Source organism: Falco rusticolus, chromosome 1 (genome assembly GCF_015220075.1).
Source record: "Falco rusticolus isolate bFalRus1 chromosome 1, bFalRus1.pri, whole genome shotgun sequence".
Taxonomy (NCBI): domain Eukaryota; kingdom Metazoa; phylum Chordata; class Aves; order Falconiformes; family Falconidae; genus Falco; species Falco rusticolus.
Window position 1 is genome coordinate 55,897,935 of NC_051187.1, and position 119,815 is coordinate 56,017,749.

The 119,815-nt window shown below is 44.9% G+C and overlaps 4 protein-coding genes across 8 annotated transcripts; 2 read left to right on the forward strand and 2 right to left on the reverse strand.

Moving 5' to 3' along the window:
- The first annotated feature begins 2,154 nt into the window (after positions 1–2,154).
- Positions 2,155–17,040, forward strand: LOC119144390. Of its 3 annotated transcripts, none has more exons than XM_037379728.1 (11): positions 2,155–5,177; positions 6,038–6,150; positions 6,937–7,095; positions 9,249–9,483; positions 10,344–10,456; positions 11,244–11,402; positions 13,556–13,790; positions 14,651–14,763; positions 15,533–15,691; positions 16,205–16,286; positions 16,700–17,040. In XM_037379728.1, the coding sequence occupies exons 1-11, from the start codon at positions 4,640–4,642 to the stop codon at positions 16,729–16,731; spliced, it is 1,938 nt and encodes a 645-aa protein (XP_037235625.1). In that variant the 5' UTR covers positions 2,155–4,639; the 3' UTR covers positions 16,732–17,040. The 3 variants fall into 3 exon arrangements, with proteins under 3 accessions (XP_037235625.1, XP_037235635.1, XP_037235614.1); XM_037379738.1 differs by lacking the exon at positions 16,700–17,040 and having other exon boundaries at positions 2,155–3,842; positions 4,943–5,177; positions 16,205–16,641; XM_037379717.1 differs by lacking the exon at positions 16,700–17,040 and having other exon boundaries at positions 16,205–16,641.
- A 7,052-nt stretch (positions 17,041–24,092) lies between these two features.
- On the reverse strand, positions 24,093–35,913 carry TRMT10A (tRNA methyltransferase 10A). Its single transcript, XM_037379883.1, is given in 9 exon segments — positions 24,093–24,324; positions 24,327–24,377; positions 27,915–28,020; positions 29,243–29,392; positions 30,393–30,467; positions 30,988–31,059; positions 32,961–33,123; positions 34,143–34,444; positions 35,551–35,913. Coding segments are annotated over 8 exon segments (1,005 nt in total). The 5' UTR covers positions 34,418–34,444; positions 35,551–35,913; the 3' UTR covers positions 24,093–24,211.
- A 4,325-nt stretch (positions 35,914–40,238) lies between these two features.
- LOC119144497 (microsomal triglyceride transfer protein) lies at positions 40,239–68,252 on the forward strand. 3 transcript variants are annotated; one of them, XM_037379984.1, is made up of 19 exons: positions 40,253–40,409; positions 43,190–43,353; positions 45,165–45,352; positions 45,727–45,870; positions 47,873–47,980; positions 48,726–48,842; positions 50,158–50,297; positions 51,140–51,290; positions 54,653–54,810; positions 55,672–55,840; positions 56,385–56,492; positions 57,469–57,681; positions 58,697–58,908; positions 59,525–59,622; positions 59,724–59,845; positions 60,621–60,848; positions 65,735–65,859; positions 66,199–66,369; positions 66,995–68,252. In XM_037379984.1, the coding sequence occupies exons 2-19, from the start codon at positions 43,287–43,289 to the stop codon at positions 67,161–67,163; spliced, it is 2,688 nt and encodes an 895-aa protein (XP_037235881.1). In that variant the 5' UTR covers positions 40,253–40,409; positions 43,190–43,286; the 3' UTR covers positions 67,164–68,252. The 3 variants fall into 3 exon arrangements, with proteins under 3 accessions (XP_037235893.1, XP_037235881.1, XP_037235889.1); XM_037379992.1 differs by having other exon boundaries at positions 43,193–43,353; XM_037379996.1 differs by lacking the exon at positions 43,190–43,353 and having other exon boundaries at positions 40,239–40,409.
- A 5,922-nt stretch (positions 68,253–74,174) lies between these two features.
- C1H4orf54 (chromosome 1 C4orf54 homolog) lies at positions 74,175–86,266 on the reverse strand. The gene is made up of 3 exons (XM_037406730.1): positions 82,652–86,266; positions 77,195–82,501; positions 74,175–75,891 (listed from the first exon to the last, which is right to left on the reverse strand). The coding sequence occupies exons 1-2, from the start codon at positions 86,264–86,266 to the stop codon at positions 81,830–81,832; spliced, it is 4,287 nt and encodes a 1,428-aa protein (XP_037262627.1). The 3' UTR covers positions 74,175–75,891; positions 77,195–81,829.
- Positions 86,267–119,815: the final 33,549 nt, after the last annotated feature.

The following is a 119,815-nucleotide window of genomic DNA, read 5'->3' on the forward strand; positions in this document are numbered from 1 at the left end:
AGTAAGCCAGACCTGGATGACAAATGTGGGACAGAGGGGTGGCTCGTCTGGCTTGGGGCTACAGGAATAGTGCTGACACCACCGGAGAATGCTGACTTCAAAGAACGCCCCCAGCACAAGCAGCCTCAGTGCCGAGCGACAGCATACGAGAAAGGTTCAAAGGAGCCCTGGAGGGAAAAAAAGCCTGACAGAGAATTAGGCAGGCATTCAGAAATGGGGGAGCAGCATGGACCTCATACTCGCCGAGAGCCAAGTTACAGAAAACTGTCACATTTACTAGAGGCTTCCTGCACCCAGGCTGACGGGACAGCCAGCTGCTCCCTGGGACGCTGATACTGAAGAGCTGGCCATTTCACTAAGCAGGCTATTCACCTGCAATGTACTGTGAAAGCATGAGCTCTCCAAGGACTGTATCACTATCGCTGTTACTGCAGAAAGCACCTGTGGCAAAAATGCCGGCTGAAGAGACAAGAGGAGTGTAAGGAGCACGTTTCCTCTCCCTTGCCTTGGAACTTCCTTTATCTGCATAGTGAAAACGGAACTGATGGAAACACAGTGGCTTCCACAGGAGAACAGAGGCTCCTTGGATGGGCTGCGATAGCAGCAACAGTCTTGTGCAAGGACACAAGGCGGCAGTGGGAACAGCCGGCAGCCTCCACTGCAGGCTGGAATGAAGCAACACCGTCTTGTAGCGTACGTTACAAAGCATTAGCCTTGGCATACAAACTTGAACAGAAGGAAACCCACTCTCCCAGCTACACCTGCAGCTGTGCTTTGCAACACAGTGTTTTACATGGATCTCAGATCATCCAAGCTTGATAGTTCCAGGTCGAGTCAAGGAAAAAAGAAAAGTCTCCTCTTACACCGTGTCAGTTTCCTGGCATCAAGTATTTCACACATACCCGTCTCCCTCATGCCTTTTTAACATGGCAATGCAGGCACCGAACTGCCCGTGGAAATGCATGGAGAGTCAATCCCAGGAGAGGAGGATTCTAAGTAAATAAGCAAAAAGCAACAAGCAAGTTGCCCTGTTACTGACACCGCCAGTCTCCCACCACCAGACGGCCGGTTTCATTAAGGCGCTTCAAAGCCTGACAAGGCCGCTCGGAGGGACTTTCTCCTTCTACAGGACTTCCCAAATTCACACCTGTCACAAGAAGCTCCCCAGGGACAGGGCAGGCCCTGCAGTCTCCTCTGCTGAGCCCCGTACCGTCCTCGGCTTGCTTCCACTGCTGCACCGAGGCCAGAGTTACCAAATCAAAAGAGAAAGGGCGAGCAATGGTGCAGTTACACTAAGCAGCACGGTGGATGTACTCACAGCAAAACACAAAAACCTCGGTGCAAATGTCCTTCTCCTCACCTACACAAAATTTAGAACAGGAGACTGGAGAGGCAGCTTGATTCTCTCCACCTTACTCATTCTCCTCCTATATCCGATTCTGCGCAATAGAGCTTAGAAAGGTCTAGAAATGGGTCTGGGGTACGATTTGGGTAGGTGGTATATGAGTCGGTGGTCGCGATCTCCCCCTGCCGGAATTACCTTTTACTAAAGTTCACGATTTCTTGGCAGGTAACTAAAAGCTGTTCCAGTCGACTCTCCCCGGTTTCCATTAATCTCATATTCTGACATTTCAATACACTTCTACATACAGAAGACTGGTCAGATACAAAGAAACCTTTCAAACCCTAAAGTTATTACCTAAGTTTTAACAATGGTTCTAGCCCCTTCTTCTAGCCTTGGTACAGGAGGTACAGAAGATCTCATAGCAGCTTTTACTGTGCAACTATAAGTTTCATTAAAAATATTTCTTATCCTTCTATTTTTCAATTTTATAAAATGATTTTATAAAATCAATTCATCAAACAAATAAAGTCAATCAATCTTAACTTATTAACAAATCGATAACAACCTCTCAAGTCCGGAGGGATTTCTGGCCGGCCGGCTCCCGCTTCCTTTCAGCGGATCATTCAAAGTTCTGTGGGATTCGCTGCATGTCACTCAGTTAGGCGATTCGAGAGTCCCTCCACGTCAGATCCTTCACCGGATCACGTCGGGGTCACCAATTTGCGGCAAATGAAGAGACGGGACGCAGCTTGATGCAAGCAAGTTGTCGGTTTATTAGTGATTGTCTTACAATTATATACGTTTCTACCTTCTACATATTACACACTGATTGCTTAAATCTTAAGCGTAAAAAACACTGATTGGTTGATATTTAAGGCACACCGTTAAAACAATAGGAACTTACTAGTTTACCTTGACATAGCAACAATTTCTATTCCAAAATTAGGGGGTTTCCTTATGGGCGGCTTTCTTGATTAACAAAGTTACATATCGGCGCTCTCCGTTCCCTTATCTGGCTACTCGTTTCTCTGTCCGTCTGGTTGCCTCCTCAACTGTAACGGCTCAGGGGTCTGCAGTTAGCTTGTTCCTTTGTTCCCAGGGCTTGTGCCCTACAACTTCTAACGAGTCTCTATTCATCAGGCTATCAGTACTTGGACTCTTGCCCTTGAGGCCTTCTCCTACAGACATGCCCATTTTGAATCTTGCCACCACTGACTTCGCGCACCAAGGAGACGCTCAGCTGCAAAGCAGTCAGGTTGCCGATACCCCAAGCCCTCCCAGCACACTGGGAGCCAGTCTTGTGATGTGCTCCTGCAGGTGCACTGCTCTGGCCTTTTAGCCAAGCCTCTCAGCTCAGAGTCCCGCCCTTAATCAGCCAAAGCGCTAGAATGAAAACAAACCACCCACCTGCAGAAACCTGGCTCTTTGCAGGGCTTCTGCCTCCCCGATTCCCTTGTCACACTCTTCCCCACCCTTGTCGCCTCCCACCCACGGCGGAGCCCTGGCTGGAAGCTCTCCCCTCTTCCCACCTCCCTGGGAGCCTGCCCTCCAAACCCACTGCTCCCAGTGGCACTGCAGCTGCAAAGAGAACAGGGGACAGTGGCTCTTGAAGTCTCAGCGGCAGGGACACAGTGAGAATCTGAAGGCTTTGCTGAATCCCTTTGCTGACGCTCACAAGAGCCCAGCGGAGACAGTAAATTATGCCATTGTGCAAGCTACTTAAGAACCATACTCTGTCTGCCTGTGGCTGTACCTGCTCCCGATTCCTTGGCTTTACAGTCCAGCTCCTCGGTAACCTGTGGGAATGGCTTTCAGTGAACAGTGAAACAAGGACAATGTGCCGATCGTGCTGATGGGAAAACACAATTCAGTAGGTCAGCAAGACGTGCTGCGAGAGGATGCGCCTCTCTTACCACGTGCAACACCCTGCTCGACTTGTGATCGCCCGAGCCGCTGGCTCCATCAACACCCACAGGCGCAGGCCCCGTTGCTGCCCACGTTCTTGCCCTCTCCTGGCACAACATCCTGCTGCGAGGAACTGGGTGCAGGTCAGCACTACGTGCCTTTGCTGTGGATTTCAAGCCTCAGCTCTTTTCCTACGGTGCTCAGCGTTCCCAAATGAAGGTTTTCCCTTCAGAAACAAGCAAAACAGAGATAAAATGCTGCATATAGCCTAGAGAGGCATCCCTACTCAAGGCGAGAGCTGTGCCAGCTGGTGCTGCACGGCAGAGCTCAACGGGCCCTGGGCCGTCCAAGATTAACGGAGTCAGAGAATTACCTCACAGTCACATCTGCACACCGCCTACAGAAGTCAGCCTCTTCCAGGCTTGGCCTGAGTCAGACCGTGGCCAGCACTGCCAGGTGGGCACGTTGTTCAAACTAGCCCTTGGCTGTCGGGCTCTTATCTGTCTCCCGGAACGCACTGTGAGCCAGGACCAGAGCCGCCCGTCACCGCCACCACTGGTGGTCATCACTTGAGCATTGTGATGCAACACAGGTTAGAATGCGGGGGGGGGGGGACGACACACTACTGGCGACAGGGGGAGCACATCACCACCCTCCACCCCAAGATGACAGTCAGTTCCTCTTACCCTCACAGAGTGGTGGCATGCTCACCTCTTGCCTCTGTGCCATAACTAGGATACTGGTCATTTACACGCTTACAGGTCCACAGTAAGTAGATAGTCAAGCAGAGCTATTTGTGATGTGCTCATTTGTGTGGTTTGGGTGGCTGAAGCTGGGGTTTTTGTTTTATGATATACCAAAATGTTGGGGTTTAATCCCAGCCGGCAACCAAGCACCACACAGCTGCTTGTTGACTGCCCACCACCCAGAGGGGTGGGGAGGAGAATTGGAAAGGAATGTTCAAAGTCGAGGGTCGAGATAAGAACAATTTAATAATTTAATCAGAAATGTAAGTAAAATTGACTAGATACCACCAAGATTGAATTCTTTTTCAAATGTAGTTGCATTATCCCAAATTAACTTTTGAATTTCAGTGGGGAAGGTGCCCTCTGCACCTTCACTTCTAATTGCTGCTACCACAGATTGACCCACAGCTGAGCTTGGATATAAATAAGAGTTAGAGAAACAGGATTTTATTTCTCCCAGGGGGTTTCCCCTGCTCACGGACCACCCCCCCCACCCCCACCTCCAAGCTGTGACCCACCACTATACTGTGGAATGCGGTTGCCACGGCAAGTGTTTGATGACCTCGTGACTAGATCACAATAGAACACATTAGCTCACACCCCATGTGACATTTGCCAGGTGCCTTAAAAAAAACGTCTTGGGATGTTCCCAGTCTTAGACGTTACAGTACCGAGTGTGCCAGGCAAGTGCCAGAGGCAAAGACGACTGGGAACATTAGGGACTGCTACTACCGGAAAGGGATACAAACCCCACAGGATAACGGTAATAACAGCTACTAGTCTGTTATTCAACCTCGCAAACCAAACGCTACAACAGATAGCAACTAGAAAGAGATATAAAGAGGGGGGCTGCCTCCCTGCGCACACAACCCTTAGGAAAGGCAGAAACCAAGAAGGCCTGGACGTCTCCTTTGCTGTTCTCACTTGTTCTCCACTTCACCCCCAGCGTTTGGCCTCAGCCCACCGGCGGAAGAGCCAGCCTGCCCTGAACAAAGACGCTCCACACGAGGGCCAGCAAGTTCACACAACAAAGACCGATTCTGAGTCAACGTGTGAACCTCACTTGAGCCACGACATGTGGAAGAACAACCGGCGTGACTCGCAGCTTAGCTGCTCAGGCGAAAACTACTACCATCACTCCAGGAACATCCCCCATCCTCGGATGGTCCGCCACATACCAGGTAAGACTTGCTGAGAGACCACACAGAGAGCCAGGACAACTGCCCTGGCACGCACAGAGAGAAATGTGAGCGTAACCACCATTTTGTTCCAAAATACCCACTGCTGCCGTTTCCCATTTCTAAGAGGAGCATTTCCACAGAGAAAGCTGCTGCCTTCATTTCAATCGACTGAGCAGCCTTACCTGTCCTCAGCAAGCAATAACCTCAGCTTAGCCGCACTAAACTCTTTACAAGGTGCAACTACTACTCTTGCACCAAGACAACAAGTAACTGTTTCGGCTGTCACTGCTTTCGGCTTAGTATGTGAACAGAATCAAGGTGCTGAAAATCCTCCACCAGCTACTTCGCAGCACTGCTGCTTTGCCATGTGAAACCCAGTTGGACTGGTATTCCACCAGAAAAACAGCGGCTCGTTAAGAAATCCCTTTGAGCCTGGCTAAGAAAGGAGGGTTCCAATCCTTCATTAAATGCCGCGGCTCTCATTGAAAACCACAAGCCTCTTCTGAAGACACACGGACAAACGACACTTTTCTCCTGATTGGCACCGCTCAGGGAGTGGGCTTCCCCCCACCTGCCCACTCTCCAGGTCGTACCTGGAGCACCATTACTCTTGAGGTAGCGGCTGGTCACACCGTCCTCCCTAACAGGCTGCTTACGGCCCTCTGCCACCTACCCAAGTATGCCAGGTTTACCCAGGGTTTACACACCGTTCCATCAGCCCTGTATCAGGGCCTACAAACTTCAGGTCCGATACCTCCCTTTTCCATCCTTCCAGCACAGACTCTCCTTGGAGATCACCTGCCAAGTTAACTGCACGAGTTTATTGTAGGAAAGACTGTATCCTTTGGTTTCTTGCACAGGATTAAACAACACTCTGGTCTGTGCTGTAAGCAGCAGCCTGCCAAGAGGACACCCAGAAGGACGTGCCGATGTTCCCGAAAGGCTTGGGAAGAACTCTACTGTGCCTGGAAAGGTAAGGGGGTGGGGGGTGGGTAGGGGGGGGAAGACTTGGCTCTTTACTGCGGCACATTCTCCCTCACTTCTCAACACTGTAACCTGAATTGATGGTCTCCGATTGCTAAGGAGGACAGCGCAAAACCAAAAAGAGGGATGTCAGCATCCCACATGTAGAATATGAGAGCTTGGAAGGGAAATGGTGTCACGCAGTACGACAGCTAAACCATAACTGTATCGTGTTCAGATATTTAACGCTACTCTGCTTTGGTAGTGCCGGGGAGAAAACATCGCACTATACAACAAGCAAGCCCAGGAGAAAGCCTCCTCCCCTCACACACAAAGCTTCTTTAGATTACTTACTGCCAGCAGTTCTACTTGGGCTGACACCGTTCTCTAGAAGCAACACACTGAGGTTCAGATCCAACTTTGCAGCTGTGCTCATAAATTCCAGTAAAGGATTCCTGCTGCCATAACTCTTTAGCCTCAAGCTGCAGCCTTAATGGCTTCCTCACCTGACTTCCACCAGTAGTTACCCGGCATCACTCTCATTCTCCTCCAGCGTTACGCATTTGCCGTAGATATGTACTGCAATCTCGGCAATGTGTAGTAGAAGCTGTAACAATTAACCTAATGCAGTTAGCCTACAGGTGTTCCTGTCCAAGCGAGCGACAGTTTCAGATGTGTTTTCTGCTGCACTCCCTTGCTGGGGACTAGTGTTAGCCCTACGTTTCACACTGCCTTTAAGCGCTGCAGAAATGGAGTCAAGCCACTCCTTTACACGTTGCTTTCTCTTTTGGAAAAGCTTCTGCAGAAACGATACCAAGCCTCTGCACAACCTGCACACAGAGTGGGACTCCAGGACACGCCTCTCACCCAGCATTCCTCCCCATCCGTCAGCTCGCGCGACCGTGCTCGCGTCCAGGGGAGTTCTGACCTCTGCGATGTGGATCGGGAGATTAAGGTAAATCAGGAGTGCTACACGAGATGGCTTCTTTGTTCAGTTTCAACGCCAACTAACTCTTGGCAAATGCTTTTCTTAAGGCAACAAAATACACACCCAAAAGAGCTACTCCTTTTAAAAGAGAAAAAACCACCTTAATATTTTTATAGCACTCTAGTGAAAAAAACAGGGATCACCTGTGGGGAAAGGAAAGCGTGTCAAGGCAAAATGCCAGAAGTACTGGCAGAATCGGATGCCTTAATAATACTCATCCTTTCACCTTCCACTGAAGTCAACAGGCTGAGCTGAACGAGGGAACCCTACGGTATCCAAACCTCACAGATCACACAACTTTGGCAACTAACACTACTGCCCTTCACCCGACTCCATCCACGTTTCCTTTCTCCTTCTAGATAGGTCATCATCTTGTAGCACCAGCAGTAGTACCTCTCCATAGGCATCCTAGGCATCAGGAGCCAGCAGCTACCTGAACCCTTTCTTAGAGCTTCTGCTATCAGACGCCTTCTCTTGACAATGTTCAACAGCATCGCAGACTCTACGTTACCCAAACATTACCTGTAACGACAAAGAGACACACACGACACACGTGCCCCTCTTTTTGCCCTCCAAGCATAAAAAATATCTGCCCGTGCTTCTTCCATTTTCTCCTTTTCTCCAGCTCTTACGGACACTAGTCCCACTCCTGGTGAGGACACAAAGACAGAGAGCGTGCCCCATGCCTCTGCAAAAGGCCTTAAAAGCACAACGAGAAACTCTAAATCTGATTTATTGTTGACCTCAGAGACACAGTTTTTATCTTCCTCTTGTGCCCAAGATGGCTTGCAAAACCCACAAAACCAACAACAAGTTACATGAGTAGCAGTCACCCGCAGGTGCAATGTCCTGAAATTGTTGTGCCTCAAGGCCACAAGCTCGTGGACTGCTATGCTATGGCATGCTGCAATGATAATCAACGTTTGGGGTGTCATTTTATCTACAATATAAAAATGACAGTGCCGGCTGGTAGCACCATTCTGGTGCACCATACTGGGTAAAACCCAAACATCCTTGGTTGTCATTTAATTTTACCAATCTCAATATTAGGCATGTCGTAAGTTGCTATTTGGGTAGAATAACACCCCTAAAATCCCCCAAACATATTGTACCAGGAATTATTGTATATAATACAAAGAGGTTGCTAAATAACTAGTGAGATTCTAGACTTCTCTTTCACAAGACAGTTTCAATTCCCAAAGAAAATCCATGAAAGTTTTTAGTGAAGAAGAGAACCCTCTCACATGAAAACTTCAGTTAGCTATCCCAGGGGGGCGAGCTTGCTGTGCACCCTCCTCGCTGCCCTAAGGATCTTTAGCTCCACCACTGCATGGTCCTTGACCTGTGCAGATGACCACAGAACAATGCCCAGTTGCTGGCTTGTGTGTACCTCAAGTCTCTCACCTTTGGCCAGCGCAATGTCTCCCCCTGAAAGAGGTGCCCTCCCACCCAAACAGCCACCCTGCAAAGCCTCCTGTTTGCCCGCCCCGGTCGCAGCGCTCCCCAGGGCTGAATGTTGTGGGAGTGAGGAGCAGCTTCCAGGACCCCTGGCCCTGCCCACACCTCTTCAGCTGCTCTCGTGGGAGCTGCTGGCTCCTGGAAGGTCTCTGCCCTCCCAGGGGGTTTCGCTGGCTCACGGGCCACTCCCCCCGTACGCTAAGATCCATCACTCCACTGGGGATGCGCTTGCACCCAAGCCAGGTGCCTCAGCGAGTATTTGTTGAACTAGAGCCTGGATCATCACAGAAGAGATCAGATTAGCTCATCCCCCACGTGTGACATTTGCCAGGTGCCTTCAACAAACCAACTGTCTTGGGATGTTCCCAGTCTTAGACATTACAGTACCGAGTGTGCCAGGCAAGTGCCAGAGGCAAAGACGACTGGGAACATTAGGGACTGCTACTACCGGAAAGGGAAAAAAAACCCCACAGGATAACGGTAATAACAGCTACTAGTCTGTTACTCAACCTCGCAAACCAAACTCTACAACAGATAGCAACCATAAAGAGATATAAAGAGGGGGCTGCCTCCCTGCGCACACAACCCTTAGGAAAGGCAGAAACCAAGAAGGCCTGGACGTCTCCTTTGCTGTTCTCACTTGTTCTCCACTTCACCCCCAGCGTTTGGCCTCAGCCCACCGGCGGAAGAGCCAGCCTGCCCTGAACAAAGACGCTGCACACGAGGGCCAGCAAGTTCACACAACAAAGACCGATTCTGAGTCAACGTGTGAACCTCACTTGAGCCACGACATGGGGAAGAACAACCGGCGTGACTCGCAGCTTAGCTGCTCAGGCGAAAACTACTACCATCACTCCAGGAACATCCCCCATCCTCGGATGGTCCGCCACATACCAGGTAAGACTTGCTGAGAGACCACACAGAGAGCCAGGACAACTGCCCTGGCACGCTCAGAGAGAAATGTGAGCGTAACCACCATTTTGTTCCAAAATACCCACTGCTGCCGTTTCCCATTTCTAAGAGGAGCATTTCCACAGAGAAAGCTGCTGCCTTCATTTCAATCGACTGAGCAGCCTTACCTGTCCTCAGCAAGCAATAACCTCAGCTTAGCCGCACTAAACTCTTTACAAGGTGCAACTACTACTCTTGCACCAAGACAACAAGTAACTGTTTCGGCTGTCGCTACTTTCGGCTTAGTATGTGAACAGAATCAAGGTGCTGAAAATCCTCCACCAGCTACTTCGCAGCACTGCTGCTTTGCCATGTGAAACCCAGTTGGACTGGTATTCCACCAGAAAAACAGCGGCTTGTTAAGAAATCCCTTTGAGCCTGGCTAAGAAAGGAGGGTTCCAATCCTTCATTAAATGCCGCGGCTCTCATTGAAAACCACAAGCCTCTTCTGAAGACACACGGACAAATGACACTTTTCTCCTGATTGGCACCGCTCAGGGAGTGGGCTTCCCCCCACCTGCCCACTCTCCAGGTCGTACCTGGAGCACCATTACTCTTGAGGTAGCGGCTGGTCACACCGTCCTCCCTAACAGGCTGCTTACGGCCCTCTGCCACCTACCCAAGTATGCCAGGTTTACCCAGGGTTTACACACCGTTCCATCAGCCCTGTATCAGGGCCTACAAACTTCAGGTCCGATACCTCCCTTTTCCATCCTTCCAGCACAGACTCTCCTTGGAGATCACCTGCCAAGTTAACTGCGCGTGTTTATTGTAGGAAAGACTGTATCCTTTGGTTTCTTGCACAGGATTAAACAACACTCTGGTCTGTGCTGTAAGCAGCAGCCTGCCAAGAGGACACCCAGAAGGACGTGCCGATGTTCCCGAAAGGCTTGGGAAGAACTCTACTGTGCCTGAAAAGGTAAGGGGGTGGGGGGTGGGTAGGGGGGGGGAAGACATGGCTCTTTACTGCGGCACACTCTCCCTCACTTCTCAACACTGTAACCTGAATTGATGGCCTCCGATTGCTAAGGAGGACAGCGCAAAACAAAAAAGAGGGATGTCAGCATCCCACATGTAGAATATGAGAGCTTGGAAGGGAAATGGTGTCAAGCAGTACGACAGCTAAACCATAACCGTATCGTGTTCAGATATTTAACGCTACTCTGATTTGGTAGTGCCGGGGAGAAAACATCACGCTATACAACAAGCAAGCCCAGGAGAAAGCCTCCTCCCCTCACACACAAAGCTTCTTTAGATTACTTACTGCCAGCAGTTCTGCTTGGGCTGACACCGTTCTCTAGAAGCAACACACTGAGGTTCAGATCCAACTTTGCAGCTGTGCTCATAAATTCCAGTAAAGGATTCCTGCTGCCATAACTCTTTAGCCTCAAGCTGCAGCCTTAATGGCTTCCTCACCTGACTTCCACCAGTAGTTACCCGGCATCACTCTCATTCTCCTCCAGCGTTACGCATTTGCCGTAGATATGTACTGCAATCTCGGCAATGTGTAGTAGAAGCTGTAACAGTTAACCTAATGCAGTTAGCCTACAGGTGTTCCTGTCCAAGCGAGTGACAGTTTCAGATGTGTTTTCTGCTGCACTCCCTTGCTGGGGACTAGTGTTAGCCCTACGTTTCACACTGCCTTTAAGCGCTGCAGAAATGGGGTCAAGCCACTCCTTTACACGTTGCTTTCTCTTTTGGAAAAGCTTCTGCAGAAACGATACCAAGCCTCTGCACAACCTGCACACGGAGTGGGACTCCAGGACACGCCTCTCACCCAGCATTCCTCCCCATCCGTCAGCTCGCGCGACCGTGCTCGCGTCCAGGGGAGTTCTGACCTCTGCGATGTGGATCGGGAGATTAAGGTAAATCAGGAGTGCTACACGAGATGGCTTCTTTGTTCAGTTTCAACGCCAACTAACTCTTGGCAAATGCTTTTCTTAAGGCAACAAAATACACACCCAAAAGAGCTACTCCTTTTAAAAGAGAAAAAACCACCTTAATATTTTTATAGCACTCTAGTGAAAAAAACAGGGATCACCTGTGGGGAAAGGAAAGCGTGTCAAGGCAAAATGCCAGAAGTACTGGCAGAATCGGATGCCTTAATAATACTCATCCTTTCACCTTCCACTGAAGTCAACAGGCTGAGCTGAACGAGGGAACCCTACGGTATCCAAACCTCACAGATCACACAACTTTGGCAACTAACACTACTGCCCTTCACCCGACTCCATCCACGTTTCCTTTCTCCTTCTAGATAGGTCATCATCTTGTAGCACCAGCAGTAGTACCTCTCCATAGGCATCCTAGGCATCAGGAGCCAGCAGCTACCTGAACCCTTTCTTAGAGCTTCTGCTATCAGACGCCTTCTCTTGACAATGTTCAACAGCATCGCAGACTCTACGTTACCCAAACATTACCTGTAACGACAAAGAGACACACACGACACACGTGCCCCTCTTTTTGCCCTCCAAGCATAAAAAATATCTGCCCGTGCTTCTTCCATTTTCTCCTTTTCTCCAGCTCTTACGGACACTAGTCCCACTCCTGGTGAGGACACAAAGACAGAGAGCGTGCCCCATGCCTCTGCAAAAGGCCTTAAAAGCACAACGAGAAACTCTAAATCTGATTTATTGTTGACCTCAGAGACACAGTTTTTATCTTCCTCTTGTGCCCAAGATGGCTTGCAAAACCCACAAAACCAACAACAAGTTACATGAGTAGCAGTCACCCGCAGGTGCAATGTCCTGAAATTGTTGTGCCTCAAGGCCACAAGCTCGTGGACTGCTATGCTATGGCATGCTGCAATGATAATCAACGTTTGGGGTGTCATTTTATCTACAATATAAAAATGACAGTGCCGGCTGGTAGCACCATTCTGGTGCACCATACTGGGTAAAACCCAAACATCCTTGGTTGTCATTTAATTTTACCAATCTCAATATTAGGCATGTCGTAAGTTGCTATTTGGGTAGAATAACACCCCTAAAATCCCCAAAACATATTGTACCAGGAATTATTGTATATAATACAAAGAGGTTGCTAAATAACTAGTGAGATTCTAGACTTCTCTTTCACAAGACAGTTTCAATTCCCAAAGAAAATCCATGAAAGTTTTTAGTGAAGAAGAGAACCCTCTCACATGAAAACTTCAGTTAGCTATCCCAGGGGGGCGAGCTTGCTGTGCACCCTCCTCGCTGCCCTAAGGATCTTTAGCTCCACCACTGCATGGTCCTTGACCTGTGCAGATGACCACAGAACAATGCCCAGTTGCTGGCTTGTGTGTACCTCAAGTCTCTCACCTTTGGCCAGCGCAATGTCTCCCCCTGAAAGAGGTGCCCTCCCACCCAAACGGCCACCCTGCAAAGCCTCCTGTTTGCCCGCCCCGGTCGCAGCGCTCCCCAGGGCTGAACGTTGTGGGAGTGAGGAGCAGCTTCCAGGACCCCTGGCCCTGCCCACACCTCTTCAGCTGCTCTCGTGGGAGCTGCTGGCTCCTGGAAGGTCTCTGCCCTCCCAGGGGGTTTCGCTGGCTCACGGGCCACTCCCCCCGTACGCTAAGATCCATCACTCCACTGGGGATGCGCTTGCACCCAAGCCAGGTGCCTCAGCGAGTATTTGTTGAACTAGAGCCTGGATCATCACAGAAGAGATCAGATTAGCTCATCCCCCACATGTGACATTTGCCAGGTGCCTTCAACAAACCAACTGTCTTGGGATGTTCCCAGTCTTAGACGTTACAGTACCGAGTGTGCCAGGCAAGTGCCAGAGGCAAAGACGACTGGGAACATTAGGGACTGCTACTACCGGAAAGGGAAAAAAAACCCCACAGGATAACGGTAATAACAGCTACTAGTCTGTTATTCAACCTCGCAACCCAAACTCTACAACAGATAGCAACTATAAAGAGTTATAAAGAGGAGGCTGCCTCCCTGCGCACACAACCCTTAGGAAAGGCAGAAACCAAGAAGGCCTGGACGTCTCCTTTGCTGTTCTCACTTGTTCTCCACTTCACCCCCAGCGTTTGGCCTCAGCCCACCGGCGGAAGAGCCAGCCTGCCCTGAACAAAGACGCTGCACACGAGGGCCAGCAAGTTCACACAACAAAGACCGATTCTGAGTCAACGTGTGAACCTCACTTGAGCCACGACATGGGGAAGAACAACCGGCGTGACTCGCAGCTTAGCTGCTCAGGCGAAAACTACTACCATCACTCCAGGAACATCCCCCATCCTCGGATGGTCCGCCACATACCAGGTAAGACTTCCTGAGAGACCACACAGAGAGCCAGGACAACTGCCCTGGCACGCTCAGAGAGAAATGTGAGCGTAACCACCATTTTGTTCCAAAATACCCACTGCTGCCGTTTCCCATTTCTAAGAGGAGCATTTCCACAGAGAAAGCTGCTGCCTTCATTTCAATTGACTGAGCAGCCTTACCTGTCCTCAGCAAGCAATAACCTCAGCTTAGCCGCACTAAACTCTTTACAAGGTGCAACTACTACTCTTGCACCAAGACAACAAGTAACTGTTTCGGCTGTCACTACTTTCGGCTTAGTATGTGAACAGAATCAAGGTGCTGAAAATCCTCCACCAGCTACTTCGCAGCACTGCTGCTTTGCCATGTGAAACCCAGTTGGACTGGTATTCCACCAGAAAAACAGCGGCTCGTTAAGAAATCCCTTTGAGCCTGGCTAAGAAAGGAGGGTTCCAATCCTTCATTAAATGCCGCGGCTCTCATTGAAAACCACAAGCCTCTTCTGAAGACACACGGACAAACGACACTTTTCTCCTGATTGGCACCGCTCAGGGAGTGGGCTTCCCCCCACCTGCCCACTCTCCAGGTCGTACCTGGAGCACCATTACTCTTGAGGTAGCGGCTGGTCACACCGTCCTCCCTAACAGGCTGCTTACGGCCCTCTGCCACCTACCCAAGTATGCCAGGTTTACCCAGGGTTTACACACCGTTCCATCAGCCCTGTATCAGGGCCTACAAACTTCAGGTCCGATACCTCCCTTTTCCATCCTTCCAGCACAGACTCTCCTTGGAGATCACCTGCCAAGTTAACTGCACGAGTTTATTGTAGGAAAGACTGTATCCTTTGGTTTCTTGCACAGGATTAAACAACACTCTGGTCTGTGCTGTAAGCAGCAGCCTGCCAAGAGGACACCCAGAAGGACGTGCCGATGTTCCCGAAAGGCTTGGGAAGAACTCTACTGTGCCTGGAAAGGTAATGGGAAGGAAAAGACATGGCTCTTTACTGCGGCACACTCTCCCTCACTTCTCAACACTGTAACCTGAATTGATGGCCTCCGATTGCTAAGGAGGACAGTGCAAAACCAAAAAGAGGGATGTCAGCATCCCACATGTAGAATATGAGAGCTTGGAAGGGAAATGGTGTCAAGCAGTACGACAGCTAAACCATAACTGTATCGTGTTCAGATATTTAACGCTACTCTGCTTTGGTAGTGCCGGGGAGAAAACATCATGCTATACAACAAGCAAGCCCAGGAGAAAGCCTCCTCCCCTCACACACAACGCTTCTTTAGATTACTTACTGCCAGCAGTTCTGCTTGGGCTGACACCGTTCTCTAGAAGCAACACACTGAGGTTCAGATCCAACTTTGCAGCTGTGCTCATAAATTCCAGTAAAGGATTCCTGCTGCCATAACTCTTTAGCCTCAAGCTGCAGGCTTAATGGCTTCCTCACCTGAGTTCCACCAGTAGTTACCCGGCATCACTCTCATTCTCCTCCAGCGTTACGCATTTGCCGTAGATATGTACTGCAATCTCGGCAATGTGTAGTAGAAGCTGTAACAGTTAACCTAATGCAGTTAACCTACAGGTGTTCCTGTCCAAGCGAGCGACAGTTTCAGATGTGTTTTCTGCTGCACTCCCTTGCTGGGGACTAGTGTTAGCCCTACGTTTCACACTGCCTTTAAGCGCTGCAGAAATGGAGTCAAGCCACTCCTTTACACGTTGCTTTCTCTTTTGGAAAGCTTCTGCAGAAACGATTCCAAGCCTCTGCACAAGCTGCACACAGAGTGGGACTCCAGGACACGCCTCTCACCCAGCATTCCTCCCCATCCGTCAGCTCGCGCGACCGTGCTCGCGTCCAGGGGAGTTCTGACCTCGGTGACACAGATCAGGAAAAAAAGGTAAAGACACGAGGGCTACCGTACATGGATTCCTATCACGGTATGCGTTCCTAGTTCTCTTGAGGATGGTGTGGGACTTCAATGGCCAGATTTCCCACCGCCACCACCCCCGTGGGGAGACTACTGGCTTTCGTATTTAGCATTTACTCCTTAGTTGCTCTCCCCTACCTGGAAGTTGCTATGGGCAATCACTGGTGGAACGACACAGCTGAAACTTGTTCTCTAAAAAGCAGCCTGTCAATCTGGCATGACACATGCAAGGGGCTTTCCACGTAGTAAACACTCTTAGCGTTTCCTTGCGGTGTCTCTGAAGTGCCGCGTACACGGCGCTCATGCAACATCACCTTTTGCAGGCTGGCGTCCTTTGCTCACACTGTGGCAAACCTGATGGGACACCTTGGGCTAGGCCATAAAGCCCACACTCACACAGCTAGGGCTAAATGGAAACACATGCAAAAACTGTCACGAATCAGCTTCTCTTCTTTCATGGTCACTATCCCGTACGTCTTCTAGGTGCTGGATAAAATCAGCCAACTTTTGGAGACAGACTCCCTTACCAAGATCCAAGAATGGTTTGCAAGGGCAAGTAAACAAGGTAACAAAGATACACACCTGCATCCCTTTCTGAGAAGCACGCGCTCTTGTACATTCACATCAAACCCTGAAATTCTCATCGACCTGAGCTGAGTGGCGTTGCCGAGGTGGAAGGAATTGGGACCAGCAAAGTGCGCTGGGCCCAGCTGTGGCTGCGCTGAGCAGTCAGGTGACAGCAGACAGAAAGCAGTCACTCACACCTCAGCGCTCTCCGGTTTGGTGCGGGGCGGAAAAACGCGCTCTCCCACTGGGGCTCTGGGCGGCTGGGGGCGGGCAGAAAGCAAACAAAATGTCTCTCTCGTGTCTTTAAGCCCTTTGAAAACGTGGTAAGGGAACTCCTGAATTCACCCCCAGACATCCAGATCAGCAGCAAGTGGGAATTTGAACAAAATTTCTGCTACCTTCACGTTTCAGAGAAAGACTTTGTGTTCAGCCTGGTGGATTGAGAACTGACTGAGAAAGACGTGCTGAAATCTGAGGAAGGTGCAGCAGAGAACATCAACAGCCCGACTCTGCTGAAGCCTCTCCCTCCACATCGGAGAAGCCTAGACGGGGAAATGACGCCGGCCACGTAAAACCTGCAGGGAGGTTGCCACAATGAGGGATAAGCTAAACCCCACAACCAGAAATTTTTGGGTTCTCCTCCTGTGAAAAAGGTAACTTTGTGATTGCAGTTGATCATGGCCAGCCTTCGACAAAAATGCTCCTAAGTACAAGCCACGCCAGGCAATTTGATACAAGTGTAGTTACACGTGTATCACATTTGATACAAGTTTGATACAAGTACCAAGTTTTAGCAGCACTGGAAACCCCTTGGAGAGCAACCTCCTTTTACATTGCGGTGCACAGTTTATACCTACAAAGACCATCAGGGCACTGGACTATCTCCCTTACGAGGACAGGCTGACAGAGCTGGGCCTGTGTAGCCTGGGGAAGAGTGAGAGGGCATCTCCTCAGTGCACATAAATATCTTTAGGGCAAGTGTCAAGAGGATGGGGCCAGGCTCTTTTCAGTGGTGCCCAGCGTCAGGACAAGGGGCGACGGGCGCCAACTGAAACACAGGAAATTCCATCCGAGTGTGAGGGAAAACGTCTTCACTTGGAGGCTGTCGGAGCCCTGGCACAGGCTGCCCAGAGAGGCTGTGCAGCCTCCTTCCCTGGAGATACTCAAACCCCACCTGGACGCGACCCTGTGCAACCCGCTCGAGGCAAACCGGCTTTAGCAGGGGGTTGCACGACATGGCCTGCACAGGTCCCTTCCAACCCCAGCCGTTCCGTGAGCCTGTGACATTCTGAGGTCTGCTCCTGTAAGTCACACGCAAGCTGAAACTCCCTCTGCCAACAAACTCTGGCATCCGCCCTCATCTAACATCTCGCCCTCACTCTCTGCAGGCTACGTCAGGCCTCCTCAGACCTTTCCAGCTACCAAAGCCCACTCTTGCACCCTCTACCCAGTCAGGGCAAGCCAAACATACTGGCGCTGCCAAGGAACGCCACCGTCACCTCTTTGTGCCCCTTCTGAAGCACACAGAGGCAACACAAGCCAGTCCCAGCATACGTGATCACTTTAACAAAGCCACTCATGCCAGCTCTGACGCTGCCAGCATTTACTATTGCTTGGAACTCAGCTGGAGGAGAGGGTGAAGAGGAATCTTACCTAAGAACTAGAAGGAGGAAGAGGAAACCTCCAAAGCAAGCACCTCTGCTTTTCGACAGCGGTGCCCAGTGAGGCTTCTTTGCCAAAGAGCAGATGTGCTTCTATACTCTCAGCTGCGTACCGAACAAAGCCAAACGAGCCTAACAGCATCCTAAGCCTAGCCTCGTAATATACAGCTTGCTTTTCCAAAATGTTTTCCAGAAAGGGAGAAAGAACATCTTTTGTCCGCAACGCTGAGAAAGAGAGGTCCAGCGCAAGCAGACACGCTCTTCCCAGGGAAGAGCTACAGCTGAGAAAGTGTGGTGGAAACAAGAGGCCGTCCTGCCCTCACACTCTACCAGAAATCTCACCTGTACCACGGCCGCCCCCAAACCACGGATATCCCTTTTCCAGCGGAGGCCTCCCCTATTCACAGCCGCTGAAGCATCTCCCAGCCACCTTCACATACAGAAATATGTGACCTGAGCACTTAGATTATAAAGACAGGCGTTCAGACTTCCTAATAAAACAATTTGATGTTCATTGTATTTTGTCCTCAAGTCATTCAACCCAACCATGCTGCACAGGTACATGAGACGCGAGCTAAATGAAAAGAGGGACAGAGGCAACGCCTTTTGGCATCAGGGTCATCTGTTTGCGTGACTCAGCCAGGCCTGCACAAAGAGCTCTTGTGTGTAGGCTTGGCTCTGCAGTCACAGACATACTGCGGTAGGAAGAGGGGCACGCACACCCTGTCTGCAGAGATGCACACCAAGCCCTAGGCACTGGGGAAGAAAAGAAAAAAAAAAAAGAAAAAGAAAGACCCTGGACTTGCCACATGTGGCCTGCACAATGACTGCAGTCGTCTGCCTCACAGCAAGCTGGAATTTGCTTTCACAGCTCTCACGACTGGCAGAGAAGCAGCACACACTGTAGCATCCAATGCGGAGCGGGGAGACACGGGCGAGACAGGATGAGACCAAAACCAGCCTTCCAATGCACCGTGCAAACCTCGAGCCGTTGAAATACAGCCAACAAGGACAGAAATGCATCTGGCCCTTTTTCAGGCCCTGTGAGTGGACTGTGAAAGCGGAAGAATTGGGGCTTACCCATCTAAAAGATACCTCTGCCAATTAAATCTCACAAAAACAAGGCAAGGTGACAAGTCAACCCTACTCCCATCTGTTTTCCAGACTCAGATGATTCGGTGCAGACAAGCTCACTCAAGGCATCTGGCCGTTTGCGGGGAAGGAGAGAAACCCTGGCAGCACAGCGTTAAAGAAAGAGGAGCTTAGCTCAGCGCAGAGCTCAGTGTTCTCTTTCCAAGGGCCCCTGCCTTCAAATCATGCCTACTATAGTCACAACTACCACCTCCATTCCCATCTCCCGCTGCAGGAGAGGAGTATGCCAAGACCCGGTGGCCTACCTCAGCTCGGCTTTCTCGTGCTGCTCACTCACTGCTGCACGTGCCCAGCTGTGCTAGAGCCCCCAGCGGAGCAGGCTGGTAAGGCTGAAGGAACGTGTGGCCGCACATTCAGGAAACAGAGTTTTTATGAATGGCTGGCCAAAGGCCAGTCACACAGAGTGGGCATTACTCAGGTCTGCCTGCCAACTCAGACCACAGAGGCAGAAACTCATTCGCACAAAGCCATGTAAATGGGGAACATTTTCCGAGATATGTAATTTCTGTACAGCTGCACAAGACTAGGAGTCTGCCGTCTGCAGTAAATGGGGACGGAGCTTCTAGCAGGACAGGAGCTGGCAGTGCTTTGCAACTTCCCTGGTGTCTTAGGTGTAAACACTACAAAGTCAGCTGGAAACCAGACAGCAGGGTTAAGTGACCACACACTGACAGGGCTGTGGTAATGACTTGTTGAACGGGCCACACTTGAACTTGACCACATGCTTTTGGGCTGTACTCATGACTGTCTTAGTCCCATTCAAATCTCTGTCCTGAGTGTTTCCTACCAGCTGTCCCTCAGCACCATGCTGCAGCAGCTGAGCCTGAAAACCTTAATTACATCGCAGAGGCCTCACAGGATCACTACTGAACAGAACCAAAACTAAAGCAACCACATTAATGTAGTCTTTCAACAGCACGGTTGCATTCCCTCCATGAACTTTGAAGCTGACAGGTCATGGAACAAACGTGGTAAGAGCCAGAAGGGCAATAGTTTGCAAGGATAGTTACAATCAATTGCACCTTCTCACCCATTTCCCTTTCCAAAGCACCCGTGACTGTATTTGCTAGACGTCTGACAACAAAGCTCTCTCAAGGCACTCACCATCCTAGTAATAAAGAGAAGAACAAGGTTATGTTCAACGTGTGACTCAAGATAAGCATTAAAGCTGTTTGTGTTACGTTATCCTTGATCCCACCTGCCTGCCTTATTAGAGGCCTGGATTCACTAGCACGAGAAGCTGAAGCAGATTCTTACAATCACGTCAGGGTGCAGCAGCGGCAGAGTAACTCTCAAGACTGCTCTGTGAGGCAGCGACGTTTCTGTGTCCTCTGATAAAATTAGATGTCCCAGCTTCTGAACTATTGCTTGTCCCTACCCCAAAAAGCTGGGAGTCTCTAGTCTTTAGGATGTGTCTGCTGTTACTGAGAAGGTTCGGGTAGTACCCTGACTTCAACAGTCACACATCCATGTCAACTATTGCTAAATGCTCCGTGAAGTCCTCAGCTTGCAAACTAAGCTTCTTCTGCAAGTACTTCCTTTCTATCCTTCTCCCGAGACGTAATCTTATCACTGCAGAGCTGGCCCACTCGAGAAATACGTGAACTCTTTGGAGTGCACAGCGAACGCAGAAGTAAGCAGGAGTTATCCACTGGATCGTGATGACTGAATATGGCCAAGTTTTCAGAGCCTCCTGAAAAACAAAAACAAACACAGAGCGCTAAACTCAGCTACCTGTGCAGCCGTTCCAAACAATGTCATGAAGCAGTCAAGAAGTAGAATAAAATGCATTAGAATAACACTGACTATTACCAGCTCTGTAACTTACTCGCTGTAGTTAAGTAAAGGAACACTTCAATTCTATCTGAGAACGACAGGAAGCCAGAAGAAATGCACTAACAGTGTCCTCGCAAGAAAGTCAGTCAGTGCCGCACACCTGGATTCTACAATTCACACCAGGGTAACCGACTTCCCCAGCCCACACCCACTCTCCTTCTACATGAGAAGACAAGAAAAAATATCTAACAGGTGTTCCCTGCAACAAAGTAAGATGAGATTAAAAATACTGAATCACTCAAACGTCCCCCAATACGCATATCTGGCCCCCTGACTTCTCAACCAGCTGACCACTGCTGCAGAGGTAGGACGTACTACCTGGCGAGTCCGCGACCTTCTTCACAGAGGCAGCCACAGGACACTCGGGCATTAAACAAAGACACAGGACACAGCATGTGAAGTACGTGGCGGCACGTATATCAGGACCCAAGCAAAATACAGCACAAGGCCAAGACCGCTCAGCATGCTTTTTCCCAGGCGTGTCGGTCCATGGCCAGCCTACCAGCCTCCGCTTTCATGCTGCAAAAAGACGCTGGTGAGACAGGAGGACTGCCTCCCTGCTCTCTCAGGAGGAGTTGCAGCACCATGGCAAGCGCTGGAGGGGTCACAAATCGCACAAGCACGCTTGCTTTTACAAGCTGTTCTCTCAGAACCTCTCACAAACGTCCAAAGCCAAAGGTTTCAGCGTCTCGCATTTGACCTGACGCTGGGGCAATTTTCATGTGCTGCAACTAATTTGGCTGTTTTCAACAGTAACTTCACACTGGACTCACTGCAAGAATGGGCCCTTTGGGGCTTCTTGAACACGTCGCTTCACATAGCCGCAACCGGCTGCCTGAAAGCAAATCACCGCTTTACTCTCTTAGGATCGTGTCTACAGCTGGTGAATACACTGATGAACAGCCAGGCACCTGAAGCATTTAGAAAAGGGTCAGTGCGCACATCGGTGTGAGTCCAGGCCCGCCAAGAACAGCCTCTTCTAGGTGGCTGCAGAACTGTAGGACGCTGAAAGGCTGAGAACGGCAGCAGCAGCCAGAGGGCTGAGCCCATCGAAACCCCAGTCTACTCTCGCTTGCTGTTCTATCTCGCCAGTTAACACATCCCGAGGACAGCATCCGGGAGAGACGACGCATGACCACAGGCATGAACTTCAGCCTAGTATCACCTGACGAGCTTAGCACAAAGAGAGAGCAAAGGGAAACAGCAGCAATGCCCCAACTCCTGGCTAAGGCGCCAGCGAGAGGACAGGAAGAGCGGGCGACTGAGACAAGCAATGTGTACAAAGAGGCCGCACAGCCGGTCCCCAAGCTGCTGTGATGCTGCCGAGCTGGAAGGCTCCCGGTGCCAAGAGCAACATACCGCAGAGCACCTTTTCCTTCTCTTTCTCCACAGGCAGGTAAGCTTCAGATTTGCAACAGCTTGATCTGAAAATACGTGCATGCGCACGGCGCGGGTGCGTTGGCCTCATTTCACTGGCAACGATGCAGGACAGGCTGCGTAATGCCGTAAGAGGCTTTCGGACCCACTCAGAAAGTCTCCAAAGTCCCCAGTTTGTCTGTGCCACCTGCTCGTGCACTCTCAAGCCTGAGGAGATGAGGCACGTGTACGAAACCATCTTAAGGAAACCTTAGAGAGGCTGAAGAGCCTTAGATCAGGTTTAATAGGTGCTATGTGCATTAACGCGCAGAACCTCAGCTGTAACGATGTAGCTCCTTGTAATTGCATTGCTTGGCACGTTTACATCAGAGAATCAGTGTAATAGACGGTAGGCATACTCACGCTGCACTTCTTGTTACAGAAATAAGAGCAGCAATGCTCTCATGAAAAAGCTGATCTCGTTTCTGGAACAAAAGCAATCACATTTCTGTAAAGCCTAACAAAAAAGCCCACATTACTTGAGCCACTAGCCACCCTTCTAACAGAACAGGCTTTTCTACGGCTATTCAAAAAGAACAGACAGAAACGCACCGACTGTAGAAAGCCACAACCTGTTGGTTGCCAACCCTTTACAGGCCTGTGGGGATCCCACTTCTACTCTCCGTTTGAAAGCAGTAACAACAGAGGGAGGAATGAAAATGGATACAAGCCAAGCCATGCCTGGGTCAGCCCCCTGATTCCAGCTCAGCTCAGAACAACAGTTACGATGACGTCTTCTTACGCTCTTCAGCTGACCCGCGCGGAAGCTGTACTTGCTCAGAAGCTGCAGTTACCTGGCTAGTCCCTACAGGAGAAAGGGATGGGGCAGGCTCACAAGCCTGAAGCGAAGCCACGCTTCCACGGTCTCCGTTTCCGTCCTTTGCAAGAGCACTTCAGTCAGTTAGAAATGAGTGGAACCAGAACATCCAGCCAAAACTGAGACTATGCCTCTTTTTGTAAAGGAAAAATATTTGACAGAGAAAACAATGCACGCAGGATCATGTCATAAATCAGACCTACTGAAACTCAGTAAGTGACTTGAAAGAGAGAGCTCCTGTCTCCTGGTACTGTTCTGAGGCTCCGTGATCAATTTTGCTAGGAGGACCGAGAAGTAACCAAAAGCGATCGTGACGCCTCAACTCCATGCGCACCATGTGCCAACCAAGGCACGTGATTCGCGCTTGCGCAGACGTCCACCCTGCTCAAGCTGAAGTCTAAAGCATTGGCGTAACCCCACGCTCGTAGCTCATCTACCGACCCCAGCTATCTGCGCATGGTATACAAGTCAGCGTGGCTCAGCTGATGAAGGCAGTTTGGTTGCTGGTGATTGTCTGTTGAGGAGCTCAGGAAAATTAGAATTTCTGCTTGTTTGTGCCGAGTGTTCATGCACACTTGGCAACGGCACTAGCGGAACAGGTTGTGAGGTCACCATTCACCGCTTTCAAGAAAACTTAGGGCAGAAACAGAGAAGGCGGCATCCATTCAAATAGCATCTACTAATGCTCTTGGGTAACGTGCCCAACTTGGTATGTAGAAAAAGTCACATTTAAAAGAATTAAAAAAAAAAAAAAACAGGAATGCAATCGCTTCCTTGGGAAACAAAATAAATTCTACATTTGCCATTACTTTATTTTTTACAAAAATAAGCTATTAATACGGAAGCTTCAGGGTAAAAAACCACATTTATCTTTGCCCTTCATGTCCAGAAACAGCTCTGGGCCAGCTACGGAACTATCGAGCATTGGGACAATCCGGTGTCACAAGGGCAGCAGATGGTCTTTGGAGCGGAACCACTTCACGTCCAAACTTCATCCCATGGACTACGTGTCCCATCTTTCCCATCGTCTCATTGTGAAGCCTAGTCGCTGTCCGAGTCATCGTCTTCATCTTCTTTTCCAGACAGAGCACGCTTGGACGAATCATCGGCCTCTCCCAATGCAACAGCCCCTTTCCGCTGTGGCAAGACACTGACAAGGCGTCCTTCCAGTCTTTCTTCTCCAGGTACGCCAGGATGATCTCAAACACTGCAACATCAAGAAAGACCACCAGCTCTTCAACAAGGAGGTAAAAGAACTGCTGATAGCACCACCTCCCACATCCATCCTTACAGAGCTTCTCATGCATTCGCTTGCAGCATCTTCAGGCTAAATCTGGTGAAGCACAAGCAGAAGCGCACAAGGCAAGTCTGCTACAGCCGCAGCCTAAAGCCAAGCACACTGTGAGCCCCCAGTTACTACCGCAGCGCTTTCCTGCAGCGGCTCCACTTTGAATTAATTGCCCTCGGGGACAGAGAGGAACGGCCCCCCACTACTGCAGCTCTCACCACTGCCCTTTATACAGGCACTAATGCTTTCCCACATTCGTTTGACAGGAATATTGCTGTGGATGCACCTTGACAAGGACTTGGTCCCCTCCCTAACATAAGCGCAGCCCAAAGTCTTCCTGAAACCTGCCGTCATTGTCTTCCTCTTACTTTTCCACCTGCGCTTGTGGCAAAAATCCTTATTAGTCTCCAACTCCATGACCCCTTCTTGCCGTTTCTAGGATGCTGACCGTAACAGCCATCCTCCTCCTCCTCCTCCTCCTGTTTCAGCTCCTAAAACTTTCCCTAAGTGACAATAACCCCAGACAGCATTACATACAAACCTCACTGGCAGATTCTTGCCTAGAACAACCCCAGGCTATCCAAAAACCCACTCAACACAGACTGTGGCTCGGCAGCAGCAGGCAAGGCTGCAGGAGGCCCTCTGGCTGGCGAGTAAGCCAGACCTGGATGACAAATGTGGGACAGAGGGGTGGCTCGTCTGGCTTGGGGCTACAGGAATAGTGCTGACACCACCGGAGAATGCTGACTTCAAAGAACGCCCGCAGCACAAGCAGCCTCAGTGCCGAGCGACAGCATACGAGAAAGGTTCAAAGGAGCCCTGGAGGGAAAAAAAGCCTGACAGAGAATTAGGCAGGCATTCAGAAATGGGGGAGCAGCATGGATCTCATACTCGCCGAGAGCCAAGTTACAGAAAACTGTCACATTTACTAGAGGCTTCCTGCACCCAGGCTGACGGGACAGCCAGCTGCTCCCTGGGACGCTGATACTGAAGAGCTGGCCATTTCACTAAGCAGGCTATTCACCTGAAATGTACTGTGAAGGCATGAGCTCTCCAAGGACTGTATCACTATCGCTGTTACTGCAGAAAGCACCTGTGGCAAAAATGCCGGCTGAAGAGACAAGAGGAGTGTAAGGAGCACGTTTCTTCTCCCTTGCCTTGGAACTTCCTTTATCTGCATAGTGAAAACGGAACTGATGGAAACAGAGTGGCTTCCACAGGAGAACAGAGGCCTCTTGGATGGGCTGCGATAGCAGCAACAGTCTTGTGCAAGGACACAAGGCGGCAGTGGGAACAGCCGGCAGCCTCCACTGCAGGCTGGAATGAAGCAACACCGTCTTGTAGCGTACGTTACAAAGCATTAGCCTTGGCATACAAACCTGAACAGAAGGAAACACACTCTCCCAGCTACACCTGCAGCTGTGCTTTGCAACACAGTGTTTTACATGGATCTCAGATCATCCAAAAGTCTCCTCTTACACCGTGTCAGTTTCCTGGCATCAAGTATTTCACACATACCCGTCTCCCTCATGCCTTTTTAACATGGCAATGCAGGCACTGAACTGCCCGTGGAAATGCATGGAGAGTCAATCCCAAGAGAGGAGGATTCTAAGTAAATAAGCAAAAAGCAACAAGCAAGTTGCCCTGTTACTGACGCCTCCAGTCTCCCACCACCAGACGGCCGGTTTCATTAAGGCGCTTCAAAGCCTGACAAGGCCGCTCGGAAGGACTTTCTCCTTCTACAGGACTTCCCAAATTCACACCTGTCACAAGAAGCTCCCCAGGGACAGGGCAGGCCCTGCAGTCTCCTCTGCTGAGCCCCGTACCGTCCTCGGCTTGCTTCCACTGCTGCACCGAGGCCAGAGTTACCAAATCAAAAGAGAAAGGGCGAGCAATGGTGCAGTTACACTAAGCAGCACGGTGGATGTACTCACAGCAAAACACAAAAACCTCGGTGCAAATGTCCTTCTCCTCACCTACACAAAATTTAGAACAGGAGACTGGAGAGGCAGCTTGATTCTCTCCACCTTACTCATGCCTTACTGCCCTGAAAGCTGTCTTTTAGGCTCAGCTTGTAAGCTATCAGGGTTACCATATACAACAGCCTTTGGGACAGCTAGTAAAGGCAACTCTGCTTTTGGTGGTGGGGGGGTTGTGTTTCTTTCCTGCCCAGAAACCTTAAGCAAAACACTGCTCTAGTATAATCCTTGCCTTACGAAGTGTCTCCGCGTTAAGAGCCTTTCAGCCGTGATCTGAAAATGTTTGAGAAGGGCAAGGGAAGACAAGCTCACGCAAAATGAAAGCTCGCCAAATAAAGTGCAGTGAAATCAAATGCCTATTTAAATACCTGGCACCAGAAAAATGCACAAGACCATAAAGCAGATAAATGAAAGCATCAATTAAGCGACCCAGTATATCCAGCCCTTAAACATGTAGAAGAAAGCCTTCAGAAATATTGACACTAGAGGTCAGTATAAGATTATTGCAGGAAAACTCCAGCACAAAGCTATAGCTGGGATAACTTTGGATTAGTAACCCATAAAGTCCTATTATTGCCTACATAAAGCTACGGCTAAAGATCAAGTTTTAGAAATGTAAAATCTTAACAAAGACATGGATTCCGATGATAATACTATATTCTCCTCCACATGTAAATAATCTTTACTAGCATGCAAATACGTACCTCATCAACCAACGGCACTTTAAGAAAATAAAGTTATCAACAAGCAATGTGTTACAGAATCGAATAAACTTAAAATAAACTAAGGTAAGATAAAAGAATGTGAGGTGGGGCAAAACAGGCTTGGACACCATGCCAAAAACTTCCACAAAGGTCTGAGTAGGCTCTATTTTGCCTACACTTTTGTTTAATGACAGGGAAAGGTAATCTAATAGTAGAACTGAAAGTTTAAACGGAGTAGGATTCAAGACTCGGGTGAGCAATCGTATACTTCAATCAGAACCAAGAAAGCAGGTGCAGATACAGCTATGAAAACTCAGTCGGTGGAGTACTGCTGATAACAAATGAGGCGAGCCTACAGGTACCTAAGGAGTTACTGCTGAACAAAACTGTCCAAAGAGGTGAAAGCATTACAAATGTTTATCCTTCCCTGGGATAAAATACATGGGAAGTTTCAGCATTTTACTCACTTATACATTAAGCCTGGAAACAAGGCCAGGATGGTATGACTCTCAAAATTACTCATGGGACGTGTCAACACAACAGGAGGTGCACTTTTAAGGGGCTAAGACACCATCCTTTACATTTAATTGTGTCTAAAACAGTTAAAGGCCAGGTCAATTACTGTATCCCAAAGGCAACTAGATTCAAGTCCTATCAACATCACCAAGTAAGAGGTAGGCATCTACAGCACAGTGCACATGTTGAAGGTTCAAATGCTGAATATCACAAGTATATTCTAGAATAAAGTCATAATTTTGTGATTTAAAACTTACCATGATTGACAGCTAACACTTTCCGACTGTTCATCTTGACAAAATTCCCAAGCGGGAGCTGCGCGTGACCAATTCCCTGCTCTACAGCTTTTCTGTAAGTAATTCCCTGTGGGAAAGACACCAAAACAACTGGAATGAGAGTCACCGTTTCAGAGCAGCCCATACAGTTTCCTACAATTACATTTTCTGGCACGAGTTTTGGCCACAATCTTCCTTTAGGAGATAATTACAAAAGAGAAACTTACCCTGATTACACAGTACCTGCTTCAAGGGCTACCTCTGTAAAACTTGATACTTTGAATATATGACACATTGTGAGTACTGTCAAAAGGATCATAAACAAAACTGGTGCATGCAGCCACAGTTCTAGAAAGTGTCAGCCACAGCCTGCTTTAAAGGTGATCTTACAAAGTTACTCAGATCGCAGTAACCAGGTATTTTTCCAGAGGAAGAGTAAAGGAAAAAGAAATGTTGTTTTCTTTTTTAAACCTGGCAACTCCCGTGTCCAAGATGGGAAAAAAAGACCTCTTAACACTGTGCAAACACTTTATACCATAATGACTATATCAAGGATCTGCTTTAGCTCTCTCCTAACTTTCAGCTGTGGACTAGTTGCTGAGGTACCACTTCGTAAGGTTTAGGACCCATCCCTTTTTGGGGGATCATTGAAAATATCAGCATCACATTGCAATATTAAACATGTCACCAGAAACTACATAAAAGTATCTTCGAAGAAAAAGCAGTAACAGTGCTTTAATTTCCTGGCTGCAGTCTTTGTGACATTCCAGGTCCACACAGCATGATCCCACATACAGGTATGGAACCAGATGCCAAAGGTATGTCTGTTACTTAGCCAAGTTCTCCTGACAAGCAAACGCATTAAACTGAGACATCCAGGATTCAAGCGCTGTTCTTCATCTGTATTTGGGCACATGCACATACAAGCGCACGCACATGCACAGACACACAAGTACATGAACAGAAACCAAACCCTTTTGTCTGAAAGTAGAACCCTCAGTAAGCTGAGCAGTGTTATTAATTCCATTCCTAGATTTAAAATTAAAAAATAAAATCCTACCTAAAAAGCTCAGCATGGCTGCACTTTGGAACACAACCTATTGCTAGCAAGTTTTACTTTATAGCTACCAGAACTACCAAGTCTTTTTCCCCATTTCTTCAAAACTTTTTTGAATTAAGTCTTTTTTTAATAACTTTTCTTGTTATTTATTTTTGTTAGCTCACACAGGAACAGCATTAATGTCAAATAAGGTGCAAGGGAAAAAAAAAAAAAAAAAAGGCTCTGTAAGGAAACGGACCCCACAGTTTACCTTGTGGTGATTGTGATCCACCAGTCCTCCAATCACATAGGCTTTCTTCTCATCGAGCTCACTGAGAACATCTGGGGAATCTGAGGTAAGATATACTAGGTCTTCTTTCTTTATTAGCTCACTGTAGTGCTCTGTTCTAATTTGGATATCCTGAAAAAAAGGTAGTTGAAAGAAGTTACATTCAATTATTTCTGATTAATTGCTGGGCAAGATTTACAGACCCGAGATGGAACCAGCAAAAATAAATCCAATAGTATGTAGTCATTCCACACCCCTCATTCATGTTTAAGTGCATAGCCATAGCACAGTGCAGATCGATTTCTGCATAAGTAACTCACAGGTCCTACAGCACTGACTTGTAAAAATCACCAGAAAATTTTCTGAAACCCCAAAAGAACTTTACGAATCCTTAAGTTCTTGTGATTCCTTTCAAATGTTAACATATTTCTCCTAGGGATCCAAGTAATTTTCAAGTCCACCTTCCTAAAAAAAAGTCAAACCAGAAGTAAATGCTTAATTAACATTACTTCATTGATCAGAGAGGTTTATGCTATGCTTCTGCAAAGCAGCTATCGCAGAAGACATGCTAAAAGTAAAACTTCTTCTTTACACAGAGTGCTCTTCATCTGAAGTTGCTGGAATACTGGTTTAACAGGAAGTCGCAAAGAAAGCCAACATGAGTTTGACCATAAGACAATCCACTTCTCTAAAGACCACTTTAGTGTTGAGAGGCAACATGACTGAAGTGAAGGTGCACACAAGAGAATCACATCATGACTTCAGAGCCTTATTTTTTGCCAAGAAAAAAAACCCCATTGTTAAGACAGATGACTGTCAGAACTGCCGAAATCAAGCAGTCTTGCTTGGTCTATCAGAGAACGGAAACTGTTTAATAACACCGGTAAAAATAGATGTGTGCAGAGTTTTTCAAGCAAAAATCAAATCTAGATTCAACACAAGCAGTCTTTGGCTTATTTAAGTTAAAGTAGTTAAAAACACAAAGACCCACACCATTTCTAACATGCTACTGCTCTGACGTCATAGAAAAACCCACATGGAAAAAGCACAGGTCCCTCACAACGAACAACCTAGTTAGCAACTATAATCAGGACGACTTTTTCTCTTTTTACAGAAATAGTCAATTATTCACCTTCCAGTTCACCCATCCTTTGTCATTTTCATTCATGTTGCACTTCAACTGTCCCCCGTGGCTGGTCAAATAAAACTTCGAAAAGAACAAACAAGAGGTACAAAATACTGAAATGTTAACACGTCAGTCTGTTTCCTCTCTGTACAACACACTTTCTACCCTTAACTATTTGCTGGGTTTAGTTTTGGGGTTTTTTTTGCTGGTATTTGCTAGTTCTAGTTGCTAGTATTAAAACCAATAATTCTTTAGATGAAGTGGTACTAAGACCATATTCATACATATTTAAAAGACAAATATGCACTTACAGTCACTTTTTTTTTTTTCCATCTGTTGAAGATAATACTGGGCATCACAGTATCTTAGTGGCATGCCAGTATTTGGCACTCTTCATCTGCATGCACTCACTTTTTTTCATATATATGGAGAATTTTGTAACATGTGGCTTGAAAATTAACCTACTACAATAGAAATAATTCTCTCACTAAAAGAGGCAGATTTTTTTTCTACTACAGTTCTCACCACTTAAGCCACAGCTACCTTTCTCATATGCTTGATACATGGCAATACAGTCAGTGCTCAGATTGTTTAAACATACCTGCACAGGATGGAATGCTTTGCGATTTTCTGCATAACATCTCTGAATTTGCTTGTGAAGCTTCTTAACATCCTGTATACAACACAATTTGTTTTTACATAGTCCTTCAGACAGAGCACCACAAAATGCTTTACCATGAGCCAGTCAGAAGCTAAAGAGAGGAAAAAGGAAGCTTTTAACTGGCAAAAGCAATACTGATAGTGTGGACATCAAACCCTGAGAAAAAAACAGCCATTGTGAAGGGATTACGCTGACAAGGAAACACATCTTCCACAAAAGTGTGTTTAGAGACACCTCTACATGTGTGCTTGATTTGCATGATTCTAGGAAATAAACAAAACAAAAAAAATCACTGGAATTTAATCATATGTAATAACATACTCAAAATTATCTGAGGAATCAAGCAGATTTATCGTTGTGACAACACCCATGAAATACATGAGAAAACCCTGAGAACATAACAGTTCATATTTCAGAAAACTGCGTTTGCTTAATTAACGTGAAGAAGCCCCAAATAATACAAATAATTTAGTAGCCGGCTCTGGCATTTTGACCTGAAAAATTGGAAACAGGTAACCAGTACTACTTAAAAGGCAACAGACTTAATTTTCAGCTAGTTATGGTTTTTGTATGGTATATTACACAGTTTTATTCTCAGTGCCCCCAAAATAGCAGTTTGTAAGTATAACTGATTCCCACTTTAAAATGAAATATCATTATATTGCTTTGATTCATGTAGTACTTTGAGAATGTTTTGTTATCTCTGTAAACTAGACTTTATCATTACAGTATTGTAATGCAAGTTTTTACAGACACTAGAAAAGCATTTAATTAACCCCACTGCCAAAGGCCACAGCCACCTTCGCTTACAATGCTTCAGCCTTGCCAAACATGTGCACAAGTGCCAGTTTTTAGATCACATTTAACAGGGGCTCTGCCTGCCTGACCAAGGAGGGAAATGTGTTTCACGAAGGACAAAGCTCAGCAAGAAACGCCCAGTCAGCACCTCCAAAACTATCAAGGGGGTTCTCTGGTCTCTTCTGGAGCGCTGCTGAAGGGTTCCTCAGGGAACCAAGTTCCAAAATGCCATCTGGAGCTTCCCAAAAATTCTGCAGTGAGGCAGCAAAAGCCTCCGCTAGTGCTATACAAGCCCGGCATTACACTCAACAAGTAGCCAGACTGGCTTTGCAAAAGCTTGAATTCAAGCAGTCCTGCAGAACAGCAAAGTCCCTGGCAGCAGCAGGGCTCAGGATAACAGGGAGGGGAGAGGTCTGCCTCAGAAACCAAAGGCTGCACTCCTAGAGGAGGCTGCAGATTAACATACTTTCCTAGTAGAGTTAAAGCTTTTTGATCTGAAAACACCACACCAAGTGCCTTGTTCGGTGGCTGAATATATCATGCTGAACTTTCTGATATTTACCTACCCTGTGATCATCTCACCCATCCTTTCATCCACTCTAAAATTTTAGGTATGAGCAGAATAGCGTCCTCCTGTCCCAACTGCTTCTCATGTGACTGAGAAGAAAAGCTCAGTATCATCATGACGCTCAAAATTCTCATTTCCACAGATACTTACTAACACGGCTGGGAACCTCACATCTACTTTGAAAGAGAAAGTAACTGGATGTGGCATTTGCAGCCCCTCTAGCAAAACTATTTTGAGGCAGAATTGCATCTAACTTCATGGTGAACACACGGCACAAACTGTTTCCATATTCCTGGTTTTGGAATCAAATCAACTTACTGCATCTCCATGAATGCAAACAGAATCTTTGGCAAGCTTAAATAAAGGTAACATTCCAAACCCTAAAAAATTCAGCTACTGACACAAGCAGGTCTGGGAGTCATCACAATCTGAAACATACTAACTGTCCTCTGCAAGTTGCTCTCCAGTTTCTGTGCTCTGACATTGCACCAATACTGTCACCAGAGGTTCTTTCAACATGTATATGTGATGGGTAAGTTCCTTTTACCTTCAGCACCATCAGATCGTCAAAGCTACAGTCCACAATGAGGCGAAGTGTACTAGGAACAACTTCCCTTCGCATACGCTTTCTGACATTCCCTTCATTATTGGAGTCCAATTTTGACTGACGTTCTAGTTTTCTCTTCTGGCGTTTTTCTTTTCGTTTCTGCCTAAATAAACAAACAAATCTTCAAAAAACAGTGCCAAACCTGCTGAGGTATGTGTTGTGCACATAAATGCATACTTTCATATCAAGGTGGCTGTCCCCTGACTGTGGTAGTTTAAACTTATCCTGTTGCTTGCATTTGTGCTAAGCTGATACCAGCATGAAACACACACTCCATCTTTCTGAGGTTCTCTATGTACCTCCAAAGACAGGCATCTAACACAAATTTAATGAACTCAATAGTGGAAGTCATGGATTTAAGGATGCTCTGAGTCAGGTCTCAGAATAGAAACAATCAAAAAGATTGTCAAAATTGCAGTATCAGGGTCAGAATGTGGGAGGCAATTTACCTCCTGTTCCACTGAACAGTTTTTCAAAAGGCTTCCGAAGCAATTGTTTCTTCCTCCTGCTCCCCCAGTGCGAGCAGGCAGTTAGTCGGGAGATCACATTCTGGAGACAGCTACTTTAACAACCACTGCCTCAGGAAGTCACTTCACATTCAGCACATCAAGGATAAACTACGACCAGCCCACTTGCAGATACATAACGCACTCTCTCAACAGAAAAAAACAGAAGCTCATCATCTTCCAAAACTATGTTAACAAATCATAAACCAACATAACTTGTAGCACAGCATTTCATGTGTCAAAAGAAATTTTTTTATTCACAGTCTTTGTAAGATTCACCAAGTACCAGCGCCATGGAAAGAGGGCACAGCCCATTCAGAAAGGCACAAGGCCACATGCTATTTCTCCCTTCTGACAAACCAAAACCACGCAAGTTTGAACCTCTCCTGATAGCCTCGGCAAGCTGAGAAACACTTCCAGTATGAAGAGGGGATGCTTACCTTTATACCTTCTTCATATGCAGGTGGAGTAGCCTGCTTTAAACCTGGCACGGGAGAAAACTGGTTCAACTGCCTTGACTTGCTAAAGCAACCTACACAGAAATTCTGCTGACACATGGTTACTATTGGCACTAAACACTAAAAATGTCCTTGGAAAGCTATTTTGCAAACCGTACCTCCGTAGATCTTTCTGTTCTTCCCACTGTTTCTGCTTCAGAAGCTTCTTCCTTTGCCTCTTGGACACGGGCTCAAGGCATTCTTCCTTGTCTGAGCCTGCCTCCTGTTTCCCTACTGGACTGTCACTTGACTTCACCTCTCCTTCCACATCAGGACCGTCAGGGGACATGGCATTTTCCATTGGCACCTCTGGCCTTCCTGTTGGCATTTCTGATGACATGAGCTTTTGGCCAGGTTCACCAACTTGTTTCTTAACACGTGATAAATATGTCATGAAAAGCAAACTTTTCCCTCACCAATTCTGTAAGACAAAACAATAGTACGAGTGTTATTAACAAGCTCGCATAGAGTAAGTATCACTCTGCACCTACCATAAACCTGAATAAAGAAACAATAATGAATAAGAGACAGCCTTTTTTTGTCTAAAGCTAGGTTAGTGTCTCTGCAAACAGTAACACATAAAATACTGCAGAGATAATAACCTGTGTTCAGTTCATGTCTAAAACTCTGCCTGCTACATCCACAGCTATTCCAGAGTTTGCAATTAAAAATCTTGTGAAAACACAACTGCCTAAAAGTCAGGAAGCGTACTGGCTTAAATGTCAAACAAAAAGCATAAGCAGCACTATTGCGTGTACAGAAACTATTTTCAAACAGAAAAAATCAGAGGTATCTTTCAATATAACTATGGCAGCATGTTAGAGAAATATAATTTTGAAGAGACTAAAGCCCAGGGGGGAGGTGGGGGGGAGGAGGGGGGTTGTGTGTGTGTGAACTAGCTGTACCCCTCCAAAAACTAATTTTTATTTCTTCTGAGAACCAGAAACATTGGCCATCTGTCAGGGGACAAAACACAGGAAATAAGGGAATGAACAACCTAAACTGTTACTCAGCAAAACACTCTCCGTTCGAATCAAATACAATTATACCTTTCCAATGTACCTTTCCAATGGCAAGTGTTGTTTTTTCATACTAATGTGCCCCTATACTCAATGGTGGCACAGTTTTTCCAAAGATAACTACTTCACTGGAGAACACTGCATCTACAGAGCCAACATGCAGAAACAATGCCCTGGCTTCTTCAGTAACAGAAGAGCCAGAAAACTCAGAGCAGCAGAAAACCGTAAGGTTTGGCTAACACACCCCGATGGCCCAGTATGGCGGTGTTAAGACAGAAGGTCGAGGGAGTAGAGACGACTGTGGGTGCCAAACACCATGGCCTCGCGTGGCATGAGTCTGCCACCACCACAGCACGCACGCCCCGCAGATACTGCGTTCTATACATACATCTGTTTACATATATATAGATACGTATACACACATACAACTATATATACGCGTATCTCTGTATACACACATTATATACGTAGAAACACACCCATTATTTCTGCTCACGCGCCAAAGTACCTCATAACTCCACAGGACCAACCTCCCCCGCCCACAGGAGCCCGCGAGGGCCGCGATCCCCCCACAGGCGGCAGCTCCAGTCGGGCGTGGGCAGGGGGGTCACACTCCCCAGGCCCTTGGGAGGCCGCCATTTCCTCCTCCTGCCATCTGAGGAAAGCCAAAGCCGAGCCCCAGCCCCAGCTCCCCGCTCCCCCTCACCGCCTCAAGGGGTAACGGACGCGGCGGGAGAGCCCGGGCAGCAACGTACCCGCCAGCCGCCCCACGCGCAGGGCCGCGGGCGGGGGGGGCCCGCGGAGGCGAGGAGGCGGCGCAGAAACCCCACCCCGCGCGCGCACCTCCCCGCCGGCCACGACTGCAAGTCCCGGCGAGCAACGGGCGGCGGTCACGCGGCGCTGAGGGGGCGGGCTCCGGCACGCGCGTCCAAGGCGAGCTCCCCGCTCCGCCCCGAGGAGCGGCTGTTGGCTGCGGCGGGGAGGGAGAGTTGCGCTCGCTCCGGTCCCGCCGGGCGCGGCGGGGGGGGGAGCCACTCTGATGGCTCTGCCCGGAGCCGGCTCTGGTTTCACCTGGAACAGTTTGCAGCCGAACTAAAAAAAAAAAAAACAAACCAAAAAAACCCCAAAAAACCCCGTATATTATATATATTTTAAAAAGCAACAAGCATAAAAAATGCGTTTGAAGATCAGCCTCGGTTTGGGTGGGTTTTTCGTTCGGTGTCAATGCTTGTAACAGACACTGGCAAGCTGAGGCTGTTGGTGTCTGCTGCCGCCCCTACCAGGGCGGTAGTGAGTGAGGGTGGATGCGGCCGTGGCCAGGCTTCAAGGCCTGCCCTTGCAGGCAGGTGCGCAGAGGAGCAATTGCTTTGAAATTAGCAGGAGTACGTGCTGGCAGTCCCAACAAGTGTGCCAGTGCCCCTCTGAGAAAGCTGTGTTTCCCCCACCTTATAGCTGTGGTGACTCCACGGGATTAAGAGCAGTGAAAAGTAAGAAAACCTTATTTTTATCTGATAGTTTTGATGACACTACTGAGTTCACACAGGGGCCAGTGAAGTATTTTTAAGCGGTGACATTCCTGAGAGCAGACTTCTAGCTCCAGAGGTCCCTCAGCAGAGCTGTGTTCCCTGCTCCCTTCATGCTTTGTATTTTTAAAGGCTACTGCCAATTAGCTTTTTGACCTCTAGTGTCAGTACTCAATGAAGGGTGACATTCTTTTGCCTCCATATAACTTCATGAAAGAATGCTGCCCTGGTACAGGAGTCAGTTCTGGAGACTGGGTGTATATTTTATGAGGAAAAATGTATTTTGGGCAGCCTAAATATATGGATATCTTCACCCCTGGTTAATGAGGCACACAAAGTTAGCAAACATACGAGTGCATGCTACCATAATACCCTTTTCATCTGCATCCATGTTTATCTCAAGTTTCACTGATTCCATATATACACACCCTTTCAGTTTTAGTGCTGGTTTCAGGTTTGCTATGGCTATGTTAAAGTCACAAAACTGTGTGGTGTCACTATAGTAAGATGCTGACCTACAACTGCTGTTGGTATTTAATATTTAATTTGTGATTCCTATTCCCTGCATTACTTTAAAAATAGCTAGATTTGCATTTGCTTTTGCTAGCATCTATTTAAAACCTCACTTATGTTACTATTAATATCTAGCTTTGCAACACCAGCATCGCACAAGTCCAAGTGAAGTCCCTGTGAAGAATCCTTCATTTTCTTTTGGTCATTAAAAGGCTGCAGATCAGTTACCAATAGAAGCCTACTTGCTTGCTTGCTTTTTTAAAAAAGCAGAAAGCATTAAAAAATTCACATAATACTCAGATGTGCTTTTTCTTAGAATGAAGAAACTTCTTATGCATTTTGATTTACAAATCTGTTTTTCTCACATTGCACTTTCCAAAGCAGCAGTATTGCTTGTCCAGACTCCTATGTCCTCAGATACTGATAGAGGGTAATGCAGTGTTTTCTGAAGTCTGCCAAGTGCCAAGTGGTGACAAAGCAAAATGAAGATCTGAGGAGTTGCAAATATTGAGAAAGAGCTGTCTGAGTGAATTTCATCGTTCTGATAGAGCCATACCATGACTTTTTGAGATGCTCCTTCAAATGGCGAGCTCTCCCCAGCAGCAGAACAAACTGAACACACCATTGTTTAAAACTGTGTATTGAAGTATTTTGTACAAACAGCACTACAAGTCAAGAGACAGAGTATGAAGAGAAGAAAAAAGATACTCGGTGGAGTCTCAGGTGTGGATGCAGACATCATTCTCCGTGGGCCAGGTCTGACTGCGGCACTCCTGAGGTGAGGCTTAGGATACGAGTGGCACAGACAACTCACATTTAGCCAGTGGCTTGGTTGGGCATCTCCCTCCCCCTGTCCCCTGTGGCAGAAATGGGGTGTCTTATTCACCGAAACAGTGGGAGCTGGGGCACATGGGCACCAGCTGAAGGCCAAAGATGGACTTGGGTGCGCAGAGCTGTGAGTTTAAAATTGAGATCTTCACACTATTGCTTGAGAAGAAAAAAACATTCTGTTGACCTCAGAAGATGTGAGGAAATCTCATTAGTTTTATTAGGTTGTATAAAGATATCAGCCTTATAGTTTGGACTCTGGAAAATGTGCAGCAACAGTAATACTTTGACCCCAGTACATATGCCAGCATGGCGTGAAACGTACATTAGGGGCTGATCATGCAACCTCTGTGTGTAATGGACTTTGGTGGGCACATTGCTAATTTCATAACGGCTGATTTATTCCTGCCATAACTGAGGAGAGACTCAGACCTCCTATTTTTAAAATATTTCAAGAATACACCAAGTATGCATTATGGGTATGTATATAGGTGTATACATATATATGCACATGGAAATGTCTGTACACCATTTCTCTACATGATGGTTACATCCTTAGTTCTGTAATTAGCACTACTACAGTGCTGTCCAAAGAGATATGCTGATACACCTCAGCAGGGGATCTGGCCTCTGATATTCTACTGTCTGAGAGAGGCCCTTTTTTTTAATAACTTTATTTCAAGGAAGAAATACATTTTCTGTGTCCCAGGAACATAAGAAGAGGACAGTTGCTCTTCTCCAGATTTCAGACCAACATCAACTCCTCCTTGTGAGTGAAGTGTGAATTTTGCATGTCCAAAGCAGGATCCATACTACTGGCCTCTCCCCAGCCAGAGTTTGTTTTGCACACAGATAGTGTCCTTTTTTTTTTTTTTTTTTTTTTTTTTTTTTTCAAAAAAACACAGAAAGCCTGACAAACTCCATGTTAACCAAATGCAGCAAAAGGATCAGCTGGAGTTCTCTGTCATGAGCATGTCAAAGCCTGCACAGGGGAAGCAGCATAAATAACCACAAACTGGGGAGAAGCAGTACCAGTCCCCAGGGTTTCCTACTAATTTTCTCCCTCCCACGTGCATGCACATGCACATACAACACATGCACACAAAGAGCTCCCAGTGGGTCTTCCACAAGGTGCAGAGAGATGAGTGTGAGTGAGGAGCTTTGGCATGGACCTGCTGTTCCCCACTGCTGGGCAATGACTGACATGCACAGTGTTCGGCTTCCCTTTTGGCACAAGGCAACAGAGGTGGCATTCATACCACTCAAGGCGAAGGCTGTTCTCACCTTATGATTCCTTACTAGTACAGAGGAGCTGGTGGCAGAAATGGCCCATTTGGAGCAGCTAAACACAGCCTGGGGTGGCACTGGTTCATCAGGGGTGTTTGTAGCTTGCAGTCTCGTTAAAGCAGCTCCTGAAAGTGGAGTGAAAGAGCGTGGTGATGGCTCACGGGTGTGCCTCCTCTACAAGCAGGACCATATCCTCCCTGCTTGAAGATCCAGGGAGGCTTTGTATGCCAGGAAGAGGGTGTCTCTTCATAGGCTGTGACATCCAAGGTGTGCCAAGGAACGCTGAGGAGTGCCCTACTGCCTCACCATCACCTGATGGACAAGGAGGTCCTTTAGCAAGGCCTGTGGCCATGAGGCTGAGTGCAAGATGGCTTGGGATTTACTTTCACAGGAATCAGGGAAACATGCAGGTTAGTCAGCTGGGGGCTTATTGGGAAGTGGTGAAGTGAGCGTGAGAAAAGGGGAAAATAGGGGTGAAAAGGAGTGCTTGGTTTGCTCTGCTCCCAGACCCAGCCAAGTAGGTACTCTTCACTGAGGTGGGACAGAACAGCTGGTTTATTTCACCTCTTCAGTCTCTAACCTCTGCCACTGCAATGATGAAGATGGGGACTGGGGCTGCTGAAAGAAAGATAATTTATTTGGTATGAACTGACAAAGTAGCATCACTTTTGGGGATGGCACTGGTAAATCTCATGTACTTCTGCTTCCAGGAAGACCCTTAAAAAGCATCTGTCTCTGGGGTTGCTCACAAGACAATGACAGTGGTCAGGATCTGGCCCCTGGAGCAGCAGACCCAGTCACCCTTTTGTTCAAACAGGAGGAGTGGCAGGATCTCCTGGTCCTGCCAGGACTGTAGGTGGGCTTCCCTACTCAGAATGTGACAGTGTGGGGTCAGTATTCAAAAAATGAAAGCCGAGATGATCGATAAAATGGGGTAGAAACCACCAGTTACCTTAGTTCTTAATAATTAACTGGCAGTCCTTTGATGAACTTAGTACCTGAGCATGGAATTTGGAATCTGACCTTTACTACATCTAGATAAACAGTGTGGCCGACTCGGCAACTCTCTCTGCAAGCGCCCCTCTGCTCTCAGCAGTTCACTTCCTGGAGGCTCTCACACTTCATGCTGCAGTCAGGAGCTCAGGGGAGTCCAACATGATTCTTCTTACTGTGCTGTTCCTGTGCATCATTTCCACCTACTCAGCCTCTGTTAAAGGTAGGTCTGTACTGGGCTCGGTTCAGTTTTTGGCTTAGCAAAGGCATAACCAGTGTTTGTATGCAGATCTGTTTTGCATCAAACATTATCATCTTTACTCATCTGTCCTTCAGTAACATAAAATGCATTTAGTAATTACGAAGGTTTAAGCACTTGTGGCATTCATATCAGCAGAGGGGATGGAGGAGAAAATGCTTTCTGGTGCATGGGGCCAGCAGTGTGAACCAGGAGACAGGGGATCTTGACCTTGCTTAGTCAGGACATGCTGTGGGGGCACTGACTTGAAAGGGACTATTCACATGCTCAAAAGAAACAGAAAGAAGTGCTCTGGTGGAGCAGAGCCAGGAAGTGCTCAGGGCTCTCCAGGTTTCAGCTTCTAAGCAGTTGACTCAGCTACCACTGAAGTCACTAGCAAGCATCCCATTAATTTCTTACTGCTTGCTCTGCAATAATTCATGAAAACCTGGATGTCTGCACAAGCTCTGGGAGCAGGGCTTTACTCAGGTGTCCTGGCAAAGGTCAAGGGTATGAAATCTGGAGGCTGCCTGCTTCAGCCGTGCCAGTATATGAAGCAAGGAAATGTGTCTTTAGTAATCGTCCTTCATGTACAACCTGATTTCAAATTTAGAGGAGCAGCAACATTAGAACAGGAGCCAACACCTAGTTTTCAGTTTAATGAAGATGTCTTCATCATGATGATCCTCCTGCTCCCTGCAAGGGATCCAGGACACTGAATCTGTGTAAGCACAGAGCAGCAACCCTCCTCCCTACCCCCTTACACCAAGAGTTATAAAGCAAAGAAGTTTGCAGGCAGTTCCTCTAGCTGTGACTGTATTTGATGAGACTGCTGAGTAACTATGGTTAGATACCGATGTGCCACAATTCTGGTGTCTGCTCTTCCCAGCTTCTCCTTAATATCAACTAAGCAAAGCTCCTTCTTGATGTGAGGTAATATTTGCTTGTCACTTTATATCCCCAGAGTACTGAGCAAGCATTTTCTCATTAATTAGTCCTCCCCTTCAGCTCTGCCAGGCGTTGTCTCTCTCTTGTGCAGAGAGACTGAGAGCTAAATTACTGGCCCAAAGGCCACTTAGTGACCTCAGTGACAGAGCTGGGATTAGGATGAGTGTTTTACTTCTCCACCAGGCCATGCTGCCTTTTGGAAATATTGAAGGAATATTCTTTTAAGTCAGATAGATCAGCACATGTGAAACTTTCCTACTGTGGTTCCACTTGAAAAATGTTTTCAAAGAAGTGGATGGGGTTTGCTTTTTAAAGCTATCCAGTATCAGAAACAGTGGCAAATATAATTTATGAAGGTAGAACCAGCAAGCAGTTAGAGAAGCACATGCTATGCATGCCATATGTATTAATAAAAGGCACAGGACTTGACAGCTGTCTCTACTCATGCAGTGTAACCTTCTGTATTATACAGTATCATGATTTAATTATAGACTTGGCATGTTAGCCTTAATGACAGACACTTAACATTACTAGTCAAACTATGTGTTATGCACTCCACCTTGAAAGCAGGCACTTCTGACCCCAAGAGAGCATGGTCGATTGCAGTCTTTATGTCTATCTCTTCTCCTTTCTCAGTCAGTGGGACATTTGCCATCAGCTGTAATGGCAATAGCTCTACAGGCAACAAGGACCAGAATGCTGTGCTGAATACAAAGGAAAGAGCTTCTAAAGGCAGGGGGGTTTATTAAGAAAAGTTTCTATCAGAAAGGTGTAGGAATATTCTTTTTCAAATATTTTTTTCATGAAAGATGACATGAAAATTTAGTTATGCTGTTTTGAATACTGGTTCTGGGCAGTGATACAGTGTCTCTGTCCCTCAGCCACCGATATCCCCCTTGCCTCTCAAACTGACCGTGCTACCCAATTGTCTCTCTTAGCTTCCCCATTTCCACTGGGGTAAGTGCTAACTCCTTGGGACTGCCTTCAATACTGCCTCATTCCTGCTGCTTCTCTCATCATGATTGACTGCTGTCTCACCCTTTTCCATCAGTGACATCAGTCTTGCAACTAAAGCCATCTTCTGCCCTGGCTTCTGCAGTGTTTTCCACATATGAAATGGTGAAAGCTTTCAGAACCTAATATTCTTCTAGCTCCCAGAAATACTTCGCAATTATTCATCTCTCATGACACTTGCAAGAAGCTGCTGCATTATTTGCTTGTCTGTTTCCTTCAGGAGGGAACAGCTCTTTTGTATGCGGGGACACGCAAATGCTAAATGGAAGGAAGAGGGAAAGAACTCTTGCAAAAGGGAAAAAAGATGTATGGGTTGAGCTGTGTGAAAAGGAAGAGGATAGGTGAAAGGTGCTTTTAACTGAAAAGAGAGGGACAACAAAACCACAGACATCCACCTTAACTAACAAGACACTTGTCTTTCAGTACCCAGATCATTTTTCTCAGACAGGCTTTTCTCCCACCTTTTATCTTTAGATGAGACTGTGTCACCCTCTGTGTTTAGAAAACACCTAGTGGATGGCATTTGTAAAATCTCAGCTGATACTAAATCATTAGCACTGGTGTTTCTGCTACAAATGAAGGACATTTTGAACTAGGAAGCAGCCAGCTCTGAGGTACTGCAAGGAACCAGGGGTGCCCCTGAGAGGTGCAACCATCTCTGGGCAGGCACTGAGCACAGTCTGCTCTCAAGGGCAATGTAGCATCAAAGCTGATAGGAGTGACGGGAACTGGGGAAGTAGCTAGGACGTTCACAGTAAACATGAAGGAAGGGTTGTACACCTCTTGGTGACTTTGTTTTGAAGCAGACACACAAGACATGCAAAGCCAGAAGAGCCCCATCATGCCAACGTTAGTGCTTCAGCCTCCCTGCAAAAAAAAGTTACAGCTTTGAGCTCTCACATGCAAACATGCTGCTCCCCCTGGGATGACCAGACTTGCTGCACCACATCTCCAGCTGGCGTACAGTGTAAGTCAGTTTAGTTCTGTGTAGTTTTGCCAATTTACACAACTTGCAGACCAAACTTGGTGGGGTCACCATTTTCCTTACATTCTTTGAAGCTGATCTTAATCTACTGCTATACCACCTGAGTGAACAGGGGAAGGAAGTGAGCAAAACCTAAAAAAAAAAGGGGGGGGGGTGGGGTGTTGATTCTTTGAGTCCTACACAATATATCTGTCCAGCCATGATGGAACTACACTGTGTACGTACCTAACTGGGATTTAAAATCTGAGAGCAAAGAAAGAAAAGACTTTGGTTTTCCTTTTTACCAATGCAGTGATTTGAAATTTATTTAGCAGAGTCAAATAAAATGCTGAGGGACATGACGTAAATCAAGATAGCCTGTTGATTCTCTGCAAGGGACTTTGAACACACTGATTACATTACAGTATGCTTAAGAATTTATCTGAGATGTTTTGATAGATTTTTCTTCTTTTTTTTTCCCCCTGTACTTGTCATAAGACTGAGATGCATCTCCCTGAGGACAGCACTTTGCTTTTCTTAGATTAACTCTGTTGTGAGGTTGTAGTCTCTGTTCTTTACCTCCTGAACTCCATGAAGATATTCCCAATGGATTCAGTGGTGCAGCATTTGGGTCTGAGAGGCTAGTACTGTGCTGCTTACAGGTAGCACCTAAGGTCACTGTATGTATGTATTTGCTTTGTGGATGTAAGAGCACTTTGTGTACAGCCAGCTTCTCCTCCCTTCCCTTCCCTCTACTAACTGACTTCATCAGTTTTTCTTGTGCGGAAGAGACCTTTGGGCCATCCACACAAGAGGAGGGAAGCCCTCAAAGGCACTGAAAAGGCATGTAATGTATACTCTTTGTGACAAAATATTTAAAGGGTATACAAGAAGAAACTGATTTTCCTTAGCCACAGATTTTAGAGGCATGGTCTTAATTCCTGTGCCTGAGGCTGCATATAGAGTTGTGACACTGGTGCCACACATTCCCCACATGGCTGTGCATGAGAGAAAAGAAAGAGAAAAAAGGAAAGGGTGTGGTAGTAAGTAGTTTTGTAAAGGAAAAATGAAAGCCATTTGTATACTACGTATTTCATTTACACTAACAAGAGCAACTGAATCCCTAGAGAGCAGTCTGAGTGGCTGTTAATGCAGATGGAAATGGCACCATAAATTGTGTAGGCAAGTTGCATTTATGCTAGAATTTGGCTTTTATAACCCTTAAAATGCATCAATTAACAGCAGAGGCACAGCTATAGGGACAATTATTTAGTTTAAAGAACAAGGGCTTAATTATATAATCAAAAAATATTTTCCCAATGTCTTCATTACATTCACGTCACCCCTGGGCAAGGCTCTCAATGGAAAGATTCTCAATAAATGTGCAAGAGATGCAGAGAAAAATTTCTGTTGGCTCCAACAAATTATATCAGTGCCTTTCAAATTGCTAAGCACACAAATTGCATGATTAATTACAATACTTTTACAGTATTTTGAGTTGCAAATTATTTGGGATTAATTTTGAATGCTAACATATCCAAAGTAAAGATTTTGGTTCTATTAAGTGTAGAGCTAGAACAAAGTATCTGTGGACATTCTTATTTTAAATATATGAGATCAGTGTCAACTTAATCGCAAAAGAACTTCAGCTGCTCCATTGAGAAAGCCTCTGTAATCAAGGGCAGCAGGATCAGTCCCATAAATTTTCGTTGGCAATTAAATTTTTATTTTTATAAAGGTATGTTATAGAGAAATTGACAGATTATGTGAGTTAGTCAATTCTAAAACACTGTTTGTTTTTGCTTTCCAAACAGGGCACACTACTGGACCAAGCTTAAATAATGACAAGCTATATAAATTTGCTTACTCAGCTGAAGTGTATGTTGATCGGGTGAAAGCATCACTGCAGAAAAGTGCAGGATACCGGATTTCTTCTGGTGTGGATGTTAACCTGTTATGGAGAAATCCTGACAATGACGACGACCAGTTAATCAAAATTACGGTAATTAATGTCATCAGACAACTTTAAAAAAATCCCTGTTTTTTCTACATTTATCTAACTGCTAATCTAATCTTGAGGAATTGATTTTCAGAATATGAGCTAAATCTTTTATTCTTCTCTAGCCTATTTGCTAAATACAAACTGGGATTGGTACTTACTTAACTTTATGGTGAGTTTTTCTGCCACTTATTTCCCCAGTGGTGAGTGCTGGGGTTTTTTTGAAAGCATAGATTTAGTAATCATGGAATATTAATGATCAAAACCAGAAATGAAGAAATTAAAAAGAAGTATTAGGTGATTTAGTCTATCCAGCCTACCCCAGGCCAATGCTAGACTGCTCTCTACATTAATTTTCTCTGGTTTTACTTTGCTAGATAAGAGATGTTCAAGTTGAAAATGTGAATGAACGTCCAGCTGCTAAAAACATCTTCACAGGAAAAACCACAGAGAAGATAATTGGGAAAGAATATCTGGAAGCTTTACAGAGACCCATAGTTCTTGAGCTAATCCGCGGAAAAGTAAGACCCTGTCTTTTAAAATTCAGTCCCTGAGGAAACCTGATATAAATCTTTTCTTACAGACTTGGAGAATTTATCAATTCACTATCCTCTCAGTGGTCTTAATATGGCATTGTGTTCCATCTTTCTATGTGAAATGCAGTAGTTTAAAACAGACTGTGATTTACCTGTAAATTGTAATTGGGCCCTTCCAGTCCAAGCTTCTTGTGTGTTGAGAACACCATACAGTATGGAAGTAAACAGCAGATTGACCATGAACATATGGTTACACATGTGCACAACTGCTGTGTAAGATTTGTGCTGTTGACTTCAGTGAGGCCAAGATTATATCCAAGGTCTGAAGGCAGAAAAGAAGATACAGTTTGTCACGAGGGAGGTTATACTGAATCTGTGAGGAACACTGTTAATCACTATAAACCCTTACCAAATATTTTAGCATGACTGCTTTCCCTCCTTTCTGGCTTGCTTATTTACTTCAGTGTCACCTGCAGTTTCAACAGTCCCAAGTTAATGAACTTGATGCTGAAAGAGCTACACCGTTTGATGGCGTTCCTTTACTGGGAAACTGTCTCAAAAAATCAGAAGAGAAGGGATGGTGAGCAGGTGTGTCTCAGCACGTACTTGGGTTTTATGGCCTGCCCTGAGACAGCACCAAAACACTGTCCCACCATAGGAGCACCTATGTCCAATTGTAGCTCTCAGAGTTCCAGTTTTGCTCAGAAGGGGATTCAAGTAAATCCAGCTCCCCCTCTTTTTCCCTGAGAAGCTTGCCCACTTGTCCTCTTGTGCTCAGCCTACTGCTCTGGCCAGGGAGTGGTAAGGCTTGAGCCATGGCTGCTCCTGCCCCCTCTCCATGCTCCTTCACCCTCTCGTTTCTTGCTGCATTAGGCTAACAGCCCTGCTCTCCCCTCTGCAGACCAAGCAGTGCTCAGCAGGTGGGACATGGGCAGAGGGACAGTGAGAAAGAAGGAAGGTTGAAGGTCACGCTCCCTTTTCTCTTCTGCAGAGTGGAGTGAGGGCTGTGACACCCTAGCCCAGCAGATCTTTACCTCCTGCTGTAAATAGGCACTGAGCACATACCCTGGCTGCCAGCTCAGCCTACTGAATTGCAGCTGTTATCAGGCCTGCTCAGTAACTTTCAGACTCGGCCTTGTCATCAGTTTTACACAACATAAAAAGAAACAGAACAGCACTGGCTTCCAGCTGTACGCATCCCTGAAGGAGAGCAGAGGTATCGGAAGAACACTGTCAAAATACATCTGCTTCTAATGCATTAAGCAGTTCACATGCTAAGATTGAGATGTAGCATTAAAAATTTGGGGGTTTTCTCAGGTAACAGGGTCTATACACTCCTTTTATGATTTCTCTATGGTGTGATACTTTCATCCCTGGTACAGTGACCTCACTTTCCAGGGTTACCCTGAGATAACACTCTGATTGTACTTAGAGTTGCTGAAAAAAAGTGCACTTTTAAAGCACCTTGAATGCAAAGTGGAGGTGCAAAGTCTTGTTACCAGAGGAGAGGCTCAAGCACAACAGTTGGCCCATGAAGTGCAAAGGTTGTGATATGTTTGACACGTCATTTAAGTCATTCTAACTGTGATTTACTTATGATTCATTCATAAGTTTTTGTAACCTGTGATTAAATTGCAACAGATACTATGCCCCAGTGGGGAAGGATTATCTAAGGATTATGCAGAAAAATTAGTCACTTGTGAAATTATGTAATTTTTCCCATTTCCTTTCTAAATTCTCTCTAATTAACAGAAAGTTGTTCACTGTACTGAAACTGCATTTAGGTACAGCTGAAGGCCAAAACTTGTTTGTACTGTTATTGACAGGCCCTGCAGCCCTTGGAGTTTGCTTAAATAAGGGCAACAGGTCCAAATTCAGCTTCCCAATCAGAAAAATGTAAAAGGAGTTTTTTACAGAGATGACCCACACTATCTATTCCTTTCTTATTTAACCAGACTTGTTATATACTTGTTTTTTATTCCTACAGGTCAAAACCTTCTACTCATATCAAAATGAGCCTGGGTTTACTCAAAATATTAAGAGAGGTCTGGCTAGTCTTTTCCAGCTACAGCTGTACTCTGGTGCTGCCCATGAGGTATGGTGCTATATCTGGCAAGATCATCATCATCAGAGAAACAGCCAGAGCCTGGTCTGCTCAGAAAGGCAGACCTTGGCTCCCACTGACTTCAGAAGGAGTGAACTGTGACAGAAATCAGCCCTTTGATCACATTTCACGCTGGGGACATAAAGAGTCTTCTGAATAATCGGTGAAATAAGTTGCTGCAATTAACATAAAGAACTAGGTGAAATCCAATTGATTTAAGATGCTTTTATCAATTTAGCAAAAATTTGTAATAAACCAACTTAAACCAGGTCAGTATAAAAGAGATTATACTGATGTTTAAAGTCAGTAGATTCCTAAGCTCCGTTCAATGGATTAGGCCATTTTAAATCGGAATATCCACGCAAAGTTAGCAATGGTTTAATCGCATCCGGTTAACCTGCTTTACATTGTTAAATTTCTGCATCTGTCCACATGAGCAAATCTGAAATTTAACTTAAATTCATGAGTATAGTGCCAGTTGCCAGGTGTTTCCTAAATTTTTTCTTTAAACAAACTTTCCTTCACAGCCATCTAATGAAAAGTACCCCTGCCAATCCAAAGCAGGTGGTTAGAAACACTGATACCTTCCAAACTGGTAAATAAACCCAAACAGTGCAACATTATATCCTATCAGATATAGGATTTAAGCAGTGAAGAAAATGGCTCATCTTTGGAAAGTGTTCTGGGGTCCCCAAGATAAATTCAGGAAAAGTCTTAATTAACTCTTTTTTCCAAGGTGGACATATCTGGGAAATGCAATACTACTTACCATGTGCGGCAAGATCAAGTGACTAAAATAAAAGCCCTGGACTCCTGTGAAATAGAAAAAGAAGGATTTACCAGCCACAACCAGGTATGATTTCTTTAACAAAATAAAATCTATTCTGCCTATTTAAAATATATTCTTAGAAGTATAGAATCATTTAGGTTGGAAAAGACCTTTGAGATTATCAAGCCCCACTGTTAACCCCAAACTGCCAAGTCCATCACTAAACCATGCCGCTAAGCTTTTTAGTAGCTATTACACATTTTTTCAAAAGTCCTTTCTTGCATTACAGAAAGCAAATTCTACAGAAAGCAAATTCTACGTGTATATTTTGTACTATTACTAGTACAAATTTCATATGTAGTACCGATGGGGAGAACAGGGAATTGATTCTCCTCTTGTGTAAACCACCTTGGCTCAGCTGACATTGAGTACAGCACACCAATTTGTATAACTTCTGGATTTTCATCCATAACACATTTTAGTTTCTATGCAGATTTACAGCACTTTTGTCCTGGCTGTACTGAAGTTTTAATCGATGTGAGGCTTTTCTTTCTTTGGAGGAAAATACTAGATACAGTCACAATAGTAACCTTTTCCCCAGCTGCTAAGTCACAGCACTTAGCATATGCAATAAATGCCAGGCAAGATGCTGATTCCTGAATGGAGCCCAGTGAGGCTTGCTTGGAAGGTCAAAGGCTTCCCTAATGCACAGGTGTAATGTAGGAGATGTGCTGTAGAGGTAGCTGAAGCCCTACTATAGCCTTAATGGTTCTCTACTACTAGTAAATGCCTTTCTAAGCAGTTACTACTGAGTGCAGGCTGGACACATGCTGAAGGCATTGGGATTCTCTGCATTAGAAACTGACCTTTCTCAGCTCAGAGAAGTACAAAGGTAGCACATACTTTGTTAACACCTCAACACTGACAGTATTCCTGATTTTAACACTTGCCACAAAGACTTCATCTTGTTTACAAACAAATCAAGCAAAGTGGCTGGCTTTGCTTCACAGGTGTGAACATAACAATCTTATTTACAAGTTATTTCCCTGGAAAAGTTTCTCATTTTATTTTAAATGTATTTTTAACTAAATGAAGTACTGAGTATTTTCTTAGTTGCGGCCTGCTCCGTAACTTGCTCCCCTCCTCTGCCTTTTTTTCCCTCCAATATATATTGAATTTGACACATACAGTGCAGAAGTCAGTGGCTGCTTGTTGCAGAAGGAATTTTTGAGAACCTGGTTTATAGGCTTAGCTTGAGATGTTGTCAACCCACATGCACCTTCCGCATTTGGCTCTATTTCATTATGAGTTTTGCCCTGATTTGAAACTGTGAGCTCTTCTCCTATTTTGTTGTTTATTGATCAACCTTTTTTCTGATTTATTTTTTAATTATTTTCAGATTTTAGATGTCACTTCAAAAGCCACATCTGCCACAATTTATGTGCTGGAAGACAGTTTCATTAAATCCATTAAGGCAGAAGAAAATTATGTTGTGCTTCTGAATTCTCGACGAAAAACAGGTGCCAAAATAGTTTCAAAGTAAGTTGGGCAATTTGACTGTCATTGATGGTAGCAGGACCAGTGGTTCAGGTCAGGTTATATATGTATGTCTTATAGCATCAAGATCTAAGGCTTTAAACTCTCCAGGTAAGGATATAGGTCTCTTGTATCCATATGATAGTCAGTCCAACTTTGATTAGGGGCTGTATGCAAATAATAAATAATATCATTTATAAGGTAGGAAATGAAAACAGCTGGAAATGGCCAAAACATTTTAAGCAACACATTACTTCTGTAGGTGTTCCATTTCCGTGGCCTCTCATTTCTTAAGAAATAGTTCCAATAGATCTCCATTTGTAGTATGTGAAAGCTCAGAAGTATAGGAAAAAAAAAAATCTGCTGCATAGGAAGGAAATAACATTGAAACCTAATCTGTGTTAGACCCCAGACTCCAAAACACTGAAAGTTTGGAGATACTCATGCAAGATAAATGATTCAGGCATCTCCTCACTGTTATGATATTTTAAAAATGTACATTCAAAATCTCACTTTCCAGATCTTCTTATCAACAGATATATGAAACATTTCAGAATGTATATGGTTACTGAAGACTATTTACCAGCGATATATCCATACTTTAGAAAGTCTATTATTTAGGTATTTTATGCCACATACCTCTCAGTAGTAATTCTGCTGGTATCAGCTACTTCTGTTACCTTAAAAATGCCGTAGATCTGCCATGTTCTGGCAAGTCTATTTTAAAATAAGACTTCATTAAGTCTGCGTTCTGTGGTTTGGGCCTGTGGAGGATTTTTTTGTTTCCTCTTGCTTTGATTTCTGCATTTTTGCTTTAACGGTGTCTTCACTGTATGGATGCACAGGCAGAGGCTGGAACTGAAGTCAGTACAAGCTGGCCCTGGACTGATCGCTGGCAAGCAAGTCACCGGTGTTATCAAGACTTTGGACTCCAGTTATGTTGCCGTGCCACTAGTAGCAGAGCCAGTCAAATCTGAGTGCAAAAAGTGTCCCTCAGTAAGTAAACACAGGCTTATTGGGAGTCATTGGGATTCTGGTCAATTAGCTGAGCACAACAAGTACGAAAGAAGTTTCTGTCCAAGCACCCCATGAGGAGACATCTAACCTAGCAATATAAAATATACCCCAGAGTGGGGAGCATGGTAGTGGTGCAGTGGTGCTCCACCACACAAGGCTGTTCTAAGAGCTACCTCTAAAAGTACCAACCTTTTTGCTCTCTTTCAAAGACTGAGTGCAGTATTTCTCAAAACCATTGAAAAAGAAAATAACCTTTTGTTTTCTCATCTTTGCCAACCCTGAGTTGGCAGGAGCTTATTTCCTCTGGGTAATGGAGTGGGATGGTTGGCCAATGTTTATAAATCATTCTGTGATGGATGAGCTGAACTGCTCCTAGAAATTAAAGGTAGTTAACCATTCCTTAGGCAAGCTAAACATTTGTTGGTAACATATCTAGCCTCTTCTTACTACCTGACCCTGAAGTAAGTCTTTTAAATAAAAGACTTTATAGGTATTTTGTAAGTATAAAATGAGGGTTTAGTATTCTTGGCAAGTCCAATACTGTTCTCATCTTTCCCCTGGAAAAAAAATTACCTTGTTCTTTTTATATTTAAGATGTCTGAAGACTACTAAGAACTTTGTTTGTAAATGCATCATCTTTTCTTTTGCTGATGCTATTCATCATAAACTAATATAAATCACTGCAGTGATTGTTGGCAAACAATTTTAATGCTATTACCATTGTGGAATGTATTTAGCAATAATTTTTAAATTAATGTTCCCATTTTCTATGATCTGCTAGTTTTTTATAAGCAAGATAAGGCTTCTATTCAGCACACATACTTTTAATCCTCCAGAGATACTCCTTATGAGCACAAATACCTTACTATATTGGAACTTGTGCTAGTTATTTGGAAGTAGCATTGCACTGTAATAATTTATCTTGTCTAATGCTTGTTAAGCCACAGAGAAGATAAAAAATAGGTGGGGGAAAATGAAACAGAAATGATGCTGCATGTATGCTGGAGCAGTTCTGAGCAGAGAACATCAAGGGATCTTAAACAGAACAGGGACAGGTGCTTTTTTCCTGACTGCCCATTTGGGTTTGTGCTGATCAATTTGTCACTTGGAACAGAGTTTGTCATAATAGTTATAGAGATAATTTCCAGACCAAGATAACAAACATAGGGTATAATTCCAGAGCACTGCCTGGGGACTGAGCTATGTCATTATAAACCTAATGGCATGATGAGAATGAAGTCCTACTTTCTTACTGTATTTTACAGTAACTGCTATGAAAAGATGGGGGTCTGTAAACAGAACACTGTATCCAAAGCAGCAACATAACATTTGGTACTTACATATCACAGTATACATTAAGACCATGCTGACATGATATGCCCTACAGTTCACGCTTTCAAGACCCTTTTTAAATCGTAATAGGTCTTACCTCTATCTTTATGAATTTGGTAAAATAACCTTTACAAACCCACTTCACACATGGCAGCACTAGCTTCTGTGGGGTTATAACCATCATTTACATTTAAATTTAGGCCTAGATTTCTGTGTTTGGACATCATAAAGCATGCTATCTTCAGAAGAGCTCATAGTTCTTACCTTTTTTTTTTATGTTTATGGTTCCTACAGAAAAAGGATGCCTCTTCTGAAACTGAGGTGTGTTTTTTCCATCATGTGCAGCCAGCCTTTGTAGGTTGGTAAATCAGCTGTCACACTAACATTCTAAACCAACTTATGCTCTGTTTAGGACCTCTTGATTTGGCTTGAGTTCTCCTGGAGTGCCCACAAGACCTTTGGTCTGATCTGTCAGACAGAGATTCTTGTCTGAGCTTGGCTGAGTTGCCATGTGGAAGTGTATGCATCTGTGCCTGAATCCTTGGAGCACTCAAACCAAATTTCCTGAAATTCACATGAGGAGAATGAGGCTCCTTGCAAAGGTCAATTGTGAATGCTGGCTTTTAAAATCATGGTCACTGCAGGAGACAGCAGCTACTCCTTGTAGCAGTCAAATGCTTAGAGCACACCCCCAAAGAGGAAGACTTGGTTTCCACTCTCTTTTTCTTGAGATAGTTCCAGCTCCCACCTTGCTTGTCTCTAGGGTATGTGCTAAGCTAAGACCAGCCTACACAGCTGGGCTCTGCACAGGAGAAAATACAGGATTAATGAGGTTAGAGATTTTTTGCTGGGCTATGGTGCAGCTTAACAGGGGGGAATAGAAAGTGCCCCATACATTTATCCAATTTCAGCTTATAATAGCCACACTGACCTTGGTGCTAAGCACTAATCACCAGCTGAGGTTAACAGACCCATCTGTGCCTCAGAACACGAGCTCCTCCCAGCTGGTCATTAATCCTCAGGAAATATCCTATGTCTCAATCATTGTTGCCTAATTATTGTCTGTTACAGTTGATGGAAGTTGTACTCTGTACTGCTGAACGATACTTATATTTGCCAGCAGGTTTCAGCGTTATTGCCTAGTACAAAACCCATGAAGAGGGGAAGTATTTTAGTAAGGGTCAAATGGGTGCTAGTCTTATTTCCCACTTGGGAAAACTGCAGTAAACACTGCTGCAAAGAACAGCTGAGTTTTCACCAAGGAATGTTCTTAGTAATTTGACATGACAGAGGCAAAGGCGAGGGAGGAAAGGTCAAAATACCTGCACCAGTTTCTTATGGAGTGTATCTGGAAGGACAGATACAGGTTTTATCATGTTGGCTCATTTAGGTCAAAAATGTGGTGTGTGGAATAAATGCAGCAACAGCATTTGAAGAAGTTGATACCTGTTCTAATACCATCTTACCTATAGTTTTGTACAATAACCACAAATCCCTCCTCATCTTACGCAGGTTTATGAATAAGAAATGGAGCATCCACTCCTGTTCCAGACTAAACACAAAATTACCATCTTCTAAGAAAACATGATTAATTTGTGAATTGCAGATTGTGCAACCCCCACTTTAAAAAAAATTTCTTAGGAGAAAATGGGAACAGAAGGCAAACACTGTATTCACCAGAAAGCACAGTGAATTTCCCAGAGAAGATAATTCACCTTATTCCAGTTACAGTATAAATAATCATGTTTTATTCCAAAATAGATTGCATATAAAGCAATGTACATTATCAGGAAAATACTGAAGTGTTGGAAGAGAGTTATAGAAAGGTTTCAAAGATATTTGTGTTGGGATGTCACAAATTAAATAATACTTAGCTAAAGGATCAGCAATCTGTTGGATTTCAGCTAATTTGAGCAACAGGTGGCCCACATATCTGCATTTAGTAAATTTGATTTGGAGAACTGAAACCACAATATGAGATATTTAACATAATGTGAATTGTTTTGCAGCTTTCTGAACACTGGCAGAGCATCAGAGAACATATGTATCCTGAAAAACTTTCCAAAGCTGAAGCAGCAAGAAGCTTTTTGTCCTTCATTCAGAACATCAGAAAAGCTACGAAAGAGGAGATACTGCAGATTATTAGAAGTGAAAGTAAAGAACTTCTGTAAGTCATCATGAACAAGCTTTCAAAAGGTTTAAGTTACTTAAAAGTGCAGAAGGGCAAACTGCATGCAAACAGATTCAGTTCTACTGGTGATGTCCTAGCAATGCAAAAACAGTATTCAGTAGTTTCTACAGGAAAAGGATTTTTTTTTAAAAGCTGTGCGTGTTCTCATAGTATATTTGCAGCACACTGATCAGCCACCAAGACTGTATCTACAATGCAAAACAAATGTGCTTTGTAACTTACCCAGAGGTTCTCAACCTGACTGCTTGTTCTGAAACACTCTGTAACTTGTTCTTGACTTGCCCATTTGTGTCCTTCAAATGGAAATACAGCAAAGAAGGGGATGATTCATGCCTGGATATTGTGCTAATATCAGAGTTTGGGTGTGAACAGCATGTGCACCTAGCCTTGGGAGTTGGAAAGCATTTCCAAGTCACACCATAGAGTCATGATCTTTCAAACAAATTATAGCAGTTGTTAACAACAGAGATAAACCTGAGAGTAACTCGGGTAGCATGGAAGCCTGTTCTCTAGCTGTCATCGTGTATGCAGAAATAAAACACTTCTTTCAATTTACAACCTTGTCCTGTAAACTTTAAGACACTCTAGACAGTTCTGGTTTTTTAATACTTTTTTTGTCCCATATTTGCATAAATTCAAACATTATTATCCATGGATATGATTTTGAGGAGGAAGAATTCAGGGACTCAGTTCTTTTCAACAAGAGTAAAAAATTCTGTCTCATACCTGCAATTAAGAGATCTTTCAGCACATTAGCTTTTCTTTCTACATGCAGCAAAGTCTTTACAGTGTTTTCTAGCTCATTACGATGATATACTCATTTCCACTTCTTTGTAGTCCACAGGTAGTGGATGCCGTAACCTCTGCTCAGACCCCAGCATCACTGGAGGCCATACTGGAGTTTCTTGACTTTAAGGATGCAAGCACTTCTACCCTGCAGGAGAGATTCCTGTATGCTTGTGGATTTGCTTCTCACCCCAGTGAAATGCTCTTGAAATCTTTAACTGTAAGTCAAAAGACAAAACAAATACAACAGAGTTAATATTCTTGAGCCTCATCCCTGTCAAAGGGGAAGGGAAGAAGAACTGTTGCCGTTTCCAGTTTTCCTTTCTTTATCCCTTCCAGGGTTTCCTTTAAGTTTGCAAATAGCATATAGCCTGGAAGCAACAAAAATGTGTAGGTCCAGACTTATTTGCAAAATGTTATCAATATCTACTCCTTGGAAAGCAAACATAATACTGAGCATTAGCAAAACAATTTCAGGATTGTTTGATTGTTTCTTTATTCAAAACCTGTAAGCATTTAGTACTCGTTGTTGGGTTTTTTTTACATAGCTTCAGAATGAACCTACTATATGAGACACTGAATGTAACTCAAGGGGGAAATGGCAATCAGTTATTACATCTCATGACAAAATAGTGCTCTGCTTAGCCTGAGCCCAGGCTGTTGGGGTTAATACCTTTGCACTGCAGTAATGTTCACAGGAAGTGAGGAACTATGGTTCATCATATCTAGACAGAGAAACTAACAGCATTGATTTTGCATAACAGGCTAAGTTCAAGGGTGATATCGCAAATGAAGAAATCAGAGAAACTCTTGTCATTGTCATGGGAGCACTCATCAGAAAGCTGTGTGACAGAGAAGGCTGCAAGCTTCCAGTGAGTATCTGCTGTTCAGTGCTGGCCAGATTCTGGTCTGCAACGCATGTAAATGATCCCTGCTAATGTTACTGGGAGAGCAAGAGAGACATGGGAAGGATATTCCCCCCTGTTTTAAAATAAGCCCACAAACTCCTATGTTTGATAGAGAGGAGATTATTTTTTTTTTAACAGTGACATCTACTTCATCAGCTTTAGGTTTTAATTTGGCTTTTTTCCATTTCTGTGGATATGTCCCAGTTTGTCCTTTTTTGACAGAACTTTTTCTCACTTCTGTCAGCAGAAGCAGTACTTGTGCTCCCTTGTGCAAAACCTTTGCAGGTCCTCAGAGAAACTAGCAAACTCAGGATCTATATAATATTTGCAATCCCCTTAGCTTATGTCAGCTCTGTGAAGAAAATAAATTCAAGTACTGAGCTCTGCTCCAAAGATGCACAGAACAGCTCAGAAGGAAGGCTATCACCTTGATCATAGACTTAAGTAAATGCTGGTGATAGAGGATGAGAATGATCAGACAGGACACTTCTGCCTGCTGGATCTGTGCTGTTTGGGATTGCAGCACAGTGCTGAAAAGACACAGAGCACCTGAGTGGCCCTTAGAAATCCCATTTTCCTTCCCCTGTTAATTGCCAAGCACTCTTATGACATTATGTTATGAAGCACTAAAGAACACTTCCCTTGTCTGTTTGTGGGGACATGTTGGCCCCATAAGTAAGACCTGTGAAGTCCCCAAATCAGAGCAGGTGCAGCTAGCAAATGAGAAATCTATGGACCAGGTGCCACTGTGACTATAGCCGCTTTGGTTATGCTTGAAAGAAGCCATCAACATGCAGTTTACAAATGACACCTTTGCTAACCCTGTGCAACGATGCTTTGAAACAAAAACATGCTAGAACCCAGCCTGCCTCTCCTACCTCTGCAAGGGAAAAAGGTAGGTTTATGATCACCATTTAAACATGCTGTTGATTTTCTTTAGGCTGTTGTGGAAGCCAAAAGGCTGATTTTAAGTAGACTGGAAAAGGCTAAGAAAGATGACAATGTGAGGATGTACTTGCTGGCACTGAAGAATGCACTGCTTCCTGAAGCAATTCCGCTGCTGCTGAAGTACACTGAGTCAGAAGAAGGGTCCATCAGCAATCTTGCTGCCACTACCTTACAGAGATACGATCCTTCTTTTGTCACCAAAGAGGTAAGAAAATATACTGCCCAAGAAAAGAAGTGCAAGACATTGCATTAAATGTAAAGAATAAGTTAACAGAGTTCATTTGTCAGTCCCACTCTTTTTAAAGATGCCCCACATACGTTTTTTTACCTCCAGAAAATTATTATACACACTTCGGTTCAAGCCAAAAAACTCTACACATTCCTGCTTGCCAAATCCTAGCTGCCAGTCTGCCAGTGCTAGTCAGCCTCATTCACAGACAGCCATTGAAGATGGCAGGCAGTCTTTAGGGAAAACTGGTCTCCCTTTGCAAGAGCACTGCCTTCCCTGTGTGTAACCCCTGTTCTTCCTTGTACTTTCACATAGCCAGAGAGAATGCATGAAGTTAAAGAAGGGTAAAATAGCTGCATCTTACCTTGCAGCCTCCATGAGTAAGAGAAGTACAAAAGCAGAAGGTGTGGTCCTGCCTTCGCTGCATTACCCTGCAATCAATTTCATGCCTACTGCTGGCAGCTGTGACTAAGGTTGTCAGGGTGTTGCTCTGCAATGAACATGCTGGAAGCTGTTGGGTCAGCGGCTCTCCATGGACTTACCTGTAACAAAGATGTGTCACAACCTTCTCAGGGATGTGAGGCCACCACAGGCATTATCTAGAAAATTAAAATTGCAAGATTCTTGATTTTTTTAAAGCACATATTCCCTTAACAGTCAAGGAAATCTCTCTCTTGGCCTTACCACTGCCACAGTGTTTTGATCTTAGTGCTGCTACTTATTTACAACCCTGCTGTGAAAATCAGTGTGGAAGGCTGTATTTGGACTGTGGCTGAGAAGATAACAGATGCCCCACTTGCCCATGTGGTCACTGAGCTATACATGTCTCGTACATTCCAAAAGGACCATGAAGAACAAGATGCTGAAAATATATCCTTATGTATTAGCCTTAGCTATGGAGCTAGCTTAAGCTGATATTATAAACAAGATTCCAGTCTGTACTTTGCCCAGTCATCTGTGTGAGCACTAACTGAATCTGTTTCCTGACCAGGTGAAGGAAACAATGAACAGGATATACCACCAGAATCGTAAAGTCCACGAAAAGACAGTGCGAACCACTGCAGCTGCTATCATCTTAAACAGTAACCCATCCTACATGGAAGTGAAAAACATCCTGCTCTCCATTGGTGAACTGCCTCTGGAAATGAACAAGTACATGCTCTCCATGATCCAAGATATAGTTCACTTTGAAATGCCTTCCAGGTACATTAAGTTCAGTATAAATAAATATAGCTCATCCTTACTTCTTCGCAGAAACCCAAAGAACACAGAGGTTCTCAATAATTACTACTGTAAAATTTAAATAAAAGGATGCCTGATTTTTGTGTCACTTTCAGATACTGGTATTTCAGAATAAATCTCTGCATTTTGATGACATTCATTTAATAGATATTCACATTTTCAGAGGTACAAATAAGAATTAGTCATCAAATTTGCATTACTGTAAGAAATGTTATCTGTTAGTTTTAATTATCTCATTGGGGCACTCACTTTTATATTTTAAGAACCAGCAAATAAGAACAATTTTAAACATCACAGCACTAGAATTAAAATAATCAAAATACCTCTTCTTCTCAACACCATTAATTTTGAAGCAAGACCTTTGCTTGCCTTTCTACCTATGGCTGTAGGGAGTAGCTGAATTTGAGAAAGGTTAAGTCTGAATTTTAGTGGGAAAATGTAAGGGTTTTGAAGACCTCCTTTGCTACTGGCAAATTCACCCTTTCTCAAATTTGATATTTCTACAAACAGTAATACCTTTGGTACTGTAACATTTTTGTGTCTCTGTGGTTTGTTTGTTTGTTTATAAATATCACAGCAAAACTGTTCGGCAAGTTCTGAAGGACATGCGTGCTCATAACTATGATCGCTTCTCCAAGATGGGCTCTTCTTCTGCCTACTCTGGCTATATTACACGTATGTAACCATGAAACTGCCTTTTAACCCTGTTTGTATTCCCAAACATTGGATTAATCCACTAGTTTAGTCACAGGTACCTTCTTTCTTTTTTACTTAAGGTGGTCCCGATGTATCATCCACATACAGCCTTGACATTCTCTATTCAGGCTCTGGTATTTTAAGGAGAAGTAACATGAATATCCGTATTTTCGACAGAAATGCTGAACTTCATGCCAGCCAGGTAACTGCCACACTGTGCATAAAAACTAAGCCAGTAAATGGTCCTCTTATTACAGCTTCTCAATCAATTCATTTACTTAAGACCATAAGGTTTGCTGCACTGGGGAGAGAACAACCAGTAATGGGAAAAAGAAACTCACAAGAGCCAATGAGGCACACCTTTGCCCTAACCAAAAGACAGATGTTTTGTTCTGTATCATATATCAGGTTCTGTCTCTGGTTAAAGCCTATGCTGTTTATCTGATGTAATCAGTAAAAGTTTGATGAGTTTGTAAAATCAAGTCCTGTGTTTCGGATATAACACTGAATGGAAATACAGGGTGAACATCAAATGCACAAATCAAAGAGATTTAAATAAGATGCCTCTGTTTTGGACTCTCTGTAATGTTGGCAAGCACATTAAATGTTATAAACCTAAATTTCTGCAGCACAAAAATTGTGCAGTGGAACATCTTTGGGGTTTCCTCCCAACTTTGTGGAAAATAGTCATATGAATAAAGGAAAGAATGTTTGAAAGAAAAGCAGGCTTGGGACTGTGATCTGTATGTGGGCAAATTCTGCCTACATCTAAAGGGAAAAAACATGCCATGAGATTATTTTATTTCCCATTTTTCTAGCTGCTCTACCTAGTTCCCTTAAGTCTTAACCTCATACTTTTTCATCCACAACTACATAAATAAGAGTTACGTTCTTAGACATTAAGAAAATGTGTAGGATTCTTAACAGCCTGGGACGGGCAGTTTTTTTGTTGATTTTGTATCACTGTCGCTTCTTAGGTGGTGATTGAAGCTCAAGGTCTGGAGTCCATAATAGCTGCAACTCCCGATGAAGGCGAGGAAAACCTGGACTCCTTTGCTGGCATGTCAGCCATTCTGTTTGATGTCCAACTCAGGCCAGTTACATTTTTCCAAGGGTACGGTGATTTAATGTCTAAAATGCTCTCAGCAACTGGAGATCCCATTAACGTGGTGAAAGGACTTATCCTCCTGACAGATTACTCACAGGTACTAATGGCACACTGTTTGCTTCTTTTTCTGTCTCCTAAGCACAGATTTTCTTTCTTTTCAACGCTGATAAACCTGATCAAAGTTACATAGGTTTCTCTTACTATGGGAGCAATAGAAAAGTCACAGGTATTAAAAAACAGAATAAAATTACATGAAAAGAAATTTAGAAAAAAGTTGAAAACTTGTATCATTTTAGAAAACAAAGTGACACTGAATAAAAGCAAATCCAACTGAGTTTCCTCTAGAAAACTCATATTGCAATCAGCTATGGCCTCCCCTCACACAATTTCTTGTGATATAGTATTCTCCCATTGGACCACCTAAGTCTTCCTCTTCACAGGCTTTCTAGAGACCATACGTCCAATTTGGCAAGAACTGTCAGGTGCTGCATGAATGCATCACTGGTACTCAAACTTTCCTAGATAGCTAACCTTCAAAGAACAATGCTAAGAGGTCCAAATTTCAAATGCTTGTTACTAGGCAAAACAAGGGATTAAAATGAGGATTACACAGGTTTTATGCAACTGTCACCCCAAATGGTCAGTTAATTTTATGCTTAAATGTAGACTCATATATAAATACAACTGGCTACATAATGTATTATTGGAGGACTAAAAACCAAGACATCTCTCTGAAAGTGCAAGACCCACATTTGGATTGATATTTTTGTGCTTCCTGTGCAAAGATCTCCTTAACCTGTGGATTTAACAGCAGCACTAGCAGCACTCAGCTCACAAAACATCTGCAGGCTCAGATTTTACTTTCTACTTTTCTGCTTTAATTCTTAGCAAAAAAAGATGCCAAAAGCAGATGATGAGAAAATCCACCCTGATCAAAATTACAAACATCCCCTGCATGACAGCTTTCCCCATCCTGAACTCAGCTCAGCCCCTTTGTAATGGTATTGTAAGGCTACAGGGCTTCCCATGGAGTGCACAAATTGGCTAACTAAAGCTCATTCCAACAATGATTTACAGTTCACACGCAGATTATGGGCAAAAACTTTACCATGACCTATTTAACAAACAGACTGCAGAGGTGAGAAAGACGATCATGTCCAGTCCGGAGTATACAAGCATGGTCTTTACAGAACTAAGTATTTCCAACTGCTGTGCATGCACCAAGCTCCATACATACCCTGCCTGAATCAGCTGGCTAGGCACCCCAAGAGCTCTGCCAGCCACTGGATTCTCTACTCCTCATCTTTGGAGGGAGAACCTTACAAAATCCTGGGGCACACCAGGGCTCAGACTGCATGCCATTTTTAACAACATCAGGCTGTAACATTTTCAGACACTGACTCTCTGGAAGCCCAGGCAGCACTGTGATGAGATGGGACCCCCACCCTGCTTTCTCTCTTGTGTTGCCACTATCACAGTTGCTGCCTAAGCTCTTTGGGACTCAAACAGTGGACACAACCAAAAGCGTGTGTTCACAACCAAAAAGGCACTTGTTCTTACCTAGACACTTCACAAAGCCAAAAATTGTTTAATGCACTGTTGAACACAGGTTCAGGCTGAGATGCATTTTAAACACAGTACATCTTTCTAAGAATGGATTTACAGCTACGTTCCAGGTCAACAGTACCACCAACACAGTTTTGGCCTCACAACCCAGTCAAGGTTCATGGGAAATGCTTTCAACTGTCAAGTGCCTGAACTGTGATTACAACTGTACCAGTAAACACTGTCAGAATGGAAGTATGAATGGTGTAATACTGGAACTGAGGAAAAACAGTGCAAGAGAGCAAGAATTAATCTAGCTTCTTGGTAGCTGAGTACTACCTCCACTTTCCCTGGCCAGCATGAACAGTCCTTGCCCAGAACATAAGCCCCTTTTTTTCATGCTGTTGACCACCAAGCCAAACATGGATTTATCTTCTTTCAAAGAAGAAGAACAGGCATGCGAAACAGTTCTCATTCTATGATACTGAAACTCAGTGTGCCACAGCTGGCTGCAGTGTGATTTCAGAACAGGCAAAAAACAAATGTGAGATACAGATAGCGCAGTTGAGATCAAACATCAAAAGGATAGCTTGGAAGCCAAGACTGGAACTTAAAAATAGGGCAACTGAATTGTTAGAAAAGAACGTATGTATCTGAGTTGCAATTTTTGCATTGGTGCAGCCTGATTTTGAGAAAAGTGATTTTAAAATATTAGAAAAGTTTTGCTCCCCTATTGCTTTTTATAAGGATCTTTTTGCACAGAAAGACCAAAACTGAGTTGTTCTCAAAAGTTCTGTCAAATCTCCTAAATAACTCCCTCCCTGGAAAATAGCTTCCTTTCATTAATTTTTCGGCTGAAGTAATTGCAATAGGCACGTTTTGGAGAGGTGATTCCCAAGTTGGTAATATTTCTTCTGAAGCTTACACTCCTGCCCCGCACCATTTGTAACATCTTTTCTCACATAACTCCACAAACTGAAATCAGTGTACTTTACAGCCATTGCAAGTTCTGACAGTGTGTTTGAGGGCTAAGAATAACAGTCCAGAAGTTATAAATTCCCTCTATAAAATAAACAGCTCTCATAAAACAGTTTTTGAGACTCCTAAGTCACCTGCATTAAAGTTCAGTAGTGTTTGTATTTCTCCTAGGCAGCACACCTGCCAGAAGCACAGAGAAATTAAATACTGTAATAATAGGTCAGAGAAACTATTTGAAAGCCAGACCCCAGTGGAAGATAGCCAGTTCCAGAAGAAGTGCCCGCTTCAGCCATCTCTGCATTGCATTACAGTAACACTGCCAGCACAGTACCAAAAGAAACTATATTTTATTGAAACATAGCATGTTTCAGCATTTTAAACAGTAGCAAACTACCTATTCTGATCGTTCGGGATCACATTTTCCACTGCAAATGGCACACAAAGCTCAAGATAGGAAGGGAAAGGAAAATACTGCTCCTGAGGAGGCTGGGTCTCTGCGATTTACACCTCCCATCAGCTTGGATTGGATTTGCAGGAGGCGAAGGACAGGACTGAGCTCTAAATAAGGAAATAGATGAGCTAGTAAAACAGAAGACAAGTGCTCCCTAGCTGCTTTGCTGGTTTCAGTGACAAACCTGACTTAATTCTAGGTAGCCTTTAAAGCCTTAAACTGTGCAGCCATTGCAAACCAAGCCTACTCTAATATTATTAAGTGCAATCTGACAATGCATCTAAGAATATCTGCTCCTCTGGTTTTGTGTACGTGTCTCTGCCAGATTGTATACTGTTACCTCCTTGCTCATTAACACACCCAATTCAGTCCCAATTAAAAGTGAAGTAAAATCAAGTAAAACAAGCTTTGTCTCCACACCTAAACAGACTGACAGGGGAAGTATTCCTTGGCCCATTGCAGTCAGTAGAAAAACTCCCTTTGATTTCAGAAAGAAATCAAATTCTAATTTGATTTCAACAATTCCAACTCATTATTTTTACCTTGGCGAAAATAAGAAATCAGAGCACAATATGACCACACTTGCTGGGGGCATGTGCGTTTATAAGTCACAGCGAGTCCACTGCATTCTTACATGAAATCTCAAGCCCACTTCAGCAGCAACTGACTGCCAAGTTGGTTCTGCCAAGAAGATTGTTCCAGAGTTTTTCTTATTTGCTCTATAAGGTGAATATGTATGGTTTTATGTATATTATTATTACGCCATTACTTACTATATCTACTGACTGAAATGGGCCAATAATATACATTATGTATATGTATATTATTACGCCAACCTAATAATCCAAGTTCTTGATTATGGCAGGAAAACTTGAATGCTCTGAATAAAAACCTCCCCTAATATTGCTTCTTGCTATAGGGATTAGCAAGCCAGAGAGTCTCTGCTTGTTTCTTTCTTAAATCTTGAGACAGTATTAGTTGGAACCACTGGGCTACTGAATTGCTAAGAAGAGAATAGGGACTTTTAAGGTGCCTGGTCATCAAAAAGGGGAAGGAAGTTGCATATTCACACATCCTACAAATGCCTGCAGCATTACAGGTGCTGAGAATATCACAGGCACAGAAACCCGGGAGGAGGGGCAATACCAGCTGGGAGAGAGGAGGTTCTGTACACAAGGAACAATATCAAAATAAACTTTTCCCAAATTAACAGTTCTTTTAAAACAGTGAATTAATCCGTTAGTTCTTAGGGAAGCAGGACAACTACATAAAGATCGCCAAGCTGAGTGAACCTTACAATCTTGGCTGTGTGTCAAAACTTAAAAGTAATGTCATGAGCCTGAGCTATATTATCACTTCCGAAACAGACTCCACGTGATCTGTTTCCAGTCCAGCCATAGAGGTTTCAAGAAGCCATGAACACACTTGACAGCTGATGGAAAAGGCAATAAATGCAAATTCACAGGGGCAATTAAGGCACATTAGTTTGTGAGTTTCGCCACCCAGACACTGAAGACATAATTACTGCCATATGGTGAGGTCAGAGCCATTACCCACTGCAAAACTGCTTGCAGCACTTTGCATCCTACTGGCACTACAGGGCTGCCTTTGGGTGTGCAGAAGAAGCCACAATGCACTGCACCATTGCTGGGGCTCCAGCACGGAATTTAATCCGATTTAGCTGGACTGCCAGCAGAGCCTCTATGAAGCTTGCATGGCAGATCTTGGGAGACAGAGACCATGATATTCCTTGCAGTGATACTCCTTGCAGAAATTAATGCCAGCTGGCACACAGGGGAGAGGGGAAAGCACCTTGCCTTAGCTTCATCCCATTTTCTAAGGAGCAAGATACCTCAGGGGTGTTTTTTCCATCCCTTCAGAAAAGCCCTCTATTCCTTTTTGTTCCTGCAAATGACAAGCAGCATGATCACAGCGCAGAAGGGAGTGAGGAAACCACTGAGGTCTGCAGTCAGTAATGGGGGGATACCTGTGCTTTCTAATGCCTCTAGGAGATTCAGCTGCAGTCCGGGCCAAGGGCCAGCGCGGAGTTCCTGGGTGGCCTGGCTATCGACATCTCAGGAGGGATGGAGTTCAGCCTGTGGTACAGGGAATCCAAAACCAACGTCAAGAACCGGTGAGATACTCCCCAGCACATGCTGTAGCTGTGGTCTATAGAAAGCTCAGGCTCCAGAGCCCCGATAGCATCATTGAGAAGAATTTAAATATAAAAGACCTTGCAGATAAGTTAAAATTGTAACGGTTATGTGCAAGGGAGAACATTTGTGCTCCTTTTTTCCATTCCATCTGGTTATTACCAGTTCACACTGGTCTCACCTGAATTTATATACCTTTACTTGAAGAACAGGCTCCTTTGTGGGCAGTTTTTATGTATGGGTGGTAGAACTGTTTGCAGTTTAATTTCCTCTTTCTTTATGAGTTTTTAATTAATTGTAATGCCTGAATTTATCTGCAGGGTAACCATGTTTATAGCTGGTAACACTGAAGTGGATTCCTTCTTTGTAAAAACTGGTATGGAAACCACTTTGGAAGTAGAAACAGCATTAGACTTCATCTCCACGGTGCAGTTTTCACAGTACCCATTTTTAGTCTGTATGCAGATGGACAGAGTCGAGTCTCCATTCAGGTAAGAACTAAGAGCACACAATTTCTGAGGCATCCTTCCAGCCAGCTGCTGAATCTGGAGCTTTTTGGTGTTCACAGCCACAAGAGATTAACAACAGAGGCCAACTTTCAGCCTAATTGCCTTTTTTTTTTTTTCTTGCCTAATTTTTGCCTAATTGCCAGCCAGTTTTCAGCCTAATAAAATGCCATATTTTATTAAGTCACCAACTTTCCTGAAGGCTAAACAACTGTGCAATAAGGTAAAAAAAGATGCTTTTCAGTAGCCAAAGACTAGTAATTGCATTGCCATGTGAGAAGCGGGGTTTACTACTCCTCCTAATCCCTATTTGCTAAGACATAAGGGTAGTAACATTTGCAGAGCCTGTGCCAGATTTCCATTCAGGCTTTTCTGATCCAGAAGATGGTAAGCCTGAGAAGAATGGATGAAGTTGAGGATCTTCAGAAAATCCTAAGAAAACAGTATCTGTTATTCTGCAGATACTAGAACATCTTCTGATTGTACCTACAGGTTGTGGAAGTGTAATCTTATCTGGATGTAAAGTGTTTATCTCTCTCTAGCCTCACCCACAGGGTACAGATTTTGCACAAATTTGCTAATGCCAGACCACCATGTTGTGTCTTTACAGGCGTTATGTGACTAAGTATGAAAGTCTACCATCTGGCAGACGGTACACTGCAAGGAGAGGGAAAGCAGAACTGTTGGCAGGTAATGAATACCCTCTCCATCAAGAAAATTCCAACATGTGCAGGAAGGTTTTCGACACAAAGTCTGATTCCTCCAGCAACTGGTTTTGAAATGAGCACCTGAGCTTCTGCTGCCCTGAATCCATGGCTCCCTCAATGACTTAGGCTTGTACATACCGTACCAACTTGGAGCTTGATCTTGCAAACTGCAGTTAATGGGAAATTTGCCATTGATTTCAACAAGCCAGGATCAAACTCTCAGTGCTTGCACAGTGTTTACATATTAACCTATATTTAAGACTTTTGTATAAAAACAAGCCAAGGCAAGTAAAGACCAATTTGGTAGTATTCCATGCACTCCCTTCAGGGTGGTGCTAGTTCTTTATTTTCACTTTTTTGTGCCAAAAGCAAAAATAGTCCCTCATTTTTCTTTGTTGGGGAGTATTGAAGTCCATGTTTTTGACATGCAGTAAGAACAATTATGATGTACAAAGAATGATTATTTATGAACATATTTTAAAGTACTTAGGTATTTTAGGCCTATGACTAATCCTTACTCAAATATTCAAGTACAATTAACATCTAAATAGGACCATGAATTCCTGCTTACTCAGTATTGCCTGTTTACAAAAAAAGCAGGTTTTATTTTACAAGATTTTAAAAGATTTTTCCCTTTTTTAAGCAGTAAGAGCTTGGTTATTATTATTTATCTTTTTGGGTTTTTTATTAACTGCTATAGTTAAATATAATTGATTAAAAATGTGTGGTAACATTTCCAGAAGTACTTACAGTTCCCTTAATTCTGAAATTCAGAAATCAGTGGTATAATTTCTGTAGTTATCACCATCAGCAGAGTTAAGCCAACACTGGTTGCTCTTCAAGTTTGGCTCCTAAAAATTTGTGTCCCTGTGTGTAATCAAGGCAGGTGTATTTCAAAAAATGAGCACCCACTAAGGCAATTCTGAACTATTACGAAGGAAAAGGTCCTGAAAGAAATCCATTTTGAATGCACAGTCTAGCAAAGCCTGCACAGAGCCAGAATATTTTCTTCTAAGTAAGTTAGGCTCATATTTCAATGTAAAAAAGTATTCATTATTCATACAAGTCCTCTGATTAAAATACTTACACCTTTTTGCTCGTTCAAGCAGTGTCTTCATAGGAGCTGTGTAAAAAAAAAACCAAACCCAACATTTTACATTTACAACAGCATTGCAGATTAAGAAAGAATATAGTTCAGCTTAGCTCATATCTTGACATGATCCATCTGATTTAATTTTATGCGACAAAGTGCGTGAGTTCTGGTCACAAAAATGTAAAATAAAAAGCCAGGAACAACTGTTCTTCAAAAAACCAAAAACCAGGTGGGAAAAACTCGACTGCCATAAAAAAAAAATACACATTCTTTTCTGTTGTGAAAAACCAATAGTGCAGAAATTGCAAAAATCAAACAATCAATGGGATGAAACAGACTGGTGGTTGTCTTTCCTGAAAATGCTGACACACTTGTAGTCAAACAATAAATAAAACAGGTAAAAATACAGTGTGAAAAACATTGGTTTTCTTTTCACTCTTGGTTTTTGTCTGTTCCCTTCTGGGTTGGGAAAGCCTTTCATTGGGCAAGGAATGGTATTGATAGGAGCAAGAGAAACCATGTAATTCACCACCACACAGGAACCAATAACGTAACTTGAACACCTGTCACAGCACTCTCCAAACTATCAGGCTGTGACAAGGTCTTTTTACCACTTCATACCAGCATACTCTTCATACAGTCCCTCAGCTGCCTTCACCTCATCCAGGACATGTGTTTTCTCTGCTTCTTCCTCGGCTGCTCTCTCTTCATTGGCTCTCAATCACTGAACAGAATCAGCCAAAGCTGCACCTTATCTACATCAGCCAACCCACCGCCCCTGAAACCAACCCACAGATGTATATTATCAATGCTAATTAACCCAGCTTCATTCCTCTACAAACACTCACTTGTCCTAGGTTCTCCTTCTAGTCAGGAGGCAGAGGTATCTCCATCTGGTGTAGAGCCCAAGCAGGATGCACCACATGCTGGAGGTGCCTGCCTAAATCCTCTGCCCAAAGGAAAGGTAAGACCTAGGTGCCCCTCTTCAGTGGCAACACTCACCAGAAATGAGAGGCCAGTGATACCAACACTGCTGGCAGTGACACCAGCCTCTAAGATAACATGGCTAGCCTTGCTAGCAAACCTGCTCCTGATTCTCAGCCTTAAATGCTCTCTTTCACTCTTCTGCTGAAGATTTTACACAACACCCCATCCCCAGGCATTCCTCCTCCCTCAAAAAGGGGCAGTTTCTCCTTCCTCCCTTCCAAGCCTCCTCTCCCACTCCCCAAACACAGCCATTCTTCTTTCATCAAGGCTCCCACAAAGCTGTCTCTTCTCCTCAACATCCACGCTCAAAGCCTGCACCCTCTATTTTCTAGACACTGTTTGATACCTCCACTACTGTTTTAGGAACTGAAACTGAAGACAAGCTTTTGTATTTGTTATTAATACTTGGTATTTGTATCATATAAGACAAAAATAAGAGCTAAGTATTCACACGCCTAGGAAGAGGCAGTCTCCTCCTGCAGTGATATGACACCCTAAACATAAAAGGTGGACAAAGAGTGGCACAAAGAAATAGCTATCATCACTATTTCACTTGTAGGGAACTGAGATATCATCAGATGATGACCTCAGTCCATATCCTAATTTGCATTAACACTCTGCCAGGCTCGCCCATGACTTCACAACCCAAAATCAGAATAAAAAGGTTCTAGATAATGCAATTTCTATCGGTATGGTCTCTCTCTGATATCAGCAATCCCACTGCAATGCTCACCCCCTCTCAAATCTATCAATTCTAAGAGCTTTCTGAATGTGTGCCTATAAAACAGAGCCCTTTGGCACAGAAAAACAATGTACTATCGGTGCTCACTTTTAAAAAAGCATAACATATTTTCCGATTACAAAAGATAAACTGGCTATTGCTGAGTATCTGCCCAACACCACCAGGTGTGCTTCTCTTTCAAGTGAAATGCAGAGGTCTGTTTAACATAAATACATCAAGTCTCCCAGAGATACTGATCTGTGTCTTTTGCTTTTTTTATTTACTCATCAAGTAAGCTTGTTGAGGAAAATTGTGTGCTCACCTGCACTTTTGAAAACCAGTCTTTCAGAATGGGACAACCAGCCTGTAATAAGGGCAACTCTGGGGCTTCCACATCTTTGCCAACATCCCTTGAAACTAAATCAAACAGAACCTCTGAGGCCAACGTTGCTCCTTCAGAAGTGATACATGTCCTTTGGATACCCCCTGGTATCACAGCAATACACTTGCTTCTGAAGCCATCTGACCCTAACAGCTGGACATAATGGGGATTCCAGAAGGGGTTTAGTCCAACAGCTGGGTAATGGAAGGCCATGGCTTCCTTATGTGGGCTCCATAGCTACAGAAACAACAAAACTGACAATCTTCTAAAAATAAGGTGAAATTAATATATTGCTTAAGCCTGCATTTGAAGTGAAAACACACTCAGGGTTACAACCAAAGCAAACACTATGAGCATTTATCAAATCAGGGGAGGTTAATCACAAATGTGCAACATACATCTTTAATGATGGCTATTATATGTACTTTTAAATAATCAGCAATGGTTGCAATTAAGCAGTAATTCATGTGTGAAATGTAGAGAAGCAAACAAATGCTCGGTCCTTTCTAACCAGAAGCCACAGAAAGAACAATGCAATGATAATCCAGCTAACTCCAAAAAACAACCAACCTGCAAAAGAGATTCTGAAGTTTTCCCCTTAAAACTTTCAAAGAGTGCTAGTTTTTAAAGAGTATTTTTCATATATGCTTAAAAAATATTCAAATTTCAGGATTCAGTTTCTCACTTCTAAACATATCCTGGCGCAGAAAGCACAAGGAAATATAAAGATCAATGGTCTGGAATGCAGATCTCCTCACAAGGTTATGAAGTAAGCCATCAGTGCAATACAGATTAGCAGATATGGGGACCAAACATCTTTATTTTGTAACATTTGGCCATAAAATGCTGGTAAAATGCATCATTTCCTACCAATAATGGATACCAACCAGTGCTGCGTGGGTATAATTAAGCATGATCTCAGAATAGCCTGCAATCACACTGACAGCATCTTCCTTTCCCCTTGTTAGTGGGAACAAGATTATAATTTTAATTATTTTACTTTTAATAAAATTAATTTATACTCAGTGAAAGGTGCAGGAGTTAACACACATGCAACAACTTGTAAAATACTTAGCCCAGATTTCCAATGAATACATGTTACTTATAAAGTCAACTCTGACTTAATGAGAGCATCTTCTAGAGAATTTGTCTGGCTACACCTCACAGAAGGAACTGCAGTCTTTAAATACGGACATGTTTTAGGAGCTACAAGCCCATGTAATGCATGCTGCACTTGTATCTTACAACACAGGAGGATTTGTTAAAAATAGCAAAATAAAAAGAAGTCCTGGTTCTGCAAGGTTTTTAATCACATTTTCAACTTGAACTGTGTGCCTTGTCCAGCAGAGGTCAATGGAAAGCAGGGCAGTGGCTGAGCTGGGCTGGCAGCCACTATTCTGCAGTATTAGGTTCACATTTGGTAACTGGATGATAGGTTCCTCAAAAACAAAACAGCTGGCTAGACTAGGGATACAGTTTGGGTTTGGCAAGCAGATTACATGTTCTCAATAGCAACAATCCAAGATGACAGCAATCCTAAATAGTTGCCTTTTCTTTTTTTAAAAAAAGTGGTTTGTTTTATCCTGGATAGCTTGCTCACATCTGACATCAGGAAATTATCTGCTTCTCATTTTGCTTTGTTCCCACTCCTGAAAAAAAGTGCTGCATTTCTAACTTTTGGTCTCATTCCTACCAGTGATGTTTTAAAGACTATTTAGAAACTCGTAAGATTTTTTTCCACCAATCCTTGAAAATCCCAGATAATTCCACCTGAATTTTCAGTTTAATTTAAGGTATCCTAAGAAACCCTCTCACTTTAATTTCAGTGGATTCTTGTAGTGTAAGGCGCATCGCTGTTGGACAAACACTGGCTGCAAGACTGGACCCCTTAGGGGAAGGTGAGAGGCCATGTCTGTCACTGCATTTACTTTTCACCTCTCTTTTGTAGAGGTTTCAGCTTAAAATGTCCACCTACTGTGAGAAACCAGCAGTGCTGTGAAGAGCTCATTGCAGAGGTCCACTGAAATAAGGCTCCAGGAGCTGTTCTTGGAGAAAAGTAAAGGACCAGTTCCCAAATTTTCCTGTTGACAACCCCAGGTCCTTTTGCAATTTCCAGCTTCTCTAGTTTGAACAAAGTGATCTAAGGCCTTTTTCTCTGCTCCACACACCCACTATTAATTTGGTTCTGTTGTGGTCATCCTTTGATCTCCTGTGGCCACCCAGCTTGTTCTCATGAAGCTAAGGCTGTCTGGCTGTGTTGTCCCCCAGTTCATTCCCCCCTTTTCCTAATTCTTCCTTTCAACATCTATTCTCCTTCCACTTGTGTTTGGGGTCTGCCAATTAATCCATTTGTATCTCTGTATCGGAATCACTAACTATACACAGGCAGTGAAGTCACTGACAACATCTATGCTAAACGCAGTGCTAAGGTACCAATTTCAAAGAATCCAGAAAGAGAGAGAGAATGTCACAAACACCAAACCACTGTTTTACCAGGAAACTTGTGCTTCCAATAAGGTAGGAAGACTGTGTAGCCATGTCTTGGAAAAATACGGCCATCTTCATGTTGTATTACTTGCAGATAAATAATGAGGTGGGCATCTCTTTTCCTTTAAGCATCTAGGGCATGTGATTAAAAAGAAGATCATTATAATATGCCACTTACATACTGAAAACTGAGAAGTGAAAGCATTCTTTTAAAATGCAAACATAATCTTTCCATTTTCAAGTCCATTACGTGATTTTTTGGTGTTTGACTCGTGCCTTTTTAAACATTTGGACTTCACTTAACATCAGAAAGCTACTCAATCTCCATTAGGGTAGAAGGAACCCAGGAAAGCAGCAAAAGGCTTTTCCTAGCAATAATTCAAGCAATACTGCTATCCACTAACAAAGTAACACTATTTTTGATTGTATCGCAGTATTTCACAAAATAACACAGAATGAGCAGAAAAAAGTTATTCACTCCATCAATGCTCTCTCTAAACATTAAAACAGAGATGCAGTTCTTTGGATACCCAAACCCATATACCAGTCAAAGTTAGCACACTGAAACTGGGAAGTTCTTTCATTTAAGTTGTAGCTAGGAAGAAAAATAATCAAAGCAAGTCAAATGAAGCAATGGCCCCAACTTCCCTTTGTCCTAAGAGGGCAGAATAAACAGTGAGGTCCGGTCAGAAAGAGACTTACAACAAGGCACAAACTTGGAGAGGCTCTGACTGCAGGGTTTTGGATCTGCTCTCCGGTGAAATCTTCTATTAGTGTTTACACATTGAACCAAGCAATGCCTCTGTTATCACTTGTTCTGCGCAACAGTGAAGATAATTTGCAAACACAGGACGAAGCAGGGAACTGCAGGCTTACTTGCAGTGTGTCTTTTACTGAAAAATACATTTTATTTATCCTAACATTCAAAAAAAAAAAAAAAAAACCAACATAATACAAATGCTGACTCATTCAGTTACAAACTTTGGTACTCAGTGGTTTCAGACAGTCCATTCTCACATGGTCGTGACATACTGAAGCACTCCCGACGTGCAACACGCTGCTAGTGCAATTCTCAGAGTGACTCCGCTGTCCTTCAATCCCAGGCTCACGGCATTCTATAGTGGGATCACTTCGGGCTTCGGCTACACACTTGCCACAGTGTCATCGACGCTGAGAGCAGCTCAGAGTCCATTTTCTTCAGTTATGTATCTTTTTTTATTTCCCCCACACACAGGCAACAGTCATCAACACAATGTGTTCACAGCATTTTCCCCTTTGCCTTGTAGCCCACCGCTCTCATCAGACATACCACCCACATCCTCTTAGCAATCATTATCCTTACTTCACATTTGCGCTTTTAAATATCTTTACACTGATAACCCACCCACCCACCCTTAAAAAAAGGGAGGAAAAAGAAAAAAATAAAAAAATAAGAAGAAAAAAAAACAAACAAAAAAAGGGGAAAGAAACACAAGCATTTTTAAAGTATGTGTTCTCAGGTAGCCACAAGTTAATGGTAATTCATAAGCATAAGGAATGACACTTTGGCCATCAACACTAGAGAATAAAGGTAGCTTTGAATGCAGACAAGGGAAAAAAAAAACCAACCCCACACAACCCATAAATACATTTTAAATCATTCATCAAGTGATTCACCAAGGATTAAACTTAACTGAGTGAAACCAACCCTGCTGCAAAAGACCAGAAGAACATCCATGCATCACTCCAGTCCCACTCAAACTTTTAATTGGATTCTGACCTAAACCACATGGAAGTGGCTGGCTGGCTGTTGCAGCCCCCGAACCCTGACAGCAGGGCTGGGAGGGAACTCGAGTGGTGTACAGGATTTTGCTCTGCTTTGCACACAAGGTGAATTTCAGCTGTAACATACTATGACTGCACCATGAAACATATAATACTAGCAGCTTGTGAACCCTGATGCGGAGGGCTTGACTCTAATCCAAGATATGTGGTTACACATCACCCCATTGGCTGGAGAAATCACCACTAGGTATACATGGAGGAGCACCATATTACTGGATTTTTTTTCTGGCAACCTTTTGTGGTATTATCTGCTGGGTCAAGCTAGACACAAGCCCAGAGCTCCAGTCTTACTCATATAAAGTGAAAAACCTGGGACTCAGGTCTGCAAGGCACTCAGTGCTCTGGGCCAAGTTCAGCAAAGCGTTGCATTGATGGGTAAAAAAAAAAAAAAAAAAAAAAAAAAAATTGCGCTTCCACTGAAGTTCCCAGGAATCTGCTTAGATATCTGAAGTTAGAGATGCATGTGAAGGCTTTGCTGGACTGGGTCTGTGAAGCGAAGCTCCTTGCAAAACTGACCCCTTGATGCAAACATGGAGTCTCTTTAGTAATAGACAAAGTTAAGCAAACACTGTTTGACATTAGGATTAACACATTCCACTGAAGAAATCTCCCCTGAGAAAAAAAATAGCTGTTGGTATTGCCTCATTTCATTGCTTTCACCTCCACAGGCAGTTAAAAACTGCAAAATTTTCCTCCAACAAATACATGTTGAAATCCTGGGCACTTATTTTCTACGCGTTTTTTTCCTTTCAAGTACACTGAGTGAAACTGTAAACCCTGAGTTTGTGTGTGCAAACCCGTATCTTGTAAACTGCAACGTGAAACTTTGCTCTGAGCACCGATATAGAAAAAGATAGGACAGAAACATTTTTAAACATGGATGCTAGTATTATAATGTACATACCGTACACATGTATGTCACAGTGGACAATCTACTCTGGTACCTGCACTGTCCTGCAGTCCGAAGTACTGTTTTGTTTAACACCAATACTCCAGCCGTAGCGTCTACAGACTTATCAGTCATGAAAACAGTGAAGAAGCATTCATTTTCTTTAAGAGGCATTCAGCCCAAATCCCAGTGTGAAGTTAAAGCTTCTGACTATAGACTGTACAACTGAAGAGCACAGGGATTAAGCTTAAATGCTATATGCTCTAGCTGGGCACGCCAAGCTCTTTACAAAGGGTTAGAATAATACTTTTTCATTGGATTTCCACAACGATGAAGATAAATGAGAAGACATGTTAAATCACTCACTATCTGTATACTTGCAGTGCATTTCATCCTGAGGGCAATTTCAATTTGTGCCTGTAAACAAATAAATTGCATTGAAATACAATTTCACAAATATGGTTAAGACAGTTGTAGTTGTAGCTGAGTTTTCTGTATCTTGTGAGTTACTCAGGAAAATGAAAACCTAGGGCTTTCTTTAAGAATGGAAAACCCCGAAACTTCCTTAGCAGCAGGAAACATTGAGAACAGATGCAGGAAAATCCTATCTGTGGGCAAATGCTTACATTCAGACTTTCAGGTTTTGCATGTAGATTTTAAATTTCTAACCTGTTACCAGTTATCTTACATTTATTGGCTTCCCAAAGTGCTTAACTGAACTGAAATTCTGGGCAGGGAAAACACTATTGGAGTTTAGTTTTACTGTCATGACAACAATTCTCTTTTGCTGAGACAAACTGCTGGCAACAAAAGAATCAGAGTTCAACACACGGACATATGTGTCACTGTATCTTGAGTGATCTTATTTTATATTTTCTTGTTCAAAAGATAAATATTTTCTTAGCAAATACAGATGGTGTGGATATAGCCCTCAGATAAACTTGCCAAACAACAGCTACAGAAATGACTGCATGTTACTGGGGCTGTAACGTCAGAAAACTCCTCTCACAGGGGAATCACTAGGATTAGGTTTTCAGCAATGTTGCAACTTAAGGAAGAATAGACTGCAGTCTTAAAGAAAAATAAATGCTGTTCTCTCCATTACAACCAGGATCTAAAAAATATTACATTCAATTTCTGGCTTTCCAGTACTTAAACACTGTCATAATTAAGGCAACTTGTGATGATTAACACAGTACCGAGGAGCAAACAAAAAAGAAAGCAATCAAATGTGTTTTCTGACATTTACACAATCTGTTTTGAAACATGCCAAAAAATAAACACTAAAGATAATCCTAAAATGACAGATCTCTCCGTTTGAAATTCCAGGTGCAGAAGTATAGAGTACAAAATAGACATCTGATTGCAAATAGTCACCGAAACCTATGGAGAAGACCCTCATTTAACTGCAATGGGAGGGACCCGAGGGCTTTAAAGAGTTGGGCTGCACTGGATCATCACAACACATTCCAGGGACCTGAATGAAGCTGTGCATCGGTCCACACCGAAACACTGTTGCATTTACACCCTGTATTTTACAAACAGCTGTAGTGGCACTACTGCTGCTAGCCACCAGCACAGAAGCAACTCCTAAAGCAGACTGGCTTCAATATAAAAACAACTTTGCAGAAAACAATGCAGTAATTTAGTGTTGCTCGCATAATTAAAGTTATGCATACTCCACAACTGGGGGGTATATAGGAGAAAACAAGAAACTTACACACTTGTTTTGTATGATGAAGCAAAAAAAATGAGAAAACTGTAGCAGTTTTTAGGATGAATGTTTAGAGTTACCAAGTATATTTCAGATTAAAGGAGCGTGATTCTTCTTCCTTACCCCTGTAAAAAAAAACCACAACAACAACAACAACAAAAACAAACAGAAAGGCATCATTAATAAAAAGTGGATTGTTAGAGAGCTGCCACAATCATTTGAGCAATCCTTACGACTCCAAAGTGCACAGGATCTCCTTTGCTGTCACACTATTCTTGCTAATTTCCTAAGCTACTCCCAAGAATCAGACAATAGCACCTGACTTTTTAATCCAAGACAGTGGTCAGGCAGACTTATTTTTTGAGCAAACTGATCCTTGCTGCTCAATGTCTGAAACGTGTAGTGCCTTACAATCCTGTGGTTTCCCACGGACTGGCCCTGGGGAACCCCACACACATAGGTGGAAAGAGGGCAAAGAAATCCATCCAGGATTTAAGTGATCCATCCACTTAAGTTACAGATCTGAGCACTTTACCAACACAGCATCCAGCATGGCAATACGTAAGCAAAATTGAAACAATGTGTAAACATGTGCTCCAAGGAGTTAAGACCTAAATACTGTCTCAGGAAAGCATCCTAGGAAAGAAAAGTCATTAAGTTCACCGTTAACTTTTATTGGTATCAAGCTTAAGCGCTATTTAAACATCTCCTCAGTAGCTACGGATTCGAACACAAGCTCATGCTTATCTCCATTTGTAGACTGATTTACTAGAACTAATACTGCAGGCCTTTTAGTTCTTGGAATATTCCTGTAATTCCCACAAAAATTGGATGGATGCTTTACTAAATTCTCAACAAAGGCATCAGCATAAGTAAATTCTACATACTGCATATTTAAACTGACTGTCTGACCTAACGTAGACTATACATTCTGCTGAACAGGACACAACTAAAACAGAGTTTTAAAATATCAATTTATGAGCCTTTAAAAAATCATTCATATATGCTATCCACACAAAAGTAATTTTTAAAGGCAGACAGATTGTCTGATGGCAAGTAGGAAGAAACACAACTAATAGGTATATTTGCATACTTTGGTGACAGAACTGCTTACATTTGATTTAGCCTACTCTCACCACATGAATAAATACCCCATGCATTCCTGTAACAATAAGGTGGCTTCAGTTTAGGCACATATTTGAACAAAGCAAGGAAAAACGCTCTTCTAATACAGGCAGTACAATTTACTACAGTTACTTTCTACTGTGCTACATGTTATTTTCTCATTTCTTTACCTAACACAAGGCAGAAACTGCCCAGAGTATAATGTGGGAACAGATACAAAAGTTAAAAACACACATTCAGGATGGGAATGAGCTCCCTTAAGTCAGTCTGCTCACTACAGGTTGGCGCTGTCTAGGTTTGGATGCAAGACTGCAGATTGGCAAGTTCACTAGAATGGAAAACTAGCATCATTGGGTTTTTTTCATATGAAGGAAGAAGTACAGCAGGCAAGAACTACATTGCTAAAAGCTCACCAACTACTGTGAGCAAAGAAGAGGAGGGAGGAAAGCAACCTCATGATATCTCTCAGAAATACGTACATATTCTCCAATACTTGCTGTATATCAAAAATTTAAGAGTTGTTCAGAAATGTCATCTTAGATTTTGCCAGAATCCAAATTGATAGGATCCATTTCACTCAGTGATCATGCAGAAAACAGCACCAGCCAAGGAAAGAAAAGATGGAAGAGCTGCAGATGTGCACAGGATTCAGTACCAACAGTGCCACAGGTACCACACCACCACTAGAGCTTCAAGTCAGCTCTATCATGCTTATCTCCAAGAGATGACAGAGACCAAGATGGAGAACTTCTTGACATGGTGACACAGTTTGTGAATGAAGATGTGAAAAAAAATAAGAATAAAGAAGGGAGGATGATATTATGTGCAGTGCAGAAAGAAATACAGGAGTGGAAAGAAAGAACATTCATTCAGTTTATTTTGGCTAGTAAATAAAAGGGACCTGAAAGGACAGTATTTTGTTCAAATCCCATGGTCGTGTGATGTAATCTGGCTGGTTTAAAATCCATTTTAGGATTTGCACAGCATCGCTGCAATCAATAAAAAACCCCTGATCTGATGTGAAAGCAATTGGAATTAAAAAAATGATCAACAGTTCACCCTCCAGTTCATATGAAATTACACTCCTGTTCTTGGCAGGGGAAAAACTACCCCAAGCAAACAAACACTTTAAATTAGAAAGAGAAAAACAGAAGAGATACAGCAAAAGAAGGGGAAAGAAAAAAAAGCAGATAATAAAAGAAGAGAAAACATTATCCACAGGATCATTAAAGTTATGTAGGTAAATGAAAATGCTAAGTAGATGCAAGGAGAGAACAGAATAACAGGAAGAAGCCTACAGATGCAATTCCCCTCGGGCATATACCTCATTTTCCACTGAGAGCTATATGAATAACCGAAGTCTGATGACAAGCTAGACGTGTCTTGCAGCATGCAATTAAAATGATTTGGTTTACTGACTCTCAGAACAGATTGAGAAACCCCTCACACTGCATCCATTATACACCAGCAGGACACCTACCTCAGCGGGTCTGAGACGGCAGGGAGGGGGCAGCCCTGTCTGTGTTAGACAACACGCATCTTGGCATCATTAACAGTAAAAGGTGAAAGTCTTCAAACTGCTGAATGACTTTCTGTAACGAGTATGCAAGTTTTTGCATCACTAGTCTTTGGGGGCAGCTTTCACACCTGTGTTGCAATGGTAGCGCTCCAACATAACACAGAGCATTGATGCAGTTATTAACCAATGAGAAAGCAATCTGCTGAGAGAATCGCCCATCTCAACGATGCACCAGGCATCACAGGCAAACCAGCTGCATGACACGGCAGGATAACCCCCTGGGAAACAAAGGGTAAATCACATTAGGAAAAATGATGGGTTTCACTTTTAAAGAGAAATATAATAGTAGCTAGAGCTTTTAATTTAAATAGCTGCTGTAAGATAGAAATACATGCACTATATACCACACCTTTTCAAAAACATCAAGTCCCTAAACTGAAATCTAAAAAATTCCTTGTGCTAGCAGTCTGAATTCAGCCTATAGACCAAATGGAAACATGTATGTTTTGCCATTTTATCTAGATATTCTATCAAGACTTTACTGACAGAATCAACTCAAGCAGCACAGCAGAGCCCAACTTCAATGAGTACTGTCTTGAGTGGCTCCATAAGGGCCAATGACAACAATTTCATTTATATCCAGGACAAAAGAATGGCACTTTCACGACAAAGTATTTACAAGCAGAGAAGAAGTAAGTATATAAATCACTTCAGTAAGGTTTCATTCAACAAATAATCTACCATGCAGCAGTAGGTGATGCCAACTAAAAGAACTATGGAAGCAAAAATAGACAACCCAAATGCTGGAAGAAAAAACTGACCCTCAAACATGTAACTGGACAAAACTCAGTGCAAACTAGTGACAAACCCAAACCTCTGACTGTTGCCACTCTTTCTCTTTGCCTCTTGATACACACCAAGAACAAACCTCATGAGTCTTTGGTAAGTCACGAAAAGACTTTGGTAGCTCTGCCCAATACTGCACTTGATAAAGATGTATGTTGTTATGCAAGAGGCAAAAGGACCAGCAACACCCATCCTGAAGGCACTTTTTAAAACAAAATGCCATCATTCCTTTATTATTTTGTGCAAGACATCCCGCACTGCGTTTTTGACGCATGCTGTACATCCAGTCCCATGCCCTGCTCCTGGCTCTGCACGTGCATCCTCTAGTTGGGAGGCTGGCCCTGGGTTACAGGCCCAGGTAACCAGACATGGCAGGACTGTGGCAGGCCAGGCTCAGGGTAGCGGTGTGAAATCGTGATTTGCAGTGGTGCCCGCAGGCTCTGCTGGAGCCCTCCTGCAGTGCAGGCAGCTGTGGGTGCCGCTGCTCCTGCCAGCAGCCCCATGGCACCAGGGGAGCACACCAGGGTTCACCCCACGTACCCCGTTCACTCATCCTGCTAACAAGTAGGACATGGACCTGAAATAAGGGTTTGCCTCCATCAGACCCCTTTCCCACACTTTCCGAGGATGGAGAGAAACAGGGGCTCAGGGCAGCCAGACGGCACTCGCCTCCCCTTGGGAGAAATAGGCAAGAGGTGAGAAAGGGGAGGTGTGCTGCTGAGGTGGAGGGGCCATCTCACGGCTTGCAAGGTGGGTCCAGAGGAGATGCCCAGCCACACTCCCCTCCCCATAAGCGAGGGGACCTCACTGAGACAGGGCCCCCAGCCACAGGGCTGCACAGATACAGGCTGCATGAGGAGCAACTATAGTGTGCTTCTACTGAAACTACCTCTGGGCCACAAAAAAGGGGGCACTTAGCTGCTGCGAGGGACACCAAACTGCACCGATGGGCCTGCATAACCTTTGCGTTTCTGTCTTATCCCTGTATTTTAAGCCACAGTGAGGGCCTGCCTGCAGGCTCCCGGCCCGTCACTTCCCGCCCTCGAGGAGCAGCTGTAGCACAGCCCTCGTCTGGAGGGTAACCCGGGTGGCCCTCACCCCTCGCCGGCGACCGGCATGCCTGGCAGCCTGCACCCACTCACCCGCGCTCTTCACCGGTGCTCCACCACGAAGCGCATGGTGGTGCCGTCAAAGGAGGGCGGCGCGACGATCCGCGGGCCGGCGGCCGGCGCTGTGATGCTGATGACCGGCTTCGACTCGGCTGCCCCACGCCGCGGGGGCGGCGGGCCCTTGCCGGTAGCCACGTAGTAGGGGCTGTCGGCGAACGCCGCCTCCGCCGCTGCTGGGCTGCCTGGCTCGGCCGGGGCGCTGGCGTCGCTGCCCGGGTGGGAGAGCGGGCGCGGCAGGGCGCCGGCCGGCAGCATGGCGGCGGCGGGCAGGAGGCCGGGGTAGAGCATGTACGTGGCGCCATAGGCCCCGGCGTTGAGGGCCAGGGGCGGGAGAGGCAGCGGGACGGGGGCGACGGTCGGCTGCTGGGGCACTGGCACCTCCACGTACTGCCCGGTCTCGGGGTCGAAGAGGCGCCGCTTGAGGGGCTGCTGCACTGGCGTGTCCACCAGGTAGTACTGCCCGGTGCTCACGTCCAACAGCACCTTGCGCTGCGTCTGCGGGAAGGGGTCAGCCGCGGCCGCCGCGGTGGGCACGGAGGGCGAGAAGCAGAGCAGCGGCGGCGGCGCGGCGCCGGGCAGGGTGGCGTAGGGCAGCGGCGGGCGGTAGAGGGCGGCGGGCGGACCCTCGGCGGACGGCGGAGCGGCGGCGGCGGGCTCCTCGGCGGGCGGGGGGGCGGGCGGGGGTCCGGGGCTGCCGGGGCGCTTGGCGGTGCCGAAGGGCTGCAGGCTGCACAGCGCCGCCGCCGCCGCCGCCGCCGACACGGGGCTGGGGCGGACGCCGCCGCCCGCCCCCGACACCGGTACCGGGGAGGGAGGGGAGCCGGGCTCGGCGGCCGCCTTCAGCGGCAGGGCCAGGTAGTTGCCGCAGTCCGGCCCGCGCTCCGCATCGCCGCCGCCCGCAGGCAGCCGGGGGGAGCGCGGCGCCGCCTGGCCCCGCAGGCCGCCCTCGGAGCGGGGCTTGCCCGGCGCGGCGGCTCCGGCGCCGGCTCCTCCGGCTCCGCGGAGGGTAAGGAGGGCGCGGGGGGCGGGGGGGGGCTCGGCGCGGGGAGGCGGCGGGCCGCGCTGCCGCTGCCGGGCCAGGTTTTCGAAGGCGGCCGCCTTGGCCGAGACCTTGTCGGCGGCGTTGCTGCAGGGGCGGCGGGACAGCCGCTCGCTGCCCGCCCCTTTGCCCGACGGCTCCTCCGCCTTATCTGCCGCCGGCGGCGGGGGCGCAGCGGCGGCGGCGGGGGGGGTCGGCCGGGGCCCGGCGTCGCGCTCCTGGCTGGCGATGAGGGAGAGGACGTGGCTGTCGGTGATGGGCAGCGGGTCGCTCTTGCGCTTCCACTCGCGCTTGTTGAAGCTGTACAGCTCCTCCATGCTCCGCACCGCCGCCGTCAGCTTCTCCAGCGCGTTTTGCACCGGCGCCGCCTTGCCCTCCTCCCGCGGGTCCTCCTCCGGCCCCCGGCCCCTCTCGACGGGCGGCGGCGGGGGCTGGTGCCGCCAGGGCGCGGCGGATTTGGAGACGATCTTCAGCACGGCCGGCTGGCGCGGGTCGCTCTTGTTGGGGGCGATGGTGGCCACCGGCAGCCTCCCCGAGGTGCGGTGCACCAGGACGGTGCCCTCCGGGGGACAGGCCGGCGCCCTGCCCGCCGCCTTGGGCCCCGCCTCGGTGGGCTTGGAGCTGGCGTGCCCGACCGACTGACAGGTGATGACCACGGGGGAGAGGGACCTGGGGACGCCGGCGATGACCAGCTGCTGCCGGGGCTTCTGCTCCGGGCCGCCCTGGTCGGAGGCGACACTGCCCTTGTCGCTGCTGTTGTCCCCCGAGTCGCAGCTGTAGGAGCTTTTGATGAGCTTCCGCACGTCCCGCACCTGGTGGAGCGGCCCCTGGGCTCTGTGCTTGCCGTCCCTCACGTCGCGCACCAGGAACTGCGGCACCTTGTCGGGGCCGTCACCGACTTTGGGCGGCTTGGGATGCTGGCCCCTGCCCTCCTCCGGCGGCCGGCCCGCGATCTGCGGCGTCAGCAGCTGGGCGATGCTGAAGGCGGCGTCCCGGGGCTGCTGCAGGCTGCCCAGGCTGATCTTGATCTCGGGGGCTTTGGGCTTGGCGGCGGGGGGTGAGGAGAAGGCGGCGGCGGCAGAGCACTTGGTCGCCCGCTTGCCGGTCTCCTTTTCCCGGGGTGTGTGCTGGATGGCAGGGACGAACAGGCGGGACATCTTGGTGGACTTGCCGGCGGAGATCTCGCCCAGGTCGGCTCGCCAGTCGAGCCTGGGGGAGAGCTTCAGCTTGCCGACGGGCGCCCTCTCCTCCTTCCTTTCCGCCTCCCGCTCCTTCCAGGACCTGAAGGCGCTGTTCTGGCTGCGGAGGAAGGTGGCCTTGATGGCCTCCGAGGCGCTGCGCTTCACCTCGCACAGCTCTTCCGACAGCGCTCGGTCCAGGCTGCGGCTCCCCTCACGGGGCGTCGACGCCTTGGAGACCGGCGACCGGCCGCCGCCGCCCTCGCCCGCTTCCTCCGCCGTCGCTGCGGTGCAGTCCGAGCCGCCCTCCGAGTGCCGGGAGCTCTGCCGCTGCACACCGCCCTCCCCCTGCCGCTCCCGCCCGCCGCCGCCGGCCTCCGCGTCCCGGCCGGCGCCCAGCCCGGTGTAGGAAGTGTCGGTGATCTCGCCCCGCTCCATCTTGAACTCGTGCTCCAGCTGCATCTTCTTGGAGATTACGTTTTTGAGGAGGCTGGAGGCGAACTTGGACTTCTTGCTGGAGCCCCCCCCACCGCCCTCCGCCGCCGGCGGCTCCCCGCCACCCGCCTCGGGGCGCGGCCCGGCCTCGGGGGCATCGCCGAGGTCCAGCAGAGTCACCACCCGGGAGCCCGGCCGCAGCCGCCGCGGCGCCTCGACGTGGGTGATCTCCCCGTCGAGCTTGCTGACCACGAACTCGAGGGCTTTGGTTTGCGACCGGCCGGAGCGCAGCAGGCTGGGCTCGGCTCTCGGCCCCAGGCTGCCGCACTTGAGGTCCAGGTAGGTGGACCAGCGATTGATGCCCAGGGCATTGTCGGGCAGGGAGGCGGAGGAGGCGCGGGAGCCGGGGCGCAGGGTGTCGAAGTAGGGGTACGCCAGGCTGCGGAACGCCCTGGCTGTCAGGTTTCGCACTTCTTTGTCGGCATCGTCCAGCTCGCTGACGGCGCTGGAGGCGCCGCTCGAGTGTTCCCCCGCCCTGGCCGCCCCGCACCGGGTCTGCAGCCGCGCGGGGACCGCGATGAATTTTTTCGCGTGGTCGCGGACCGCGTCCGGCTTTAAACTCGCATTGCGTTCAGGAGCCGCGGGGACACGGAGGCTCATGTCGCCTTCATGCTTGGCAGCGTAAATAGTATTTTGCTTTCCGCGCACGTTGCTAGACTCATTTATAGCCCGGGAAGCGGCTTTGATTGATAGGAGAAGCTGGGCGGCCGGGCTCCCGCCGGGGCGGCCAGGCTGCTTGGACCGGCTTTCCCCCGAGCTGGCGCGCTTGGCCCCGCCGGGGGTGTCGTATTCGGAGGTAAGGCTGACGATCTCCGTGCTGCTGGTGTTCTCGATGCTGTCCGTCTGGTTGTTAGGGTCGCTGGTGGTCGTGCTGAGTGAGCAGCTATTCTCCTCCTCCGTCGGTGTGTCCCCCGGGGTCTCGTCGCTCCCGAAGGAGGCGTAGTCCACGAAGGAGTAGATCACGTTGTTGTCCTCGAAGTCCCAGCGGGCGGCCAGCCCCGCGTCGAAATCCATGTCGTGGTCCACCTCGCTCAGCTGGATCTCCTGCGTGCTGATATAGTGCGCCTCGTCGCGGCCGCCGCCGGAGGGGATGCCCGGGGGGGCGCCGGGGGCGGCTGCCTTGCGTCCCGCATCCTCGTCCTCCTCGCTTTCGTAGCCGAAGGAGGACGAGGAGGTTTTGCCTTCCGTCGACACCGGGTCGCCCATTGCGGGAAAGCCACTCGCCTTGCTCATCGGCGAAGGGCAGGAGGAGGAGGAGGACTCCGGGCAGCCCCCCGCCTCCGGAGGCCCGCCGCTCCCTGCCGCCCCCCCGCAGCCGGGGCTGGAGTCAGCGCCGCATCCCGCCTCAGCCGCCGCGCTCGGGGAAGGCAGGCGATCCCTCCCGCGGTCCGAGGATGCTGGCCCCGCGGCCCCGCCCGGCGGCCCGCCGTTCGCCGACCCGCCAACATCCCCGGTCCCGCCGGCTCCACTTCCCGGTGCGGGACCGGCCGCTCGCTCCGCGCCGCCGGCCGGGGCCAGCTCGCCGAGCAGCCGGCTCTCCCCCGGCCGCTGCGGCGAGCCGCGAATCTCCACGTACGCCGCCGCCTCCTCTTCGGTGGCCGCCGCCGCGCCCTCGGGGCCGGCTCGGGGGCCGCCGGGCGGCTGGCCGGGCGCGTCCATGCCGGGGCCGTCGGGGCGCGGCAGTGGCCCCAGGGGGCGGGCAGGCATGTGCCGGCAGGGACGGGCAGCGCTGCGGGGACGGGGGGGCGCAACGGGCCGCCCAGCCCCAGCCCCTGCCCTCCCCTTCCCTCCCCTCCTCCGCCCGGCGCGCCGGCTCCCGGCCCGGGCGGGCATCACCGCCGGGGGGCGGAGGGGTCGGGTCGGGCCGGGCTGGGCTCGGCGCTCCCCACACTGCAGCCAGCCGCGGGACAGCGGAGGCCCGCTTGGCCACCGGGAGGAGGTGGCTGGTCGCCCTGCGAGGGATCCCGGGACGGGCCCGGGTCGCTCGGGCGTTTTCAAAGATGGGGCGTCACTTGGCCGGCGCGGACTATACAATAGAGCCGAAGTCGCTTACCCCGGTTGAGCAAAGTCCTATTTTAAATGCCAGTGTTTGCCGGAATAAAGGCGCCCGGACACCCCTTGGGAGGGGGGAGCCGCCCCTGCCTGCAGAGCTACTGCCGCCGGCTCCCCCGGCTGGAAGAGGCAGCTCCCAGGGCACCCGCTAAGCACACGGGCTTGCCTGCACCAAATGCGCCCTCATTCCACACGCAGCAGTGGCTAAACAGCGTTTTCCTTCCTTAAACTACCCCCCTGCATCCTATGTTCCTGCTTGCAGGATTTGTGTTGTGGAGGGGCACCCCGTGGGTGCTGGCCTGGCCCTGCACATTTGCAGCAGTCCAGAGAGCCATTGGCCAGGGTACCCAAGCTACCTTTTTCCAGGAGATGCCAGTTTAGACATAACCAGCACCTAAGACCTATTAATAGTCATTTCTATGGCACGCCTGACCTTTGGTGGCTGAAGGCTTTACTGAGCGGTCCCCAAGATGACACACCAAAACCCACTCCAGAGCCATGGAAGAAAAGGGCAAACTGTTAAATACTGAGTAGACATAGAGGAAAGCAAGTTGAGGAGCAGCCCTCACGTATGCAATGCAGATAACAGCCTAAATTTACAGGTTAAAAAACAAATAAGCACCTGCACGCTTGGGTGAGCAAGCTGACCTTGAGCTGGTAACATCAGACATTCATCAGAGCAGGGCTGTGGACACCCCAAAGCAAGTACTGGGATCTCTGTCCTTACAGCTGCATGCACTGGCATGAGGGGTGTGATATGTGGCTCTACCGGAGATGCAGGACCAAGAGTGAAGCAGGCACCATCCCAGACCTATCTCCAGCACCATCCACATTAAAACATGGGTTTCCCAGCGTTCCCAGCACCTCACCCCACCACATAGCCAGGCTGCTCTGCTGCCATCCTCTCTGTGGAGTTGCAGCATTCCCTCAGCCTCCAGGAAAAGCATCCTCCATCCTTTACTGAACCCCAGTGGCAGCTTGTGAGGGTCTCTGCAGCAACGGCAGGTTTCATATCCTATTTTGGAGAAGGGTCTCTTTACTGCCTGGAAGAAAATGAATGAGGTGGCTGCAGCGTAACCTATGTAAATACATGGTAGTTTCTTGGGCTGCAGACTAACTGCATGGAAACCATTGCTGAAGTACCAGGTGATATTTTAACAGAAAGACACACCAAACTTGGAGGGTTTGGAGCAAATCGGGTCAATGTGCAGTGAGACTTTCCCCGTGTAGTAGGGATAACTGGTTCCAATCCCTGCTGAGGCTGTCCTGCCTCCAGTGTGTTTTTAGTGTGAAGCTGGGCACCAGCCCTCAGGAGTACTAGGCTTACTCAGCCTTGATCTTTCCTTAGCGCACGTTCATGTGGCTTCAGCTCTCCTTGTACATGCTACAACTGTGCAGTACCTCCACTGTGGTAAATAGCATTAGCATTCCCTAAACACAACTTCACCAGATTTTGTGTCCCCTCCACACACATTTTAGACTTGCACCTCTGTCCCAAGCAGCCATAACAAAACCATGACATAACTAGAGAAAGATAATATTTTAGCACCTTATTAAGGAGACATTCTGGTGTTAATTGGCAGTGGGACAAGAGTATATCCTCAAATACAGTCCTTTCCAAACGCTTGGGATGCAGAGGGATACTAGGTTTTAAACCCTGATCATTCATTGTACTTGGGTGAGTGCCGGCAGCGGCAGCATCCCTGCCTCCTGCTCTGCCTCTCTTCTACCACATGCCTCCTTTCAAATGAGGTCTCCACCCCACATTCTCACTGCCCCCACCCTCTGATCCCCCAAACCAGGCTCTTGGGTGTCAGTCTCTCACACCTTGCTCTCCTCTAGTATTTGGGTTTCCTGCATTAAGAATACACAATAAATCAAATTTTTTCTCCCAAAACATGCACAATTAAAAGTGTTGTTGGGGTTTTTAAGTTGTAACAGTTGTTCATATACTCCTGCCAGGATCCCCAGACAAGATCCCCACCAAAATGAGCATTGAAACTTGACTCTTTATTTATCTGTTTCCACAGTCTAGCTTGCAGCTATGGTCCAGAGATGTTTTTTTCTGCTATTTCCCTTGGGTGATATCTTGAACTGAATCTACTCAATCTTACAAAACCAGGCAATGACTCTCACAACTGAGGCTGACACCATAATGGAACACTCATATATGTATGTTTATAACATATCTATGTCTCTACCACTGGGAATTTATGCCCCTGATGACAAAAATACATACATAAAATCCACACCTGTTCTTCTCCGTTTTCAGTTATGGCTAGCCCTGGAGGCCTGCATGCCTTAGGCAGTCAGATCAGTGTATTTCCCATGGGACTAAGAGGTTGCTACAGCATACAGAGCCACCCAAATCTTAATGCCTTTTGAAAAAAGTGAATCTGTAATATCCAGCTTAAGTTCTTTAATTGCTGTATGCATATGCTGTATGTTAGAGAAGGGGGAAAAAATGAGAAGGATTTCCTCTTCTTTTTTTTGTATCAGAAATTTCTGCACTGATGTGGTGCCAGCCCCTCAGAGATGCTTTGCTGCAAGTCTGGCCCTGAGCAAAGTGTAAAATTCCACAGAGGTTTAGGCTTAATTCCTTCTCCTCAGCCTTTCCTCTTAGATACTTTAATGTCAACTTTTGTAAAGCCTGTTTCAGAGGTGCCTAATAACCCCCACGTATCGTATCCAAAGCTTGGGCACACAGCTTGAACCCAAGGACTGACTCCCCAGGACTGCTCCCCTGTAGGGGTGCCTTACAAAGGATCAGAATTCTTCAACAGCTTTGCAAGGGTGTAGAATTTTTTTTCCCCAATTTTTTCTATTATCTATTACTGTTGCTAGATGAACTCTACAGCAAGCCAAAAGTGATAGACCTGTTTGCTCCTAATCAAAAGTACACAGGAAAACTGTGGCTCCGTCACACCTTCTTTGCAAATAACAATTTCTCGCTCTACGCTGGCAAGACATCTCCATTGATTAATAATCAGATCAATGTGATTTTACTTAATACTGTCAGATATCAGTGACTAACACATCATCCTTATGATCCTAGCAATACTTGGCTGAGGTGTTCATTAACACTGATTACTTTTTTGTGTTTTCCACCTTTAAATCTCTCACTCACTAAAGCTGCCGATGTCTAAGATTTCTGCATCTTAACCTCTCGTGAAGTGTTACTGAAGCTGTCCTGACAACCACACAAAATCTGTATGTTTAATGCCTTTCGTAATGTAATAGGTACTCTACTTATAAGCTCTAACCGTTAAAAATAACACATGCTGTTTAGCCACATTCTGCCCCTTGCTAATATAAGGTTAGATCAGACTGTTAACAGTGACGGGAAAAATAGAGATAGGCTGAATTATCTGTGCACCTTAAAATAATCGCTCATGGAAGTAGCAGGGAGGTGGGATTTAAAAGGGTTTTGAGAAGAGGCACTTAAAAGCAGAATGAAGACATTAAGGATGAGGTTAGGGAGACTGCAACTATACTCTGCATAGGAGACCATGCAGAAGAAGGCATAGGGTGTTTTTCCTTTAACTGAGACATGGACAGAAAAGTGAACAACTAGTGGAGGAATAGCAGGAGGGAAAGGATTTGATTGAGCTTTCTCTGACCAGGGAAAGGGAAAATATTAGTTTGTTAACTAACAGTAAGAAATGTTAATACTGCATTATGCATTTTAGTTCTTACAACGTTGAGTCACATTTTTTAAAAACTGAAGTAGGAATAAAAATCACAGTTAATAAAATCAAGCCATTAAGAAGGGAAATCAAAATATTATTTGCACAAGAAGACAGATGTGGTTCCAGTAACTAAGACGGCCTGCAGGAGACGTTATACTTCTCACATGGAAAGAAATGATGTTTTTTGCAGAAAATAAGGAAACAGCAGAAGGATTCTGCTGCATTCTGTGCACACAGCAAAAGACTGTTTCGCTATAGGTTCAGACAGAGATGAAGAATGATAGAGTCATAGGAAAAAGCTTTAGTTTTGGCTGATTAGTTGCTTTTGAACAATATTTGAATACTGTTAGATTTGATTTTTCTCTCAGTAGTTTTTTGATAACATTGCACATTGTCAAAGTGAGCTTTGTGGTAGACATGGTCTTTGAAATCAAAGCAAATAAATATTTAGCTTAGATATGTTTGTTAAGGAGAAAGGAAACTTGAAAACAGCACCCTGATTTGCCCTCAGGACTAGTAGCCAAGAAAGAAGGAGCAAAAGCCATATTGGGGAAGGAGAAGGGGACTTGTGGTTTAGCAATAACAGTGAGGCCCAGCACACATCATAAATCTCCAAGAGCTACCAGATACATTGGAAGGAAATACAATACCCACACATGCACATTGGTATGGAAGCTTCCAAACAAACCCAAGTGGAAATAAAATGATATTTTTGTAGCTTGCACTAAAACGGTGTGTCTTCTGGGATTTAGCAAGGGCCTGCTGACGAAGTACTGACTCCTAAGTAAAAACCAACTCCTGGATGGGTCAATCCCTTCTTACACCGAGAAGACTACACCAGCTGAAGGGATCTTTCCTTTTCCATCCTGAGCCTGTTGGAGAGATTGAGGGGCTTTTCTAAACACTCAACCTACAAATGTAAACCATATGTGGGCTCTTTGCTGGCAGACCTCTCCCTTTTAGTAAAAGCCAGACCTTTCGAAGGAAAGAAACTCTGGAGCTTGGTGGATTTCAAGAGCCTAACCTGAGTGCTTGAGCTTGCAGGATTCAAAGGCCTTGGCACAGCCTCCGAATGGGAGGCCACTTTTCCTTCCAGGATGGGACAGGATCATGTTCTGGCCATTGCTTTACACTTCCCCAGCGCACTCCCATGTAACTGAGCCCCTGTGAGAATCGGTGGCTGAAGTGCTTGTTAAACAACAACCCGTGCTCCACAGCTCACTATGGCCCTCGCTATAAGCAGCTCCCACTGGATGCCTTACAAGGTATGCAAAAGATGCATATATTTTTAAAACAGATCCTCCCCCTCACTACCCATCCTTCTTTTCCAGACCCCAAAATCTCAAGCCAAAACAAACAGGCAGGAACGTAATCCCAGAACGAGCTTAGATTTCTTCGGTGCTTTTCAGTCATGTTGCAAATACAGTCTAAATGTGAGTACATGTATTTATATGGGGAGTCTGCTACTCAGACGAAATAAATACTTGCTGATTTTTTTGTAAATCAGGTTAAACAGTGTCTACAATGTCATTGGTACAAGAGGATATTCTGGTGGCTATTACACATAGATAGCAATAGCACACGCAGACTGCAGGAACATTTTGGATAAAACCATTTATGACTATGTTACTGCTTTCACAAACATCCTTACAGGATCCTGTTGTGGCAAATTTCTGCTTGCAAAAACCTCACAGCTTCCCCAGGCCACCTTCCCTGCTACCTGATTATTCATATACCACAGAGAGATGGTCCTCAGGTCTATCTGTCTCCTCCTTGCTGTAAAGCTGTTATCTCTGCCATGGGTGGAAGAAGAGATGATTCCCACAGTCTGTGCTGTTGCTTTTTGCATATGACCAGTGTGTTTCCTTCACTCCATCTTTTCACTAGGCCTAACAGCCCTAATTCACTTAACCTTCACCCTTAGGACATAACTACTAGATCTCCCATCACCGCTCTTCAGACTTTCTTTAGCACATATGTATGTGCAGGGCAAAGAAGTGGCCACAAGGTGCAAGGTGGAGCCTCACCCCTGGTGAGAAGAAGGGAGGGCTGACTTTGGGCCCAGCTTATAACCCCTGAGTAACATTCGCTATTTTCATGTTGGCATGACCGTGTCCTTCAGCTCAGGCCCTACTGTGAGCATGTTTTCCGTTCACCCTCCAGTATGAAAATACTGGACAAATGCAACTCTGTTGCTCCCCATAAATTCACTACTAATACAAATGATGCAGTATTTGTAACTGACCTTCGAGCACAACCCAAGCAGCCATTTCTCACCTTGTAATTTCACCTGCACAGTGCTTCCTTAGCTGGCTAAAAAAAGAGTATCATGCTATACCAAAGCCAAATGCCATTTTTGCTCTCTCTGCAAAGCCCGTTGCCCTATTTTAGAAGGAAGTTAGAGGGACTTTGCAAGAACAAACCCTATCAAACTCACACTGGCTGTTATTTATCTCTTCATTATCTTTTAAGGGCCTACAGATTGTACATCTATGCCAGTATTCCTCCAGGAATGGAAGCTATACCAACTGATCTCAACTTTGCTGCTCCTTCCTCCAGGTCTCTTGAGGTCCCTCTTCCCAAGACCACCTCTTCCAGGTCACTGGGTCCGTTCAAGCCTCCCATCATGGGCCTGCCATTGGCAATGAACTTTCCACAGTGACGCTATTCTTTGTACAGTATTATCAGGTAACCCAAGAACTGCAGATGTATCTGATTATTGGAACTGTGGAGACGATTGCCACAAAACCCGAAACCATGACCTTTCCTTGAGGTGTTATCAGCCAAGCTGGTGGCAGGACAAGAGAGCTGATTTATGACCATTCATTAAAATTACACGAAACTGATTATTTATAGAGGTAGGCTTGAGCTGAAAGGTTCAGGCTCAAAACCTGTCTTCTTCATAGGTCAGGGTGTTTGGACATGGGAAAACAAGGAATGATCACTTGAAGCAATGTGAATGTAACTGGATTATCTTTCATTACACTTTTATTATGTTTTGTCTTATATTTTACAATATATTTTGCTATTTATGTTCAATTATTTTTACTGTTTTTCTCATAGTTTATTAGCTTATTATTTTTATTAATAGATTTTATGAAATCTGGTTTTATTATTTTAATCTGGTTTTAATTTATTTATTTTTAACTGGCCAGGGGCCATCACATGAAACCACAAAACAGTACCATTGCTTTTCACGTACTTTAGAATTAGAAATGCAAACAGACGGGTTGGATTTTATATTGGATAATACCATCCCTTTATGCAATCAACTGCTTCACAGAGCGGTTTTGAATTCTTGCAACAATTTGTTGACATAGAAGAGCTCCTACAGATGAATGTGTGCCCAAGCAATAAACTGTGCATCTGGTACTGCAAGACTGTAACATGAAATTGCCATGCTTTGAAGAGCAGCCAGTGTTGGATTGGGATTAATTTGCTCACAGTGTTCAATAAATAATGTTCGGAGGGCCACGTGAAAAGTGATCCCTGTTCGTTATGCACACCTCCCAGCCATGGGGCCTATGTTTGGTCACTGAACTGGAGTTCGTGCAGCAAACGTCTTGGGAGTATTTCTCACTGGGCTTACTGTAAAAGCCAGCTAAAGTGTCTCCCACTGCCTGGCAATGAAGAGGAGGATCAAGCAGCCCTCTGAGTGAAGCTTCTCTCAGGCTGGAGTTTCTATATATAGGGGAACTCAATAAACACCATTATGAACCGCATGTGATCCGCCTGCCCAGAATCAAGGTCACATACATACTTTTATATATGTTTCTCCACTGGCTCGCTTAGCTTACAAATTAAAGAATTACAGGTGAGAAGCTGGCTACGTAATGAGGAGTTATAAATCCAACTAGCTCCCTCCCATCTGACAAACCCCTTTAGTCAGTACACGAAACAACTCTAGGGGAAAGTAAGAATTAAGATTTTTAAACCCAGGTGTAAAATCCATTGTAAAGGTCAGGTTTATAAGGAGACCATCCCAAAATGCTAATGACATGACAGTTTTATGAGGCTGAAAAATGATAGCTTGGCTGAAGCTGAGTAATACTAGAGCAAGGGATTTATTTAAATTGGACTACTTTTTTTTTTTTTTAAATTTTGTCCTTGATCCTGCCAAATCTCACTGAGATGAGAAATCCTTACTTGTGTAAGTAGCCCCCCACATTCAGCTGAACAACTGAGGTTAAGAAAAGGTTATTTATGTAAGTGAAGCATTATTCTATAATCTTATCTTCCAAAAGTTTTATATATTTTTCTGCAGTATATATAATTTAAGGTTATAAAAATGTAATGTCTATACTTTGAAAAAAATATTTAAAAAATCAATTCTTAATAGCTAGCCTCAGAAACAGAAATAGTAAGAGTTGTTACACAATCTTTAACACAGTTTTAACTGCATTTCTCTGTTGTAGTACATGAGGACAACCTGTCCAGAAAAGCTTATAGTCAAATGTATACTTTTAACAGAGATGCATACAAGCGAAGCCTGCACAACCTTAGCTCTGCACCTGAAGAATAGGCACTTGTGAATCTAACCACAGCAAAAGTACTTTTTCATTTGCAATGTAAAAACCTCTCTCATCTTAATACTGTTTCTTCAAAAAGCAGTGCCAACACCTGGTTTGTTGTGGTGTTGGTGTTTTTTGTTTTGGGTTTGTTTTTTTTCTTTGTCTTAATCCTTGTGCAATGAGTTAATTCACCTCTAGAAGACTGCAAGCCCCTGGACACATTCTTCAACTGGGCAGTTCTTGTCATGCTGAAGTGTCATGCAGTTTTCATTAAACTGCAATTTCAAGCTTCAGCCTCAAAGCGTACAGTATCTATGTACAGCTATGCTAGGTTTTTGCTTATATAGTTCTGTGTTTCCCACAGTTCCTTTAATCAACAGTAGTTTAGGAAAAATAGGAAAAAATTAATTATAAATATTGACTACTCTCTTTTCTCAAAGCAGTCCAAGGTTCTCTGACTAGGTCTACTATTCACTTTACTGCAGTATTTTGAAAACACAGGTGGTGTTTCAGCGCCCGGGAGCTTGGGGTTTAGTAGGGCTCTCTGCATCCAGCACACAGGCCTGATCCTGTGAGGTGTTGAGTGCTTCCCAGGAAGCGATGAGCTCTGAAATCCCTGCAATTCAGATCCCCAGGCCAGGCAGACATTGACTACATCTCCCCCAACGCCCTCCTGTGAATCCTTCCCTTTGCAGCATGCACCAACTTCATCCTCCAGTGTTGCCTTCATGGATGTTCTCAGTTAATAAATTGCTCATCCTGGTAAGGAGGCAGGGTAAATTTGGGGCAAAAAAACCCCTGGGGGATCAGGCCCAGTCAGCACGGGCTTATGAAAGGCAGGTCCTGCTTGACTAACCTGATCTCCTTCTATGACAAGGTGACCTGCTTAGTGGATGAGGGAAAGCCTGTGGATGTTGTCTACCTGGACTTTAGTAAAACCTTTGACACCATTTCCCCCAGCATTCTCCTGGAGAAACTGGCAGCTCATGGCTTGGATGGTTGGACTCTGGGTAAAAAACTGCCTGGATGGCCAAGTCCAAAGCGTGATGGTGAATAGAGTTAAATCCAGTTGGTGACCGGTCACAGGTGGTGTTCCCCAGGGCTCAGTATTGGGGCCACTCCTGTTTAATATCTTTATTAATGATCTGGACAAGGGGATCATGTGCACCCTTGGTAAATTTGCAGATGATGCCAAGCTGGGCAGGAGTGTTGATCTGCTTGAGGGCAGGAAGGCTCTGCAGAGGGGTCTGGACAGGCTGGACCAATGGGCTAAAGCCAGCCATATGAGGTTCAACAAGGAGAAGTGCCAGGTCCTGCACTTGGGTCACAACCACCCCACACAACGCTACAGGCTCGGGGAGAGTGGCTAGGAAGCTGCCTGGCAGAAAAGGACCTGGGGGTGCTGGTCAAAAGTTGGTTGAACATGAGCCAGCAGTGTGGCCAGGAAGGCCAATAGCATCCTGGCTTGTATCCAAAACTCTGTGGCCAGCAGGACTAGGGAAGTGATTGTCCCCCTGTACTCAGCGCTGGTGAGGCTGCACCTTGAATCCTGTGTTCAGTTTTGGGCCCCTCACTGCAAGAGGGACACTGAGGTGCTGGAGTGTGCCCAGAGAAGGGCAACAAAGCTGCTGAAGGGTGTGGAGCACAAGTCTTATGAGGAGCAGCTGAGGGAACTGGGGTGGTTTAGCCTGGAGAAAAGGAGGCTCAGGGGAGACCTTCCCACTCTGTACAACTACCTGAAAGGAGGTTGTAGCGAGGTGTGTGTCAGTCTCTTCTCCCAGGTAGCAAGCAATAGGACAAGAGGAAATGGCCTCAAGTTGTGCCAAGGGAGGTTCAGATTGGATGTTAGGCAAAATTTCTTCACTGAAAGTGAAACATTGTGGTCAAGAATTAGAATAGGCTGCCTAGGGAAGTGGTTGAGTCACCGTCCCTAGAGGTGTTTAAAAGACACATAGATGTGGTGCTTAGGGACATGGTTTAGTGATGGTCTTGGCAGTGCTAGGTTAAATGTTGGACTCAACGATCTTAAAGGTCTTTTCTAACCTAACCAAGTCTATGATTCTATATTAGTTTGTGCCTGCAGGGTAGCATGTAGCACAGAGATAGCTGAGCTAGCTTTAAATGGGCTAGCTGGGATGCTGGCAATTTGTTCATCTGCAAAAGCAGAAAGGTTACGTTGGGCTGGGATATTTTGCCTTTAGGTGTGCTTGTGTGAGCATTTTTTGTCTCATCACCGCATCACAGTCCCCTCTGCAACAGTGAAGAACCTCATGGGCCAAACCTGAGAACGTGCTCCTCAACAGAGACATTTTGTTTGTTTTAGCATTTGCAATGTGAACAAGGAAAAAAAAAAAGCCTAGATTTTTTCACAAAAGCTGCTTCTCACCTGCTGCTCTGTGCTTTACAAGATTGGAAAAATGAAACTTTATCTGAGTTTTTCCCTTGAAAAATACGTATTTTCATTCCTGTTTCCTGACCTCACCAGGACTAGGCACAGATGGGAGAAAAAGCTTCTACAATAAGACTTTTTCTCAAACCTTAAAAAACAGAAAACAAACCCAAAACCAACAGCAACCTCTCCAACACCCTAAATCCAAAATCATCTGATACAAAACAAACAGGCAACAGGCAACATGGCCTTAGAAATCTCCCAGTCTAATTTTTAAGGCTGAAAAGACTCCAGGGAGACTCCCTCACTTTAGTGGTTTTCTGGCCAAATGTTGATGTTCGCTGATCTGTAATTCATCCCACTTCATGCCAGGAACTTGGTCGAGCTGCTCCGATACGAAGCATAGGCTCCTTGTACGGCTAGCAGAGAGGGAATTCACCTAAAGTCCCAGCTGTTCTGTCATTAGCCTACAGTCAAGTCAGCTTCTTACTTCAGCCGAGTCACTTTGGTGCATAAAGGCATGTAGCACAAACTTCCCCATCTAGCTGTAACATAACTGCCTTGCCTCCCATTTACAAGGAAAAGTAGGTGGGGTTTTCCAGAGGGACTGCTGCCCTAAGTCTTTTTTTAAGCAATCAGAGAGGTACGTGATGTACTAGGAAGCCACTGCTGGGTTTCAGTAAAAAGATCTGCTAGATGGGTAGCTCCACCTGAACTGGGATCAGTGGTCTCACCAAGCCTGTGTAGTTAAAGAGGAAGCAACCAAAAACCAGTTTGTGCTTTGGGCTGGCTTTGTGAATGGTGTCAAACCATTCAAGTGGATTTGTATGGAAAAAAAGTAATTATATATAAGCTTAGCGCCTGACACCTCAAACAGCGCTGCAGGGATATATTTAGCTTGAATGAACTCCTGAGCCTTGGTTCAAATGCGTTCAACTAGTGCATGCTCATCTCCATGCTGGAAAAAGCTGAGGCGCCAAGGTCTTATTCTGGTACACCAGCAGTCTAAGGCAGTTGACTTTCCATGCAGTAAGTCATATGAAATCAATATAAAGCAGGCAGAGAACACTGAACAACAATTTTATATCACTGGCTGGTAAAAGGAAGCACATGCTGATCTTTTTGGTCAAATCACTGCTCTAAGCTGAAACCTCCATATCTCGCCCTGTGAGTATGTTGAAGAGGGTGAGCACTTAAAGTGATCCAGACTAAAGTCAAGCACCACTTGATGATAAAGCCCTAGTTAACACATATCCTGTTTGGGCTGTACAGTTGTTTTTAGTGATCAGATACAGCAAAAAAACAATTACGGGGATATGATGGCAACCTGAGAAGAGCTGTGCAGTGACAGAGAGAGTATAGCCCTTAGATCAAGCTGAGCAGACCAATGCCGATCTCTAAGGTACGCGGCGAGGCTCTCAAGTTACATGATTTAGTCTGTTGCTTACCAGGAGCAATATAACTAATCACGTATGTTGAGGGGAAAGGCACGATTTATCAGATCCTAACCCAGAGGTTCATGTTCTCTCTCTTTACCTAGAAAAGATGGTCATCCAAGGTTATGGGAGAAGTAGCTAAGAGATCAGCATGCAAAAACTTCCATGGCAGCTGCCTTCGTCTGTTAGGCAGGCTTTTCCACCTCAGAGCAGATGGCTTTGAAGTTGGCACAAAAGCCAAACAGACAAGACATAGATACATGTACAAAAGCTTTCTCACCCCCACATGTATTAATGCCCTCGGAAGACAAGTCACATTGGGCTTTCACAGAAAGGTCTCTGTGTATGAGTGTGGAGGAAGTTCATTACGTTCTCCTTTTTAACAAATTAGTTTGGTTCTCAAGCTTTGTTACTCAGGAAATGCCCAGCTAGCTGAAAATTCAATACTGTCACGGTATGCTGCTGCAAGGCATGAAGACATGTTTGTCCTTTACTACATTCTGCACAGGTTTTATTTTCAGATACCATGTTTACAAGTTTATGTGCTGGAAGTAGTGAACAAATACTTAGTAAGAACATATTTAAAATGTACCTGTGTTAAAAGAGCATCTCAAAAAGGAAAACACTGAAAATTCAAGAAATAGCTTTTTCTTTTGTGCTTATCGGAGGATGCTATAGTATATGACTTAAGTCAAATACTGTGGCTTTGTTTTAGGGACACACATCTACACACAACTCATTAGCAATAAGAAAAGTCAGCAGCACTATTAATGTTCCTGATGATGCTTTACAAAATTTTCTGAAATTGTATAACCTTGCTGCTGTTCCTGTGCAGAGTGTTTTCCTGGGTATGAGTATTAATAATCTCTGAGAGAATAAGGCTATAATTTCCTGATGGATCAGATGACCTACCAGAATACGGATTATCTGATCTTCTTTAATGCAAAGTGGTTGTCAGTACTTTATGGCTGTAGCATCTGGTCAGCAAGGCAGAGCAGAAGAGCTGAGTTGTTAATAAAAATTAACATTTAAAATAACATACAGTTGGCTGCAGGCACAGAAGTGAAACACACAGGGAGAAGGCAACATCCTTTTAACAAAAAGTTTGTCTGATTTTTTATTTGCAAAACTAGAGAAATAAAACTAGGTCCTAGGCTCATATCTGGGCACTTCCCATTGATCAGGTGCCCCTGACATCAGTGTAAGGTGAACCTTTGACCAGAGGAGTGGATAGCCTGTTGACTTCACAGCGTATCTCCAGTTTTACACCAGCATGAAAGCAGAATCAAAGGCTCACTCCACCTGCCAAACAACCTGCAGCACTGCTCCAGCACTTTCACCAGGCACAAGGTGGAGACTTCCTCCCAGCTGGACATTATCTAACCTCCTTAAAGCAGAAGAGGATTTCAAGTTTCTAAACAAAAGAGTGTGGCAATGTACCAAGCTGGTTTTGATTTGATCAGGTAGCATTTTAACAGCTCTCCTCATCCTGATTTTAAGTGCAGCATACCATAGCAATCTTCCCTTGTCAGCTGGACAGGACTAGAACACTTCCCAGTAGAAAACAGGAAGGTGAAGTTAAACATCTGAATTTTTTTGCCTTAAGAACCTGGTATCTTCCACAGACACTTTATTATGTTTTGTCACATTAATGCTGACATAAGCATTAAGACAAGGATGTGATAGCTGCACTGTCTAGTTATAGAGGCACTGTATAAAGATCAACAGATGTTTTAAGAACAGCCATCAGAACAGCCATGTACTCCAATGGTTACTTGCAAAAATTTCAATGAAAGAAGCTGGAGCATTAGAAAGAACTATAATGCAGAAACCCAAAAATAAAAGCCCTGAATTGCTGACGTTTTCTAGAGGATCCACCAGTCATTAAGCTAATTGTTGTTCCAGTATGACTGTTGCTGGCTGCTTCCAGCTTTGATCAGTATCGATTTAAAACGTGGAAGTGTGGAAAAAGCAAGACAAAGGTCATGATGCTGTCAATAATTCACAACACCACCTCAGACAATATACATCTTAAATTCTTGGCACTAGATTAAAAGTTAATTGTATTCCAAAGCCCAACACTTAAAATTCAAAATTAATCAGATTTTTTAAAACAGTGTAGCTAGATGTACTGGTTTGGAGCCTCTATTGGTCACTCTCAAATTCTGCTATTAAATCACAGTTAATATTTTAGTAAAAGCTGACACTGAAAAATAACCCACATATCAAGACAGAACACCGACTCTGCCACTGTTGTGGCAAAGTTACAAAGCAGCTGTGGGGTTTTGCTTAAGCACAAAGTAGAAATACAAAGTATACCTTTCAAAATAAGGCATTTTTTGGTGAGAGTCTGACTGCAAAATACTCCCAAAGCAAGTTTTGGCTAAGTCAGTATAGAAGTGTAATTGTTTGTTTTATCTTTGAAGTTGGGTTTATTTTACCCAGTCCTGTTTAGTATCTACAGGTGCTGAAGACACCTAATTTTCAGGGTGAACTGTCTAAGCAGTAAGTTATTTCAGAGTGCTTTAATCTGCAGGATAAGTATATGCACCATGTTTGCACAAAAGCATCAGCATTGCAGGCTGAGCAGTCATCAGGCATCTACAGGGTCAAAGTTTTTTCATAGCAACTGGGAGCAAAGAGTGAAAATGAACATCATTATCACCGCTAATGAAGGATGAAGAGCTCAAGCAAGCCATGCAGTAGAGCCATCAGGAAGGATGTAAAAAATTGGCTAATAAAATCTCGTAAGTGTGAAGTTCATGTGACCTTTCTATATGGAAAGTGAGATCTCCACAGAGAGTGTGCTCTCAGAGCTGCCAGATGGGAGGAAATATCCAGTACAATACCTTCCCTGCTCTCAGTTTAGCATGTGGAGCAGAACAGAGTCTGTGCTTTCGCTAATCTCTCATTACATCTGATGAGCAGCACAGATAACCATCAGGGAGAATATTCTGACCTTCATTAGACATTCGCAGAACCCTGAGCTAGGAGCAACTCACTTTACCAGAATCTTGATAAAATTAACCTCCTGCGCTTGAAGGCAGCCTAGAACAAGATACCTAATTTCAGAATTTCAAGATTTAATTTGAAACACCTCCTAGGACTCGGGTCAGGAGTGGAATATGAGAAGAATTTTACTGCCAAACTAAAGGGACCCAACTAAAATCCTGGCTCCAAATAGCTCTGGGTTCTGTGATGCCCAAAATGCAGACTTGGCTTTTTGCAAAACACCACATAGGATTTTCTGTTCCTTTTTTGTCAACACCTATTATTATAGGTGTTATATAGGTTATCCACAGGTTATTTACCTGTATGGCAACACATCAAACCCATGTACTATCTCTGCACGTGAGATGAACCACTGGCAAGTTAGCAGACCTCCAAAATTAAGCATCTTAGCTGTTTTAAGCAGAACAGGTGCCTTGCTGTAGCTGTCCTTGCTCATACTGTGGTCCCTGCCAAAGGGTCCATTCAGGACAGGGTTCCAGCTGCACGAGGTGCTGTAAAATCAGCGTCCAAACCTCCCTCACAGAAGAGCTATAGCAAAAGCTTCGAGGGGCTAAAATGGAGGCAGCAAGGAGAGAAAGTGATCAGAGTAAACCTGGCACATGTGCTGCTAGACTGCAGATATCAAACAGGCAGCTCTGAGGACATTGCATTTTAAATTTGGCTTTAACTTATCTGACCCAGTTCCTCCCTTTGAAATTTTCAGTTAAGTCTATAAGAAAAAAGAAACATAGTTTTGTTTAAACCATTGGAAGTAAATAAACCTATTCTGCTGGTTTGAGCAGCAGACCGCAATAACTTATATTATGTTCAGGCAAAACACAATTTTCTCAGATTCTGAAGCTTTCTGCACATTTCCATGATCAAAAATTTCATCCAGAAAACCCCATCTGCATCTATAAACAGTAGCAGGACCTGTTCTGGTATGAACACCAGCAGGCACAGGAACAGGGGAACTGCCTGTGCACCTCCAGCAGTGGGGCAGTTAGCACAGTTACCACTGGTTGTGGATTTTGATGAAGACTGTGAGCATGGCTGGTCTTGTTCTCTCACCTGAACACAGCCAGGCTGTACTTGGGTCCTTTGTGTGGTCTGCTCATGCAGCGGCACAGAGCAGAGGCACATGAAACATTTCTAGCTAAGAAGGCCCCTCCCAGTGGAGCTTCATCAACCTTCATCAACCAGTCACTATCCTCCTGCTGTGCTGGTGCTAAATTAGAGTCCTTTGCTCGATTGCTTTAAAACTTTCCATACAGTACAAAAAGACAGAGGGCACCGTTTCCCACTGAGGGATTAAAAGTGACCTCTGCCCAAAAGCTCAGGTACTTTTGCCTACAATGAGGCAAAGCGGGGCTCCTTTTGCTTTTGCTGGGTAAGGATGGCAACTTGCTTTATTTGAACTTTTTCAAACCGATCTGATAGCCCCATAAGAATTCCCAGAGAAATTCAGGTTGTTGCAGATTTCTCCAGCACCGTCTTGTCTCCCATCTGAAATTTACAGCTTATGTTCAGTTTAGGTGTTTGCCTTTCACAGGCAAGTTCTTGCAATATTGAGTGCTGTAACCATATTTTAGATCAACTAACACTTAACCCCAGAGTTTTAGCTGTTCTCCAAGATGGGGCCAGTGTCTGGAGGGACCTTGCAGAATCCCTTGCTAAATGACAAGAAGGGAGATGCACTTAGGGGCATCTAAGGGACAAACTGGCATCTGTGGGATGGAAGAGACATCTGTTGTGCCCATGTTTTAGCAGCAGTAATTCATGTCAGGAAGAGCAGGTTTGAAGCCCTCAGGGTTTAAGTCAATCATATTGAAATGCTGTGCACGAGAGGATCAGGGGCGGTAGATGCCTAATCGAGATCTAGATGGGTCATGTTCATTCAAGACAGAGGACATTTGGGAATTTTAAGGAGAGCTAAACCCTTGCCAGCTGTGCCTCACTGCCTTAGGTGGCAAAGGGGAAGAGAGACAAGTGGCAGCTGTCTTGTCTCAGCACAGGAGCACAGGGTGCATGTACAGCTCTCAGGGAGCTATTTCAGAGGCTCCAGCTTTGGACACAGGAACACTGTGCATAACAAGAGGTATGCAAGGACACGCAGAACATGCCCAATCTGTGCAAGGCAGTGCAGGATGAGACCCTCCCCAATCCCTACAGGTCTCTACACCTCATGACCTTGCTGTACAGCAGCACAGACCCCAGAGGCGAGGACCGCATTGGACTGTAACCGCATGCATCTCACTTGAGGCAGTTACCTCCAGCACAGTGCTTTGGTGAAGTGGCTATGTTGCTTCTGACTCCAGAGCTAGCTTATCTGGTGTTAACCTCAGTAGCTCAACACCCTGTTCCCTTGCATGTGCTCTTTGCTTGTAGGAAACCCTGAATTTACTGCCAATGCAAACAGCCACCGACAGGCACACAAACACGTGGAGTTTATGCAGCTTTTCTCCCTACAGCCTGGAAAACCATACCACTTTATGACTTGCCTTCCACTCCCTTTTCTAAGGAACTCATAGTACCAGTATATTTCTTAACATGCCCCTTGTTCAGCAGGTCAACCTAGCTGAGTAAATGCTACTATAGTAACATTTAGTGCCTACTGTACAGCATTGTTCACATCAAAAGCATTTAGAAGTATTGATTTTCTGCAGCTCTGAGGTAGAGCTATTTATGATCCTCATAGCTCTATGTTGTAAATAATTTTTGAATATGGTGAAATGCATGCAGAAAGAGTTAAAGGCCAGATTATAGCTGCAAAGCCACTGGCATAGTTCAGGGAATAATGTAACACATACAAGTCCTTTGAAAGTAACAGGATAGTCCAGCTTTCACCATGTTTTTTATAAGAAAAGCTTGTAGGTCTTTGTACAGAAACATTCTTTCACTCCTTTAGATCGTGTATGTGATCACATTTCATTCATTTCCTTTACAGACAACAGGGTGGCAAAGATTGCTTGGTGCTTGGCTTCTGCACAGGGAGATGACAAGCTGGAAAGCTAGGTCCTCAGCACCTAGACAGGTAGAGCCAAATGAAGCACCTCGCTGCCCTTGAGTGAACAGAAACTACAATCACAGAAGCATGCACTCCACCATTTGGATATGCAGGTTATATTCCCTTCCCATGGCAGGGATGTAGGGCAAGGAACAAAACAAAAATTCAGATGCTACAGCAGAAGATGGGCTTCCAGGTGGAGTCCATAAAAGGCCAGGTCTTCATGTGTTCCAGGTCTCCAGGACCTAACATGGACCGATGGCACTTCAAGGCCTTGATGATGATTCATGCTACAAATAAACTTCAGCAGACAGCAGGTGCTGGCACTTGTCAGAGGACGAAGCACAATTGTTTTCTAGTGAACAGAGTAATTTGAAAAGCATTTGCGCCATCTTGCCAAAAACACAAACTGTGCCACATTTATTTTTGGATACAGATACCCCTCTGGGAAGAAACCACAACTGGTTATGTCACACATAAATCAGAGCTACCTGCTGATACCATCACAGAGCTTACTACAGTGCTTTTTCAAATGGCTAGCTACCCAAATCCAAGGCTACATTGTTCCTTGCCACATGGCAGCTATGATGTGCTATTAAGTATCCGAACTTTAATTTACATCTCAAACCACCTGCTTTCTCAAGGATCAAAATACTTACTGGGAGAGAGGTGTTGGGCAGGGAAGAGCAAATATGGAGGAGTGGGGCTGCAGCCCTCTGCTCCTCGGCACATTCCTATCCCACACTTTCAGCTCCCCAGGGAGTACTCTGTGCTCCCTGATAGGGTATGATTTATTTATTTATTTGTTTATTTTAAACATTTTCCCTGTTGGATGAATAGGACTGTGCAGAAGGGAAGGGAATAGATGTACTGGCCTCAGGGCTATCAAAGCATGCAGTGCAGGGGCCGTATTAGGGATTTAGGTGGATGGATCCTAACTGCTGCGGCAGTTCTGGCTAGTCATGCAGCAAAATCAAGCAGACAGCTCTCTTTAACCTCTGTAAGGGAATAGCCACTGGAGGGACACAAAGGTCTGCACTGGGCTTGTCTGAATTACATCTGGTTGTTGCTCAGGTTATTTTCTGAGGCTTCTTTTTTTTCTAGTTTGCTTTCAGCACTGCACCATGCTGAGCCCTCTTCTGCTCCAGCTGCCGGGCTCTGGCTCCTCACCCCACTAATGTCTGCATTAAAAGCCATGTGATGTTATTCACCCCCGGGTCCTGCACAGCCTGCTGCTCTACACACAAAGGCTCCTTCAGGTATCAGCATCCCAGTCAGATTAATAGAATTCATGACAGACGATGGAGCACAAATCATAAAAAAAAACCCAAACAAAAGCTTCCTATATCAGCAACAAAGCTTGTACTACACAGCAAACACATGAGCCTTAGAAAAGCATGTGTGAACATATGTGTATACAAACAAAAGGGTTATGTCAAAAGAAAGACATTTCTGCAAAACTTCCTTAATAATATTTTCTTGTTCTTCTGTCATATGCTATAACAGTACTGGTTATCTGTTGTCTCACATTTCCTGTCTTAAAAGACTGACCCTCAGTTCTTTCCAAAAATAATCATATTTTTCATGGTACAAGGTTCTGCAGTTACGCTTTCACTATTCTCACACACACAAAAAAATTTCCACATGCTCCTCACTATTTTGGAAAAAAGGTCTGCAAATTCAGTGTGAACAAGTACTAGCTTACTAAGGCAGTACGCTTTCTGACTGCATAACTGATTTTGAATACATAGCATATTTTGAATACTCAGCCAAAAGGCTAGATGCAAACTTGCACACATCGGTGGGTAACATTAAGGATTCAGAGTTCTGGTTTAACTCAAGTGTTGCTGGGAATTAGGAGTTAAGAGCTCTGAGGTAATTTTTTCTTATTATTCCTTCCAATTTTTATCATCATCTGTGCTTTTTATGGATACATAATGAGATAAGTATGATGTAATTACTGCAGACAAAAACTGTTTTGAAAAACTCATATAAGAGCCCTTGGTAGCTGCACAGATGGTGCCTTATGGATGGAGGTTGGACTAGATGATCTCCAGAGGCCACTCCCAACTTCAATTTTCCTATGACATTTTACTATGTCCACTTATATGCCAGCACTTAATACTACTCTTCTGCATGCCAGTTCACCCAAACAGAAATACCCCCACAGGGCAGACAGGCCTTGGAGGCTGAAATTCCTCTGCTAGATCACCTCCTGTGCCTTGCCAGACCAAGCTCTAAGGAAAGGCGATATGCTGCTCTCTAAATATGACACAAGCCCCATCCTTGGGGAGCTCAGCAGCGGTGGCATCTGGGAGGATGGACACACAGATTTGGCAGCTATTGGGATGAAATGACCCACAGAGAGAACCATGTCCTCCACACACTGAGCCTTGCTTTCTCCTTGCAGGGCAAGGACCTTCGCTGAGGTGCTGCTGTGCATCATCACACCTACCTGTGATGCAATTCTCCAGCATGGGTGGATGCTTGGGGTAACAAGTGTTGAGCAGGGTCTTGCCAGCTTGCTTTGCCTCCTGCCATTGTATACCTTGTGTTCATACTCCACATCCCACACACCACAGCTGTCAGTGGCCTCCAGACCACACTTCTGATAGAATCCAAGTACATCTGGCCCCCTCACGTTACTGTAATCCTTCATCCTTTTGCTCCGATCCATAAAACAACAGAGGTAAGCCATTTGCACTTCAGCTATTGAGAAAAGCAAGAGGGTTGCTTCCATCTGTTAAAAGTGAATGTTCCTCCCAGATGTGCCCTTCTGCAGTGTGACACAGAGGATTATGGACACCATTTTCATGTTGTGTTAAGCTAATGCCATCCCTGCCCTGCTTCCCAACCATGCAAGCAATAAAGCTTTGTGTAGTCCCTGTGTTTTCCAAGGCATAGTCCATTTTTGGCATGTAAAATCTAAAAATAGCAAATTCTCATGTTCTAAATATCCACCAGCTTACTACCGCCTCAGCACTCAGGCAGCACCTTGCAGGCAGACCAGTATGCCTGTATCTACCTTCAAACAGCTTCCCATAGCCCTTGCCTACTGGTGTTTTCCTCCACTTGGATACATGTACATGTACACACCCACATGGGGACTTCTTTGTTATACAACATCATTTTGTAAGCTATGAATTTGCAGTGGAGGCCCAGTTTCTCTGCCACAGATAGTATACTGCTACAGAGACGCTTATTGTTAAGATTAAAGAGCTAATTCATTCCAATTAATCCTAAAATGAAGATTTTTATTCTCATTCTAACAAAAATATATATTCCCTGTTGCCATTGTGGAAGTGGTAATACTAATCCCTACTCAAAACTAGAAGCAAATCCATTTGATATTCTTAACATACAAGGTGCACTAGAAACCTCCAGACTGACATGTGTTTACAAATTCCCATTTTGTTCTTCTTATTAACATTAGCCTTGAGGAGGAGCCAGCTGTTTATATCATGACCCACAGATAGTGAAAGCTATTTAATTATAGTCCAAAGTACTTGCTAGGACTACAGCTAGATTCTGGGCTTTCTTCTATTGCAACCTGCTTTTCACCTCTCCACTGCAGGTTTTTTCTTTCTTCCATCATTCCTTCTTCAGTACTTTTAGTTCCTATCTACTCTGTAATTACTCTTTCCCTAGGTTGTCTGGCTCCTGCCCGTTTGCTTGCAAGTTTGACAGTGCATGTCCTATTCTAGAAGAAAACACTTCAGCCTTCCTTTGCCCTTATGCAAGCCCCAACTCACAACTTGCTTCCCTGAGCAAGCTTGTGCATTGCTTCAGCACCTGGGGCTGCTCTGGTCCATCTTTGCTCTGCTGGCATTATGGAAACACATCTCCAGAGCCTCATTGCCACCCCTCACCTCTGAATGTTTTGGTGATTTAAAGGCTCTTTCCCCATATGGTATCCCAAAGGCTTCTTTTCTTAGTGCCACGGACGTGCTCAAAGGTTTTGGTTTTGTTGTTTTATGGTGTGTATCTACACAAGCTGAGGAGAACACCTTACTCTTGGCTTCAAAAGGCCTGGACTCTGCTAACGGTTCAAAACACGGTTGGTTTTCAAGGTAGTAGCACCACCCATAAGCCCATGAGGCTGCAGATGTTTGCAGGGTCTTCACAAAGTGTGAGCCCACAGGGCAAGCAACAGAACCAGTGAGAAGGCATTTGGAAGAAAGTTTTTCAGTGCAAAATAATGTCTCCATTTTTTTCAGCTAGGGGGAAAGACTGTTTTTTAAAGCTAAAACTGGAAGCTAGAAGAAGTAAAAATGTTACCACCTTTTTTAAAAAATCAAAAGATGTATGCTACTGTAAACTGTGAGTGGGATGAAAAATCTTTCTGAATTCAGTTCCTCCTGCTCTTTCTCTCTAAACAGTGCCCCTTCAGCCAACTCAGTTCCATAGGGCTGAGGGAGCAAAAACTCCTGGGCTCTCTGTAGATGCCAACCCATGCAACCTTTACAGGGAGCAAGGGAAAGAAAGCAAGGCTCCTTCGAGCCCCACTGACTGGCAGGAAGCAACAATGGAGAATCCCGTGCTGGCATCCAGTTGCTGCTCTTTTCTGGACTCTTGAAATGCCTGTCAGGTAGTTTCTTCTAAGAAAATTGATGTGCAAGAGCAAGACAGTAATGCATTACCCCCTTCTCAACAAAGCTGGTGCTTGTGCAGTTTTTGATGAATGACTTATGGTGGCTTGACTTGAAAGGTACACTTTATCCTGCCTTTGGGGAAAAGGTATGGGCACAGCCTGGTGCAAACAGAGCTGCTCACCTTTCATTAAAAAGGCAAACCAGAAGTCCCTGGCTAATCCTCAACACATGGATGTGACCATCTGAACCTCTCATTCTTTTCACTCATCTCCCAGACTTCAAAGCAAGGCAGCTCTGAGGCCTGGATGCAGTCAAGAGTAACATCAGCCACATTACATATATTATATGCATATGCAGTATGCATCCTTTATTTTCTCTTCCTGATCACATGATGCCAGGATGAGGTGAGGATCCTGATATATGACAACTGCACAAAGAGCTAAACTGCTAGCTGAAATCCCATCTGTGTTTCTCTCCTTTTTAAAACATAAAACAAACAAACAAACAAAAATAAATCCAGATTAGATGATGAGAAAAACTGGGCAACTCCATAGCTGCTGGACAAAGCCCTGCCAAGGACAATTCCATTTTTCCACTCCTCTGGCTTCAGATATCGTGTGCTAACCCCAGCTGCAGAAATTTAAACCTGGTCTTTAAATTTAGGTGACAGGCCACCTTGATGGCTCATCTGGACAGCTGCAAGGCTATCCCAAGTGGAAGGGAGGGGGTTCAGAGCAATTGCTTAGTAGATATGCCTTTAAGTATTGCCTGGAAGAGTTTCAGTACTCTTTCATAACCTTCACAGAACTTATAAACAGTCACTGTTACCTCTACTCTCGGTTTTCTCCCTTTAGACTTCTTTTATTCCATATAACTACATTAAAATTATATTCAGGATTACTCATAAAATAACAAGTGCCTTCATTTGTGTATACAGTATTTGCCTTTCTGGTTAGTGCCCCCAAAAAAGGAGCTCAGAGACCAGAAATTAAAATACTATTCTCCAACTTGCCCCCACAGATGCCTCAATGCAAAACCAAATGGATGATCTACTCCTGCAATTTTGCATTTGGCTTCATAATTGAAAGGCTAAAAGAAATTTTAGCTTTTTCATCAAAATTAGTTTCACTAAATATAGCTTCTGTTCCTTTCCTGAATTGCATAATTGCTCAACTAAATTAACAAAACCAACCAACCAAATTTAGTGACATTTGAGGGAAGAGTGTCAGACTTTTAGATGGTAAAAGAAGAATCAACCTCCTGAATTCTCATCTTTGACAGCTCTGATGTTGAAATTTTTCTCCAAAATAAAATCAGTGTTTTATATTTACCTCCCTTGGGGACACTTTTGGAGATTTAAAGCAGAACCCCGTGTTACTTCTTCTCCTGTAACTCCAAGTTTTACACATGTTTTCCTATGTAGAGACTCCTAAAGTAGCCTAAGCATTTTGAAAAAGCTATTCCAAGTTACACACATATATCGTAATGGAAAAAAATGCTAGGGTTTTTTTCTGGAAAATGAAACAAAATAAGATGAGAAGCTCAGCATATGTGCAATGTGCACCATACTTGTTTAAACTTTCCTGTGCTACTAATCTCTCCATACCCTGAACCTGCCAAGTGAGAAAGGCAGTGTCAATGCAGATAAAAGCAGGGCACACTCTGCTTAACTCCTCTGCCCTGACCATCACCACCGCCATCACCCCTACAGCAGCCTGTGACCTTCCTCCTGGGCTGTGACTGGTTTCCCTGGTCAACCCCAGGTGTGCACTTGCAAAAGCAGAGGTGAATGAAGCAGGCCTGTCTCAAGCCTGCACTCTGCACCACCTGGAGGGGCTCTGGTTTTGGCCCCAAAACTAAACAGCTATGTTAGCAAGCCCATGAAGCCCTGTGCTCTCCTGCAATGCAAAGATGCTATAGGAGCAGCGTGCCTTACAGTTCATGTCTACCGAGGCATAGCTCAAAACGATGCTGCTGTTAAGGAAAGTGGTTTGCCCCAAGTTTATCCCAACCTCCCCCAACATACATGCAGACATGAAGTCGCAAGGCAGGAGTTCAGTGATGGAAGAAATCACAGTGTCAGAAAGCAGCCCCAAACCCTTCCTTCCACCACAGAAACCCATTGCTAAATCATATTTATACCATGCTCAGACCTCTCAATGACAGAAGTGATATATAGCTGTCTAGCAGTATTTATACCACAGCGACCACTGCAGTATCTGGGGAGTGCAGTATAAATACAGACCGAGTGATAGCCAGGGAAGCCCAAGGAGTGGGCGACGAGGGCGAGTGGCCAAAGCAGCTGGGAGACATGCTGATTCAGTGTATCTCCTTCAGCTGTCCTCAGCAGCAGGTTGCCATGGAGTAGAGGTTGGGAAGGTTAAAATAACTGATTTTTCTTCCCCCAAGCATGAGCCCATGAGGTTCTTCATCTGAGTATCTGACCACAGCACTTTGTGTTACTACATAAAATATAATAAATACTAAACTGTTTCCTCTAAAGGGATGATTTTGCTCATGCCCACCAACCTGCAGCACTCAGCAGATGAGGTTGGAGTTGTCATCCCTGTCTTACAGATGGGGACATCTATTCAAAGGGAAATTGCACTGTCCCAGCAGGCCCAAGGCTGTGCCAGAAGTAGAGGAGAGGTTCCTGTTCTTACCCAAAAATCCAGTCACAGGGCTTTTAAGATGGCAGCTTCAAACATACTCCTGTTTAAATGCAAGGGAAATGGAAATGGTTGTTTAAGAAAAACTCCTGGATGTGAATCTTTCAGTCACATGTTTAGTTTCTTCCCAACATACATTAGAGGCAAATATTTTCAGCTGACTGAACAGGACCTTTCCACAGCAAAATCAGTGAGAATTTGAATTCCAAGCTTTGCTTGTTAACTTCTTTCTTCTCTATAAATAAATCAAAATTTTCTATTCCCAGATGAAACCTTTGAAATAAAATATAAGCAAGGAAGAATTCCTCATACAAACAGATGATTTGCAACAGAGCTTTGCAAACACATAGCTGGGTTAGGGGAGCTTCTTCCCATCTAGTCTAGCAATACTTGAGTACCCCTCCTTGCTAGAGAAGCAAGGGCACTTTGTTCCATTTTTTCCACTCAGGATACTGTATTTTTTCTGAAGTAATGTGACGGATGCAGCAGCTTACCTACTTGCTGTGATTCCTACAAGAACAGTTTATTTTGACTCCACCACTCTGCAGGGAGCTGGACTTCTCAGCAGCACCCAACATGCACATTACATACTCAGCAACTACCTTCTCTCACGCCTTCAGAGCCCTTTGCATGGCTGGGAATGCTAGAATGAATTGCTTCTGAGGGTAAAATCAGATTTGGGAGGGTAAGATCAGATTTGAGACCCCCTTTTTGCCTGCAGCAGTGGAAATGGAGGTGTGGATTGGACTGCACTTACAGTGCAAAACTTACCTACGGTTTATGGAATTATTACCATTTGACTAATTCGGGCTATTTCTGCCCTTACAAAAAAAACATTCAACTTGGGTAGTGCTGGAAAGCATTACACATCTCTTTGCAAGGCCACTCATTCAGAAGGGCGCACGGACACTACTTCTTGTGAACAGCATTTTTCAAGCTGCGTCTCCTGGCTTGATTCACTTAACAGCCTGGTTAAGGACCCTCTCTCCCTGCCAGTTTGGCACTCCAAGCTCTTCAGTAGAAGGTCACCGAGGCAGGCAAAATCAAGCCCAGCTTTATGTGAGGCCCTCACTTCTCAGCATACAAGCAGTGAGAGAGCTTCTGGGAAGAGCTCTCTGACGGATACCTTCTTCGCCCACTACTCTGAGTAATGCGCTGCAGCTTGCTTTGCCTTGCCTTGATTTGATTGCAATGCATGCTCAATTATATTCTGCAAGTACATGATACCTTTTCAAAATGTCTCAGTCATAGTCATTTTCTCCCTGGTTTCGATCATGGAAGATCTGATGCAGCCTTTATTTTTCTTGCAGTTTTCCTTAGGTACACTCCTGTAGATAATAGTGGCTGTGTATCAGTCTGAAGGCCCTGACAGTACCGACAGTAACAGGAATGTGCCAGCTCCTTCTGGATAAGATTTCCTCTTTCCTCCCCTGCTGCTTTTACTTGCCAACAGGGTATGTCTTTGTGCTTGGACATCCCTGAGACAGGTCTGCTTCAATGTATTGTATTTCTATGCATTTATAATGTTAAAGAAAAATGGAATTTAAGAGCAGGACTGGAAAATAAGATGTTTTCTGGTGTCAGGCTGCAAGGAGGATAGATCCTAAAGGAAGCTTTCAGTACTTCAATATGTGCTGGTAGCACAGAGCAGCCAGTTGAGCCTGCTCCCCACAGTGTGGAGCAGCACAAAAATGTGAGCAGAACCTATGGCTTATAACCCCAAAAAGCAGTTTTCAGCTTGAATCCCAAACAAGTAGAAGTTTGTTTTTCAAAGTGCTAACAGGGACTGCTGCTGCCTAGGTTATTTCTTGTAACCCTGATATCAAACAAAGAATCAAAGTGACATTTTCCTTCTTGGCATCAACTAAACTGCCCCCACCTCCACCCCTGCATCTGACTCCACAGGTTTTTTTCTGGAGATGCTGAGTATGATCCCTATTTATGCACTGGTGAGACATCTCCAAGGTATTCTGGATGAGCAGCTCTCCTTTGACAAATGTGATTATGAACATGCATCTGTTATTAAAATGGATTTTTATCCCCTGTAAAATATGCCACAGATTAAATGCTGTCCAGCTTCTCGGGGCTATACTGTTTTTTACCTCCAGATTTAATTTCTGTAAGTTCTTTGCAGCTTTGCCAGAAATACTCTGACATGACTTGTGACCAATACAGAAGTCAAAATAATTCTCACTACCTGAAGCAGATAAACATTTTGCTTTGTTCTGAGATCTCTGTATCAGTTCTGCATCTATTTATTGAGTGCTTTTGTTCGATGGACTTCTCATTTACAGAGCTTCGATTTATTTCTGTAAGCCTCAGAACTGCTATTAAACCTGCACTAAAGCAACTATGAATTCCAGCAGCATCTCCTAAAAAATGAGCTTGTTTTTAGCAGTTTAAAAATAGTTTCAATCTCATTAATACTTTTCATTGCCATACCATTTCCTTCCCAGAAGTCAGTGATTTGCAAACTTCCCTCAGTGATACAGAAATGGATTCAGTTGTAAAAGCACCTGAGTTCTGCTCCCAGCTATGGTACAGGTTGCTCAGCCTTATCAAACGACACAGTTCATCTGGACTTCTGACTGTGCATCATCTCCAGTATCTGGTGTGGTTGTGTGTGGCTTTGAGCCGTGCCACAAGCAAGAAAGCTCACAGATCTCAGTCTGACAATGGCACATCCTGTGAAACTCTCAGCTGGCACATTTCTGGGTCTATCAAGTAAACCAGCACCATTTAGGTGACAAAGTGCTATGGGCCTCTGCAGCTCTTGGCTTCTGTGTATGTTTGTTGCTTATATTAGAGTGTGACTTGCAGCTGGCTCTCAGGACTGCAAGAATGATTCCCATGGGCAGGATCCTCTGGTCCTTACAGAAACATGGCAGGGAAGTCTTCTGCTTAGTATATGAAGCTTGTATGCTTTTTGTAATAACTCACACATGTGCAATATTTAATTTTTACATCTGTTAGTAAAATGCTTTCTGTGGGTATAGCATATTTACTTTGGACAGAAGTGACAATCTGTGGGGTTTTTTAAGGCTGCAAAGATCTGGATTATTATAGAAAATACATATAGTTTAAATAACTAAAATTTCCTGGATATAAGTGGGCTTTTTTTGCCTTTATATATGATTACACCTCTCAATAGATTACAGACTGTGGGTTTTTGGTTTAATTCCACCTCTGGCAAATAGAACCCTGGACTGTCAAATGCTTTCAAAGCAAGGAAGAAGTTCATTAAATTTTAACATTCATAAAAATAATGATGCTGAGAGTTGGCACCTCATGAACTCCTTGTCTCAAACTTAGGATTTCCTGGGAGCCCCCACACAAACAACTCCCTCTTCAACCCATTCATGCACTAAATGTAAAAAATTTGAGAAATACCAAGAAATGAAGGTGGGCAACAAAAGGTCCCAAATTCCAATTCCAGGTATCACATCTTAAGAGTCTGTCAGGACTGGGAAAGCAAGCAGACTCACTGACTGACTACATTTGCAAATTGAATTTCTGAGTTCAAAGAGGAGACTCTTAACTTCCTGAAACCAAACCAGGCCATAATAACAATACAACCTCCATGTTTCTAAAAGTCTCCTCAGTTTTCTTTACAGTACTTGGTCTGTCTCGAATATCAATTTCCATAATTCTTCCTCTTCAACCAGAAAGTCCTGACCAGTTTAATCTTAGGTCACACAAAAATTCTCTCTTTGTTCAATTGCAGCTTATATTTCAGTCATCTATATTGCAGGATGCAACTGTCTTTTAATTAGTTTTGCCTATCTGCAATGAAATTAGGTCAGTGGCTATACTTGGAGCACATCCACAGCGTTGACAAGGTCTGAACTATACTAACTTTGCAACAGATAAACATGAATAAACCCTACTCTGCTGTAAGGTAATTTAACCAAAGATGACAACCACTACTGTGCAAATACGCCATGCAATATTCCTTCCATGCCCAGCTAATTGTCTTCAGTTTAGCCAAGGCAGAAAACATTTTTTTGCTGCAAAATGAAACCACTACATGAAAACTATATTTTGTTCAAAACAGAGCTGGTCCACTACACCAAAGTCATGCTGGCAAGGACACATCAAAACCAAACTTGCCAGCCCCTCGCTCTCTTACTTGTTTGTGTCAATCAGTTTGGAGATTTTTAACATTTGAGTTATGTTTATCTGAACTGGTTTTCAAGGTCTAATTATAACATGTGTAGCAGGGTGAGATTGCTGCTATGAAAGTTGAAACATAAATAAAGAGGACTTGACGGGCTGACTGATATGTTGGCACAGACCAGACATGTATGTCACGTGGAAGCCCAGTGCAGCTGTTGTATTCCGTGGTACAATAAATAGCTGTGGGGAAGCAGCACGGTCATGCGGGATTTTTTAATACCACCTACTGTGCTACTTGGCCAAATGTACTTGCCTTACAGGAAAACAGGCAGTATCTGAAGTTTAAATGCAGAAAAGTGACGGTCCTGGCAGAACAAGGGCTGTACATTTTGAAGGCTCTGCAGGAGAACATGGCATGGTTGCCTGCCTCCCTTATCCCATCCTCCTTTCACACAGTCCCACACAGATGACCCAAGCCCAACTTCCCCCTCAGTAAAACCAACAGAGCATGTGTTCTCACATCTTTGAGCTGGGAGAGTGTGCCATACACAATAAAGTGCACAATCTCTCCTCCTGTTGCAGGAGAGAGCCACTGCATGCAAGGATCATGCCTGGCAGAACTCAAAAGATGGATGTCTCAGGTAAGACTAAGCTTCTGGAGAGGATCTCTATTTATAACCTGGATCCCGATAGGTGGCTGGTCTTGGGTGTTAATGTGACAAAGTATTGGTTTTTAGAGTCGTTGAAATGCCTCAACACGGAATGGAAGATGAAACCACTGCTGGCTTGCAAATGGTCATTCATGCCATGTACTGGTAAGAGAAGAAGCCATCAAGACTGAGCATTCACATTGCATTGAACACCAATTAAACTGATTAGATCCATGAAATATTATAAAGCACCTGCACCCTTTATAAGGTTAGGTTTTTATCTGTTTTAGAAAAAATTGTCCTGCCACAGGACATACGTATCTTTAAATTAGCAACCAGCAATGAACAGAGCTTTTGATAAGGCTCTGGAAAATGCCTGGCATCTGCAATTCCAGCACTGGGTTTCTATTACACAGATGTGAGCAGCATATTAAGGCACACTTCCCCAGCAAGAAAAGTCACTACAATGGCAATCACTGTCCTCAGAAAGTAACTTACAGTCCCTTTTCCACCCAGATTCTCAGTATTCTGCTTATGCAGCAGTGGTGCCATAAAATGCAAAATGATACAATATTCAAATGTTTTCAGAGCTACTGATGTAATGTAATTTTATTTGGGTAAAATAATTTTTCTCCCCAGCTCCTTTCTACTCAGCTGTCAGTGTTTGTCCCTATATTCATAAAGGGTTGCATAAAGTGACAGAGCTATCAAGTTTGATAGTGCATGGATAGGTTTCATATGTTATTTGAACCTAGACTTTGAAGCTGCAAAAAGCCAAAGTGGCAAATTTCAAAGTTAAACAAAAAAAAAAAAAAAAAAAAAAGAAAACACAAGAAAAAACGTATGTATATGAGCTGTAATAAGATCATACAAGAAACTGAGTTTTACAAAACAGCAAGAAAAATTATTCTTAGCTTTTTTTCCTAACCTCCTTTCTAGTTTAAACAGTTCCATTCTGTATTTTATGACACTTTTACCTAAACCTAAAAGCATCTGCTGCTATCTCCATCAATTTTGCCGCATATTGTTGGACACTGGCATTTGTGTTCAGTTATGCGCTGGATGCACTAAGCAGTCTCTAGCCTTAAGCACGTCAGGCAGATACTGTAATCCCAAGTGTGATCTGAACCCCAGCCTGTGGTCAGGTAGGAGCCATAACTCATTACAGATGTGGAGCTGGGGACCCTGGGCCCTGCTGCAGGACAGAGCTATGGGATGGCTTCACAAGCAAGCAGGAGGAGAGCAGGAATCCCTGGTGGGACCCCAGGTGTGAGAATGTTCAGGTCTCCAACCTTGAAAGCTCCCTACCCCAGATCACTACAGCACAGACCCAGATTTGAGGGAGACTGGAGAGCCTCCTCCTCTGTACAGCTTTAATTACCAAGTAGTTGCAGTGCACAGACTTGGCAGCCAGGTGTGATGCCTCTTGGACAGAGACCCGACTGCCAGCAGGTCACTTGACTCAAAGCACCACATGGCCCACAAGAATTGCTGCCTGGCTCCATTCATACTCCTTAAACTGGCCTTTGGCAACAGGACCCCCTCTCCTCCACCCCTCCATGAGTGCTGCCACTAATAGCCACTGAAACTCACAATTTCTCATGTAAAGAAAATTTGGGTTTATTGCTTGAGGTTATCTTGGGGTTTGGCTGGACAGAAAAAGCATTTGCAACACACTCCATCTATTCAGAGGGAATGACATTGCTCTAAGGTGGGAAGTTTTAAAGAGCTTTGGCTGGACTTGAGGAGACCTGAAAAACATGTTAAAGTCTTCAAGCACACGTATGTATTAAAGGGTGGATTGAGAAAGTTCCTAGAAAGTTTTCCTTGTAGAACTGAAACTGGGAACACATAATCTTCGCATCATTATTCACATTATTAAATCTGTGAAAACCAAACCACGTGCAATAACACAGCTGTTATAACTAAAGGCATTTAATTTCCCACTGTCATATAAAAATATACATGCTCCAGCTCTTGGTTATGTACACAGCAAGCAAGGACTAGAAAAAATTAATAAGCATCAAGGGAAACTTCCTATACTGATTTCCATGTCCCTTTTCAAGTTCTCAAATTGGGAAAAAAATCCTCCTTTACTTACCCCTAAAGGGGTAGCTGAATTTCCTAGAGCTGAACAAATGAGAGAAGAAAGTGTTAGGCAATTAGAAATGTTAACTGTATTTGGTCCCAAAAGTCACACCTTTAAGAGTATAGAGAATGCTAGTTTTTTAACTAAGAGCAGAGTTTGGCGACTTAAAAAAATCTGAATTCTTAAATTCTGTGATCCCATATGTAATCATATTCACACATGACATGGCTGGGCCCATCTTACTTGGCAGGAAACTGTACAGAGGCTTCAGAGGACATGCCTGTTGTATCTCTTACCATACCTAGATGGAGGTGTGCTCCTAATCAAGTCTGGGGAACGAGCCTTCACAGCAACACAACTACTGTGATCTTCAACTACAGAGGCACTGCCCAGCCCAAACTGTAGAAAACTGGGGAGGAACAACCCCTCGTTTTGCCCAACTTGTCTCCAAGCTGCTTTTCCCCAACCGTTTTCTCACCTCTTCTGTTTCCTATTTGAATAAACTGCAGATAACTTAGGGTTATCTGGTATGTTTTGAAAATGTGTTGACTGTGGAAATCAGGAACACGTTAAATAAACATGTCTCAGGCTCCTCAAAATTTGCAAAGAAAACTTATCATTATGCTCGTATCCACTATGTCAAGTGTTCTCCAACTAAAAGAATGTTTTCAATAAACACTCCAAAGCAATATGTGACAAATTCAAAAGGGAAGAATCAGGTGACTTGCAGAAGATATTAGCATGTATACTGTGTGGGAACACAGTGGAAGGATTTCTGTGGCTGCTTTAGTGGGTTTCATGGTATCCCATGGGATCATACCTGAGTGTAATAGGGATTAGATGTCTTGGACCCTGCAAAATTGTCTGATGCAATTACCTTAAAAGGCATAAATTAATTGCTAGCTCTATGTTGTATGGGAAACCTGCACTCCACGGGTGACCACTCTGCTCTAGGGGAGACTGACCCTCCCTGCTGACCATGGAATGAAGCTGTAGGAGCTGCTGAGGGCTTTCCATCACACTGCCTGTGGTCACCTTGCACCTGCTGCTGCTCAGTGCTGTGAC

Coding starts and splice junctions, on each gene's coding strand:
- LOC119144390 (XM_037379717.1), top strand. CDS start 4,640: ATGTTCCCAGTCTTAGACGTTACAGTACCGAGTGTGCCAGGCAAGTGC. Junction 5,178..6,037: donor GATGGTCCGCCACATACCAG/GTAAGACTTGCT, acceptor TTTCTTGCACAG/GATTAAACAACACTCTGGTC. Junction 9,484..10,343: donor GATGGTCCGCCACATACCAG/GTAAGACTTGCT, acceptor TTTCTTGCACAG/GATTAAACAACACTCTGGTC.
- LOC119144497 (XM_037379984.1), top strand. CDS start 43,287: ATGCAAACATGCTGCTCCCCCTGGGATGACCAGACTTGCTGCACCACA. Junction 50,298..51,139: donor GGTGCCAAAATAGTTTCAAA/GTAAGTTGGGCA, acceptor ATGGATGCACAG/GCAGAGGCTGGAACTGAAGT. Junction 51,291..54,652: donor AGTGCAAAAAGTGTCCCTCA/GTAAGTAAACAC, acceptor ATTGTTTTGCAG/CTTTCTGAACACTGGCAGAG.
- C1H4orf54 (XM_037406730.1), bottom strand. CDS start 86,266: ATGCCTGCCCGCCCCCTGGGGCCACTGCCGCGCCCCGACGGCCCCGGC. Junction 82,502..82,651: donor CCGGCTCCCCTCCCTCCCCG/GTACCGGTGTCG, acceptor CCCGCCGAGGAG/CCCGCCGCCGCCGCTCCGCC.